The 141396-nt window shown below is 48.1% G+C and overlaps 19 protein-coding genes across 19 annotated transcripts; 11 read left to right on the top strand and 8 right to left on the bottom strand.

Moving 5' to 3' along the window:
- Positions 1-2875: 2875 nt before the first annotated feature.
- PtA15_8A99 (uncharacterized protein) lies at positions 2876-4659 on the top strand (the record flags this gene model as incomplete). Its single annotated transcript, XM_053172272.1, has 6 exons — positions 2876-3317; positions 3414-3811; positions 3886-3891; positions 3959-4228; positions 4377-4529; positions 4582-4659. The coding sequence occupies 6 exons, from the start codon at positions 2876-2878 to the stop codon at positions 4657-4659; spliced, it is 1347 nt and encodes a 448-aa protein (XP_053022753.1).
- Positions 4660-49519: 44860 nt separating this feature from the next.
- On the bottom strand, positions 49520-49724 carry PtA15_8A98 (uncharacterized protein; the record flags this gene model as incomplete). The annotated part of the gene is made up of 2 exons (XM_053172271.1): positions 49520-49646; positions 49699-49724. The coding sequence occupies 2 exons, from the start codon at positions 49722-49724 to the stop codon at positions 49520-49522; spliced, it is 153 nt and encodes a 50-aa protein (XP_053022752.1).
- A 9888-nt stretch (positions 49725-59612) lies between these two features.
- PtA15_8A97 (uncharacterized protein) lies at positions 59613-61164 on the top strand (the record flags this gene model as incomplete). The annotated part of the gene is made up of 3 exons (XM_053172270.1): positions 59613-60205; positions 60274-60838; positions 60943-61164. The coding sequence occupies 3 exons, from the start codon at positions 59613-59615 to the stop codon at positions 61162-61164; spliced, it is 1380 nt and encodes a 459-aa protein (XP_053022751.1).
- Positions 61165-61768: 604 nt separating this feature from the next.
- On the top strand, positions 61769-63723 carry PtA15_8A96 (uncharacterized protein; the record flags this gene model as incomplete). Its single annotated transcript, XM_053172269.1, has 7 exons — positions 61769-61837; positions 61946-62147; positions 62323-62390; positions 62467-62565; positions 62632-62953; positions 63020-63527; positions 63705-63723. 7 exons carry the CDS (start codon positions 61769-61771, stop codon positions 63721-63723), a joined length of 1287 nt encoding a protein of 428 aa, XP_053022750.1.
- Positions 63724-64214: 491 nt separating this feature from the next.
- Positions 64215-65442, bottom strand: PtA15_8A95 (uncharacterized protein; the record flags this gene model as incomplete). The annotated part of the gene is made up of 4 exons (XM_053172268.1): positions 64215-64480; positions 64601-64682; positions 64775-64898; positions 65078-65442. 4 exons carry the CDS (start codon positions 65440-65442, stop codon positions 64215-64217), a joined length of 837 nt encoding a protein of 278 aa, XP_053022749.1.
- Positions 65443-74073: 8631 nt separating this feature from the next.
- On the top strand, positions 74074-80209 carry PtA15_8A94 (uncharacterized protein; the record flags this gene model as incomplete). The annotated part of the gene is made up of 4 exons (XM_053172267.1): positions 74074-74496; positions 79360-79731; positions 79810-79973; positions 80041-80209. 4 exons carry the CDS (start codon positions 74074-74076, stop codon positions 80207-80209), a joined length of 1128 nt encoding a protein of 375 aa, XP_053022748.1.
- A 1300-nt stretch (positions 80210-81509) lies between these two features.
- Positions 81510-81995, top strand: PtA15_8A93 (uncharacterized protein; the record flags this gene model as incomplete). The annotated part of the gene is made up of 1 exon (XM_053172266.1): positions 81510-81995. The coding sequence occupies one exon, from the start codon at positions 81510-81512 to the stop codon at positions 81993-81995; it is 486 nt and encodes a 161-aa protein (XP_053022747.1).
- A 7373-nt stretch (positions 81996-89368) lies between these two features.
- On the top strand, positions 89369-89698 carry PtA15_8A92 (uncharacterized protein; the record flags this gene model as incomplete). Its single annotated transcript, XM_053172265.1, has 2 exons — positions 89369-89552; positions 89646-89698. The coding sequence occupies 2 exons, from the start codon at positions 89369-89371 to the stop codon at positions 89696-89698; spliced, it is 237 nt and encodes a 78-aa protein (XP_053022746.1).
- Positions 89699-90258: 560 nt separating this feature from the next.
- Positions 90259-93421, bottom strand: PtA15_8A91 (uncharacterized protein; the record flags this gene model as incomplete). The annotated part of the gene is made up of 8 exons (XM_053172264.1): positions 90259-90667; positions 90755-92092; positions 92176-92272; positions 92346-92452; positions 92526-92640; positions 92791-92817; positions 92904-93108; positions 93200-93421. 8 exons carry the CDS (start codon positions 93419-93421, stop codon positions 90259-90261), a joined length of 2520 nt encoding a protein of 839 aa, XP_053022745.1.
- A 173-nt stretch (positions 93422-93594) lies between these two features.
- PtA15_8A90 (uncharacterized protein) lies at positions 93595-95436 on the top strand (the record flags this gene model as incomplete). The annotated part of the gene is made up of 3 exons (XM_053172263.1): positions 93595-94251; positions 94348-95147; positions 95265-95436. 3 exons carry the CDS (start codon positions 93595-93597, stop codon positions 95434-95436), a joined length of 1629 nt encoding a protein of 542 aa, XP_053022744.1.
- A 9271-nt stretch (positions 95437-104707) lies between these two features.
- Positions 104708-105113, bottom strand: PtA15_8A89 (uncharacterized protein; the record flags this gene model as incomplete). The annotated part of the gene is made up of 2 exons (XM_053172261.1): positions 104708-104847; positions 104933-105113. 2 exons carry the CDS (start codon positions 105111-105113, stop codon positions 104708-104710), a joined length of 321 nt encoding a protein of 106 aa, XP_053022743.1.
- A 30-nt stretch (positions 105114-105143) lies between these two features.
- Positions 105144-105958, bottom strand: PtA15_8A88 (uncharacterized protein; the record flags this gene model as incomplete). The annotated part of the gene is made up of 5 exons (XM_053172260.1): positions 105144-105212; positions 105285-105329; positions 105423-105573; positions 105682-105704; positions 105821-105958. The coding sequence occupies 5 exons, from the start codon at positions 105956-105958 to the stop codon at positions 105144-105146; spliced, it is 426 nt and encodes a 141-aa protein (XP_053022742.1).
- A 121-nt stretch (positions 105959-106079) lies between these two features.
- PtA15_8A87 (uncharacterized protein) lies at positions 106080-106613 on the bottom strand (the record flags this gene model as incomplete). Its single annotated transcript, XM_053172259.1, has 2 exons — positions 106080-106294; positions 106373-106613. 2 exons carry the CDS (start codon positions 106611-106613, stop codon positions 106080-106082), a joined length of 456 nt encoding a protein of 151 aa, XP_053022741.1.
- Positions 106614-107573: 960 nt separating this feature from the next.
- On the bottom strand, positions 107574-110536 carry PtA15_8A86 (uncharacterized protein; the record flags this gene model as incomplete). The annotated part of the gene is made up of 3 exons (XM_053172258.1): positions 107574-109761; positions 109908-110241; positions 110362-110536. The coding sequence occupies 3 exons, from the start codon at positions 110534-110536 to the stop codon at positions 107574-107576; spliced, it is 2697 nt and encodes an 898-aa protein (XP_053022740.1).
- A 2094-nt stretch (positions 110537-112630) lies between these two features.
- PtA15_8A85 (uncharacterized protein) lies at positions 112631-114097 on the top strand (the record flags this gene model as incomplete). Its single annotated transcript, XM_053172257.1, has 6 exons — positions 112631-112876; positions 112934-113117; positions 113188-113249; positions 113330-113470; positions 113544-113877; positions 114009-114097. The coding sequence occupies 6 exons, from the start codon at positions 112631-112633 to the stop codon at positions 114095-114097; spliced, it is 1056 nt and encodes a 351-aa protein (XP_053022739.1).
- Positions 114098-115238: 1141 nt separating this feature from the next.
- Positions 115239-115635, top strand: PtA15_8A84 (uncharacterized protein; the record flags this gene model as incomplete). Its single annotated transcript, XM_053172256.1, has 2 exons — positions 115239-115470; positions 115550-115635. The coding sequence occupies 2 exons, from the start codon at positions 115239-115241 to the stop codon at positions 115633-115635; spliced, it is 318 nt and encodes a 105-aa protein (XP_053022738.1).
- Positions 115636-116584: 949 nt separating this feature from the next.
- PtA15_8A83 (uncharacterized protein) lies at positions 116585-117169 on the top strand (the record flags this gene model as incomplete). Its single annotated transcript, XM_053172255.1, has 2 exons — positions 116585-116678; positions 116928-117169. 2 exons carry the CDS (start codon positions 116585-116587, stop codon positions 117167-117169), a joined length of 336 nt encoding a protein of 111 aa, XP_053022737.1.
- Positions 117170-117272: 103 nt separating this feature from the next.
- On the top strand, positions 117273-118855 carry PtA15_8A82 (uncharacterized protein; the record flags this gene model as incomplete). The annotated part of the gene is made up of 7 exons (XM_053172254.1): positions 117273-117389; positions 117480-117524; positions 117588-117803; positions 117874-117986; positions 118051-118109; positions 118172-118324; positions 118386-118855. The coding sequence occupies 7 exons, from the start codon at positions 117273-117275 to the stop codon at positions 118853-118855; spliced, it is 1173 nt and encodes a 390-aa protein (XP_053022736.1).
- A 1238-nt stretch (positions 118856-120093) lies between these two features.
- Positions 120094-121777, bottom strand: PtA15_8A81 (uncharacterized protein; the record flags this gene model as incomplete). The annotated part of the gene is made up of 3 exons (XM_053172253.1): positions 120094-120201; positions 120606-121328; positions 121511-121777. The coding sequence occupies 3 exons, from the start codon at positions 121775-121777 to the stop codon at positions 120094-120096; spliced, it is 1098 nt and encodes a 365-aa protein (XP_053022735.1).
- Positions 121778-141396: the final 19619 nt, after the last annotated feature.

Below are 141396 nucleotides of genomic sequence, written 5' to 3'. Positions count from 1 at the left end.
CTAGCAGCTTAGCCCTCTTTGAGGGCTCCCTTTTTTTGTTCTCTGCCTCGAGCTTTCCCCCTCATGCTTGTTTTTCACTCCTCCCTCCGGCTCCGAGTCCAAAATTCATCAAGTTTCTCAAGTTCTAGCTCGCCAAGAGTTATGTATTCCTTGCCAGCAAGGAATATATACCTCTCCACCTCGCCAAGAACTCTCCAGGCGAGGAAATTGTACCTCTCCAGATTGCTGAGAGCTCTCGGCGAGCTGGATTTATACCAGCGCGCCAGAATTGGTGTCCAAGTCCTGGGCACACCAAAAATATTGGTGTGCCCAGCGGCTATACGCCAAGGTTTCATGGTAAATTGGCGTACACCTGCAGGATTGGCGTATGGGACTGGGAAAGCTGGTTTCCTTGGCTTATATATCCCTGTACGCCAAAAAGAATAGCGTCCACGCCTGTGCATGCCATTTTTGGTGTGCCTGTAGTAAAAATTTGGTGTGCATGTAGCACAACCCAAACTCATCAAAACATAAAAAAAGGGTCTTCTGATTCTGAAAAATACATTTATATTTTTGAAATTTAGATACATTCTCACTCATACATGCCGGGGGTACTTCTTACTGCAAGGCAGTGTGGACCCAATGTGTCAGCCTACGTGATGCCAAGGATATTATCCTTCTAGCTACACGTGGTGCAAAGCAAAAGATTAGAGTTATAAAACTCTAAGACAAAGTTATAAGGGTTAATTCCAACGTAATTGTTGGGAATTATGGCGTAAGAATAAGGCAATTTGGGCCAATTTGGGCCAATTTGACGTAGTAAAATGAATATAATTAATTTTAAGAGGGGCCTGATAAATCAGGGGTGTTTAATCCCTCTAGAATGAAGAACTGGGGCCTGTAAACAGGGGTGTTTCAAATCCCAGAAAGAAATAGCGGGGAATCTCAAGAGAAGGGGCTTAAACTTACTAGTATAAGACCCTAGGGGCACTTGAGGTTCTTCAGGCGTGAAGTTGGGCAGTTGGAGGCGCTCAGAAGAGGTAATCTTGAGGGCAGGGTGGTTACTGGACAGCTTCAGGGCGGAAATTGGGGCTAAAAATCACGAAAGTCGGTATTTTACCTGGCAAATCACAGGCTAATGAGGCTGTTGAAGGCGGGTAAAATTCTAGTAGGTAATGTAAAGCTGGGGAATCTCCTTTTGGGAGGAGAAAGGGCCCTTTTTATAGCCTAGGCAGGGGTCCAGGGGCGCCCAGGGGACAAGAGGACACTTGTGGGCGCATTCTGGGGCATTTTGCTTGCGCTAGAAGGCGCTGTGGGTCGTGGAACCTTGGGGCTTGAATACAAGGGTTGCCAAGAGCCTTTTACAGAGGTTCTGCGTGTTTTTACACAAGCCTTACACGTCATGGGGGCTGGTTTGGGGGTTCTGTGACGCTCATTTCCGTGGAAATGTGCCACAGAAGGTACTAGAACTGTCTTCTGTGCACTTGTACACGTGCAAGCAGTGCTTCATACGTGTTCTGGAGGCGCTTATTGAGTGCTCCAGTTCATTTGACCCCTTCTACATATTTATTACAGTTGTAATTTACACGTAGTGAGGCTTGGGAGAAGCTGGGGCACTTTCTAGTGTCTCCTGTGCACGCTACAAGAGCTCTTTTTCAATCTAGAATGTTTTATATTGAATGACGTGGCAATTACATCTTGTTTGGTGATTAATTACATGTGTACAAGCCCTATAACACATGTAATATTGTTATTGGGGCGTATTCTGGCCCATTCTTACTTATTGGTAGCCTGAGCGCTTTGCTTGCGGGCTAGTTTATGCATTATGCATATATGTACACTATGGGCGCGGGCTTGAGCTCTAGGCAACAGAACACGCGGGCTTGGGTGCGCCACGCAACAAATAAAGCTATCTTTTGAACTGTACACAACACCTCAGTTACGTCACTGAAAATGGTTGTTAATATATCCAAGTTTATTAAAGACGCAGTTTTATCTGAGTTGTAAAAAACAAGATCAGGGGTTCCCCCTATAAAATAACAAAAGAGAGAAAAAAAAATCAAGGGTTTCCCCTTATGTAAAACTTCCAAAAAATGACCGCACTAATCTCCATACAATAATGATTCAAAAAATAAAATCTCAACCTAGCCCCCCAACAGCAGCAGAGCTGTGTACCCAGGCTCACCCCTCAGCCCGCGTCTAGCGCGCGGGTCAAAAGAAATGAACATGAAGGCCCCCGGCCAGCAGCTAAGGCTACGGACCCGTGGGGGGCCCACTCTTTGCCTCTCAGACTGCGCATGTGCAACAGCGGAGGGGTTGAGGGCAATGGATAGCTGGAAGTGCAGTGTCTCCAATCGCCCTGGGGAATTGATAATCTGGAACGCTCCCTCTCTTTTAAGCAGTTTGTCCTGTGCTGTGTTGCTAGACTCGCCCCCACCGTTCTCTCAACTTGCCCTGAATCAAACTCACCGTTACCCTTGCCACGACATTGTACATATCCACCGTTGCTATCTGCAACCCACCGCCACACCACCCTATCATTGCTGTGCACTAACAAACCACCGTGGCGCAACCTGACTCAGACTTGTACGTCACATCTGCTGTTCCTTTTCCCTGTCAATGCTTCTCCATTTTTCCGCTTCACTAACCTTCTCCAACCTTTGCAGAAAATCTCGGATGCACTCACGCCGTCCCAACCTGCAGCGCCACAGCCATGCTTTCAGCTACAAACCCGAGCGAGCACTCATCCGGCCACCATCAGTATCAGATCAACCAGTTGCCCCAGCTCTCCTTGCTTGCATTCACCATCTCCATCCCTGAATCCGCAGGTCGCTCAAAGACATTGTCAGGTAAGCGCTTTCTCAGCTGATTAGCTTGATACTTTTGAGGCTGACCAATGAATCTTGCTTCTGCAAACAGAATTTTGGTGGCTGTTACTGATGCCGGCCAGGGCATCCCCGAAGCTCAACTTGAGAACATCTTCCGTGCGTTTGAACAAGTCGGCTCTGGCGAATCACATGATGAAGTGATGTGTGAGTCGATCGGTCTCGGGCTTGCCATTGTTGGACGAGTTGTGCACAACATGGGTGGCCACGGCTCTGGCTCGATGGGTACATCAAGCAGCGGGATCGATGAGATCGTGGACGCGATAACTGGCGAAAGTAGCGGTCGAAATTCCTTTGAAGCTCCATATTTGCCCCGCTTGACCAGCTCCTTCCAAAACCGAAACCGAAGCGGGCCGCGCAAGTCGCTCCCTCGCCCACTCCGCTTCTGCTTAATCGCGTCCACGCCTCAACCTTCCCCCCCATTCTTGTGTGTACCAGGGACGGGCAATTTATGTTACACTAGACTCTCAAGGCGGCTGCGCCGCCGCTCGTCGCTGCCCCAAACCACCTCCCCCACCCCACCACAACCCCGCCGCCTCCCCGCACAAGACCGCATCCCCCAAATCCCGTCGGCGCATCCCCCCGCAATCCCCTCGACCCTACCTGACATCTCACTCCACCAGCAACCCAGAACCCCAAACCCCCAGGAATCCTCCATTGCTCGCCGTAACCACGCCCACACCAAGCGACATACCCCCCACCGCAGCGCCTGCTTCCCAACGGACCCGTGGCTTGGCGGGGCAAGGGTCCGTCCCTCAATTCCAGCAAATGGACACCCGGAACAAATCCAAAAAGGGACCACGCCTCAGCCTTCCAACACAACGCACTCCTGGATCACCCAGCCCGTACAGCAACTATCATATAACAAGCCGATGGAGACAAAGGACCAACGACTCGACTGCACGCAATCACTCGCCCTTACCCAAACACCCGAATTTTCCCAATGGGTACCATTTTCCCTGTCGATTGGCTCAACAATCCCGCCGAACCAATGACCCTCCTTTTCAACGGCAAATTCAAGGCCAAAGTAACGGTAAACACTTTCCCCATCACCCCTGAGGCGACGCCCGATAGCGCTGGCACTCAAAATTCAGGCTCTCAAATCCGCTGGGTCCGACTACGAAATCCAGGTCACCCGCTCCTCGGCCGATCTCTCCGGCGCTGCAAGCCAGACCGTGCCCAAGTTTTCGATTGCCCTTTGTCCAAGCCGACTCGCCTGCCCCAGACTCAGCAAGGGGGAGTATTATGAGCTCAAAGGACAAGTCGCTGTTGCCAGAAGTGGGACGCAAAACTTTTTATACGCTCCCAAAGGTCATTGTTGGAAGCGCTACACGCGCGCATCAGCTAGTCCCACACCAGTCAAGGTAATTGGCACCAGCACAATCCACTTGATTTGAAGCTCGCAAGCGGATGAATCGGGCAATCACCTCATCGAACTCATTGTTAGCCATCAACCAACTGTGAGTGTTTCTAATGACTCTGCTACGCACAACTCCTGACATATTCTCCTAGGCCCATCAATCCGGGCAATTCCTCGCGAAATATAGGATCGACGCGAACCTTGTTTCGCTTGGGGCTGATGTTGAGTTCCGCGCTGGGATCAAGATACAAATGCAAGGGGTCCTCTACTCCTTTTCTGCAGCAAAGGCGATGGCCACTATTGATGTACGTCTTCTGACCTACAAGTGCATTTATACCAACCTGACATCTCACACAGGTCCACTCCGGATTTATTGGCCGTTCACCGGCCTTTATGAACGGACACAAGAAAAGGATTATCAACCTCGACAATTAGCTCATGCCGTCCCATTCTTGTAACTCACCCATTACCCAAACATCAAGCCGACACTCAAAGGACTTGGAAAACCCATTCATATTCCGAAACTCAGCGATGAAAGTCCCACATCAGAGCCAAATTCACCCAACTGGAAAACTCTTTACTTCACCTCATGTCATTTCCCTTCTTTTCATCTTCCAAAATTGTACCTTGCAGACACAGTTATTCTTCCTCCTTCTTTTCCTCTTCACCAAAATTAATAATAATCCCGCAAACAACCGGCCCTTTGCCTTGAACTCCAAGCTGAACCACTAACTGTCATTACCCAGCATGCATACATTAGTTAAGGATAATACACCATTCGACTCCCATGTGCGGCTCGCCCCAGTCTTCAGCGTCCCGAACGCGAGATGCTGAGCCAATTTTGCTATAACCAATTGTTTGATTTAGGCATAAAATACCTCGACCTTTCTATGCATCAATCCCGCTGAAAGCCACCTGATTTTGAATACATGTCAGTTTAAATGAAACAAACTTTGACGCAAAGCTCACTTACTGAAGATAGATTTGTGCACAACATTCACCAGACCCTCCTTTTGGTCTAACTTGCAAACTAACAAATTTTCCCTTTGTGTCACTCTTGACAAGGCAACGTAGAGTTGTCCGTGAGCAAAACACAAGTTTTTCAGCATTACACCCACCCTCTTTAAAGTCTGACCTTGAGACTTATTGATTGACATTGCATAAGCTGGGGTCACCGGAAATTGATGCCGGTAGAAGCTCAGCCCCGATTTTTTGCTCCCCTCGTGGTGCAACTTTATCTTTGGCAGCATTACTCTTCTTCCTTTGAATGGCCCTGACATCAGAATGCCTTCAATAGAACCAGTCCCGATCCTCGTGAGTATCAGACGACTCCCATTGCAAATACCCGCCGATATGTCTAAATTTCTCATCACACGGACAGGCATGCCAACCTTCAGGTCCAGGTTATGTTCCGGGAAACTTGGGACGCTGATCTTGTTTAGGACTTCCTCTGGCAAGCTATCGAGGCCGTCGGGATCAGGCGAGTCAATTGATGTTGCCCAAACAAATTCGCCAGGCAATCGGGTTGATACTTCACGATTGAGCTTACGAACATTGATGTTGAGGGGCGCAAGTATGCATTGCTCCGCAAGGTATGATACAGCACTCGCATTATCTTTGCAGCATTCCGACGCAATATCCTGATAAACGAAATCAATCAGGATCCTGTTGCCTTCAGATTCTTTGGTTATTGATTCAATTGCGACCTCTGGAACTCGAGCAATGTGATAGTCTTCCTCTTGATCTTGTCCTTCTCCTAGTCATAGAAGGGCCGATGCAAAGTTGATATTGACTGATGGTTCTTCGGTGCCGTTTTCACCCAATGAAAGCCTCATGTTTTTTGTGAGCCTGAAGACTGTGATTAACTCCCAAAGGGGAGACGACTTAATTGTTGCGTCATAAGATGGCGGAAACTCGTCAAACTTCACAACTGGTAACGGAAGGGCGGTCATCCGGCCGGAATGTCGGACTCTTCCTGAATTGCGTCCTCCGGTCGCCGGAATTTTTTGAGTTTTGAGATGTGAAAGACGGGGTGTCGTTTGTCGTTTTCCGGCAAAGAAAGGGCTACATTGACCCCATTGTTGAAGACCTTGATAATGTTGTACGGACCCTCGAAACGCTCCTTGAGCTTGTCCACGCCAGCCTGATGTTTCCCCCGCCAATCTGCCGAATTAAGGAAAACTGGGTCGCCTACCGCAAGAGTTGGTGCCGCTGATCGATGTTTGTTGTGTTGGGTCGCTTGTCGGACGCGGCTCGCGATGAGAGTGTCCCGCGCTTCGGCCCAGGCCCCCTCTCTGGACTTGATCCACTTGTCCAGTGCCGGTATTGCTTCTTCTTCAGGATTGATCCGGGGATGGGCTGTGAAAAGTGATGGTTTGCGGCCAAAGAGGAGTTCAAATGGGCTAATCCCGGTTGCCACATTGATCGCCGAATTGATAGCAAATTCAACTGCTGGTAGAGATTCTAGCCATCGGCTTTGACGCTTTGAGGTGAAAGTGCGAAGGATTTGTCCAACTGTTTTGTTGGAGCGCTCTGATTGTCCATCCGCCTGGGGATGGAAAGCCGTGGTCATGTGGAAATCAATGTTCAGTCGATTCATCAGCGCTTTCCAGAATTGAGAGGTCCAAGTTTTGTCTCTGTCGCTGATGATAGAGGCAGGTGGGCCAAACTTGGCAATCCACCCGTTGAAGAACCGCGTCGCTGTTTTTTCCGCCGAGTCCGATTGTAGTACTGGGATAATTTGGATAAAACCTGACAGGCGGCACGTGATTGTCAAAATCATGTTGTAGTGTGTCGCCTGTCGAAGTGGTCCGACGAAATCTATGGCCAAGTCGGTCAGTGGTTTACGTGGGAAGGACGGGGTAAGCATCTTCCCTGCTGGTGAAGTTGTGGGGGCTTTTGTACGTTGGCAAGTTTCACAATGTTCAAGAAGCTTCTTGATGTTAGCGGACATGCAAGGCCAGAAAAAATCACGTCTCAATTCTTTTTTTGTCTTGAGGTAACCAAGGTGACCTAGCCGTTGATGAGCTTCATCGACCAACTTTCTGCGCAATGCAAAGTTCGCCGGGATCACCAGGCGGTCGTCAATAAAAAGGAGGCCATCTTCTTCTCGGCAGTCGTCCCGTAGCGGAAGTGCGTTCTTTAGGGCCACACAAAATTGGTCGTGGGGGTAGCCATCCAGGATTACCCGTTTGAGCGAGGAAGAAAGCACGGAGCTGAACTCAGTCAACGCCGCTATACATGCGATCTGAAGGTTATGGGTCGGTTCATCATCTCCAAGGTCCTTGCGCGATAGAGCGTCCGCGACGGTGTTATCTTCCCCGCGAATATAGTTAAAACTAAGGTCGAAGTCGGCGAGCAATTCCGTCCATCGAGCTTGACACTTGCTTAAAGTGCGTTGAGTGGGTAGATGGACGAGAGAGTGATGGTCCGTCATCACATTCACTTTCATGCCGAGGAGCAGCATCCGCCACTTCTGTAGCGCGTGTACCACAGCCAGCAGTTCTTGTTCATGTACTGGGTAATTGCGCTCGGCGGGGGTCATGAGGTGGGATTCGTAAGCTATTGGAGACGCTGTTTTCCACTCCGCGCCCTGAAATAGAGCCGCTCCGAGCCCTGCACCACTGGCGTCGGTGAAGAGCCATATGGGATCATCCGAATCGTAATCAATATTCTTGAGGCAGGGCAAGGATGTCATTATTCGCTTGATGTTTTGAAAGGCGTTTTCTTCTTTCTCGCCCCATTTGAATTTCTTTGGATCAAGTTTCGTGCTCGTCAGTGGGGTAATTGTGCCGACATAGCGTTGTAAGCCCCAAATGAACTTTTTCATCCACTGTACAGTTCCGAGGAATTTCTTAACCGCCTTTGGGGATTGGGGGGAGGGCCAAGACAGAATGTCGGCAATCTTCTCGTCATCAGGTTCAATGCCCTTGGCCGAAATCCAATGGCCCAGGAATTTGATGCGCGGTCGAAACAGCTTCGTCTTCTTTGGGCTGCAGTACAGGGCTGCGCCGCGGAGTCTACTCAAAACTGTACGGACGTGCTTCTCATGTTTGGCGAAGGAATCCGAGAAGATGACGATGTCGTCCAGGTATACTACGCAGAACCTGTTTAGGACATCGCCTAAGGCTTCCTCAAGTCAAGCCTGGTGAGTCGCTGGAGCATTCGTGAGTCCCATGGGCATGACCACCCATTCCATTAAGCCCCAAGGAGTTTTTACTGCCGTTAACGGTATGTCAGCTTCCCGCATGCGCGTTTGGAAGAAGGCATTTGTCTGATCCAAGACAGAGAACACCTTACCCGAAGCTACTATCCGTACTAGCTCATCGACATTGGGCAAGGGGGATCGGTCTTGAACCGTCAGACTGTTCAGTTTGCGGTAATCGCACACCCAACGAGGCAAGGCTGTTGGATCTTTCTTCGGAATGATCATGCTTGGCGAAGCGTATTGACTTGTTGACCGGCGAATGCGGCCGGCATCGAGATGTTGTTGCAAAAGCGTTTGCCAAGCACTCAGGTGTTTCTGGGGATAAGGGAATTGACGTTCATTGATGACCGCGTCCGTTGAGGTTAGGACGATCTTATGTCGAGTCCCAGATGCCGCGGATTGCATCTTGGCCGGGAAGGAGCAGGAAGCTGGTGACTTAGGAGTTTCCATGTCGTCTGTGACCGCTGGTATGTCCTCTGGAAAAAGATTGGCAAATTCCTGTAGAATTTGTTTTTCAGATGTCTCGCAGGGATAGTTGTCGACCGAACGGTCTGTCTGGATAGCCGCGGACACGTCGTCGTCCAAGTGAAGCAGTCGATATGCTGGAATGGATAATTTTGATCGCTTACAGTCGAGTGATTGGTCTTCAATGGAAACTGATAGTCCAAAACGAGCTAGGAAGGGGGTCCCGAGGATGATGTCGTAGTCGCCTAGGATAGGCCCGATTCTCAGAGCTACGTCCTCAAAGGCTTTCAAAGGTCTGAGTGTCCACAACGACGTCACTACGTATTGTCGGATGGGTACAGGCACATTGGTACCGTCTCCGAGCGCCAGTTTTACCCTTGTAGGTCGTGCGAGATCGCGGCGTTCAAGGGCAGCATTATCGACAGCTTTATCAGAGATGATGTTGATTTCTGAGCCCGTATCAATGAGAGCTTTCACAAAGATGTTGGCGATTTTGAACTGGATGACGATGCGGGCCCGTTTGATGGGCGTTAGTGAAGGATCAAATGAATCGGAAGGACTACTTGGTGATGGACGAGGTTGAGCCAAAGTGCTCTTCGAAGACGAGATAGACGATGTAGCCGCGACAGAAACAAGCGTCGGGGCTAAGCGAGGCGAATAGTTCGAGTGGTCCATAACAAAGGGACCAAGCTTGAAGTGGTTTCGAGAAAAAAAAAGTGTAAGAGTCCTCCAAAAGGACTCTTCACTGGGCAGACACGGAAGTTGGCACGAGGCCAAGGTGGCTCAGAATTCTAGGAACCACTTATGTTTTGTATTTCTAACCCAGGAGAGAAGATCAGCTTCTCTCTCCTAACTACATACAGTCTGATAATGAGGAATAGAAGGAGGTGCTCACCTAACCCAGGAGAGAAGATCAGCTTCTCTCTGCTGAGTTAGGTGGGACGCGGGGAGGGTCGAGTTAAGTACTCCCAGGTTGCTGATGTAATCTGTCCGTGATCTTCATGTGAAGCCTCTGGGTCTTCACAGTCTCCTGAGAAGATGACGATCTTCCCGCCGAAGGGGAGATTAGATTTACATGTCCTTTGCAGTGAGCGGTCAACAGCCTCAACCGCATACTTGTGGATTGTGACAATTTCGTCCCACACAATAAGATCGACTTCTGCTAACTGTTTTCCCAACTTCTGGTCAGGTTCAAACAGACATTCGGTTTCTGGTTTCAGGTCGATTGGGATCTTGAACGCGGAATGCGATGTTTGTCCGCCCTTCAAGAGAAGTGCCGCCAGCCCTGACAAGGCAGTGACCACTGACACCTTCGAAGATGATCTGCACAGGTCAATGATTGCATTCAATAGAAAGGTTTTTCCCGTTCCCCCGGGTCCATCGAGGTAAAACATCCCAGGTAGGCCCTTTCGAAGACTCTTACTGATTTTCGGGAAGAATTTACCTTGTTCCTTGTTGAAATTACTTATAGAGTGGTCAAGCCTCACGACAACTGTAGCTAGGGATTCACCTGCGGTAGGTTCTTCTTGAAACTGCCGTATTTTTCGCTTATCAGAAGGTGATACAATGATTCCAGCCCAATCAAGACTTGAATTCATATTCTCAAGAATGACATTCAGTTTAAAAAGGCCGTACACGCGCCGTTGGGTCTGGCTCAATGGGATTCCGTTGCGATCACGCTTGTTCAACTGGAGCAAATCGTCTGTGAGAGGGTCCCAGTGCTTATCATAGAGGCTCGTCGGGTTAGACGGCGGAGAGTTTACCAGCATGAGAGAGAAGAAGTGCCTGAGCTCGTAACCAGTACGAAACGATGATGCTTCTTCTAAGGCTTTGTTGTACAGGTAGTCATTGACGAGGAGCCCGAGAGCATTGCAAGCGTCCTGGTAGGAAGGTGAGATAATTCCATCCACAGTCTTCAGATCTTCATGAGACGTAGGACCTTTCCGATGACAAAGAAGTGTCCTCAGGTAAAACTTCTCGCCAGCTAGATAAGACACGCTGAAAATCCTCCCAACAGACACAGTCTTATTTTTTCTAGCTGTCCAAACTTTGTTTGTTTTATTCCAGGTGAAGTACTCAGGTATTTCCTTGTATAGAAGATCCCGAGCTCGCCGATTGTCAGCTCCAACTGCATTCTCCTCGTTGAGTTTGAAGAACCCTGGAAGGTTAGTCATATCCGGTTGTTGAACCTTCAACTTGTCTACAACTGATTCTTCATCCTTAAAGTATATTACTTGCTCGTCTTTATCGTGTATGGTCAGTCTTGTAACGGGGGGCCATCGCCTTGAGAGTGGAAACTTCAACAGTCTCCAAGCGGCTAATAATAGTCACAACTTCAGTATCAAGTTAAATCAAGGGAGACAAATGGAAGTACCTTCCGGCGCGCTGATGAACCGTGAGTCAAGGAACGCTTTTGTTTCATCGCCGTCTTTGATTTCGACAGAGGACCAATCGTGGCCTTTCGTAATATATTTATATAAGTATTTCACAGCCGTACTGTCGACCGGTATCTCGACATTGATGTGGCAATCAAATTTTAAACTCAGATACTTCTTGTATGGGACAACGTATGAACTATCAAAAGTCTTCTTGTTCTTTGTTACGGTGTGTCCGTTGTTTTGTCGCCTGTAAACTGGATAGGCGCCGCTGACGGAAATGGTCCAAGGAGTGAATGGTTTAGGATAACCTGACTTGCAACCATCCTTTGACCAGCAAGCTCTCCCAGTGCAGGGGCCGTGTATCATGAGTTTCGAAACTATATTGTATAGTTTTGGCTCATGCAATTGATCTGGGACCTCTGCGCAGACCAGAAGGTTGATTTTTTCCGGTGTATCTGGCCTGTGGTCTTCTTCGAGTGTTACCATCAGGTGCATGTGTGGCAGACCCCGTTTCTGGAACTCAATTACCAACACATGAGAGATGACATTCCCCAATCTACCCAAGTCAACGATTTCTTCCAGTAGGGCGTCAACCTTCAACTTGAAGACACGATCAACAAATACTGGGTGGTCGGCGGCCGAGCCGAATTCACCTATTTCGTCGGTGATATCCTTCCACTTTGGATTCGCGGTCATGGTGATAAACAAAGAAGGCGGGCCATGTTTGCGGACAATAGCCATAGAGTCTTGGCATAATTGTCCCATCGCCCTAGGACTCCCGATGAACGTAGACGGTAATATGACTCTCCTCCCCTCGGGTACGACCGAATTTTCAATTGAAGACATGAGGGACTTATACTGACTTGCCTTCAAGGCAAGCTGGTTTTCCCGAATAAAGTTGAGCCGCGAACCTTCGACGCACACGTACATATCAACGACGAATTCCTGAAATAAGGAGCGCCCGTGCAATATGATACAGATACGGCCAACGCGCTTGAAGAGGACGAATGCGAACCACTCTAGGGATTTTACTTTACGATTTGTAACTACAAGTCGTTATTTGTTAGTATCAGCTTGTTAAGTAGCTATAACAATTTCATATTACCTTGACTCGTAGAACACATCCACACACGCACTCACACTCTTCCTCGTTGTCGTCGTTTCCCGCGCACCCTCTCTCTCCCTTCCCCGCCCCCTATACACTGCCATCGTCTCCGCATCCTGTCGTCGAGGCCGCCCCGTCCGCGCCGTATGTGTGGCTGCTTGTACACCATCTTCTCCCCCCTCCCCTCCACCAAACAGAACTCCCCCGCTCGTTTGTATTCGTCTTTCCGTGCACCCTTCGCTTCCTGCGTGGTTGGGCCCCGGGTGCGGCCTCGCATCCGCTGCCCTCCGCTTTCCTTTGTCCACTTCGTCCTTCCTCTCCATCCCCTTTACATCCACTAGTTTGTTTATAATTATGTATAAAACAATATAGATCTTGAGTTGATCATTTAGATGAAGGGATCTTGTCCTAATCATAAGTTATCAATAGCTCGACTTTTTGGTGCAATCAACACAACAGCACAAGAATAAATGTGCTGACCAATATGGGTTGACTGCAAGCAAAACTTGTGCAACTGATGCCAGTCAACATGCAAGATACCCCGGTGTAACCACTGTTGTAGTGTTGACCAAAGACTTGACCATTTCTTTTTGCACAGTCACTGCGCAGCATGCACATTGACTGTGTATTGAAGCTTGATGAACAGAAGCCTTGAACAAAGGCTTGCATAGCACCAGTACAAGGTTCTTGAGAGCTCTCGCATATTGACTGGCATCAGTTGACCAAGTTTTTCTTGTAGTGGTTTGAGGCTTCAACTAAATTGCAGCTGTGACTCAAATCTACAAGTCAAGAAAGCAAGCCTTGTTGGGGAAGGATTTGAATTTAAAGTTTCCCAAAATTTTCGACATGAATAAAGCAACAGCAGAAAAATGAACATGCAGCAAGCAGAGAAGGCAGCTTAGGGATTGGAAGATTTGGCAGAAGTAAATTGACTGTGGATGGGGAGGACTCAAGGAGGGTTAATATCTGATATTAAGACCAGTGTGACAAACTCCACCTGTTAGCTCTACTGGGCAGAATGAAGTCAAGGTTGAAAAGAAAATATGGGATAATTGATGAACCAATCATAATGCATTTATTGTGCCATAACAAGTTTGAGTCTAACAGCACATTTGATCTATGTTGAGCAAGAGATAGGATGATCCACCTGTGGTAAAATACATGAAAGCTATGAGGATAAAGAGGCCTGATTGAAATGAGATCTTCAGCCAAATATTTTATGGTTTGTTTGCTTTAATTTGCAAACATGATCATCAATAATGTAAAATTATAGATAACAAGGCATGCCAAAAGTTTGGTGATGCTAAAATGAGTTTTTTTTTTTTTTTTAATTATATGTATGGTTTTAAACTTGATGGCCCATAATGAAACACTTTTATAAGTTTAACAGAGAATACCTGGTGAGTTCCATACTGATCAGTCAGGAAGATGGGGAAGAAATCATCTTAGATATATTCTTGCTGGACCCCTGATATTGCAGCAGTGAAGCCGCCTTGGCCTCTAGTGTACTTATATATATATGTGCATACAAGTGCATCCACGCAGGGCGTGATGCACTTGCGTAAACTTTGTAGTTAGTTTACACAAGGAAGGGGTAATAATTAAGGGTACTTGTAAGTGAGGTACCCTAGGTTAATTTACCCGTAGAATAAGAATCTTCTATAATATCTCACATATTAATTACATAAAGCTGAGTAATTAATTATTTATATATGTACTTAATGTTTTTTGCGTAGTTTTACATATGTAAGAGTAATAATGTCTCTTTCATATGTAACACTACTTTTTATGTTTTTTGTTTGTATTATTTCTATGTCACGGTGGCTCTGCCATAGTAGCCAGCTGACACGATGGGTGACACCAGATTGGTGAAAACAATGTGGAATTCACTGTGCCCCCGGCAATTGTGGGCTCTGCGTTGGAAATGGACAGGGTCCTTGGATCCTTGTTGCTCCAACAAGAAAACTTCAGTGGACTCCCAGCGAGTCAATTTATTTGCCGTGGAGTCCACAAGAGTAGCTTTTGTGTGCCGGGGAAGCCACACTTGTCAATTTATGTGATGCTGATTCCACAGCTGCTCCACTTATGCTTTTACATATGCTTGTAGCGTGGCCATGGTGCATTGTTGCTCTCATAACTGTCAAACGGCTCCACCCGGTTAGGTTTCCTTTGCTTTACCCAAAAAAAACAACAAAGTCCCCTTGCAGCTAAGCCTTGATTACTCCCGACTCAACCAACACTACCAGCACACCCAGATCACACACCCAGCCAGCAGCAGCAGCAGCCCCCAGCCAGCCACTGCCCATTGTTACCCACTCCCACAGCCCTTGTCTGGCTCTCCCAGGGAGTCCTGCCAATGAAGACCACCCCCAGCCGGCCAATCAAACTCCTCTGGACATGGTCAAACAGGTCATCCATCCCCACCCACTTCCAGGCCATACACCTCTTCCGCCAGCACAAAGAGCTTCGCTTGGCTGACAAAGACTTTATGTGGGTGTCCAGAGGTTTGACCTTGGGTTGGGAAGCGAGGGAGGCTCAACCAACTGGGCCTCTTCCCGCAACTGAGTTCTGCGGGCCTTATTGGAGCTCAGATGGAGATGGTCAGCAACTTCCTTAGCCTTCCCCTGAGCAACAGTTCCCGTGATAGACATAATATTTTTCTGACTGAAGGTACAGAGACTGAATGCAGGCGCTGAGGCGGTGGAGTTAGCTGTTCCAGTTCCAGTGGGAGGGGATAGGGAGAAGCTGGAGGCAGAGAAGGGCAGGGAGCCGTTGAGCGGGTCGGAGCAGGCAATGTTTGGGTGGGAGAAGCCCAAGAGGCAGGCCATTAATTGCCACTCCAACAGCTTCTTCTCCAGCCAAGACCGGCTTTGTGGAGAAATTGTTGTAGCCCGCCGCCAGGGCGACCTCCCAATCCACATCCAACAACATCATCCAAAAATAAATTCTTCTATATCTGCCCAGATTGTGTGTGCTGCTGTGATGGCGGGGAAGCCGAGCTTGCGGCTGGCTGTGCGTCTTGCTCTTCTTCTCTTTCCTGGGGGGCTGACAACCTTTTCCCTCTGTCATATCTTTCATTCTTGTTTTTTTTACACTCTGTTTCTCTCTCTCTCTCTGCATGCTTTCCTATTTTTGTGATTGTTATTTTTTCTCATATTGCACGGCCAAGTGATTGCAATGCATCAGCTTGGGACCCTGGCAGTACAACTTTATGACATGATATCCAACGGATTTAGTATGGTGCCCCCTCCTCCGCGAGTGGATACCACGTACAAGCTCAGGGTGTTTTGAAACCCACCAAGGATCCACTCGGAGCCAACCATTTGACTCATGGTGGGGCTGCCATGGCCCGGGTCTCTTGTTTGTATCACAAGAAGTCCTTGCTGTGCCCACAGAAAGCCCAAGGCTTCCGTGGATTTGTCGAGGTGATCACGTGGATACCCCCCGGATCAAATTGGTGGTGAGCACATGGGCGTATGGGGGAAGCTGGTCCGCCCGCTGCACGGGTTCATCGTGGAATCCTTGTGGATTCCGAGTGATATCCCTGGGTGTACTGGTCTTCTCCGTGGGGCTTGTAATGATTTCAAATTCTTAAAATTCTTGATTTCCTTGTGGTTCATGTTTTGAAATAAACTGCTGCCAAACATTGAAAGTAATTTTTTTGCATAACACATCCCGTTATTCTGAGAAAAAATAATACCTTGAAGTTTAGTGAGTCTTGAGCTAATTGCAATACAACCCAGCTCTCTAGAATGGAAAGCAAAAAATCTATATTGGACACGCAGCCTGAACTCACAGCAGACAGTCAGAGTTCAACCGGTGATGGCCGGAAAACAACGTTCCAGAACCTGAAGACTCAGGCCCTGTTTGGCACTGATATGAATATAAGTGATATAATCACTGGTTAATTCACTAAAAAATACAAAATTCAACATAAAGCCTCAAAAAAAAATTTTCAGGCAAACTACAGTGCTGGTCTCTTCAAATTTGAACCCAAAATTAACTTATCCAGCCATCTTCAGCACCATGATACCATTATATTGCTTCATATTGGTCAAAATTGATATAATGGTATTATATTGGTGCTGAAGATGGCTGAATCAGTTGAATCTGATTTCAAAGTTGAAGAGACCAGCACTGTAGGTTGCCTACAGAAAAATTTGGAGGTTTTATGTGTAGGTTAATGCCTACAAAAGAAATTTGGGGGCTTTATGTTGAATTTTCTTTTTTTTATTGAATTAATCAGTGATTATATCACCTACTAGAGGCCAAAGTGGCTACGCCGCTGCAGGGCCCAAGCCCGTTGGGCGCGTGGCCCAAACTTTGCCACCCCCGCAACATCTCCCTGCGTTTTGCGACGCGACCCTTGCACGCACACCCACACATGGCCCCTTGTGTGCCCAACTGATCTTTATAATTATGGAGATCTCCTTCATCATCATCATATTGGCTGATATCAAGCTGAAAGGATTGAGATGCCGGGTCAATTTAAAATAATACATCTAGGAAAAGATATAAAATGAAAGTTGAATTGCCATAACATTTATAGGATATGGTGTGTGAGACCGGGTTGGGGAGACAAAAGGGATTGAACTCCAGTATAGAATCAGGATGATGGGAGTACTGATGCTTGTTGTGCCGAAATTATTTACAATTTGTTTGCCCAGAATCATCCTGGCCTTGCTATCAGGGATCATGAACCTTTGGGTGGCCTTGTGCAGGGAGCTTCATACCGTTGGCTTGTTGGGCTCTCAGCTCAACAAGGCCGAGACCGGTGGAAAGGCTTTCAGCGACAGGTGGTTTTGGATCTTGTGGAAGCCTGCGGCAAGGATCGCAGTGAGATACAGCCAAGACAGCGGACTATCAGGAGCCTGATTTGGACAAAATCCAGTCAAATGTCGACGCTCCAGCAGGCCTGAATAGCCGCACCAAGCCATTAAGCTTGAACAATCACTTGGAACATTGAGGGACTAATATTCAAGAATCAAGTCAGATTGAGTGCTATCCTGAGGCCATGTTCATACAAATATTTTCAAAGTGCCTGACTCATCAGGTTGCCAGACATTGTACGCTGACTCTGCCCCATGTTCTTCCGGTGAAGCATGATCAACTATTGATGCTTCTGACTCCCGTCTGATTCGGGATACTATTCATAAATAGAAAATTGAATCGCCTTCCCTCATAGCTCGGACGTTGAAAAGGGAGCTTACTTTGTTTTACATTTTATCTAAATCGAGATTCAGCAAGTTTTCATTGTAATTAAATGAGAGATCATTCAGCTGGTGATGAGATTGGTCCTGGAAGTTAGGACTTGAAGGAGACACAACACTGAATAGACATGAGGTGAGATGAAACATTACAGTATGGTTACAGGTGTCAAATTTTTCTAGAGATCAGAGAATCCCATATGCCCGCTAATTTCGCCCATACACCCAGGTGAGTTGATCACTTGGAGTCTCGGACAATCGGGAAGGAAGCACCATCATTGGTAGAATTGAGCCTCAACAACAAATCCCGGAAATATTTTCAAGGGTAAGTGATCAATATCGTTTCTACCTGCTCAGAACTGGTCAAAGGAGATGGAAAGGTTGACGGCGGGTTGAGAGGCGGGTTCGGAGCGTGATTGCTGAGAAAGGATGTCGCAGGAGGCGGACTCATCAGAGGAGTGTTCTTTGTCAATGGGCGCCTGCGCAGACGTGGAGGACTCCAAGAGTGGCTCAACCTTTTCCTGCTCTTACTCCTTCGGATCGATAGGGACAGCTTTCTGCTTGCCCTTGGACGCCGAGAGACAGGCGTTTGTGGTGTCGGTGTTGAAGAAGGGTGAAGGAAGGGACCAATGGTGGTGTTGCTTGTCTGGCCTGCAAGGATACGATGAGGGTCAGCGGGTACGACTTACGGGTAGCAGCAGCAGCAGAAGGAGCAGGAACGATGGGCCTACATTTGACCGAACACCTAGCGTAATCAAGGTCTCAATAGATGCATTCACCGTCCTTAGCGGCCCCGTTCTCTGCCTGAATAAGTTGACCTACAATTCCAGCCTTTGAGATCTGGGTAAGATCGGAGGTAGCGAGACGGAGGGCTGAGCAGAGGGTCTTGACGGAGAGCTTTCCGAGGCCGGCGCCGATACCAAGAGTCTCAACCCGCTTGGCCCAGAAGAATTGATCCCCAAAGTCGGGCTTCTGCAGGCTATGGATTGGATAAAGAGCTCGGGAAGATGGCAATCAATCAGGCGGCTTCGAGCGCACCTCGTCGCCTCCATGTGATTGATGAGAGCTCCGAGGAATCAGCCGGTCAAGCTATGTTCCTTTTTGCGAATTTCTTAAAAAAATGTCGTTATTTCCAGTTGAGTGCGGTTGGGATGAATTGTACATGCCTGGCACTTGGGTACCTGTTTTAGGGTACCTGGTACCGCCTGGCGGGTGCGGCGGGTGTCTGGCGGGTACCCGCCAAGCGGTACCAGGTGCCTGGTTTTTGTGAAAAAATTAGAGGGTACCCGGGTACCCGCCGGCCTACACCCGTCTACACCCGCTCTATTGGCCCGGGGGGTTAGGGGACTTGGTCGGGTGCAAACCAGATATGAGCCGCCGGTCACCCACCCCCATCCTCAACTGACAACTCCTCCGCAAAACCACCGATGATGCCCCACAACCGCAAGCGAAGGAGACAAAACACATCTGTGATTGAATCATCCCCCTCCTCTTCTCAGAACCCAACTCCAGCACCGCCATCTACCAAGGGAAGCAAATCAAAATCTAGACAAACCAATGATATCCAAGACAAAGAACACGATTGACCAACTAGCCAAGACAACCTCATCACTCCAACCAGTACTCAGCCTCCATCAGGATTAAACCGCCAAGAAAGTGATGCTGAGGAGTTAAGTAAGTGCCTTCCAATTTTTTTTTCTCTTTTTTTTCAACATGCTCCTGACTATTGAATTATTTTGTTTGTTCAGGAAGGGCACAGAGGGTCGCTGCAAATGCGCTCAGTTCCAGCTATAAATCCTACCTGGTACCCGAGCTCTCTGAGCAGCTTGACAAGAATAACAGGCGGATGATTGCATACCCGTGCAAAATGTGAGTTTCTTGAATCGTTCTTCCTCATTTTCCATGATCAATCAGTGAACTGACAATCTGATCACTAATTAATTACAGGTGTGAAATCAAGATTCACTGTCCGACATCAGACTCTTTGTGCAGCAACTTGATTAAGCATGCAGCGAATTGTCTCCAAAAACAAACTGAACCAAAAGTGAACCAAAATCTGGCCGCATGTGGTGTCAAGGGCACCGGTGTGGTGGTCAAAATGGTGGTCAAGTTCATTTTCAATCCTCAAGATCAAGACTCAAGCTTCAAGGCCCAACCCTCAAGATTCCCTCAGTTTCTTCTGGATTCTCTTTCTTACCCCTGTCCCACTCTCTTCATTTTCACTCCCAACTCTTCCCCCCCTCTCACTCGCTTATCTTCACATTTCTTGGTCCTAACACAGATTATCTGTGGGTTTATTTATTCTTTTGATTTGCTTGTTTTTTGTTTCTTCTGGTTTTGTTTTTCCCTTCTTTTCCTCTCTGACAGGTTTCTTATTTCTGGATTATTTTTCTTCTCTCACTCTTCCATTTATCATGTCTCTCATTTTTTTCTGCCCTCTGCTTCATTTTTGTGTTGTGTTTATTTTCTTCTTTTCTGTTGTCTTTGGTGTGTGTGCGCGCATGGCGCGCAAGGAGATGATGACATGTCTGTGACAGGCCTCCAGGAATCCAAGTTCCCAGCGAACTTGGAGGATGGGAGGCCATAGCACCTGTTCTGATCCAAGTCAGGAGTTATCAAATCAAGAATCTTTTCCGAGTCCCAAGAGTCAAGAGTCCCATCAAGAATTCCCAGAGTCCCTTCCAGAATCCACCTTCCCAACAAACCCAAACCGCCGCCGAGGATCCAAGCCCCGGCGAAATCTCAAAACCACTCCACCAAAGCTATCACCCCGAATCCCCTACGACTCTTTTCCGGACCATCCGTGAGGGCAGCTCCCAGAGCACCTTTTCCCCTCCCAGCGCTGCCGCCGGCCTAGCACCGGACGGAGCTCCATATTTGGTCCCCCGAGCCGGGATCGAACCAGCGACCTCAAGATTTACAGTCTCGAACTGTGGTTTTGAGGCGTTTGGCGGTTAAACTTTTCTTTTTTTTCTTCTTTTCTTTCAATTCCTATTCATCCAAATTACCGAGAATCGTCGCTGAAACCAGTTGGGTTCCCTTTGTTCTGGACCCGCATCAATCCGATCATCTTTGTCCCTCGCCTCGCTCAAGTCGGTCCCGTTCACGTTTCAGGATCAAAACGTTTGAGGACCCGGTCGTTTCTTTATTTCTTTTTTTTAGGTGTTCAGTAGCGGGGCATAGGAGCAGCAGAAGTAAGTCCCCTCCACTTAGTAGCACCTCCGAAGTCTACTACGTTGGTCAAAGCATCATCGCCACCGCTGTGAGCCGCCCCTCGATTCCCTGTTTGGTTTTCCCCTCAGATTTCCCCTTGCGATGGCCGACAACTCTTTGGACCCTCCGCGAGCGAGGATGGTCAAGATCAAGCCTCAAAACAAGGCACTGAAGTTCTCGGGCTCGGAAGTCGAGCTGTTTCTGGATGACTACGAGCTAGCTGCGGAATTGGACGGCGCGTCGGATTACGACAAGGCTCGTCAGATCGGCTCGTTTGTTGAGGATGGGGAAACCCGGACTATCCTGGCGACGCTCGATGGCTATAAGCCGCCCGATTGGTCGAAGCTCAAAGCTGCTATGCTGAGCTACTGGGTTGATGTCGACAAGGCTCTGTTCACCGAGAGGGACATCACCAGTTTGGTCAATACGTGGGTAAAAAAAGGGGGTGTTGCGTCGGTATCGGACTATCACTCGTTTCGCAAGGCTTGGGACCCAATTCAAGCCTACCTGGTCTCGAAGAGTCATGTCGAATCGGCCGAAGAGCTTAAGAAGCCTTTCTATCAGGCGTTTTCGGAAGGTTTCCAGGGTCGTATTCGGGATCAGCTCATAAAAGAAAATACTCTGATTGTGACACCCGATAATCGGGCTCGGTTGCCTTCTTTTAAGATTTTGCGAAGCGCAGTCGACACTGTCATGAAAGGACAGATATCTCTCACTTTCGAAGACACAAGAACGTCAGCCCCGGTGGCTTCTCCTTTCCAAACCGCGAACGATGTGATGAAGAAGATGGGCGAGGATCAGCGCCCGAAGACAACTGATTCTGCTCCTAAAACCGAGCCGTCTATGGAGGAACTCACCAAGCTTTTCAAAGCATTCGAGCAGTACATGAAAGGAGAAGGTGGGAAGGTCTCGACGTCGACGGAGCGCCCACCGCTAGTGTGTTATTATTGTCATCGGGAGCGTCACGGAACGGCTCGATGCCCGGAGCTCCAAAAGGACAAGGAGGCGGGTCTCGTCGAGCAACGAGGTACAAATTTCTTCCTTCCGAATGGGGCTCTGATTCCCTTCGACCGCAGCCGCCCGATTCGGCATGTAGTCGCTTCTTATCAGCCCTCTTCCTCTTCTGGGCCACCCAGGCCATCGACGCCCACTCGCCAATCATCCGCTGCCGCTACGACCGAGTACAAGGCAAGCTGTGGGTCATTGCAGCCATGGTACCCCCCAGCGGTATCGTCTCAGTCATTCGCTGGGGCTTATGAGTCCGATCCGGCTGGAAAGAAGCGGCACGAGGAGCCTCGGCCTTACAAGGCTCCCCTCGTTCCATCTAATCATCCTAAAAGGCCGATGCGGAAGGCGGCGGGCTCTCCTGCGGACCCCGAAAAGGACAACGCGGAGGAGGAGGCGGAACTCTTCGATCGGATCATGAACGACCCGCAGCCACCTGTTTCTTCCCTCAAGGAAGCTCCAGTACGACCGGCTACGCCACCAAAAGCTGCCGCACCTCCTAAAGTTAGGTTTGAGCGGGAGGTCTCCCGAGATCATCCTGATGCAGTGGACGGCGTCCTCAGAAAAATTTCAGATCTACCAGTTTCGATGACGGTCGCCGAGATCTGTTCAATCTCGCCAGCTGTAGCGGATGGGATGAAGAGATGGGTGGCCCGGCGTTGCGTGGAGGTCGGCCCAGACGATCTGAAGGTTCACTCCGGGACTCTGGCCGAAGGGACCGAATTCGCAGAATCAACTCCCGAACCAAACCTCTATTCCTGCCCCCTAGGCTATCTCGCATGCTTGGTCGGAGCTGGGGAGCACTCGTCGTCCCCTCTGATTGACTCGGGCTCCCAGCTTAACATCATTTCAGATGCAATGGCGAAGCGCTTCAACCTCACGCCGCGGGTCAACTTCTCATCCGCTGTTTACGGCATCAATAATCAAGCCTGTGAGTTGATTGGAGTGGCGGAGGATGTCCCTATTCGGGTGGGCAAGAGCATCATAGGCACTTGCCACTTCTGGATCACGCGCCAGGATAGCCCATTCATTTTGGGTCGACCATTCCTTATCGACTTCGAGGCTACTTTGTTGTTCTCACCCACTGGCGGGGAAAGGATCATTCTCCCGGATTCGGAGGGCCGCAATATCGAGTTTTCTCTATGTCCGGTCGAGAAGGGGCGATGGGAGCGCGAATTCCCGGCTTATGGGAAGAAGGCGGTCATGACTCACTGCGGGAGGATCGTGGAGCTACCTGAAGGATCGCCTGACCCGTCTTTTTTATGATGGGAGTTGATTCGGCAATTGGCAGTTCTAATCAGGAGCCTCAAGTTCTGACCAAAGGATCGACTCCCTCCGCGGAGGCTCCAATTTCCAAATATTCATCGTCATCTCAGTTCCTTTCATCAAGTTCAGTTTTGGCTCAGAAAATTATCAAAATCCAAAAACATCAAGAAAACCGAAAAAATATCAAAACTAGTCGACCTTATGGTTTTCAGTCTCCGTCTCATCGTCTCTCTGAAGCTTTCTCTCTCGACCCCTCAAAGCGAGTTCGGCAGGCCCGCAATTCTAGCGCGAGGGAGGTCGATCAGCAGGGTTTTCCCGTGGGGGCACATTGCCCAAAAGTAAGTCCCCTTCCCTGTATGCACCTCCGGGTAGATACTACCGCATCTTCGAAAACATCACCTCGTGCCACACTCGTGAGCGACTCTTTGGAACTCCGCTCTTTCCCCGCGTTAGGCATTCCGTCCGCGTATCACCCTCGTCTCCGAAACGAGACTAAACTATCTTCCGGTTCTCGTCTCCGCGATGAGAATAAACTAGTTTCGTCCTTTGTGGCCCTCTGCGACGACGTTAAACTAGGCCTGTCTGCAATGACCCTCCGCAATGAGGCTAAACTTCCGAGCCTCCGCGACGAGGATAAACTAAAGATCCTCCGCAATGAGGTGAAACTACTCGCTTCAAGTATGGAAATTCGGATGAGTGTGGAGGAACAAGGTGTACCGTGGAGGAATCGGAGACTAGAAGTAAGTTCTCTCCGATTATGCACCTCCGGGCGTGATGCTCCAAACGTTGTCGAAGCTCTACCTCGTGCCACTTTCGTGAGCCGTTCTCCGCCGTCCGGGTTTTCTTACGCAGACAAGGTTCCTTTCGAGGGTTTCTCAGAGCTTCGGACGTGGGCGTTGCTCCAGCATGGTCTCGGCAGTCAGTCTCAAAAGGTGTTGTTGGATGCTTGGAAAGCGGGCGAGCACGTGGTCTTTGCCGCCAAGTACAAGCCAGTCTCGAGGAAGATCAAACCCGTCAATCAGCCGATGCCACAGGGACTGAATCTCCCCCTCCGCCAACCCCCCCTTTCCCGCGATCCCTATCGGCCCTTGCCCCGCTCTTTGGCGGGCTCATTTCACCCCAAAGGCCGCGTCACTGAGGAACGGCTTCAGGTGGTAAATTTCGGTCCGGACGGCTGGCTTTGGCCGGACGAATTGAATCTCATCAAGAATGTGCTAGCCGAGCGTAACCAGTCCATCGCCTTTGACGAGTCTGAGCGCGGACTGCTGAAGGATTCGTATGGCCTCCCTTACATAATCCCGGTCATCGAACACGAACCCTGGCAGAAAAAGCGTATCCCTATACCTGCCGCTAAGCTAGACGAGTACACCAGGATCCTTCGAGAGCGAGTCTGCACCGGGTTGTACGAGCAATCCACCTCGTCGTATTCGAGCCCGGTGTTCTGCGTCCTCAAATCAAACGGGAAGCTCAGGATCGTCCATGATCTTCAACCTCTGAACAAAGTTACCGTGAAGGACGCCGGAGTTCCCCCGGCTACCGAAGATTTTGTCGAGTCCTTCTCAGGTCGGGTCTGCTACGGGCTCGGGGATATCTTGGGTGGCTACGATGAGCGTGCCCTTGATCCAATCTCACGCCCTTTGACGACTTTTGATACGCCTCTGGGCCGGTTCCAACTGACGCGCCTCCCGCAGGGCGCCACCAACTCTGTCGCCGTCTATCAAGCGCAGATGATGTGGGTCCTGCAGGAGGAGATTCCGGACCACGCCGGGGTATTCATCGATGATGGGGGCATCAAGGGCCCAGTTTCAGATTACGACGATGAAGTGCTGCCGTGGCATCCTGGAGTACGGCGGTTTGTGTGGGAATACGCCACTACCCTGGAACGGGTGCTCTTTCGGATCGAGGAGGCGGGGTTGACGGTGTCCGCTACGAAACTAGCGGCTTGCGTGCCGGCTCTGGAGATCGTTGGCCACGTCGTGTGCAAGGAAGGTCGGCGGATGGCGAAAAACAAAATCAATAAGATCTTGAGCTGGCCAACACCTCTGGACGCCACCGAAGTCCGCGGGTTCCTTGGAGTGGTCGTGTACGTGCGGATATTCATTCCGTCTCTGTCGCAGATCTGCGTTCCCCTTCGGCGGCTGACGCGCAAGGACGCGGAATTTCTCTGGACCGAGGATTGCGAGAAAGCTTTCGAACAGCTGAAGTCCCTTGTGGGGCGCGACATCGTTCTAACCAAGGTGGATTACGGCCCAGATGCCGGACTTCTCAAGCTTGCGGTCGATTCGAGTTTTCACGCCGCTGGCGCCGTTCTCACTCAAGCCGATGCCAATGGGCTCGACAGGCCCGCGCTCTATGAATCCCTGTTGTTTTCCGAAGTCGAGTCCCGGTACTCACAGCCGAAGCTTGAGCTATGCGGCGTCGCAAGAATTCTCAAAAAGCTGCAGACGGTCTTATGGGGACAGCACTTCGAGCTTCTCGTCGACGCACAATCTCTAGTTCAGATGATTAATGCTCCAAGCCTCCCTAATGCGCCAATGACGCGTTGGGTGGCTTTCATACAGTTATTTTCGTTTGATATCACTCATCGGTCGGGCAAATCCTTTACGATGCCGGACGGGCTTTCGCGGCGGCCTCAAGGAGACGAAGAATCCGATCCGCCAGTATCTGAATTTGACGAGGAGGCTCCTGCCATTAGGCCGTTGTCAGTTTTTTCGACGCACACAGATCTGGAGTACACTGGCTATCAGGAAGGTTTCTGGAGGGATTTGGAACGTTATCTCATGACGCTCGCGCGGCCCTTTGGGATGGACTCAGCGGCGTTTCAGGCTCTGCGAAGGAAGGCTACGGATTTCTTTGTTCAAGCAGGCCGACTTATGAGGCGGGGTAGCCCTCTCCCGAGGATTGTCGTCACCATCCCCAGGAAGCAGCATGAGATTCTTCAGCGCCTACACGAAGACCTAGGTCACCGTGGTACGGCGGAGACTTATCGACGGGTGGCCGAACGTTTTTGGTGGCCGTCACTAAAGAAAGCGGTACAGTCTTGGTGCCGAAGCTGCGAAGCCTGCCAGAAGAGAGATTTGCGGCGGCCGATGGAAATGCGCTACCCCACGGGCGAGGATACATTGTTTGGTCGGGTCTCCTTGGACGTTGTACACATCAAAGCGAGCGGTGCGAAGTATCTTATCGTCGCACGTGACGATTTTTCGGGCTGGGTGGAAGCTAAGTTCCTCAACAACATCACCTCCGAAGCTGTCGCCGCGTTCCTGCAAGACCACTGGACCATGCGATATGGTCTGGCGCGCTCATACTCAACAGATGGGGGGTCAGAATTCGGTGGGGCGCTGGCGGATATGCTCCGGTCTTTGCCGGGCCAGCACCGAGTCTCAACGCCGTATTATCCCGAAGCGCAGGGCATGGTCGAGCGAGGGCACGCGCCTCTCAAGGCAGCCCTAGTCAAGTTGGCGGGAGAGTCTGGCAAGAACTGTCGAAAGTTCTTACCGTTGGTGCTGTTCGCGGATCGCATCTCTACCAAGCGCACAACGGGTTACTCCCCGTATGAGCTGGTGTTTGGACAGCGCGCCGCCCTTCCCATTGATCTGGACGTCGAGTCTTTCCTTGGAGTGGACTGGGAGGAGGTGCGCGATACCTCCGACCTGCTAGTGGCGCGGTCGAAGCAACTCGAGCGCAGTGAAGATTCCCGGAGAGTTGCTTATGACCGAATGATGAAGTCTCGGGCCGAAGCTATCAGGTACTGGCAAGATCGGAACTCGGATCGGCTGTGTGGTTCTCTCCTTCCCGGAACGCTAGTCCTCGCTTACAATCGGTCGTTGGAGGTCCAGTGGGGCCAGCTCTTTGCCCATAAATGGAACGGGCCCTATCGGATCGTCAAGCAGATCGAGGGCGGCTCTTATGTCCTTTCGGAGCTTGATGGAACGGAACTCAAGCGCCGGTTCGCGGCGGATCAGGTCAAGCGGTACTTTCCGCGCGGGGGCATTACTGACCAGAAGTAAGTCCCCCTCCTTAGTATGCACCTTGGGTTCTACTACCATTAGTCGTAAGCATTACTTTAGCCACTCCTGTGAGCCATGCGTGGGACCCGTTTGCTTTTCTTCTTTCAGTCTACGGCGAGGAACGGAGCAGTCTAGGGACAGACTGTAAATGGTGGGGTGATGTGGTGGTCAAAATGGTGGTCAAGTTCATTTTCAATCCTCAAGATCAAGACTCAAGCTTCAAGGCCCAACCCTCAAGATTCCCTCAGTTTCTTCTGGATTCTCTTTCTTACCCCTGTCCCACTCTCTTCATTTTCACTCCCAACTCTTCCCCCCCTCTCACTCGCTTATCTTCACATTTCTTGGTCCTAACACAGATTATCTGTGGGTTTATTTATTCTTTTGATTTGCTTGTTTTTTGTTTCTTCTGGTTTTGTTTTTCCCTTCTTTTCCTCTCTGACAGGTTTCTTATTTCTGGATTATTTTTCTTCTCTCACTCTTCCATTTATCATGTCTCTCATTTTTTTCTGCCCTCTGCTTCATTTTTGTGTTGTGTTTATTTTCTTCTTTTCTGTTGTCTTTGGTGTGTGTGCGCGCATGGCGCGCAAGGAGATGATGACATGTCTGTGACAGGCCTCCAGGAATCCAAGTTCCCAGCGAACTTGGAGGATGGGAGGCCATAGCACCTGTTCTGATCCAAGTCAGGAGTTATCAAATCAAGAATCTTTTCCGAGTCCCAAGAGTCAAGAGTCCCATCAAGAATTCCCAGAGTCCCTTCCAGAATCCACCTTCCCAACAAACCCAAACCGCCGCCGAGGATCCAAGCCCCGGCGAAATCTCAAAACCACTCCACCAAAGCTATCACCCCGAATCCCCTACGACTCTTTTCCGGACCATCCGTGAGGGCAGCTCCCAGAGCACCTTTTCCCCTCCCAGCGCTGCCGCCGGCCTAGCACCGGACGGAGCTCTATACCGGCGACATTGATTCAAAAGAGGTGAGTAATAGTCAACAAGCTAGCATCAGGTTAATCATGCTGAACAATTGCAATCGGTCTAGGTTCCACAACTTTGTGCTGTATGGTGCGCCAAGGCCGCCAGACCCTTTTCAGCTTTAGTGGATGCAAGCCATCGGGCCATCCTTCATCCAACGGTTGTAAATAACCTACCAGCAAGACGAACATTTTCAAAGGATATCCACCAGCTCTACTCGGCTATACAGCAGAACTACAAGTCTGTTTTGGAAGTAAGTGCCAATCGTTTTCTTTCCTCCCATGACCACAGAAGATTGAAAGCTTTATTAGGCACACAATGGCGCATTATGCCTAGGAGTCGACGCCTGGCAGTCACCCAACGGTTTTGACATCCTTGGGATCGTGATCTACCGCTTAATTGATGATGAATCAGAGGATCCGAAGCTAGAGGCCATGCCTCTAGACTTCATTCGCCTCTCTCAAAGCCATACTGGTGAGTATCTTGCCAAGACTGTCTGCCTTGTTGTAGAGAAATTTGGTATTCGGGACAAGGTTAGTCTCTATTTTTCTTGTTTTCTGGATCAATTAATTCGGATCTTGCTGAACAACTAATATTTTTTTTCAGATATGTGGTATTGTCAGCGACAATGCAACCAACAACAAGGTAATGGTAAAAGAGTTGAAGAAGCAGAAGTGGGCCCGCTTCAAAGGAGAGCCACATTGGGTACGCTGCTTTGCCCACGTGCTCAACTTGATCATTCAAGGAATTCTACGGCCTTTTGGAACTGTGAAGCAAAGCACGACTGAAGATAAATTGGCTGCAACTGGGGACAACTCTGATGATTCTGATTCAGGCGATGAAGACAACAGCGGATCCGAGAGAAACATAAATTTGTAAGTCCAACTCTTGCCTCACCAACCAATCTATCTCCTCAAGACTCTCATTGATCTCCCATACACTAGCTTCCTCCCAGAGAACAACACCTCCTCTGGTAGTGAAGATGATGATGGAAGCGAGGTTGATCCTCTTGAACAAAACGATCCGGAGGAGCAGCTCAGTCTGGACAATATTGAAAATGCTAGTGAAGAAGATGAAAGTGACCGCTATACGACTGATCAATGTAAAGAAACTTTGGCAAAAGTAAGCAGCTAGACTTGTTATTTTTCCAAACTTCAGCTGTAACTGACACATTTCATACCTCTAGTTTTGTGCAATTTCTAAGAAATTGAAATACTCACCAAACTCAAGAGCCAAATTCATTGACATCTGTGGTGAACAAGGTTGTCAAACCCCTCAAAACATTGAGCAAGACGTACGAACACAATGGAATTCAACCCTCGTCCAGATCAACAGTATTATCAGGTGTGAGGCAGCGATGTAAGTCAATCATAATATTCTTCACAGCCTAGCTTGACTGACTGTCTTGGTTTTTTAACGCCAGTGTTGTGTGGCAGCATCACAAACGACATGGGATCAAACAAAAATTCTATCTCAACCAGTCAGACTTTGAACTGGCGCGGGATCTTGCGGAAGTCCTCAACTTGTTCTACAATATAACTCAGCAAATCTCAATAGCAGGTTCCGCTTGCTTGGCCAACACAGTTGTCTTTATCGATCAAATTACTGAGCATTTATCAACTGCAATCAGCGGTTCGAAGTATCCACCTGCATTGAAGAATGCTTGTTGAATTGGTTTGCAAATAACCAACAAATACTACAGCCTGACGGATGCCTCTCCTCTCTACCGGATTGCTACTGGTAAGAACATTTTTTCATTTGCTTTACCTGTTGAATTTTTAACTGAGGCATCCTCCTTGTTCAAGTGCTTCACCCATCATTTCGGGACGAGTATTTTAAGCTAGTCAACTGGGAACCGGAGTGGATGTCTGAAGCTGTACGGCTTACGCGGGAGATGTGGGTAAATTATTATAAGCCTGCACCAATAGCTGCAGCCCCCTTGTCATTGTTGACTAATAGCTCCAAGGTGAATATTCCATGTTCATCAATCAAACAACGGCTAACTGATTCAATTATGTATTATTCTTCTGCAGCCAAAGACTAGCATACTCGCAGGACTCGGTGACGCTGCTGCAGCTCGCGGCGGCCAATGCTCAACCGATCCGTTGGATCTCTGGCTTGCAGGGGGGCTCATCCTGGAGAACGGTGATCCGGTCAATCCACTAAAGTGGTGGATTGCACAGAAGAAGTCAGGAAACACTCACGGGGGCCTTGCCAATATGGCGCTTGACGTCTTGAGCTGTCCAGGTCAGTTTCAGTTTCCTTGCCAGCATTCATTGTTCCGTGCGCTGAACAATCTACCATGTTTTCACAGCAACATCAGTTGATGTTGAGCGTGCTTTTAGCTTTGGCCGCGATTATGTTTCACCCAGGAGACACAGGCTCTCGGCTTGGTCATTGAGCAGGGGCATGGCGGTGGCATTCTATTCAAAGAATGGACTAATCAAACACAGGGTCTTGGCGAAGTGGAAGCAGGGAATCCAGGCAGATAAGAAGGAGAAGGCCAATGCAAAGGTTATTGAGGTATGAGGACTGAGATGGGCCACTAACTTTTCAAAGTAAACATAAGTAAACCATTTGTGAAAGCAAGTACTGGCGGTACACCTCCACAGGTACCGCCCATACCCGCCCATACCCGCCCAGGCGGTACCAGGTGCGGTACCAGGTGTCAACTTTTGGTCAAAAACTGACCCGGTACCCGTACCCGCCGCGGGTACCCGGGTCCCAAATGCCCTCCCTAGGTAGAAAGAAAGCCCCCGTGAGGGCTTTTGGAGGGAGTGGTGATGGTTGTGTCGAGCATTAGCCCGTGTTGTGATATTGGTGGGTGGGAGGACCAGCTGGGCAGCATGGTCTGGATGAAGCTTGGGGGCGGGGATTGACTTGTCAAACCACTTGAGACGTCATGACTGGCATGCAGGGATGTTGTTAAGCCAAGATTGTATTGTTTTGTAGAGCCAAGCCAACAAGTGGACCAGCAGTGGGATGGGCAAGGCGAATTGGTTGGTATGAAGGTTGCACACAGTGAGTTGGTATGGAGATAAGGAGGAGGCGTCTGGTGACGGGCATGGCGGTTGGTACTGAAATGTGGCGGGTGGTGGCAGCTGGTGGTGGGGAGGCAGGGGGATGTTTATAAAAGAGCATGATTTGGTGATGTTGTCCCCCCAGGGGATCCGGTTTTGTCCTACCCCCTCCCTGGGAGCCCACTAATCACTTGACTAGGGCCTTCCTGGACTACTCTAACAACCGGCCCACTTTTTCTTGTTGCTGCGGCACAGCTGGAGGGTCATCCATAGGGCCTTCGGGCCTTTGGGGATTTCAACGTGCACTGTGAGATTTGTAGGCTGTTTGTGCCATTTTGTGAGAAAAAAAAACACCCCAAAACTTAGATCCAAAGGTCTAGGATTGTGTGGATTTAAGAAAGTGGGATAATTATATTGGTGCCAAACGGGGCCTCAACCAAGCAGTCAAACACAATCTGCCATGCTTCTCCCGCAGGATAAATTTTGCCCCCACCCACCTGTTGATATTCATGTGACATCCCTCTAGATCTCTAGTGGCCCCGGTCTCAACTGACATCATTTGGCTCTTGGCCCTCCTAAACTCCCCCTGCAAGAACTCTGCTTAAGCCTCTCTAAATTTGATCTTTCATATATTACAGCTGATGTGTAAAAGCTTGCTGTTTTCTGTGCTTTTTTTTATTTTTTTTCCAACCCAGATTTTTTTTTCACCCCCAAAATTTTTTCCCCTGCCGCAAAAGCCCTGGTCACCCCCAACCCAGCCGGGCCTTCTCAGCTCACCAACAATCCTGGCCGCAAACCATCAATCCTGCCAAACAACAATTTTGGGTTGCCTACCACCATGAAAAATGGTAGGTATTTTCATCCTTTTCTCTTCTTATCTTTTATCTGTTCCATTTACTCATCATTGGTTTTTTTTTATCTTCAGACTATTCCAGTGTCATCAAGCGAAGCGGATGGCTAGACAAAATTCACAAGTGGTTGTTTGGCTCCAAAATTTGAAAAAATCCGTCCCCAGAGACTGCAAGCAAATGAGAGATTGATTGGAGATAAGCTAGTGTAAGAGTACTGAACCAAATTCAATTGTATCAATGGTTGGTAGTCTGTGTCATGGTTGGGGCAACATCCTACAGGGCGAGATTGATTGGCGGATGAGATTGAGGCTGAGCAAGAGAAATAGAGAAAGAGGGCGGGGAGCGAATGAATACATTGGAAGCTGATGACGATAGGAGTGAATGCTAGTTTATGTTGAGACTCCCCCCCCCCCTCTGTTTGGATGATTTGGTTAGCTGTGAAGAGGAAGTGCTAACCAATGTGACTGGCTGTTTGTCTAGCTGGGACATCCTTTCAAGGGAGATCAACACACCAGCTATTTGAGGATGTAGTTGGTGGTGAGTGGACTCAGACAAGTTTGTTAGGAGTGGAGGATGTACATCTATCCAAGTTTACTAAAATCACAAAAACATGGCAAAAAAGATCTAAGTTTTGGTGTGCAGCCTAATTTGGCCACTGTTGAATAGATTACCCCCAAACACTAGGTTCCACGGATAGAATCTCCAGCTTGTGACAGTGCAACAAGAAAAAAAGAGTTGGCATTTTGTTGTCTCAAGCAGGGGCCTAATCAAGCAAAGTAGGGGGCCTGCAGGGAGGGGCCAGGACAAAAACGGAACCCCTGGGGCCGGAACTTGTCTACAGTCCCCCTGCCCTCTATTTATACTAACAAGACTGGGCTATGTACTTGACCCACCAAGCTCAGTCGTCACCTCACCCCTCACCTTGCTCTTCACAACGGGCTTTGTAGAGCCACCACAATCCCTGGCAATGCAAGCCACTGTCTCCAAAGCAACGGCAACCACCAAGATCAACCACAACCATGCTCAAGCCTGGACCATCATTGCCAGCAACCCGGGCGCCATTGATGTACCCCTCTGCTTGTCCTGTTGAAGCACAGGTTGTCTCTGTACTTACGTGTTGTGTTGGGTCGCAGTATTACGCCTGAGCAGTCTGATAGCAATAGTACCTTGGCCTCTTTATACAGATGGCACGTTACAGCGTGTGGACAGTCCTTAGATCTATCTATGATTTCCCTCCAGAGGCCCTCTGCCTCTGCCTTGGTGCATTGGGTGTAATAACCACACGCAAGAACGAGATACTGAGCAGTATTGCTGTGGACCTCATTCTTCAGTCGCTGGTTGCAAACACCCTCTGCCAGACCTACGTATTGGTCCTGAGTCCACACTCTGGCAAGTTGTACTGTAGTGTTTGTGCATAGCCTCCCTACCCTATAACCCGCATCGGTAGAATGGGACGTGTGCGCTGCGCAGATAAACCCTAGGGTTGAGATGCCGTATGTTCTGGCCTCCAAGTCCGGTTCTTTTTCTGGTTCCCAGGGCGCCATGTCTATGGCTCTGTTGTTGTGTATATTTTCCAACAGTTGGGCCCAGGAGAAGAAAAATGTCCGCTGGAAGGACGACAATAATGTCTGGCAGTGCTTGTTCTGCCAGACCGTCTTTTGCCTTCAGATCCGCAAACACCATTGCCAGCTGTGCGCCCCTGTTGTCTGCCTCTTGCCTCCTCCCCATCAACCAACAGCCCCCACCAACTGTGAAGATTTGAGTGCCGCACGTGCGCACAAAAGGCAAAGAGGGCCCTGTGATAAACCTAACCCAATCATGAAGTTTGGTCAGTGACCACTTCTCCCAGACTATGCATATGCATATTTTTCCAGGCAGATGAATAGGCCTTGGCTGATATCTTTGCTCCCCCTTAGCCACGTGAGCAATTGACGTAGAGCCCCACCAGATCAAGCAGAGCAAGCGACCACACAGGTAAGCATTGCGAACTGATCCCAGCGTTGCAAAGGATTGCGTACTGATTGATACTCTTGTGTCAACAGTACCAACAATCACCAAGCACGCCTAGGTCAACTTGGCTCCAGCCTCAGAGGAAGAATTACTCCAGCATGAGCCTCTGCAGAGCCAATCTTAAGATGGACAGAACACTGATGTGTACTGCTGCTTAACCACAGACACCAGCGTTACAAGCCGTCTATCCGAGCCCATCCACAAGCATTGGAGTATCTGACTCAATAGCCCAGGATGTAAGTACTCTGTTTGAACTGTTGAGTGCAGACTTCAGATACTGATATAAACATCAGTAACCCAGCCTTTCTTGTTTATCAAGTTGTGATTTATCATTCTTATCATCTCTATTCTACAGACTCTTATCCGCTCTTAGGCACAACTTGATCCATCTCATTTTATTAATTGTAACTACAGCTAAATTTAACTAATTAGTAATTATAACTCTTAGTTGTCCAAAATGTTTTACCAACATCATCAACAACAAGAACAAGGCTGCCCTCTGATGATCCGGGTCAAAGGGGAGTAACAGCAACAGCAGTCGGAAAGCCTTGGCTGGCCAGAGAAATGGATCCATCCAAGGCTCATTATGCTCTTTGATCTTGAGATGGGCCTTCCCAACCTCATTCCCCTCCTCCACCAACCCTGCTTGACAAAGCCCTGCAAGGGCGTCCGTGTCTGTTGCTGCTGTCTTGCCTTTGTCCTCCGTCATCAGGCGATCACCTGTTGGCCCCCATCCCGCACTTTAGTTCCACACCAGTCTTAGAAGGCTCCAGGAGGAGATCCAGCGGGCTATCCCGGAGTTCCAGGAGGCTTTAGCCGGCACCAGGCCAGACTCAGTTGATCTCTCTCCTCCTTGGTTTTTTCCTTGAGGTCTCTGCAACACTGACCGATTCCCCCGGTTTGTGTGGGCCAGGCAGCCCAGCTCTCCGGTCAATCCTCCGGTCAATACAGCCTCCTTGGTGCCTGGTTTTCCTCTTCAACTACTCACCATCTGACGCAAGCTACCCATCAACCTAGCCCTCTTTGACGCCCAGACAAAGAAGCTTGTCGCACTGACAGGAGGGGCTAAAGACAACAATGGGACTTTGGTATAGTATTGTTATTGTATTATTTTTGTCCAATAACAGTACTGTTATTTCCATATTCCGTAATGGATTTTTAATACTATATCCAACTAGAGGCCTTGCCGCTGCAGATTGAAGGTTCAGTGTATTCACCCTCTGTGCTTGATATCCCTGCCAACATACATAGATCTGCATATCCCTCATAAACCAGCCAGAAATAGCAATCAATTCATAGTGCACTCAGTGTTGACTTGTCTCATGCCACACATTTGGATGACAAATGTCTCCACTCTTGAGGAACAGCTTCATCAGCCAAGGACTTCACCTATAGATTGTGCTGAAGGTGCCTCGAGGTGTAGACACTACCAAGATGGATGAATTTGCGATGTTGCATATTGATCAATATAGCGTATATTGATCAATTTATATTGATCTTTTTTTTTTATTCCTCTTGATACCTTTGTCTGTGTTCCATGTATCCTTAATACTTATCTATAATCTCTCTCCTTCTCCCTGTGTTAGCTTCAAGCCACAGGAATCTTTTTTTTTTGCCTGATAACATTCATAAATTTCTACATACACCATTCAATTATTCATGAAAAAAAGACATTGCAAGTTTTAGGATTAATCCAGGGTGGCTGAGGGGTCTCAAAGTTTTTTTCTTTTTTTTTACTTCAAAAATTGATATTATCAGATAGGGATGGCCACTCGCACCCGGGTACCTGCTGCGGGTGCGGGTACTACCCTGGAATTTTGCTCATGTCAGATACCCGCACCTGCACCTGCACCCGCCAAGGCGGGTACCTGGGTGCCAAGTGCCAGGTACCCGGGTGCAGGTGGCGGGTACCCACTTTTAAGGATGATCATTGGCACCCGGGTACCGCTAGCGGTACCAGGGTACCCTGTGTTTTTTGAGCCAAAATGGGCACCCGGCACCGCCCAGCTGGTGCCGGCGGTACTTACCGCCGGTATCAGCGGTACCAGAAGGATCTGAGGTGGTGAGTGCAATCGATGTATTGGACCTGTGACAAGTCTGAAACAGTGTCACAGGACCTCTGTCTGTTTGCACGCAAACAGACAGGACAAAACATTGGCTCCATCCTGTCCATTTGCACGCAAAAGGACAGGACAAAACATTGGCTCTGTCCTGTCCGTTTGCACGCAAATAGACAGGAAGCAACTGTATCAGATGGCCGCGAGGAGGATTGAGCGAACTGGTTGGCAGCGCCGGAACTATTGAAGAATCTCAGACCCGGGGTGGGTACCCTGCTTTGCAGCACCGCAGTTGTACTGTTGGATTACGGGTAATCCGACAGTACAACTGCGGCGCATTTAATGCCCTGGAAATCTAAATGTGCTGGGCGGGTACCCAGGTGGGTACCCGCCCTCTTTTTCTCTACAAAACCAGACACCCGCACCCGCACCCGGCACCCGCCAGCGGGTACTACGCACGTAAATGGGTACCCGCCAACAGTTGCCGGGTACCTGCCAACAGGTACCCATGGCCATCCCTATTATCAGAAGTCTCCAAATCTACTTTTTTTCAAAAAAGGAAAAACATTGACCCCTGACCTCTCTCATGATACCATCCTGAAAACATTTTTAATTTGATTGGTTGAACTTCCTGAAGATATTTCACATCATACTTGAAGTGCTACATGCATAGAAGGCCTTTTTGAAATTAGTTTGCCATGGTTTAGCATATTTTTGTCAGGTTTTCTTTTTTATCTACTTCTGTTATCAACCATAGATCAATGAGGAATATTTCCACATAAAATTTCACCGGACAATTGTTCTGCATATAAAACCCAGAAATATTGTGTTTGGGATCACATCCATTATGCAGCAGCTACAATCTGATCAGTTCCCAAATATCACTACTTTGGTAGTTTCTTGGTGTTTCTGCCACTATATCTCATCCCAGCATGGGAATCCTTCTGCCATATGGTTACCAAAAGGTTGAAAGGCCCCCAAAGATTCATTATGTACCTTTAATGACCACAAAACCCCCATATGTAGAAGCTACAGTCTGATCAGTTCCCAAAATATCACTACTTTGGTAGTTTCTTGGTGTTTCTGCCACTATATCTCATTGGGGGCCTGTAAACATTTTTGTAACACCACGGACCTTTGCTCAGCACCTGTTTACGAGTGCCTTTGCACAATTCATGCCGAGGTTTGGTCCGATCCTTTTTAGTTACTGGTTCAAAGTTGGTTTGAAGTTGGTCTGATCTTGGTTCGAAGACCAGGTCATGTAATGCACAATCTATACTGATGTTACCTGGAATCATGCCAGATGTTTTGTGTAATGTAATTGTATATTGTATACCATACCGTTATAGGTCCTCAGGGCTACTTGATCCAATGGGATATGTACTTTATCCCGTGTTTTCTACCCAGGATCATCATGGTTTGGCCAATGAACTTTAGGTGTTTTTACCCCTCTGTAAAAGCTCATCTCTGTTGAAACCTATGAGTTTCTGCTTTGTAATAGTTGGAGAAGATAAATTTAAGAGAAAGGAGTCGAAGCTGAAAGCCAACCCTCATCAATGACTTTGGCAGCCCAAGCCAATGTAAAAACCACTTGCAAAGGTAGTATATGGATCAGTTGTGCTAACCTTGATTGATAAGATATGTAAAACATATCCTCAAGGGGAAGATGATTGGCAGCCAACTGCTGATCTCAGTATGTTTTTTACCAATCAACAAAATCCACTCTGTAATAAGCTTTTGGGTTTCTCTGTTTGAGCGGCCCAAAGATAGGGGTCACAGTCTATCTTTGTTTCAGTAAAGTTTGGGTATTGCATTATGTACTGTATCATCTGGTGCCCTAAAACCAAACTGAACTCAAAAGGATAACCGCCAAAGCCTGTCAATAGACATATGGTGTTGCACAGGGCATTTAAGAATTTTGGAACAAGTGCTGAATACAAGAATCTGATTCCTGTTTCAATTCCAACTTCACAACACAAAACACTCCACCTCCTTCCAACCAACCCTAGCTCTTCATGTCGGAAATACTATGCCTTGGTCAATTTATCATACCTATGTGTCTGCCTATTCCCACTTCATTTCCTGATCACCCACAACAAGCCTTTCTACACCGAGGAACAAGCTGAGTCCATGTGTGGTGTACCCCCAAGCTTTTTTTTTTGGAGATCTTAGTCAACTCAAAAGCAACTTTATTGGTCCATTGCTTGGTCCTGTGGGCAGCTGCTCAACACCAATAAATGAAAACGGAATGAGCACATCTGACCCATCTCTCATAAAAATTTGAGCTTTTGTTGTAACTAAAATCTGTAAGGATCCCCAACTCAGGGGCTGCATCTTCAGTCCTGCTCAAAACAAATCAACTGTTCTAGCTGCATTCATGAAAGCACAAATCAGTCTCTCCCCCATCTGGGACTACAATCCAAATCTCTTTTTCAATATACGGCAAACAGCTCTGGTGAAAAACCAGAATGGTGAACTACCAGACCAGGAATTGTTTCAGGTAGTGCTCAGAAACTGTGTAACCAATCTGAAATAACACCAAATCACAGCTCTTCAGTTTCTAAAGATGAACGAATTGGCCAAAGATAGTAACATCAACGACTTGTGGAATCACTCTGTCAACAATTGGATACAGAATAGTTGTGACCCTACCAACTTACAATTTCTCAAGACCAATGAATATTCTCGCCGAGGATCAATACTTGCTGATGATATGGGCTTGGGAAAAACTCTGACCACCCTGGAACTTGTTCTAGCGACTAAAGATTTGGCCAAAACTTTCCAGACAAGCCTTTCAAATGATCAGCACATTCACTCTGCAGCGACTCTCATCAATTTCCCCTTGGCAACCTTGTCTAACTGGGAAAACAAGATTAGGATCCACTTTAAGGAGAGAGCCATACCTTACATGATCTTCCATGGAAGGGACCGTGGAAACATTACCCGGGAAGATCTATTATCTTCACTGGTGGTGTTGACAACATATGAGATGGTGGGAACCTCTGGAAAACGGCTACACATGAATCAAATCACTATTGAATCTCTGGATTTATTTTGGTTCAGAATTGTCTTGGATGAGGCTCAGTAGGTTTCCATAAGTGTATAAATTTGATGAGTAAATGAAAAAACATTGGCTGAATATATAAACTATTCAGTATGATTCGGAATCCCACAGCCAACAGGACAATCAACATTCTCAAACTAAAATCAAAACTGGTCTTGTGCCTCACGGGAACACCATTCCAGAATTGACTTACTGATGTCCAAAGCTTGATCACTCTCTTGAAAATTTCACCTTGGGATGAGGAATGGATCTGGAGACAGCACCTTATCCCAGGGATGAATGTTGGTGTGCAGGATGCAATCAAGATGTTGAACCGGCTGATGGAAACTGTATGCTTGAGGAGGACAAAGGATGTGCTATTGAATATTCCTCCAAAGATAGAAAAAGTCATAGTAGTCAGCTTAGGCGCACTGTGGGAGGGTATCTCGAGGGACTTTCATCAATTGCTCATTCAGCTCTTTGGAAGACTTCGATCCACTGGCGAGCCGTGGGATTCATCAGAATTCTTCCGACAGCTGACTATGATACAACAATTCTGCAACCACCCAGTCTTTGCACGTGATAATATTGCCTTTTGGTGGAATTGGTGCTGGCAAGACTTGGCAAAATTGGTACACCTGGTAGAGAACCTTTGAGAATTTTTAGTGGGTGGAAACGGGATTCAGAGACCAAAGGCAGTAGTTTTTTTAAGCTTTGTTTCTTATCTTGAGATGTAAGTAATCTCCTTCATCTCATGGCATTTGGAGATAAACAAACTGACGTAGCACGTGACTCAATTCAACAAGAATTGAAAAAGCACTCAATGAAAGTTTCAACATGGCTTGTAGGCAGCTTGAGTATAGCAAAAAGGGATGAAAACCTATCTTGATTTCGATCAGATCAAAACTGTAACATCCTACTGGCTTCGATACAAGCAGCGGGGGTTGGAATAGATTTGAGATGTGCACAAAATGTATATGTGATGGTAAGCAGCTAGCTAAATGTGTTTTACCAAGAATAACAACATCTGAACCTGGTTGTGGTGTCTCAGGAACCAAGTTGGAATCCAGCAATGGAAGCTCAAGCTATAGATTGTCTTTACCGCCTTGGACAAACAAATAGGTTTTGTGTTTATAGATACTATGTAGAAGGGACTCTGGAGATGAATATACACCAGGTTCAAAATAGGAAAGGAGAATTGGCATTGTACGTATTTCTTGGGCTGTCCACATCTTGTAAAGGGTGTTATTAATTACGGATCTTCTGGGCAAAAACTTCATTTTTGGTCTCAGGCTGAGTGTACCATTGCACGGAAATGAGGAATATGAGTGTGCACAATTGCTGATGATAAACTTGTCAAATTAGTTTGGTGATAAGAAGATTTATGACTCACAGGGAACTTTGGTCAATAATAATAGTTTTGAAAAATCTATTTTGGGCTTTGGAGCAAGGAGCTTGATTTGAATTTTGGACAAGTTGGCCAAATATTCTGGAGAATAACAGTTGATTGGTAAATTCCTGGGAACATTGCTAAGGGGTGCTTCAGAAGTTGCAGACGTTGATGGAGCTTGGCGATTTTCAAGATTGAATGATGTGAAAAAGTGTTTTCCTCTCGTATTGATCATTTTGTGGATGTGAAGATCGTCAAGCTGAGAGGCAAGCATAGAATATTCCACTGAACGCCAGGGCAGGGGAATTCTATTGAATGTCTTTTTTGATTCAGCCTTGGTCTCAGAACTGCATTTGATGTTATTGAAAAGCTTAGATCCTTGAGGAATACCTGCCTGTAAATTGGAGGAATCTTCTCGGAAACCGGGTTGGAAGTGGTTGCTTTGATGGGATTGATGGGGTGTAGTAGAATTGAGTCGGGTAATGAGGAAGCAGAATTGAGGTTATCAGGGGAGGGACTCTGCTTCCAGGCGTCTGATGGGACCTTGAGATTGAGCTCCAACAGTGTCTGAGTTAACAAATATATACTAAGACACAGAGGTGAAGTGGACTTTGGAAGGATGCTTGAATATAAACTGTTAAGTTTCCGTCCGCCTATTGGAGGCTTGCCATTGTTTTGAAAACATAATTTTCTAGTGGACTGGAGATCCATATTTTGATGGTGGTACAGGAGGCAGATTTAGGTTGAGTTGGGGGGGAGGGATTATATATGTTTTGTTTTTGAGAAGGTTAGAGGGCTACCTAAAAACTACAATTTTGGGGACAAGGGGATACCAGCACGCAGTGAATCATGAAAGGATACCTTGAATACAAAGCTGACGGATGTGATGTTGATGCTTGGAATATCTTGGTTGTGTTGGTGCACAAAGATAAAAAAGGGGAGGAAGTTGTGCCACACAAACGTACAACCATACGTTTGTGTGACACAGATGTATCCAGGTGGCGTCATTTTGGAATTAGTGCATACTTGCATGAATCAGCTATACAACCTGTCTGATATGTATGTACATAAATGCAAATATCAAATTCCTTAACCTTCCCGATTCAACCACATGATAAAGACACATGCATGCAAACTTCATTCCAATACAAAAGCTGCATGCAATATAGCCTACTTGGCTGCAAGGTGGGTGTACTCAGCTCAACCGGTCTTGCAGCCAAGACTCAAATTTTTTCAATGCTCTCAGCCAAAGCGAAACAAAGGGTTCAATTTCTGAACGCTTCACAGAGAAGTCCAAGGAAACAGTTTCAGAAGAAATAAATCACTCTACACTTTGGGATTGTTGGTAACTGGAAACCATCTTGAGAAATAATTTGGGTGTCACTTGATTTTACTTGGATAAACAAAACCTATGATCATAACAGATATCATTGTTTTATGTGGTGGGTTGTATGTAGTTTTAGCTAAATAAAGATCTAAGACTTCAAGCTTCAAGTGGATTCTGATGTAGCACTACTGAGGAATATTGAGGGCTGTGTACTAAGTACCAAATGGACCTGATCAGGACCTTCCCTGCCTGCAAAAAAGAGAGGAAAACTTACGTAGCAGGAGTTACTTTTGGGGTGCAGCCATTGAGCGTCCTGTAGATACTGCATCACCCATCTCAATAGGGTATTGCACAACAGGTCCTGGAAATCACCGCAAAAAACAAGGTAAGCAGAAACCATGGCAATATAAGGATGCAGTAATGTGCTTGCCTATTCCCAGCCTATTTCTTCTGGCATTCCAGCAATCCATCACGGCCGGAAGAGCACATTGAGGAATTTTAGGGTCAACCTTCAGGCACTCCAAAAATTTACTATGTGCACTCCACGTTTTTGGCTTTGGGGGGACCTTACTCCAAAAAAATTGGAGTACTGGGACTTCGTACTCCCAAAACATGGATTCTCTGGATGGGCACTCCATGTTTGTTGGCGTACAGACCCTGTTACTCCAAAATTTTCCAAAATAGGGGAGTGCAGCTAGATGCACTCCAAAAAACAAGGAGTGCATGCCCAAGCACTCCACCTTTTCAGCAAAGGAAGCTGGCTTTGCACTCCAGTAGCTGCAATATTCATTGGAGTGGATTGGAGTGCACTCCAAAACTCATCTTTTCTGGAGTGCCCGGAGTATGCACATACCCAAATAGAGCAGAGCACACAGGCCACTCAATGATCAACCATCAAGAGGCTCCATGCCGGGGTGCCACTGGTACTCCGCTCGATGGCCGGCACAGACCGGTCATTGAGAGATGTCACTCCACTCGATGACCTGCATGTACCAGTCATTGAGAGGAGTGACATCTCCACTTGATGTCCGGTCACCGTCTGTGCCAGTTATCGAGTGGGGATGTCACTCCACTCAATCACCGGCATATTGAGTGGTGTTGAGATGTATTGTGGTGTTTCATTTTCTCTTGTCTTTCTTGTGCTTCAAACCTTTCATTTCCCTTTCACACATGTGACATCTTGTATGTAGTTACCTGAGGCAGCAGAGACGTGGAAGGCCTTTTCCTCATCCTTCCACAAACTCACCAACTTCATGTTCTGCTGTCTCAGGTTAGTCTTTTCTTTTCTCTTTTCTTTTCTTCTCTTCATGTTTTTCTTCTTTTATGATGCAATGAACATCCTTCCACAAACTCACCAACTTCGTGTTCTGCTGTCTCAGGGTGTTCATCGCAACAAGTGGAGCCGTCACTCCCCTCGATGAGCAACGATGGACCGGTCACTGAGTCTGAGTGGAGTGACATCTCCCCTCAATGACCGTTCCATGCCGGTCATCAAGTGGAGATCTCACTCCCCTTGATGTATACCGGTCATTGAGTGGAGATCTGACTCCCCTCGGACCGGTCCATGCCGGTCAGCAAGGGGAGATCTCACTCCACTCAATGACCAAGCAGACCGTTCATTGAGTGGAGTGACATCTTGCTCCACTCGATGACCGGTATATGTAGAGCGGTCATCAAGTGGGGTGTGTACCCCGACCCGGCTGGATGACCAGTCATCAATTGTGGTGTGTACCCAGCTTGATGACCAGTCATGAGTGCGGTGTGTATACTCGAGGGGTTATCAAGTGTGGTATAGACCCGGCTCAATGGCCAGTCATCGAGTGGCCGGGTGTTGCACCGCTTGATGGCTGGCGGCAGTGATGCCAGTCGCATATCTGGAATTCCAAGTAATGCACTCCCCTTGCAGGCTCTTTCAGGGAGATGAACCATGAGAAATGGAGTGCTGGCACCATGCACTCCAAGCTAGTGGAGTGAACCATCTAGGCACTCCTTAAATATGGCTCACTCCAATTGCTCTGGCTTACTGGGGTCCCCACTCCAACTGACCTTGGAGTGCGCTTGACTGTACTCCAACAGTATTTGGAGTGCACGCTTCATGAACTCACTTCTGGAGTGCACTTAGTAAGAAAGTGGAGTGCCTTAAGGCTGACCCAAATTTTAAGGTCTAGTGCACCACTATCAATCTTTCCTTGTAAAACTATGTGAACTTCCCAATCATTTGTATCCCTGGTGTGAGGTTTGACCGCAGGATCCAGTTTTATCTCCTCTAAGGTTCTATCTACCCAAAGCTGCATATACTGGAGCCATTTCAACTGGAGTGGACTAAATTTTAAAGTGGAATAAGTAGTGTGCACCATTTTTGTGGATCTTAGACGATTGTTGACGCAGAAAGCAGTCTAGACTGCTTTCTGCGTCAACAATTGTCTAAGATCCACAAAAATGGTGCACACTACTTAGGGGAACACTACACCAGAAGGGGAACTCTATTTATGATATCCCCATGATCTATTGAATGATATAATATTAGGTTGGTAAAACTAGGGACCAGCCCCCTGTGTCTAGTTTGATAAGCAAGAAGAATGATATTAAACTACATTCAGCATGAGTCGTTAAGGTGGACATCCCAGATACAATCATTTATGCAAATATTGCAGCACATGTGCACACTTGCACAGCACAACTTAAAACTATTTTGCATGTGATATTCTACTTGTGACAATGAGACACTGAAATTGCACCAGATGGCTACAGAAAAAGTTGGAATACACAATAATGCAAGCATGTGATTCTGTTAAATACATCTGAAAAATCTGCAGAAATGCTGATCCTTGCTGTGTATATGGGGCCGCAGTAAAAAATTTCTGAACATCATCATATGAAAGCCAAGTACCACCATCCCTGCTTGACCCAGTTCAATCAAACTTGTTCCTCCCCACCACTCTCACTCTTGATACAATAACTAAATACCTACTATCCTAAATCATTAATATGCCACTCTATGTCTGTAACTGTGAGCAGGCCTCTTGTTGCACTGCACAACACACGGTAGAAGGAGTTGGAGTTCTTGCAGGAAGGGTGTTGTCCCGGCAGGTGTATCAAGATCACCAAAGGAAGGAAGCTCAGAGGTGTGCAAGGGAGAGGGCACAGCTTGAGCAACCTCAAGGAAACTCGGATGCAATCCAAGTAAGTTATTAAGTATGCATGTCATATTCCCGTATTCTGTTGCTGTGCCTGACCCAGAGTTTGATCAGTTGCCTGCCACAGACTCAACCTCAGATAAACAGGCCATGGACCATCCAACTTTCTTAAAGGGGGACTTTTGTATGCAAGTGATGATTCAAATGACCAAATTGGTCTTCAGCGGTCACCTAAGTAAAGAATCTGCAAACTCATTCCTTTTGGCCGCAAGGCAGAATGTTGTCCTTCTTGCGAATACATGGGTTTCCCTACATGGTAAATCTATAGATCCAACTCCTATTGTCCAACAGATTCCTTCTACTCGGGAATCAGTTACTAACCGTCTTGGACTCATTCCAAAACTAACCTCTCAAATATGTTGCAAGAAATGCTTTGCCTTGTATCCAAATGAAACAAAGGTTACTAAATGCACCGAACTCTTCTTTTCAAAGTATTGAATGTTTGAAAAGTGGAACGAGTCACAACAAGTTGTCCCCCAATGCGATCAAGCTCTATTGCGCGCTAACTCTGTAAGCTCTCTGATTTGAGAGCTTCACTGATGAGCTTCAAGGGTCTCAGGGCAAAGGGGCACGGGTACGAGCGGCTTCTAGAACCTCTGTTTTTATTGCAGACGGGGAGGAAAGCTAGCTCGGGGGAAGTCTCAGTACTTCCCTTGAGTATATACAGAAGAGAGAAAAGGATAAGAGAGAGAACAAGGGGGGAAAGGGAAATGTGGGTGCTCACCTAGCTCGGGGGAAGTCTCAGTACTTCCCTGCCGAGCTAGGAGGGGCGGAGCTCAAGTGGATATGGAGCCAGGGGAAATGGGTCCCGTGACAGTCCTGTGACTGTCTCTGTGAGTCCGCGAGATGCGCGGCTCACATACTCCCCTCCTACAAAAATCTTCTTGGTTGATGGATGGATGCGGGGGGGGAAGGGAACCGTAATGGCAGTGGGAACAAAAAGGTGAGAGGTGTTGGAAAATGGAACACCCCGGCGACGTAGGGCGGTGGCGTGATATGGCAGAGCTGAGTCGGAGGTTCGCAGTACATTTGCTTTCAAGTTTTCTGTCTTTAGACATAAGAAGGTTGTGCGGGTTGGGCTTGTATTTTCTGGGGGGCATTCAGACGATTGGACAAAGAAGGAAACAAGGGAAGGGGAAATGTAGGGGGATTTATATAAGTTCCTGGTTGTAGTTGATTGGCCTCGGATATCGCAAGGAGATCGCCCCTTTACTCGTTTTCTTCTGTAACAGAGCTGTGGTTGAGGGGGGACGTGAGTCATTCATCCTAAGCAGATGAGGGGTACGAAGGGGAGCAGATGAGACCGGGACATACCCCTCCTCGGTCCCCGCGATGGCTTCTGAAATTCTTGACGATAATGAGTCCTCAAAACCGCGTAGGGCTTCGAAATGTTTGACCGCCACCAATTTGGTCTCCTCGGTGATCACATCCTCATCATCTTCAAAGCCATGTGCCATGATTTCGTCAACCTCGTTCATGGCCGCTGTTGAGGTCTGGTCCATCTTGGGGAACAAGTATTCTTGTTCATTGTCTACTGCCGCTACTCCTGCCTGGCGGGACGTCACACGTCCCGCATTAGAGTTTTGATTGCGGCTGCCGGGTCCTTTAGCTGAGGTCCAGGCTTGAGGCGGGGAGTATTCTGCCAGTTTTGGGGGGGTGCGGAACAAGCTGGGGACTATGACTCGATTGCAATCGCGGGGATTAGGGCAGGATCCTTTATTGGATCCACAGTGGTCCCTGCACCAGTGGCAGCGACCCACTGAATCCAGATAAGAATGTATGCGCCACCGGAGCTCTTCTGACATTGCGCCCGTGGGCTTGGTGTCCGTCGCGGAGGAAGCGTTTGGGGAAGTGTTCCTGGCATGGTTTCTCTGGCAGTTGTTTGCTGAGCGTTTTGGTTGAGCATTGACAAAAATTCTCACCTGTTTTGCAAAACGGTTGTAATCAAAAGGATCCGCCTCTAGGATCTCGAACTTGAATACCTCTCCTTGAAGGTCATCTGGCAGGCCCCCTGTGAGCCATTCTGCTAGGCTGAGGTCCGAGATCACCGGGGGGTCCGAGTCGAAGTTGATCATCCGCTGGAGGGTTTGCGCACGAGTCTCGCATTGAGCAAAGGACTCGGAGGACTCCATTTTGAGACCTTGTATCTTTTTTCTGAGTCCGTGTCTCCATCTCACTGGGAGGGCCGCATTGAATAACACAGATTTGAAGTCCTCCCACAATCCCGTGAGGTGCTTCTTTGCCTCATTCAAATAGAATGAGAGCAGATTTGTTTCCTTGATAAACGTGCCTGCTATGCGGACCTTGTCCTTGGTGGTGTTGACTTTCTTCGTGTCAAAGAAGATTTCCAAGCTGTGTATCCACGCTAGGAATGGTTTGGTTTCCTGATAAGGGCCAACGTGGGATGGGCCCATCTGATGTATGGAACTTTCTGAGGTCGATCTTGTTGTCTGTGGTGTCTGCCGGTGTTGCAGGCGACGGGTCGCGTTTCAACGTAGCTCATATGAGGGCTTCCTCCAGGCGAGCAAATTGTTTGGCGTCCGCTTTGGCTTGATCTTCTGCGACCTCCTGTGCTGCCCGAACTCTGGCGTCTGCTGCACGTTGGGATTCCAAATTGACCCGCTGCAAGTCCATCGTGGCTCGGTGGAGTTCGGCAATCAGCTTCAGGCCGTCAATCGGCATGTTTGATGTCCCCGGAACGGTGCGCGACGCACTTGCCGGTTGATTCCCAGAGGGGACTGGCGGTTTGTTTGGCATTGTCAAGTGGCGGGGGTCTGGGTTGTGTTGAGGTCGAGGAACTATTGGTGGTAGAGCTGGAGGTGCTGACAGGGCTGGATTGATCGGTCCCGTAGGGGCTGGAGGTGGTTGGATCTCCTCAGGAGGGATTGGAGACCACGCACGTATTTCCGGAGGGGGGTTGCTATCCGCTGAGAAGAAGGATGTAGCCGGTCTTGAGGGGAAGCCTATGGCTTTTGGGAGAGTCAGGGATGTCGATAACGAGGGGGGGCAGGATTGGACTCCTGGTTCCGATGTTGGGATTGGGACAGCTGCGGGAGTGGGCGGGGATGTGACCGATGGTCCGGGCACGGTGGGGTTCAAGGAGTTATTTCCTTTTGCCGCGATGGCTGCTAGTCGCCTGGCTTTGTTGGCGGCCCTAATAACCGCTTTGGTGTTGGTAGGAGGAAGAAGTCGTACGTCGAGTGGACATGCAATGTTGAGTAGGGGTTGGCGTTCGAAGGTGGCAGGAGCAAAGGGAGAGGCGAAGGGACGAAGGCAAAGGTGTTGGCAGAGGTTATAGAAAAAAAAAGTGTAAGCTCTCTGATTTGTGAGCTTCGAGGGTCTCAGGGCGAAGGGGCACGGGCACAAGCGGCTTCTAGAACCTGTGTTTGTATTGCAGACGGGGAGGAAAGCTAGCTCGGGGGAAGTCTCAGTACTTCCCTTGAGTATATACAGAAGAGAGAAAAGGATAAGAGAGAGAACAAGGGGGGAAAGGGAAATGTGGGTGCTCACCTAACTCGGGGGAAGTCTCAGTACTTCCCTGCCAAGCTAGGAGGGGCGGAGCTCGAGTGGATATGGAGCCAGGGGAAATGGTTCCCGTGACAGTCCTGTGACTGTCTCTGTGAGTCCGCGAGATGTGTGGCTCACAAACTCCCGGGGTGCTCCAAAACCCTTTTGAACATTTAATTACTTGACTTTAAAATCTTGGCTGAAAGATTGACTCTTCAATCAACAATTAAAAACCTTACTCGATTCCAGTTTGGCTGCGCTAGAGAGAACCACTGATCAGGAATTGTAGGACGTTTGGCATGGAAGCGTGTGGCAAGAATTTCCCAACAACGATGAGGGAGAAGGAATATTAACAAGCAGCTCCGGAAATCTTGTATTTAGTCTTTATCTTGACTGGTTTAATGCTGGCGGAACATCTAATCTTGGGAAAAAGAACTCCTTGGGGGTGATTACGCTGGTCTGTCTGAATCTCCCGCCCACTCAACAATAAAAAGTCGAGAACATCTATCTTTTTGGTATAATTCCTGGACCCACAGAGCCCAGTCTTGAACAAGTCAACCATCTCTTGCAGCCTCTAGTCCAGGAGCTTAAAATGTTTTGGGCTCCTGGTCACTTCTTTGACTCAACTGCTACTCACCCAACCAGACGTAATATCAGAGTTGCAATATTTCCACTTATTGTAGACCTCCCAGCTATTCGAAAAGGCCGCTGGATTTGGAAGCCATCAAGCCAGTCTCTTTTGTTCATTTTGCCTTTTGGACAAGAAAGACATTGAAGAGACAGACAAATCAAAGTTCGCTCTCCGCAACCATGTTGAGCACCTTGCCCGGGCATCCAACTGGCTGAAAAGTAACAGCCTCCCCAATCGTAAAGAACTTGTCAAGAAGTATGGAGCACAATGGAGCGTACTAAACGAGCTCCCCTAAAGTTATTGCAAGGGTTTCCAATTTAAGAAGGAAAAAAGGAGGGGAAAATAAGAATAAATTGAATTAAACTATTGATGCTTTAACTTTGGCCGTGGGGGAGACATCTTCTTGGATCACAAAGGAAATTTTAGGCTGTAGGGAGCTATTGACAGGGGCAGGCTTGGGTGTGTGACGGCCAATATGCAGGAGGCAGTTGGGCAGAATTTTTGGCAAGGGAGAGATTTATGTGCGCAGTGGCAACATAAAGAAGTTCAAGGGCAAGCTTGGCTCTGTGGAAGCAAGTGTTATCCGGAAAGAGACCTTGAGGCTCTCCTCTCTCACCTTGTTGGACTCTTCCTCAAGTGCATGGGTATGTCATTGATTGATGAGAAAGAGAGATAAATAGGGGTGGGGTGCTCAGAGGAGCGCCTTCTTGACAGCGGTGATTCCCTCCCTCCTAATCAGATAAATACAAAGCCATGATATAAGTGTCCCCACCCACGACAGAAGGGGGGAAGGGGGTGAGGAGGGGAAATAGAGGTCGACAAGGGAGGCGGAGAGGCTGGCGATGTCTTTGAGCTGCGCTTGGCACGGCGGCGGCAAGGAGGACCTGATCTGGAGCTCCTGCTCGAGCAAAACGTCAAGCTTGACCGACGCGGAGAGTCGCCGGTGGGCTGATTAGCATCGACGGAGGAGGCGGCGCCCGGGGGTCTTGATGTGCAAGGGTTGGCGAGTAGGGGGCAGGACCGGCATTGAGGAGGAGGAGAGTTGAGGGGAGGACTGCGTGTCGAGCAGTCCTGAGGAACAAATCAGACCTATGTGGTCGCGCAGGAACAGGCCGGCGCGGGCGGCGATGGCAGCCACCAGACGTGCCGCTTTACCCCTCCCGTCAGTGCGACCAGCTTCTTTGTCTGGGTGTCAAAGAGGGCTAGGACGGTGGGTAGCTTGCATCAGATGGTGAGTAGTTGAAGAGGAAGGCCGGGCACTGAGGAGGTTGGATTGACCGGCGAGCTGGGCTGCCTGGCCCACAAAAAGCGGGAAAATCAGTCAGTCCTGGAGCCTTCTAAGAGTGGTGTGGAACTAAAGTGGGGGATGGGGTCGGACAGGTGATGGCTTGATGACAGAGGACAACAGCAAGACATCGGCGACAGACGCGGGCGCCCTTGCACGGCTTTGTCGAGCAGGTTCGGTGGATGGGGGGAAATGAGGTTGGGGAGGCCCATCTCAAGATCAAAGAGCATAATGAGCCTCGGATGGATCCATTTCACTGGCCAGCCGAGGCCTTCCAACTGCTGTTGCTGTTGCTACCCTTTGACGCGGATCATGGGAGGGCAGCGTTGTTCTTGTTGTTGATGATGCTGGTGGGGGCTGTTGGTTGATGGGGAGGGGGCGAGAGGCAGACAAAGGGGGCGCACAGCCGGCAATGGTGTTTACGGATCTGCAGGCAAAAGACGGTCTGGCAGAACGAGCACTGCCAGACATTGTCGTCGTCCTTCCAGCGGACATTTTTCTTCTCCTGGGCCCGCAGCGGGCTGTGGCTGTGGCTGACAATGGCGCCCGGGTTGCTGGCAATTATGGTCCCAATGAGTTTTGCCTTGCTGGCTTGAGCATGGTTATAGCAACTTGTTGTTAGGTTGATCTTGGTGGTTGCTGTTGCTTTGGAGACAATGGCTTGCGTCGCCAGGGATTGTGGTGGCTCTACAAAGACCGTTGTGAAGAGCAAGGGGCCCCTCACCTTGCTCAGGGGTGAGGTTACGACTGAGATTGGTCAAGCACATAGCCCAGTCTTTTTAGAATAAATGGAGGGAAGGGGGACTGCAGACAAGTTCCCCAGGGGTTCCGGTTTTGTCCTGGCCCCTCCCTGCAGGCCCCCTACTTTGCTTGATTAGGCCCCTGCTTGAGACAACAAAATGCCGACTCTTTTTTGCTTGTTGCACTGTCACAAGCTGGAGAGTATCCGTGGCACCTAGTGTTCGGGGGTAATCTATTAAACAGTGGCCAAATTAGGCTGCACACCAAAACTTAGATCTTTTTTGCCATGTTTTTGTGAATTTAATAAACTTGGATTACTTAAGTAGCCTCTCTGCCAACTCCTGTTTTCCTGGAATCCTGTCAAGGTTACAAATCCTAAATGGGACATGTCCCAAGGTGGTAAAAATTGGATTTGTATTATAAAGTCACAGTATTTATTCTTTGATTTGGGTACATTTGGGAAAAAGATGAGTTAGAATATAATCAACTTTTCCTACTACCTGATGTTTTCCTGCCAAGAACACAACTCCCAAGTTCCACATGTGCAAACAATCACAATTCTAAAGCTTAAGTATGTGAGCTCACGCCCCGCGACCTCACCAAAGGAGTCATGAGGATGTCACCAAATCACCTCGGACCGAGTTCTTAGGCCTCGTCGACCCGCGCCCTCCTAGTCCAGCAGGGAAGTACTGACACTTCCCCTGGAATAGGTGAGCATTTCCTCTTCTCATCTCTAATTGTATATACAAGCAGGGAAGTACTGACACTTCCCCTGGACTAGTGCAATGCATCCCTAGTTAGGTTCCAGAAGTGTTCCCTCCAAGGTTTGACCTTGTATCGCGCCCCGTTGAGACCGCCCAAGACACCCCCTTTCAGTGAAGCTCGGTCACAAGCTTACACTTTTTTTTTCTTGAACCTGACTTCGACGGCATCGCAAGATGGCCGCACCCTCGCCCCTCGCCCACGCACCCTTGTCCCTCGCCCCTTGTCCTTGCACCATCACACACCGGTATCCCGTCTCAATCCGATCAATCTCGACCCCCGGCCCGCGTCATCCTGACGATGAAGTTAAAAGACTCCCTCATCCGAATCCTAATCGACACGGGATCAGAAATTAATTTAATTTCTTGGGATGCCGCTAACGCCTTGAATCTATCCGTGTTACCGCTCGCAACGCCAACGCGGGTCCATCTAGCAATGAAAACGCCGCTTTCCACACCTCTAATTTTGAAGGAATACGTCGTGGGTGATCTAACGACCCAAGACGCCCTGATTGAATTCCACTCAGTTTCATTTCGGATCGGCCCGGTGTTAGGATCTTACGACGCTATCCTAGGAACTCCGTTCCTATTTCACTTCGACCTTATAGTATCTATTCGCGGATCATCCCTGATACACGAACCATCGGGTATCAAGATTCATGGAAACACGCCCGGAAATTCAGAGGACAGCTACATGACCGCGGCAATGGAGGAACCCGACCGCGAGTCTTCCGAACGCCGGGTTCTCCTTGAATTCAAAGACCTTTTCCCCCTCGACATCCCGGCCGTCTCGGATGAAACGGAAGAGGTGGGACAATTCCCGGAAAACAGCTTCCCAACAAAGATCCAGTCTGAAGCATCAAGAACCCGACATAAAATCATTTTGACCAATCCAAATGCAGTTGTAAACAAAAAACAGTACCCTTATCCAAAAAAACACCTCGCGGCGTGGCAGACATTGCTCAAACAACACCTCGAAGCCGGACAAATACGACGCTCAACCAGCCAGTACGCCTCGCCAAGCATGATCATCCCAAAAAAGGACCCTACAGCTCTGCCTAGGTGGGTGTGCGATTATAGACGGCTTAACAGTTTCACGGTTCGTGATTGCTCACCGTTGCCCAATGTAGACGAGCTGGTCCGCATGGTCGCCGGGGGAAAAATCTTCTCCATCCTTGATCAAACTAAAGCCTTCTTTCAAACGCGAATGCGAGAGGAGGACATCCCTCTGACGGCCGTGAAGACACCATGGGGGTTGATGGAATGGGTCGTAATGCCGATGGGATTGACGAACGCACCAGCGACACACCAAGCCCGGCTAGAAGAGGCACTGGGCGACCTTATAAATGATGTCTGCGTTGTCTACCTGGACGACATCGTAGTTTTCTCGAACTCACATCAAGAGCACGAACAACATGTATGATTGGTCCTAGAACGCCTCAGACAGGCCCACCTGTATTGTAGCCCCAAGAAGACCCAGCTCTTCCGCGAAAAGATCAAATTCTTGGGGCACTGGATCTCAAAAGAAGGTATCCGTCCGGACGACGACAAGGTTGAAGCTATCCAGAAATGGCCGTCTCCACATTCCGCAAAAGGTGTGAAACGGTTCTTAGGTACAGTCCAATGGATGAAAAAGTTCATCTGGGGCTTAAAAAAGTACGTCGGCACGCTCACCCCTCTGACAAGCTCAAAAATCGACAAAGAGGCCTTCAACTGGGGGGAGGCTGAAGAGAAAGCTTTCCAAAACATCAAACGCATCATGACGAACTTACCAGCCCTGAAGAACGTTGATTTTGACTCAGAACATCCACTCTGGTTATTCACGGACGCAAGTGGTTCCGGCCTTGGAGCAGTGTTATTCCAAGGCGCCAAATGGAAACTGGCCTCACCTATAGCTTATGAATCCCGACAGATGACCTCGGCCGAGCAAAACTACCCAGTTCATGAGCAAGAACTGCTTGCGGTGGTACACGCCCTGCAAAAGTGGAAGATGCTACTTTTAGGAATGAAAATCAACGTCATGACCGATCATCACTCGCTAACACATCTTCCCCGACAACGTAACCTCAGCCGCCGACAAGCTTGATGGACCGAACTTCTGGCGGACTTCAACCTAACTTTCAACTACATAAAGGGAGAAGACAATACTGTAGCGGACGCCCTGTCAAGGAAAGATCAGACCGACATCAGTGAACCACCTTTGTCAGCAGACGTGGCGCGCGTAGCGGCGTTGACGGAGGGGGGAACCACACTCTCGGCAGACCTGCGCGCCAAGATCATCGAAGGCTATGACACCGACAAGTTCTGCGTGGAAACACGCAATGCCCTACCACTTCAAGACGACTGCGTGGACGTGGAAGGATTGCTCTTCCTAGAGGGCTGTTTGATAATTCCCTCGATTGGAAACGTACGTCAGATATTAATCAAAGAAGCCCACAACCGCCTTGGCCACTTAGGTTACCATAAAACCCTGGATGAGTTACGCTCGGATTTTTTCTGGCCCCGGCTATCAAAAGATGTACTAGAATTCACGTCCTCTTGCGAAATATGCCAACGCACGAAGGCACCGACTACAGCACCGACAGGAAAAATGCTGACCCCACGAATACCCAGAAAACCACTATCCAACCTTGCCATCAACTTCGTGGGCCCGTTAAAACAATCCAACCATTACAACATGATCCTGACAGCCACCTGTCGCCTGTCGGGATTCACAAAAATCATCCCCTGCTTACAAAAGGACTCAGCGGAGAAAGTAGCCTCCCGGTTCTTCAGCGGTTGGACTGCCACCTTTGGTGCCCCACGATCGATCATTAGTGACCGCGATAAGTCTTGGACATCCAAATTCTGGAAGGCTTTGATGGCAAGGATGAACATCAACTTCCACATGACCTCTTCTTTCCACCCGCAGGCGGACAGTCGGAGCGAACGCACAAACAAAACGGTTGGACAAATTCTGCGCTCGACTACAATCAGAAAACATAGCAAGTGGCTGGAAGCCATACCTGCCGTTGAATTCGCAATAAACAGCGCAACAAATGGGGAAACGGGGTTCAGCCCATTCACACTTGTCTTTGGACGACAACCACGACTTTTTCCGTCGCTACCGCCAGACAACAACCCGATCCCCGCTCTAGACACCTGGCTAAAACTCCGCGAGAGCAGCTGGGCAGACGCCCGAGACGCCCTGTGGGTAAGCCGCATCAGACAGGCAACACACCACAATAAAAGACGCAAGGACCGCGAGCCACTTGTACAAGGATGTAAGGCGTGGCTCAATTCGGCCGACTGGCGCGACAGACACCAACCGGGAACCGACAAACTGAAGCCGCGGTTTGAGGGACCTTACCAAATAATCGGTGTATCCAACCACGGCCAAAACATTGAATTACAGCTGCCGCCGGGCGATCGACGACACCCGGTCTTTCATATCTCAAAAGTGAAAGAATTTAACAAACACCGACCATCATCTCCGACACCACTCGAAGCCTCTCCGGAAAACTCTACAGCCACCTCGACCAGCCCCGACGTGAGATCGCCTCTCCCGCCTACCACACCACCGCCCACCATATCGACCCCCTCCACTAGTCTTATAGGAGGGGAGGATGTGAGCTCACGCCCCGCAACCTCACCAAAGGAGTCACGAGGATGTCACCAAATCACCTCGGACCGAGTTCTTAGGCCTTGTCGACCCGCGCCCTCCTAGTCCAGCAGGGAAGTACTGACACTTCCCCTGGACTAGGTGAGCATTTCCTCTTCTCATCTCTAATTGTATATACAAGCAGGGAAGTACTGACACTTCCCCTGGACTAGTGCAATGCATCCCTAGTTAGGTTCCAGAAGTGTTCCCTCCAAGGTTTGACCTTGTATCGCGCCCCGTTGAGACCGCCCAAGACACCCCCTTTCAGTGAAGCTTGGTCACGAGCTTACAAAGTACCTAAGGCTACATACATATCAAGTGATGATTTCCCACTTGTGTAGCAAAACTTCAGGTAAGAGACAAGTTACAATGGAATCACCTTCTCTCACTATCTCAAATCTCCGACTATTGCCAAGACAACAACTCCTAATTTATGCACACCACAGGGATAAAAAATCTACAGCTTTCTGCAAGCATGGCTTGCTTTATGTGTTTCATTTTTTTCTGAAGCCTCCAAGTAGTAAAGTGATGGTCAAATCTGCATTTGCAACCAGGTCACCTAGCTCTCAGATCTTACTGACCAACCGCTGCTACAGCATGAGAGAAGCCAATGGCTGCATACCTCCCCCCATGAAAAATCAGTGCAACCTATACACTACAGACATGGTGGGAATTCAAATCTCCAAAGCCAGAGAACAGCAGCAGCAGCAAGACCCACATGATAAGAGTCAATTGAACCTCTCCGCAGAAGGATAGCATTAAGAATGCGCAAGATGAATAAGAAACTGATGATGGCTTGTTGAGAGAGAAGTAATCTCTTGACTTGTGCTAAGCTCATCAAGGCCTCACCCACAACTCCCTGGACCCTACTGATATACCTTCCCTGTAGAACAAGCCCCAAGCATCTGAAGTACATTTATTTTGAGGAAGTGGGGGTCAAACTTTAGCAACCACCAAATACTCAAACACTGCCAGCATAATTGGCTGGGATGAATTCATCCCAGTTTAACTGGGATGCACTCAACCAATTTAAAATGGGTTGATCTCATCCAATGAAATAAAAACCCAAGGGGGGTACCTTGGATTTATATTTCATCAGTTAAGATCAACCAAGTTTAAATTGGTTGAGTTCATCTCAGTTTAACTGGGATAACCTCAACCCAGCCAATTATGCTGGCAGTGAAATATTGCACACAAATAGAACAGGGCCCAAGGGTAAGGAGTTTAATACGTGAGAATAGTCTGATCCTTGATGGAATTACACCGCCGCTAGCCACTTGTTTTGATTGCCCTCCGCTAGCGCAGGTCAAGATACCTCAAGCGCGGCCGCATCAATAATGGTTTTTTTGACGGAAGGAAAAAAATGCCTGCCAGGAAGTAACAGAAGGCTGAGCAGCAGTGGCGCCGGACAGCAGCAACAAAGGTGGTGGTGGTGGTGGTTTGGTTTGTTTGGCAAGGGTGAGACTGGGTGTGTTGTTGTCAACGGCAAGTGTGTTTGTTCGGGGAGCGCTGGCGGAAGTCGGTCTCCTTGTCTCGCAAAACCATCAGCCGACTTAGATTGGCTCCATCGGCTTTAACATCACTCCTCCCGTCCCCGGCCATCAACAGAATTGTGAAGACCCAGATGCACATCGACTTCTTGATTGGATTCCCGGCGAGAGGTCAGGTGGTCGGTGGGTGATGTGGGCAGGCCAGTCAGTTGGGTTAGAGCTGATAGTATTGTGATAAATCAGTTGAACCCAGGAGTTGGACTGGCTAGGACGACTGCAGCTATGTGGTTTGGAGTGTGGGGGCGAGGTTTGGAGTGTAGTAGTCAAAGCCGGGCGGGATTGCAGCAGGTTTCACATGAGAGGGATTTTAAAAATATCGCAGGGATTCTCAGTCTACGACTGGGCTCGCGTGCACGCGCGAGCCCAGTCTAACACTGGAAGATCGGGAACTTGTGGAAGTCCCTCTTCTGCGGGGGGGCGGGCAGCCCTGGTCGCAGAGCAACCCCTCCAAAGGAGGGACTTGAGTCTAAAACCGACTTACAACCGCGTCACGGTTGGCCAGTTTTGGTGTAGCCGACTTTTGGACGGCTGCACCTCCTGTACATCCATCTCCCCGGAGGTAAAAAGTTGGGTTGGAGATAGAGGAGGATGGTGCGGACCTCCTCATCCGCTTTTCAAAAGAAAATATTGAAAATTGGAGCAGCAGGAATTTTTTCAAGATTTTGAAAATCTGAAAATCTGACTCTTCAGGATTGAACTGAAGTTGATTCTTGGCTTCTCAACCAGGATCCCTCCTTCACAAAATTCCTCTAAAAAATTCTGTTTAATATCCTGGGATGGCCATCTTGTCCTCTATTGATTACATAAGGAATGGTTTGGTTTGAAGAAAAAAAAACAAGTCACGTTGAACTAAAATTGGCTTGTAAAAATCCTACACATACAATTTTTGAAAAAATCAAAATCCTTCTTGATGGGGATGAAGACCTCCATCTTGGGTACACTCTACCCAACATTATTATCCACTGGGTGGTTGTGTGTATTTTACAGGAGTTTTACAAAAAAAAAGGACCTCAGAAGCCCAACCGTGACACGCGAGCATGCGCGTTTTAGACACAAGCCTCTCCCGCACTTCGTGCGTTTGACGGAGAGGCTGTACACGCTCAGGAAGATTTGAGGTTAGGGCCTGTACCATAGCAGTTCAGAAAACTGTTTTTTGCCTGGAAAACAAGTTTATCTCCGAAAAACAGTTTTTGCCAAAAAACATGTACCACAGCGCATGTTTTTGGGGATAACTGGATATTAGGGGGTATCAAATATGAGAAATCCACAATTAGAAACCAGTCAATTGGCCAAAAATGAAATTTCTCACCAGCAGTTCCCAAAATGGAGTAGAAGAAGAGCCAGCATGTCTTAAAAATGGTGGGTTTTTTCAAACCTGTCAATTACATAATGGTGGATTTAGTCATATTTGATACCCCCTATTGTTTTTCTATCCAAACGATCGATTTCCAGAAACAGGTCTGACCCTGTTTCTTCATACTGATTACGTACTCGTCACTCACCGTTGCCCAGCAGTTGACTCATCGCAATGGACCATAACATCGATCCAGCGGTCCTCATGGACATTCCACCACCTGCTCCACCATCCGCCCTACCAGTCGAAAGCTCTGCCACTATTGCGCCTTCTCCAGCACCCAGCTTGAGCTCCACAAAGCCCCCACCAAAGAAGAAATCCGCACCCAAGAAAGCTAGAAAAAAAGCGAAGAGCGATGAGGACGATGACAATAACAATATTGAATCTAAATCACCACCCCACATCTGGACAAACGACCAGCGGTCTGCCCAAGTTGTGCGTTCCATCCGAGTGATTTCGCAGAAGAGCTTGGGCCTGACTTCATCCAGCAGGAATCTAGTGTATCGTGCTTGCCCTCCATCTCCATAATATGCCTCGTATGTATTCCATAGACTACCGAGGTACTTGCAAGCTACTCCAGCGGCGGCGAGCGTAATTAAGACGCGATCCATCTCGATAATTGCTGCTCCGGCAGCAGCCAGGGTGGCTACAAACTTGTTATCAACCATTCTTGATGAGGCTGGATGGGTGGGGTGATGTGTGTCGTGTCTTGATGGTTGAGGTGGTGCGTTGACGTGTTGATGTTGGTGTCTTCAAGGGTGGATAGGTTTGTCTTGATCATTGAATGGTGGAGATGGTAGGATACCGGTGATCACAGGACCAAGGAACAGGAAGGCTATGGTACACGTTTCTCAACAGGCTGTTTTCCGGTCCCAAACAACACAATATCGAAAAAAAACACGGCTCTGTTTGGAGCCGATATAATTGCGCGATATAATCTGGAATTTTGTGACATCTGATCCAGTTTTGGCGGACCTGATTAGATGTCACATAGGATGTCAGGCAAAAAAACTCATATATCGGCTCCAAACGGGGCCTTGTTTTCCGCGCGAGCGAAAAACAAATTTCGTAAGCGGGCTTGGCCGCAGCAGGGGCGTAGATACGACGCGCCCGGGGTTTCCGCTTGAGGGCGAGACGGGCACACAGTTGACAGAACGGGGTCCGACGATACGAAGAACCAGACGAGCTCGAAGCTGAGAATGCCGCCAAAGAAAACGAAGGAGCTCCAACGAGCCAAGACGGCGCGAGTTTCGCAGAAGAAGAAGGAGCATTCGGTCACACGAGCTGGCCGGAAGAAAGCAACGCAGCCGAGCAAGGCGCCGAGGGAGGACGTGCAAGCATCGACGACCGCACCAGTGCCGCCGGCTATCGATCCATGGGACCAGGCGCGAAAGATACTCCACGTGAGCTCGACGCCCTCGTGGCTCCCATGCAGGGAGGAGGAGTTTGCGGAACTGGAGGGGGCCTTGACGGAGTCGATCTCGGAATCGAGCGGATGCTGCTTATACATCTCTGGCGTACCCGGAACCGGGAAAACGGCAACGGTCCACAGCGTCATCAGCTCTTTGCAAGAGAAAGTACGCGATGGCCAGCTCAATCCGTTCAAGTTCTTCGAAATCAACGGGATGAAAGTCACCGAACCGAGCCAGACTTTCATCTTATTCTGGGAATTCATCTCGCAACATCTCCTTGCAGACGATTCCAACTCGCCTCCAAAGCGTACCTCGGCGCGTGAAGCACTCAAAAACCTGGAGCAGTATTTCAATTCTCCTTCTCCAGACAGAGAAACTTGGTGGGTCCAAATGATCCCGATGATATACTAATTAATCTGGATTAACATATCTTTTCTTGCTCATGCAGCGTATTACTAGTTGATGAACTGGATCAGCTAGTCACCCGGAAGCAGGAGGTGATCTACAACTTTTTCAATTGGCCGAACCAAGCCCACTCAAGATTGATAGTGATTGCGGTAGCCAACAAGATGGACTTACCAGAGACCGAGTTAAATGGCAAGATCCGATCGCGACTAGGCTCGAACCGGATCCAATTCAAGCCGTACAACCACCACCAACTGATGGAAATCCTAGAGACCCGATTATCCGAACTCCAAGACTTGGTGTTTGTGAAGGATGCGGTCCAATGGGTCTCTAAGAAAATCTCCTCCCTCACCGGCGACGTGCGGAAAGCACTCGATCTCTGTCGAAGTACCTTGGAGAGGGTCGAGAAGGAGAACGAGATCCGCAAGGAAAACGGCGAAGAGGCTCGGTTGATTCAAGTCAAAGATGTCATCGATACTTATGAAGAGATGATATCCTCGGGAGTGTCCAGATTCATTAGACAGTTGAGCCCTCATCAGAGTATCATGCTCTTATCGATCTCAAAGGCAATCAAGGTCGCCGGGATACCCGAGGTGGAACTGGGCGACGTCAGTCTATTACATTTCATCGTCCGTCTCCGAGGGGGGGACATATATATCCGATATACACACACTTTTATTGCATTTGAACTGATTCTTTGGTTTTGTCTTAGGTGATCTCCCGACACATCCGGCTTGCCAATACCTTAGGCTTTCAACCTGAGCCGACTCACGAGGAACTGATGATGGTTATCTCGAGCTTGCAAAACATGAAGCTCATCCTCAACGAGTCAAGCTCGTTCGATTACTTTTCTAGAATCAAATTGGAAATCAAAGATAGCGATCTGACGTTGATCACCAAAAATGATAAACGTTTTTCTAGCATCACCATCTAAGCTCGCTCCCCCAGCTTCCCTTTAATCCTGCTCGACCACATACACTGGCCTATATCTGACTCCGCTATCCAGCATAGCTCTTTGTTTATCTATTGTTTCTGGGCGGTAGAGTGCAAACATACACGGACCTCCCATTTGTACACTAGGTTATATCATCGTTTTATTTCATTTCATGTAACCCTGGAAACTTCGCAGACAATTTCAGCCAGATTTATTTATGCCAAACCCCTTAATTACAAGCAAAAAAAAAGAAAAGAAAAAGAAAAACCTTGGACTCTGCGGAATCTTCTGCCAAGTCATTTGCTTACATCCTTCTGAGTCTACCGCAAACTACTTGAACTATAAGAATAGCCCTTGATGGATAGATACGAGGGGTGCACAGTCTGGACTCCATCAAGTCAAACACATAACTCTCATACATGCTGTATTGCTTGCGAGTCTGATGCAGTTTCCCTGATTTTGTGAGTTGGTTGTGGTGGTGCCGGGGGCAGTGTGGCCGTCCAGAGGTGGTAAAGCGTTGCCGCGTCCCCGAGTTCGCGCCAGGCACTTCCTCGAAACGATTGCTTCAAGCTCCACACCCTCCACGGATATTTCGAGGTGCGCGATGGAGACAGTCGATGTCCAGCTAGTCCAGAAATGGATCCGACAGCAGATCATGTTCGACCAAGCAACCGTAAGAAACCCTCTCCTCATCCTTTCATGAAAATTCATTCTACTCTAGGCTGATTCTGATGCTTTCTTTTTTTCGGAACTCGAACAATTATCTCTGGTCTCCCTTGAGGTTACGTATCGAGACTTGGCTACGGAAGCGGCTTGTGGCATCGACCGAGCGCGTCAACTGCTGGAAGAGTTCTGTGGTTCCGAGGACGCTAAGCGGTTGAAGGTGGAACCGACTTATTTGATTTTTGGAGCCGACAAGAAGCCCGTTGCAGAGTCCATCAAAACATCCAAGGTCGAAAGGGCCCGGGCTTCTGAACTTGAAGGTTTGTGTTTCTGATTGTCTTCTGCTCGGTTTGACTCGGAATTTGACGGTCGTGCTCACAAAGTCAAGCTGATTTCGATACGACCCTCATAACCTTCTTCTCTTCTCTCGTTAGCTTGATCGTTTTCGTTGATTCCTTCTATCTTCCTTCGTTTTCTTTTTCTCAAAAAAATAAGAGTTCAAATCAAAGTTTGACTCAGTGTCGTATGTACAAATCTATAGCATCAGTGCCACTCAAGCTCCCGTAATTACTTCGATGGTTCAAAAATCTATGCCCCCTGGCCCCGGAACTAATGACTCCCTTCCTTTGCTTTTCCAAGGATCCAAACTTACTGAAGTCATATACAGAGGCACGGATCAGCTTACAACCTAAATCTAACAAAAAACTAACGACAGAATCATCAGCAAAGGAGAGCAAGGTCAGAACTCTCTCCGCCTTTGCATAAGAAAAAAAAAACTGATTCTGTTGCTCTCTTGAATGATAGGCTACAGATTCGGAATCATCGAGGAAGCAGGCAGAACCAAAGAGCCTAGGTTCCAAGAGGAATGAAGCAGATGACGCGAAGAAGCCAGCCTCTTCTAAGCCCAACAAGAGGAAAGAGAGTGTGGACAGCGTCCAGGAAAAGCCAGCCACCACTGCCAAAACCACTCAAACTAAACTGAACGCTAAGAAACCAACGAAAGCGTCCACTGATAACAACGGGAACGCCGACAGTGAGTGCGAGGTCCTCCCCACCGTTCCCGCTAAGCGTCCGGCTACCGAGGCCGACCATCGGAAAAGCTCGGCCGACAAGAAATCAAAGACCGGTTTGTCATCGCTTGAAGCTATCTTTAACCCGTCCTGGTTTAATTAATGAGCTATAATGAATGTAGATTCTCCAAGAACGACGACTGCGAAAGAGCCGAGCAAGAAGGCCAAAGGAGACGAAGAACAACAAGATGAAGAAGTGTCCACGTCAAAAGAGCCTTCGGAGCGGAAACGGGTGACGAAGACGCGGCTGGTGAAGAAGAAAAAGATCGTCCGAGTGAAGGATAAGAAGGGCTACCGGGTGAACCGGGAAGAGGTCGAGGAAGTCGAGGAGACGTACACGGATTGGGAAAGCGCGTCTCCTCCCGCTTCTCCTCCCCCCACATCCTCCAAAAAGAATATCAAGAAGGTTAAGATGGACACTACTCCGGAGACGAGTAGTAAGGGCGACAGAAATGACGCCGCGAAAACGGATAAGGGCAAGACGACGACGCCTGCCGATCCTGCGCCGGCCTCGAAACCGCCCTCTCAGTCTCTTCCTGCAGCCAAGAACCCTCCTCCGAATCCACCGACCAAGAAAAAACCTGGGTCGACCGCGAAACAACAGCCCAAAGAGCAATCTAATATCACCAGGTCCGTCGTTTCTCTCCTTCTCCAGCCATCTCTTGCAGCGAGATTCATCTATGTACACGCCTCCCTTTTTCGTGTCCTTCCTGACTTGCTTTCTCATTCGACACCCCCCACCTTCCTTTCCTCCTTCGTCGTTCGTATGGGGCCAAAAAAAACAATCATTGGAATGCTTTCCCAAAGTTTTTTCAAGAAAGCTTAATGTTCATTACCCAAAATGTAAACATATTCCGCTGGTCTCTGAATTCTAAATAAATATATATTGTAATGTCGATAAAGCCTGTCATACCGAATGACAAACATATGTGAGAAAAATGGTTGGAGGAGGAATTGTTTGGTGATAGCCTGGAGTGCATGGGGGCGCAGTGGGTCTCTGACGGCAGATGACTTGTGTGGTTGGCCGCTTGTCCGGCTGAAAGGGCCGAGGATCAGGCTGGACATGTCGGCCTTCGATATCCTTTTTCCGGGCTCCTCCGTCACGCTTGCTGGAGAAAAGACCACGCGCCGGTTTCTGAGACATGGGTGCAGTATGAAGTGACCTTTCGCCTGCGCGATAATATCCATAAGCCTTCACTTGCCTACGTATACTATCCTCTCGAAAATTGCCACCCTTACCAAGTTTTTCTTTCTTGCTCCTTGATTTCTCCGAGGCGGTCTCCCGTAATATAGGATTATAACTTCAACTTTCTTCGCTCACCGTCGGCCTTCTGCTCGTGTAAGCGTTATCCGGTCTCGGTCACTGTAGAGGGATATCGGCGAGCCATATCGGCCGTCGAGCGCCGTCGGTCGGGCTCGACTGGCCGGGCAGGATATGGGTGCGTAGGTCGTGGAGCTGGGCAGTATCTCCTTCTGTTCTCCACGGTCCGGTATACTAGCGACTGACCTGTGCAGATCCGAACCACGATCAATGGTCGCCGTGCTCTCGGCATCGGCGAAACGTAGCAACAATGAATATCCGCCTTAGAAACCGGTTGACTTCAGCTGTCGGTGCAACGTTCTTGGCGGCCATAATCTAGAGCGTTGCACCGGCAGCTGAAGTCAACCGGTTCCTGAGGCGGGTACATAGTTGCTACGTTAACGTTTCGCCGATGCCGAGAGCACGGCGACCACCACGAGCTGTCGATCGTGGTAGCGATCTGCACGGGCCAGTCGCTGGTATACCTGATCGCTGAGAACAGAAGGACATACACCTCAGCACGCAGCTCCTCGACCTACGCACCCAGACCCTGCCCGGCCGGCCGAGGCCGACCGACAGCAGTCGACGGCCGATGTTGCTCGCCGATATCCCCGACGACCCCAACACCCGTCTCGGACGGGCCAAACGGCTGGAGTCCTCTTTGCGCGCTATCGAACGCCCCCTGTAGCTTGGAGTGGGTCCTACACTTCATCAACCAGCTCAGACACGGCGAGTTCCGCGGCATCGACGCTCGCTCGCGGCTGCTGAAAAGACACACCTTTCTTACCCCTTACCTTCTTGTGTGTATCTTGGGCTGCTATATCCTACGCTGTGAGACGAGTCTCGTCAGTGCCTGTTTCTGGGGGTTTGAAGTGCGCACTTGACACAATAGTTCTCCGCAAAATGGTTGACTCGCCAGACGCTTTCTTCAGGGAGTCCTGGGCGGCGTGCGCCTTGGAGCTGATATGCGGCTGAGGAGACCGCGATGGAACAGGCGCGAGCTGGCTGGGTGGACAGGGAGAGGGCTAGTCTGTGTCGAGGTGGGAAAAGTGGAAGAGCAATTAAAGGGCAAAAGTGGATGGCATGTCCTTTGAGGGATTGCCGCGAGCTGCCGAGAAGCTCCAGTGCGATAGAAGGAGGGGGTGAGGAGATGGGGAGGAAGGATGGACCCGGGCAAGAGAGGGCCTTATATATTGGTCGGCAGCAGCGGGGCTCAGCACTGCAGCTGCTTCGATGGTTGGCCATGAATGTGCTCAGCACCCAAGCTGCTCTCAGGTGGACGCACCCCAAGCTCTGGCTCAGCCTTGTTCGTTCCCCAAGTCTCAAGACAAAGCTGCCGCCTAATATTAATAGTCACACGGCAGCCCTGCCGTGCTCAGCGGGAGCTTTTGCCCTCCATCCGGGAGCGGCCTTCATAATATCGCGTAATTATCCTGACCGCTGGCCCCCATCATCATCGATACATCTGTTCAAAAATCTGCTAATCAAGCCTTGGGAAGCTCGTTCCAACGATCAAGGATCTCGTGGATGAGTTAAATTACTGAGGAATTCGGCTTCTACACCACTGCCAAATTCGAGCCTGGTAACACCAGACAAATTGATACTGAGAGCCTCGTGCTTCTGCAAGAGACGGGATTCTACACCCCAGCATTTCCGTCACGTCATCGTGCTGTCTCAATAGCTCAGTTGGGAGAGCGTCAGACTGAAGTTGCTGCGTAATCATTCCAGGAGCACTTGATCATCTGAAGGTCCAGTGTTCAAGCCACTGTTGGGACGTTACCTTTTGCGCAATTGCTGTTATTCTGTCTGGAAAGTTGTTTCATTTATGGTATTCAAAATTGCATATGTCACTGGAGGACTTCCAAATTTTGCGGGGAAATCTGGGCTCAATCTTCCCAAATCCTAGATCTGCCTAGATTTCCCTACAAAATCTGGGAAAATCTGGGTTTCCAGATTGGCGGGAAGTCCTCCACTGACTGGAGGACTTCCCGTCGAGACTGGGAGCCTCCCAGATCTCAATTTGAAAACCCAAATTCTTAATTTTTGACCAAAAGGAAAATGTTTTCCTAACCCTAGAGTTCATTAACTTCATGTGCACTGGTTGAGTTTTTGATAGCTGTCTTAATTTAGGATTTAGAGGGGCATCTAGAGCTCTCTAAACAACGACAGGAAGTCATCCACTTCCCGTCAACTTTGAATAAATCTGGAATTCCAGATTTCGCAGGGGAATCTGGAATCTGGAACTCTGGACCCCTTTGGGGAGCTTCGGGGACCAAGATTTCACTGCGAAATCTGAAATCTGTCGGCTCAGATCTGGATTTCCAGATCAACAGGAAGTCCTCCACTGGAGGACTTCCCATCACTTTTGAAGATCTGGAATTCCAGATTTCGCAGGGAAATCTGGAATCTGGAACTCTGGATCACTTCGGGGATCTTTGGGGACCCAGATTTCCCTGCAAAATTTGATATCTGGTGGCTCAGATCTGACTTTCCAGATCAACAGGAAGTCCTCATCATAAAACCAATTTTGGCTGGGAGATGTCAGTGTGCATAAAACTTTAAGTGGCATCTCCCAGCCAAAATTGCAGTTTATGAATGTATGTAAAAAAATCTTATGTAATTTTGAATACCACAGTTGCCTAACCATCTCATTACTTATGATATTCAAAATTGCATAAGAAATTTTTACATAAAATCATAAACTCCAATTTTGGCTGGGAGATGTCAGTTTAAGTTTTATGCACCCTGACATCTCCCAGCTAAGATTGGCTTTATGATTTTATGTAAACAGTGACATATGCAATTTTGAATACCTCCAACTGTTGGGCCGCTTCATGTGACACCAGCAAATGACATTGGTTTGAACTTAGAGCATCTCCACCATGGGTGCTAAAACAGATATAGCACCCCAAACCCGCTTTAGCAACACCACCGCGGGTGCCAAACACACATCAAATCTGTGAACTTGCTGTTGCAGAGCAACCCTCCAAAGGGGGGACTTTGCCCTACCTTGCAAAACAGTAGGCAGAAGAAATCCCATTTGGCTGGGGAAAACTTTCAAAACTTTCAGCTCTTTATATCTTGACCCAGCTACAGGCTATCAAAATTATGACTAGGCAGTCTTGTCCGCCTACATCAGCACTTGCACCTGCCACCTTCCTGAGGTTGGATCCCTCCAAAAAATCTCTTGAATCCCAAATGAAACAAAAAAGAGTTTATGGGTTTTGGGAGGGCATTGTTGAAAAAACAGGCCTCAGTAAAAGCCATACTTTTGACACCTGTCAAAACTTAGCAGCTCTTACAATTTTTTTAAAAAATCAAGTTGAAGTGTTACAGCTAAAAGAAAAATACCAGCAGAGAGCCATGCTTCTTGGCTATCTCTTGGAGCAGCTGACTTGGCCCTGGTTGTCCTTGTGTAGATTCTACGGAGGGACAAGCAAAAAAGGCTGAAAAAAGACATCTGCTGCCTACTGTTTTGCAAGGTAGGGTGTAAGTCCCTCCTTTGGGTGGTTGCTTTGCAACAGGACTCCCGTGCCTTTGATTGAGGGACTAAGCTAAGTTTGGCATTTGTTGCAGTTCAGCAGGATCTAAAAAGTAGGTAAATTGGTACTGGTGTATGAAATGTGAAATTTTCATTGTTTGGATATTAACAAACACTGTGAAAAAAACTCAAGAAACTGCTTGCTGTCAGTTGACATGCAATATTACAAAGGCGCCTTTGTAATATTGCATGTCAACTGACAGCAGTTTCTTGAGTTTTTTTTTACAGTGAAATTTCCAAATAATATTACAAAGATTTTATTCATAATTACATGCAGGATTTTGCAAATGTCAGTTCTGATTGGAAAAAGGCAGAGGTTTTCTAGTATTGTTGCTCTCATTTTTCATTGTAATAGAGGTGTTGTGCTTGCACATAGGGCTGATTGGGATTTAATTAAAACTCTTAGCCTAAGATGCAGCTTTTTGCTGAACTCTCCCTCTTCAGTTGCATTCACAAACAAACTCAACAGATGTTACTGATCTAGCCTGATTTAAAAGAGACCATTTTTCAAATCCCCACGGGCGCCCATGGAAGAAGTCCACATGGATCATGCCTGGTTCCAAATTGAAGAAGAGAAGCGGGCCATTCTATAGCTTCAGGGGTGGTACTCATGTATTTTGGGAAGTGGGGGGTTAGGGGGCCCAAAGTTGGCCACCTGCAAAAACCAATAACTGGCCCTGAGGATCACACACCAGGAATCAGGGATTGCATGCAAGTCCCTCCCTGACAGGAGGTCACAATTTGTGTGAGGTGCTTTGTGCTGTTCCCCTTGGCAGGCAAGAGACTTGTGATATGTTTGACAATTGCCATCCTTAAATAAGATGAGTAAGTACTAAGGAATAGAAATAAGGAAAAACTAGAACACCAAGTTTTTTCAAACAATCATTAAAAACAAGTAAACTGAGCTTATAAGAGTAGCATCTGAGCATCAAAAACTGTTGTGCTGTGGTGTAAAACTTAGCAAATATATCTGCATAGACCAAATATTGATTATACTGAGATAAAAACAAGTAGGCCAATGCAATCCAGGAGCTTGCAACTAATATTAAGGTATGACCTTGATTCCTCTAGCTGACAGTTCCCATGTGATCAAGAACATATTGTCTACACTTTAAATGGTGCCAGCCCCTTTCTAAGATACTTTTTGGGGGACAAACAATTGAACCCAAAAAAATGTCAGGTTGTCTTGATAAAATTGCATTGAATGCCTTTTGATAGTTGCGAAGGGCATTGGCGATTTCATCTAGTCTTGCTTGATAAACATTTTTATCCCAATTCATCTTGGGAAACTTGTGATGTGACCTGCTGTCATAATATGATATAGCTTTGTGTTTAGCAATTTTATATATTGTATGTTACTTCATCAACTCAAACAGTTCTTCTGGATCTCCAAGATTTTGTGAAGGGCTAAGGCCTATTGATATGTGCAACAGCTTGACAAATTCAGGGGTTCTCAACCTAACCAGGACAAGCAATCATATTTTTATTCTTCCTTTGATCAGTGATTTGCATCAGAAAGATAATGATCTTGAAGTACTTACAGCTCAGAGATGGCGCCTCTTTGTAGCTCCTCCTCAATGAATACAAACAGATTGATAACATCAAAAACCAAATTTGATCCCCAGGTCATGGTAGCAGGATTTAGCCTATTTGATGGCTGCTCAAGAATTAGTTTTTTGATCATATGCTTTATTTCATCTTTATTCAAGTGATGAGCCATGGAAGCTGGAGAACCAAGTTCATTTTTTCTACCTTGAGGCAAATTTGAATCCTTTGACTGTTCAAAAGAGCTGAATTTGTTGATATATTTTTGGTATGAAAAGGCCTCATTTTGTATATCTGATGCAGGTGGTTTTGCTACTGACTTTAATCTTTCTGCAAGGGACACAAAGTTGAAAATGTTTTCTTCTTTTCTTGTAAACACTGTTCATTAATGATCACAAATATCAAAAGGTGAGAAAGATGGACAGGTTTTGGAAAAACAAGACAGAATACTCAAAATACCTTTGTTGAATGCATTGAAATGTGGCCAGTAAGAATGCTCAGTAAGCCTCCCCATGGTCCTTTTGACTTTCTCAAAAGTGTGTCTTTGAACAAGATTCTTGATGTAGTGAACATACTGAAGCACTATTTCCTCATCTAGAAAGATTGATCTAGCCATATCATGGCTGATGAACTCATTTTCAAGCAAAAAATCAACTAACTTGAAAACATAATCCCAGGCTGCAAGAGTATCAAATCTGCCTTTCTCTTTGAGCTTTTGGTCTTCAAATAGAAATTTGTACTTGGTGATTAGTTTTTGAACTCCTTCAAAAATTGACAGGTGTGATTTATCTATCTGAACTGCTATTGATCTCTGGATATCTTGAGGAAGTTGTGGAAGGTTTTTCTTGTAAAAATCCTCAAATTGATTGTTGATTGAATCAATGAGGGCACTGCTTCCATTAGAATTCTCAGCCAGTACCATGAGTCTCCATCTTTTGATATCTTGGATGTCTTGTTTTGATTTCTTGAATATTTTCATTGCCTCAGGTAGTTCTTCACGGTATTCCTTCTTCCTATTCTTGAAAAGCCATTTTAATTGTTTTTCAAGTTCTTCTTGACATGGAATAAAATCCTTTTTATACTGGAGAAGCAACATCAATGGTTCTGTGCTTCAGAGCCATGTTTGGTTAACTTCAAATCATCATATTGTACAGTGCACATCATTGGAAGAAGTCAAAAGAGAGCAACTTGCCTTGATTTTGGTCCCAATTATCTCTTGCCCCTATTCTCTCAAAGAATCAGAAACCATCAGACTGAATAATTGATTGGGAATCTCTGAAGGGCTCAGGGAATGACTCACTTATTTCTGCAGGTGAAGGTACCTCAGATAAAAGACTTTTCCCAGATTTTCTTGATTTTGGAAAATTAAGACAACTTCCTGTTTTAGTTTTCTCTTCTGTTTCTGGGACAAAGTTCAGTGCTTTGAGTGGTTAATGAAGATTCAATTAATCAGTACTTTCAGGAAATTGTCAGCAACAAAAACTACTTCTTTTCTTCAGAGAAAATGTACTCACCCCGCAGTCGGCCAGAATTTTGCTTGACTCCTTTGCTCATTGAAACAGAGTTTGAAAATTTGCTGAGTGAGCCCAATGCAGGTGGCATTGAGGTGTACCAGATGATGATAAGAAGAAAGTGAAATGTGATCATGATTTTACTGGGAAGTTTTTTTCTACTGATTTTAGAAACAGTGACAATACTTTTGATCCCTGACCTGAAGTGGGAAAAATTATAACTTGAGACCAAGACAGCTTCCTACTTAACTGTTGAAATTTGAAGCCTTTATCACTGTGAAAATAAAAAAAATGTTTTAGTGAAACTTGATACATTAAAGGAACAAGATTGCATCTCCAGACATACATATCTGAAACTCTCAATTTGAAAATTGCACTTCCCAGCCCAATAAGGGTTTCATCAATTTTGCTGTGTTTGATTGGAGTCAGTGCTTTGCATGTATCTTACAATATTTCATAAGGAGAAGTCTTGATGTGTATGAGCAATGGTGAAACTGATACAATACAGATACAATACACTTGTATTTGCCCCAACACACAATGAAATAGTGAAAAACACTGAATTGGGCAGTCCAATACAATTTTCAAAAATGATGTGTATTGTATTGGATAATAGACCCACAAAAAATATGTGCATTTCAATACAATACCACACAATACACACATGTAAAGTATCAGTTTCACCCTTGGTACAATGAGTGGTGCAGCTCCTGCCTGGTTTTGGCTAGGTCATTTGATCACAGGTGTGAAGCTCCTTTTCTGATCCTGATGAACTGTCACATGTTCCAGTGGGTCAACGTTACAATACAAAAATGCACCCAAGAGCGGCATGTATTGGAAATCCCCAGTGTTGCTAGCAGAATAATATACCATGAGAGCATCCACATCTGTGGCTAAGTTAGCCCAGATTAGGGCACTTAGTCCACCCCCGCATCTGCATTGGCTCGGATCAACTTGACCCGGAGCTTTGTTTGGAGCTAGTGGGGTCCAGATGTAGACCCCACTAGTCCTCGGACTAAACAGAACATGCATATTCATCATGCTCAAAAGCATGAACTCTACACCACAGGTTGCGGTCAATTGGGTGCTGACGTAATGAATTGCGTTGGCCCGACCCCACCCAAAAATTTGGGTGGCCAACCTAATGTTTCAGGGTTTTTTGTCGGCATATCTTCCGACAGCGGGTCGACAAAGTGGCAGCTGTCGGCATATCTTCCGACAGCGGGTCGACAAAGTGGCAGCTGTCGGCGTATCTTCCAACAGCAGCCGCACAAAACAGTGGGTTTTGGCTGGTCATCAAGCTTGCCCATCAAAAAGTTCACTCATTGGGACCCAAACGTCAGCCACGACCCTTGGCCAGGCCATAACACCACCACTAACCGCTACGGCACAACCAATTGTGCCAAACTTCCCTGTTTGTCGTATATAGACAGCAAAGCATGTATTCCTGTGAAGTTTGGAGGCTTTTCTTCTTGACATGTTTGTTTGTTTTACTTTTTTTTTTGTAAAATTTTGAACTGTGTAGCCTCTTTCTTACAGCAAAAGAGGCGCATCCAGGTGACGTGATAAAAGAAAAAAAAATAAGAAGCCTGACCAATTGTTTAGCTAACCCGGACGGCAAGTCAATCATGACTGAGGCTCAACACAGGTCCAACCAGCTGGTGGTGTTGGCTTGCTCAATGAGACAAGCCTTTGTCCGCTGCGGAGTGATCCTGTTGGACTTGGATTTGACAGGCAATCAAGCTGACGGAGCCGATCAGGCATGTCCAACCTGATGACACCGTTGGCCTGCTCACCAGGGCTGGATGGGGTTGGCTGGGCAATCCATGACCCCTGATTGACCCACGTGACATGCCGACACAATGTGTTGGTGGTGTTGGCTTGACATGTGGGTTGGATGGGTCAGACCCATTGCCGGTGTTGAAGCGTCCCCGTTGTGAAAAGCAGGGAGGAGAGGACATGCCAGACCTGTTCCTGACCCCGCAGCCGAGCCCACGCGCTGATTCAAAATTTATTGAGTGGTGGTGTATGTGTTTAGGTGCCCAACACATAACACACAGGCACCTAAACACATAATCTCCGACCGCCTCGGATTTGCAAATCTGCACCAATGCGGTCGGCCACTTGGATTAGCTTATTCCAAGCATAATCCAAGCTAGCAAGTCCATACAAACTGAGCCACCAATGCTGATTCTCTGAATATTGTGTCTTGGAAAGCCCAAGAACGTCATATATTTCAACTACCCAGTGTTGCTAGCAGAAGAATGGTGTATGTGACTCTTGAGCACCCAAGACGACCCAGTGATGCAAGCAGAATAATGCCATACAATCTCTCTCCCCTCCACCCCCACGGAGACCCGCCGCCGCCCAACAGAAGCGGCCCTGCCCAGAGGACAGCCCCCGCGACCCGGCGGCAAAGCCCAGATGCATCTGTTCCGCTGGAGTGCACGTGTGCACTGTAGAGACTGTAAAATGAAGATCTGTCTGGTGAGAGTCAAACTCACAACCCCAGCTGTTCTGAGACACATACTAGAGTGGTGCCTTTACCAACTAGGCTACAGACGCTTGTGGCTGCCAGCGGGTGGTTGGTTGGTAGTCCTCATGGGTCAATCCAACTCCCTCCATACTGTGGTGATGCATCATGGTAGCAGACTAACAGACAACTCAACATGCACCAACTAGCGCTGGCTTTGGCGCAATCAAAGCCTGAGGGGGGACGTGCGGCAGGGCCGTTTTTTGGGAAAGAGGAGTTGGCTTTTGGATGGAAGGGCGCGGGAGGCTGTGCGCGTCCAGCCATTGTCGTAGTGCATACTCCGCGCTGACCCCACGAGTGGGACAAGTGTGACGCGACATGAGAAGAGGCTGCTGGCATCAACGGTGTAACCAATACAATACATGTATCTGTATTGGTCATGTATTGTATCTGATAAGGGCCAAAAGTATCGTATCTGTATTGTATCTGTTTTACAGATACAATACAAATTGTATTTTAGTTTTGTATCATCATTTCAGATACAATACATGATATCACATTTCATGTATCTGACTGATCAATACAATACAGATGAATTACAGATACATGCACACATGTATTCAAATTCCAGCAGACAGGCCCAGCTGTCACAGCCTACTCACTTCGACTCAGGGCAGAGACCGGTTGGACTTGTTTGTAGTCATAGACGGTGACCACATATATACAATATCACATCCTCCATGGCCAGTATCGTTCAGTCTCTGTTTCTGTTGCAACCATCACCATCGCCGTTTCAGTCCGTCTGAATGCCTCGATCATCCGCATCTCCAGCTCGCGTACGGCCTCCCTCCCGCCAATCAACCCGGGCGATCACTCCTGCTCTTACCAATCCAAACTTTATCCAACCAAACCGAGATGGCCGTAAATCGCTTGCTTCAACTCCAATTTCAGCTGCAAAACACGCCCAAGCAAGATCGATCTTGACAGCGGAAAGCCCCCAAACCTCAAGAAATGCGAAGAGGAAGCAAAGTTCACGAGTGGTTGAATCTGATCTAGAGAGTGGCTCCCTCGCTGAGCATCCCCAAAATGCAATCGATATCCAACAAGATTCAGAAGACGAAAACTCCAAAGTTAAAACCGCCCGAAAAAAGCGAAAGAAGAGGGATGATGATCTTAACTTGGATGATGTCGAGGATTTCTTCCATAAGCCCACATTAGCTGATGGTCAGGTAGGCCTCTTTATGATCTGGCCTTCAAGGCATCCGTTTGCTCAATTTGTTTTGTTTGAAAAGAAATCAGGCCCTCCTGTGCTGTACAAATGTCGATGGTGCGGGAATAGCTACAAACAGACATTGGGAACTCGCGCAAACCTATACAAACATCGAGACGGGGACAAAAACCGAGCACCATGCCCATCACGAGCGGATGTGATCAAAAACGGGGCCAAGCTACCGTTAACTCCTAAAGAGATCGAGAAAAAATCGACCCAGAAAGAGAAGGATCCTATTGAGATCATGCTGGAATCTGGAAGCTATGACACCAAGGTATTCAACCACTTGATGCTTTTTTGGTTAGTTCGACATTTGCTTCTGTGGAGTCGTTTTGAAGACTTTGGACTCGGGGTTGCTTTAAGCTACCATTGGAAGGGCGGCGGTCTATTCTCTCGCGCATGGGTTGCAAAGGAAGCCCACAAGCTTTACTTGAATTTGCAGACCAAAGCCATCGAACAGATCAAGGTAACATTATTTTCTTTTGTTGATTGAAATCTATCGATCCCTTTTATCTTGCACCTCAACATGCAGAAACTGATCTGCTGATTTAATTACATTAGGAATTGAGCTCGAAGATAACTATTATACACGACGTTTGGACGACTAAGGGGAACCGACAAGCTTTCATGGGAATCTCAGCAGCTTATGTTTCGGACAACTGGAATTTCCGCATTGTCCATTTAGCGTTGAAGTATATTGCATGGACACATGCAGGGAAGTATTTAGCTATTCCTTTTGCGCATATTTTGAAAAAGTCGGGCATTCATACTAAGATAAGTTGTTCTAACCTCTATTCTTCTCTCTGATCTTTCATGAAGTTAATTTGAACGCCACAAACTGATGCCTACTTCGCTTTTTTTTGGAATATATACATATTAGCTCACACGACTGATTCTGGGTCAAACAACCGAACCCTTGCTGCGGAGGTTGATCGTATCATCCTCAGGGATACTTCGGAGAGTCTCAACTTATCCAAAAACCACATACAATGCTTTTGTCACAAGATCGCTCTCATTGTTAACGCTGGTCTCCGGGCCCTTTCGCTTTCTTCTGCTGGACTGACCAAGGCCAAAAAATCGACTCTCGGATTTGTACCGGCACTTTTCGATATTGAAGAAAAGAACGAGAATGAAAATCAAGACTCTGATGGCTTAGAGGTTCAAGTTGGTCGGTTCCGAGAGAAAATACCAGACAATGGACCTTCAAACAGCGATGATGAAGTGGACAATGAAGATTTCAATATTGAAGGCAAACCAGTTGCGACAACATTGGAGAAGGTTAGCAATAATCAATCCAATGAACTGATCGTTTTTTTTGTGAAGCAGCTAACATACCCATTTTGCTGTTGTAGGTTGACTTCATTATTTCGAAAATCACTTCGTCGGCGGCACGACGATCCGAGTTTGACACGTGGTGCAAGAAACTCGACTACTCGGGGCCTGGCTTGATTGCGGGCCATGGGATTTGATGGAATATTAAATTCCAAAGCCGCGAACGGGCTTATAATGCTCGCCACGTGATCAACAAGCTTATCGACAACGAGAAGGACCGGCAAGAGAAAGACGATGACTCGAATTACTTTGACAATGTAGAGCTCGCTCGCTCCGATTGGGAAGTGGTGAGGAAGCTAAATGATACACTTTCTGTTGGTATTTTCATTTTGAATACATGATAGAGCGATCAAAACTGATTTCTGATTTGCTTGGCAGGAGTTTTATTTTATTACCAAAAGGATGGAAGGAGATATCTCCTCTGGTAGTATGATGCTAGGCGAATACTGGGGCATAACCTCGTTCCTCAAGAAAAAACTTGCCTCCAAAAATGAAGAGGAATTCCATCCTATGTTCGTCAAGATGCTTGAAAAAACAAGAACTTATGTCGATGAGGCTATCAAGTGCGACACAATTGTTCTTGCAACAATTTTAAATCCAAGTTACCGGCTTTTGATCTTCCGAGCGTGGTACCCATCCGATCACTCACATGCCGAGTCCCTAATTACCGAACACTTCAACATGAGAAAGATCGAATACGAAGCCAATCTGGTGATCAGTGAGCCACCTGCCTCGCTTGAACATTCCGAGTCAGACAAACAAAATCTTAGAAAGCGGGAACTTGAAGAGGTTGACTTGTTTCCGGAGACTGTTGAAACGACCCCCACCGACGAGCTATTGCTATACCTTTCGGGGAAATTCAAGCAGCCTACGTCTCAAGCACATGAGGCACTACAATGGTGGAAGGTTTGTAAAGCATATTCATACATTGTTCCACCGTCATAGTCAATTTCGTACTGACCTCAATCTTAATCTTAATAGGCCCACAGCCGTGATTTTCCTATCCTGGCACTCCTTGCGCGTGATTTTTTAGCTACCTGCTCAACCTCAGCAAGCGTTGAGAGGTGTTTCTCGGCAGCATCAGACACTTGTGGACGTGATTGTGGAAGTCTTTCTGTCCGAACCATTGAGAGGTGTGTGAGCTCCCACCAATGGTTGCTTCAAGGATTCAATCCAGATGGTGAATTTGAGCTTCCCAACAGTATATTTGTGCATGCCGAGCAAGAGCATGATCACATGAAAAAAATATGTCTCCCAGAAGAGTTGTAGTTTTCTTTGACATATATTACCTTTTTATTTATCCTATTTCTTCCACGCAGACCAAGAGTTTCCCAAAGAAACATAGTTTTTTTTATTTGTTTCTTTTTCTGTTTTCAGCAGGTATGACAGATACAGTACCAATAATGTATTGGTATTGTATTGCCTAAGAAATACATTACACAGTATTGCTTATCCATGTATTGGCTTTCCAATACAATGTATCTGTATTGTATTGGTTAGCCAATACATGACCAATGTATTGTATTGCCATGTATTGGCTAACAAATACAATACAGATACATTGACCATTATTGTATTGTATTGTATTGGTTTCACCGTTGCTGGCATGTGCGCATCTGCTTGACCACATCTGATGGGTATTTTTGTTTGGTTGGTGCACAGGAGCAGCTGCCGCCGGGCTTCCTGGGCCTGCATGTACCCGCGCGAGATCTGCGGCTGCCAAGCGCGCTCGGCAGCGGGCGCTGGATCCGGCGGGACGTGCAGCACGGCTGGGAGGGACGGCTGTTCGGGGACGGACGGGAGGCCTGGCGCCTTCCAGATACACGCTTGCCCTCAATCCTCACGGATGACAGGCCTCACTCTCTCTATCAAAAAAAAAAAAAAAAAAAATGTATATTGCCTGGGAGGACGAAACCGCGCTTTTCGTGTGTGGTTGATCATGGAGATTTGGGCGGGGCAGGGGGCGCAGGGGCGAAGGGCCAGAAGTTGAACAGTCTGGCGAGCAGGGAGGGCGGACTGTCGGGGGCAGTGCTGGAGGAGGCCAGCTTCTTGCGGTCGGCTCGCCATTGCTTGACGTTCAGCGCATGTTCCTGCTTCTGTAGCTGTTCGGCAGCCGCCTCGTTTTCTTGGATCGCGGTGACTTTCAACTGTCCGCAAAAAAAGGAGATAAGCATTCAGAGGAAAGAAAAGAGGATGAGGAGGGGGGCGAAAGACGGACGAGCCGGGCCCTCCATTGGACCATCTTGCGTTCCTCGTCCCTCCACCTCTGTTTGAGGAGCGCGGCTTTACGGAGCCGTTGAGGGGTGCGATGGGGGAGCTGATCGGGGACGAGTTTGCGGATTTTGGTGTCTCTTCTCGCGCCCCAGATGTCGAGCTGGGCGACGCGGATCTCTGCGCTGGCGTGGCCGTGCCTGTTACCGAGGACGGCCTGGCCGCTGAGCTGGGCGGCGCGGAGGAGGAGCTGGCGGAGGGAGGTGTGGGCGAGCCCGGAGGAGAGCAGGCCGACGATGTACCGGCGCACCCGCCCCTCCGCCCCCGCCGCCCCCGCCAGCGTCCGCCCCAGGCTCCCGAGCAGGTAGTGCAGGAGGGCCGTCAGCTCCTCGTCGGCCGCCGTCGACGCCGGGACGAGTCGGCGGGGCGCATGCTGCGACGCTTTGATCGCCACCCGGCGCCCGGCCGTCCGCAGCTTCATCGTCTCCGCGAGGGGCGCCAGCGTCGACGGATGCAGCACGAGCTTGAGGAATATCTGCGGATACACACATGGGCATCAGCTTTTTCTCCTTCGCTTGATGTGTGTGTGTGTGGGCTGCGCACCTGGATCGTCTCTTCGCGGATCGTGCCCATGACGTTGAGCTCGTTGCGGACCCAGTGCTCGACGACCCTGTGGAGCAGGTGTTGGCCCTCGATGGCGATCTGTCTAGCTGTAGAGAGAGAGAGAGAGAGCGCGCGGGGTGAGTTCGGGGCCGAGGGGCGAGACAAAAGGGCAGTGGTTTACCATCGCAGGGGTCGTCGGCCGGCGGCGGGCCGAGTCTGGCAGCGAGAGCGGGGGCGAGTGCGGTTCTGGGGACGAGGATGGGGAAGGAAGGGGCCTGATGGGGCGGGACGGGCGGGCGCCACTGGGTGCCGACGAGGGCGGTGCTGGGCAGGAAGGGGCTGTCCGGGGCGAATGCCGGGCGGCGGAGGAGGGCGGGCGTCGGGCTGGGCCTGAGCTTCTGGCGTGCCTGGGGTGCCCGGCGGGTGGAGGAGAAGGCTCGGCGGGCGAGCATGGTTGGCGGAGTGGGCGGAGTGGGGCGGAGTGGGCGGAGTGGGGGAGTGGTCAGGAAGAAAACCACAGCAAAACATGCTGCGAACCACATCGATCCCCAGAAGACCACTCCGCACAACACTCCCCCGCCGACACTACTCAGCACAACACCACCACCAACAACACCACCAGACACCCCCATCCAGCATCGCCCACTACCGCCAGCGCCAGCAGGACGAATTCCAGGCCCGGAACCGCTCCCTGCTGCTCTATGCGCTCTCCATCGGCGTCGCCACCCTGGGCCTCTCCTATGCAGCCGTGCCCCTGTACCGGGTGTTCTGCTCGGTGACCGGATACAACGGCACCCCGCTCACCTCCGCCGCCAACGACGGCACCGGCAAGTTCGCCCCCGCCCGCATCGCCCGCCCCGTCGGCTCCAAGACGATCACCGTCCGCTTCAACGCCGACAAGAGCGACTCGCTCGACTGGAAGTTCTGGCCCTGCCAGAAGGCCCTCGCCGTCCGGCCCGGCGAAACCGTGCTCGCCTTCTACAAGGTCAAGAACCTCACCGACCACGACGTCCTCGGCGTCGCCACCTACAACGTCACCCCCGCCCAGGTACCGCTCTCTCTCTCTCTCTCTCTCTCTCTTCCCACAGACACTACACACATCACTCATCCCCTCGTTTTTTTCCAGGTCGCGCCCTACTTCGCTAAGGTCGAGTGCTTCTGCTTCGACGAGCAGCGCTTGCTGGCCGGCGAAGAGGTGGACCTGCCGATATTCTTCTTCATCGACAAGGACTTCGTCGACGACCCGCTCATGCGAGACATCGACGACATCGTCCTCAGCTACACCTTCTTGTCTAAGTCCCTCCCGCTCAATCCGCCCCCCCACATGGCCACTGATTTTCTTATTTCAAAAAAACAGCAAGGCAAAGCGGAATTCGTACGGCTATATGGAGCCCGACGTCCCGGCCAACCACAAGACTCCCGACACCAGCCCCGCGTCCCTTCATGGCCATCCCAAGCCCGCTAACCCCCCCGTCGCTGCCACCCCGCCCCAACCAACAAACGCCAGCGCCACCACAGAACGCTAGCCCACACCCTCCTCCTCTCGGAAAACTCCACATGTGATGTACTATTACCATCCCCCCCCCCCCCCCCAAAAAAAAAAAACTGAAACGAAAACATCATGAAGTGCTGCCCCGCTTTCATTCGCATTGGCGGAGATGTCCCTGTGCACAAAGGGGCACACAGAGAGCCAAACAAAGACAAAAATGGGAATTATCGGGACATTTCCGGATATGTACATAGCTTCCTGTCTGTGAAATGTGAAACCCAAAAAATGAGGTTTCACGCGGATTTCACGGGACTTTCTGCGGGAAAATGGGTTGCACGCACGCAGGTGGAGGGCGGCGAGCCGACGTCGGGCCTCCATTCTAGACACGCTGTAGACTGTGGCGCGGGGGTTACCCCAAAGTTCGCAGAGAGATTTCGGCCGTTTTTGTTTGCATGGGACTCTGAGACACGCTACTGGCCACGCCCCTTGAGGTGTCGGGCCCAGCTGCGAAGGAAAGGACGATGTTGTTCTTCTAGAAACACGCCGGTGGGGAGATGGCGAGTAGATACATGGATGGGTGACAGGATTGTTCTAAGCATCGTATGTACGGCGGGCATGTGGATGTTTTCCCTTCTCGCCAGGCTGCCAGACGTGCCTCCACACCGGCGAACGTTGCAGGGCGACCCGGGGGCTGTGTGGACTTGGACAAGAGCACCCTTTGTGTCTCCCATTGATGTGTGCGAAGGGGCCGCGAGGGGCCCATTGATCGAGCTCAGCGGCCAAGGGCTGCGTTGAAGGGGCAGACGGGGGGAGAAAGAAGGCCTTGGCGCTGAGTGGCGGCGCAGGCCGTTGGACTGGCCGCTGGCTGCATGGGCGAATGGGCTCGCGCCCGCCGAGGACCGCGGGACACAAAGGGCCGACGATCAGGCGGGGCACAACGGCGCTGGACGCCCTTTCTCCGGCCTCCACGCTTCCTGGAGAAAGGTCCACGCACCGGGTCCTGCGGCATCGGTGCAGTATAAAGTGGGCCTCCCCACCATCGATGCTTGGCTTCCCATCCTCATCCACAAGCCTTCACTTGCCTACGAATATCGTCCTTTCTGGGTATCGGAAAACACCAGCCTTACCACGTTTCTCTTTCTTGCTTCTCATCGATTTCTCCGGGCCGGTCTCCCGTAATATAATATTATAACTTCAACTTTCTCCACTCGCCATCGGCCTTCTGCTCGAATAACCGTTATCTGGTCCTGGTCACTGCAGTCAGCTTCCCTCCGGAGCGCGCCAAACACTTCCTTCCAAGGACTTCAAAAACTAGGACGACTTTGTTGTGCGAGAGAATGGCTTTCAAGAACGGTGCGCCGACGGCAGAAGTCAACCGGTTTCTGCGGCGGATATTCATAGTGGCCACCTTTCGGCGATGCCGCGAGCACGGGGACCACCACGAGCTGTCGATCGTGGTTCCGGTCTGCACGGGGCAGTCGCTGGTGTACCGGATCGCGGAGAGCCGGCGGCGGTACTACCTGAGCACGCAGCTGCTCGACCTGCGCACCCAGATCCTGCCCGGCCAACCCAGCCCGACCGACGGCAGCCGACGCCCGATGTGGCTCGCCGACATCCCCGCCGACGCTAACACCCGGCTCGGACTGGCCAAGCGGCTCGAGTCTTCGCTGCGCGCCGTCGAGCGCCCCGACCAGGCCTGCAGCTTGGAGTGGGTCCTCCATTTCATTGACCAGCTTAGACACGCCGAGTTCCGGGGAATCGACGCTCGCTTGCGGCTGCTAAAAAAGACTCTCCGTTCTCAAACCATCCACCACCCCAACTAATCTCCTCGTCGACGCCATCCATTAGCTGTTTTTCTCATACATCTCTTTTACCTTTTTTTGAACCAAGAACGCTTTATAATTGTTAGAATCATCATGTTAGCCATCAAGTTACTTACCTGTTACTTTCATGTGCGTATCTTCTTGGACTACCATATCCTAATTCAATCGTTGTGATAAAAGAATGTCGTCAGTGCCTCTTTCCGGAGGTTTGGGAGTTTCGAGTGCGCGCTTTACACGACAGGTCTGTCTGAGAGTATGGCAGCCTGGAAAAAATGACTCTCAAGTAGAGCAGTACCTGGTCCGGTTGAGTTTTCTTCCGAGCCGCAACATTGTTGACTCGCCAGACGCTTTCTTCAGAGAATGCTGGGCAGTGTATGAACTTCAAGCTGAAATGCGGGTGAGATGAGCTCGGTAGAGGCTGGGTGGACCGAGGAAGAGATCAGCAGAGGATCTGTTTCGAGGTGGAATTCGAAGGCGCAAGTGCGTGGCATGTCCTTCCAGCAATAGCCGCGGATGAGCTGGCGAGAAGCTCTAGTGGAATATAGAAGTATGGAGTGAGGTGATGGGGAAAGAGGATGTACCCGGGCATGAGAGGGCCTTATATATTGGTCGGCAGCAGCGGAGCTCAGCAGCTGCATCGATGGCCATGTGCTCAGCACCCAAGCTGGTCTCAGCTGGACGCAGCCCAAATCTCCCTGCAAGATACAGCTCTGTAGCTCAGCCTTGCTTCTTCCCCAAGTCTCAAGAAAACGCTGCTGCCTACAATACATGCTGCATCGATAGTCACACGGCAGCCCTGTCCACCAGAAGCATCCAGACTCCGGATGGTAATTACCACGTCATAATCATGACCGCTGGCTCTTTGACGCGCAACGGCCCCCATCATCATCCACGTCTGTCCAACACCCTCTCTTTCTTCCAACCAGGGTGGTTTATTTCAACCTTCTGGAGTCAAAGTTGAATTTAAATGGAAAAATATCTGCCAGAAGGCCTACAGTAGAACAGAGGGAGGATAGACAGGATGTATTCTTATTCACTGTCAATTGTGAACGAATTACCTTCTAGCTTCAGTATTCAGCTTGACTAGCAAATAAGGTAATATAAATTGAGTTTATGGGAAAGGAGTTGACATTTTTAACCTGAAAGAAGTGAGAGAAATTGTAAAGTCCAACCAGCTTTGCAACTTATTACCTCTAAACCAACTCATTTCACAAATATTCAAGCCTTTTTTTGGATTCGCTGCAAAATGGTTTGATAATTTGAATAATAGATCATCTTGCTGACAATCTCGGACATCAGAGGCTGATAGTTAGGTGGTATTTCTTTAATTCCTTGTTTCTTCTGGAAATAATAAACAATATCTGATGCATATTTGACGTTTTGTGCTGGATCAGTATAAATATGAAAACAATTGGTGTTGAAGCTTAGTATTCCATTTATTTTTTCTGCAAATTCATTGTTATTTATTAGTTTGACATCACTACCAAGTTCAACAGCTTTCCAAAGATCCTTGAGAAAATCTAAGAGGTTTTGTATGTATTCTGAAGTAGTTTTTCCCTTCTCATGTTCATTGAATATTGAGAGATGTATCAAGTTTATAATAGTTGAAACTTTTGTTACATTCTTTACAAATTTAACACGGGCATTAATCATTTCTTGTGATTTTGTATGGGGCTTTTTGTAAACAGTTCTGAATTTTTCATTCAATTTTGAGGTCATGTAATTTACAATTTCCTCAGAAAAAATTGGATAGCTTTCAAGATTCAGAATTCTTTCTGAAATGTTCAAGATCGTCTTGAAAATATGGTGCATTCTTTCATATCTGTCATACCTTTTTAAGCTTTTTGGAAAGCTCTTTTGACCTCTTTTACGTTTATATCTGTCAAGAAATTTTACTACATACTCTCTTGGGATCCAGAAATTTTCTTCCACATTCTGCTGAATTTCCATTTCGTCTTTCATTTTGACCTCCTTTTTCAATTGAATTAAAAATTGGAACAAGTTATGAAAGCTATACACATGATCCTGCTTCATCTGGCCTTCAGTGATAACTTCCATGCTAATTGGGTTTTCTTGAATAAAGCTCCAGTCTTTGAAATCAGTACTTTCAAATTTCCAATGTCCTACTTGAGTTTTGGGTTCATTTTTGGAGTTTTGAATAGGTGTGTTGTCTATTTCACTTGATTTGGTGTCATTATTACTTTCACCTACAGTTTTACTTTCAATCTTGGGTTGCAATTTTGTTTGGTATCTTAAAGAAGCCTTCTTTCTTTTTACTCCAGATTCAATAATTCTGATCTTTGGTTTTGTTTCTACATCCGTATGAACACATTCACGCTTGTGGTTACTGGGTAAACAACCATTTAGTGAAAAGTGATCTGGGTTGGAGCTGGCCAGATTCATTTCCACTTTAGGTCTCTGCAAAATTAAATCTTTTGTTGGATCTTCAAAAGATGGACCCACTGGTAATGAAGAGAGTTGCAGCACATTGGAGGGTATATTGGTTGGTAAACTGTTCAAATCTATTGGAATATTATAACACTCCTCTTCTTGAACCAAATTTGGCATGGTCAGGATATACCTGTGATTGACCAAGAATAATGTGAAATGTAGGTTTTTGAGGATGAACAATCTCATGCTTCTGAAGATAGACCAAAAATTAAATCTGGAAGCAAAGTAAATCTACACAATCAAATTTTAAATCTTTACAAGTGATGTGTCTTGGAGGTAGAGGGCTCTTGGGCCCAAAGAAATCTGCTTAATTGGTGTTTTAGTTTATACACAGCCTTGGGAAAATAAAACAAAACATGAATCAACACAAGAAAATAGCATATCAAAATGTTGAAACAGCAGTGAAATATGTAGAGATTTTTCTTCTTACAGCAATTGTAATGAGTCTCTGTGACTGAAATCTGAAGCAGGTTTCAGAGTGCACAGCACTTGAAATGTACTAAGAGTAAGTGCTTGCCACTTATTACATTAAATATCTTCACTGTGCAAATCAAATGCTCTACTTGCATTTAATTAATCTGTCTTTGCGGGAATCCATACACTTGTATTCACTTTAGTGTGAAAATTCAAATCAATAACACTTAGAAAGAAGCAGTTCTTGGTCCAGGTTTGTGCAAAATGTTCTGCAATGCAAACCCAGTATTAACTCAGCAGAAAAGAAACTGTTTAAATTGAGTCACTCATTCCAAGTGGTTGGGACTCCAGGTTGCGGGTTCAATCCCGGTAAGTTTATTTTCTTCTCAGCCAACCTGGGGTTAGAACAACTGCAAATGCCGTCGCCGGGGTCAACAGAGTGGTCAGATTGAAATTAAATTGCACGCATGCATCAATCCAATTTCTTGAGTTGAGGCCAGGGTCAGTCTCACACTTGAGAAAACCTCTCAGGAAGACAACCGTAGGGAAAAGGGTTTTGAGAGGTGCAAAGGTCGGGACACTTGGCTGCTTGGCTCTGAGGGCGGGAGTCTATGTATGGGCTCATCCCGGCTCACTGGCTAGGTACATACTTCCAAAAGTGTTTTTTTCCATACCACTTTCAGCTGTATGGATTTATATATATATTTTTCCTACTAGCAACCTAATTGAGTTGGCGTTGCTTAGGCTAAATATTCCCAAAAGCCAGTAGATTATTTGTTCGACCCCATCCGAAATCTGTCAATGCACCTGTGGTGTAGTCGGGAAAAATCGTTCCCCGAGGGGCCCCGGGGTATGAATTTGGCCAAAATCTTGACTTTTTAAACACCCGCCTCTTGCAGCTGCTTGGGGGCTGTTGGGATTGTGACTTTATGAGACACGCTGTGTCAAATTAGTTTAGTAGGGTTTCAGCAACGCACATCCGGAACCATGGCGCTTGTGGGTGCCAGTCTAGTTAGAAAACTACCAAGCCAGCCGTTCTAACCACCCCATGACAATGCCAATATGGAAGGTCGAAGACCTTGTCAACCAATTGTAAGACAGGGTGCAGAAAAGTCAAGTCGGGTGTCAGCAACCGGTCCAATTAAAAAAGCGATAAAGCCAGCTGTTCTAACTACCCTGCTTGACTCGAAAGCACTTATCCAGCACTAAATCATCAATTATGGTCACCCTCGATCACCCCGCCTGCCACCAAAATAATTTGAAATCTTCCCCGCCAACCTCTTGTCTATACGCATCACCAATGCATCTTCAATTTCTTAAGTTCTTCATTATTGGTACAGCTTTTGGTCTGGTCACCGCGGATGCTGAGCAAAACGACGCCAGCAAGCCTTTTTCATGCAGCACCGTTCACCCTATCGGATACTGCGGCCGCGTCAGAGACACAGACCCCAAAACCACCGCAAGTAAGCCTGCATTCAAATCATGCCTTGTTTTAGGAGTAATTGCAAGCAGTTGGGCTGGCTATTGATTTCACGCAACTTCAACAGTGGCCCTAGCAAAAGGTCCAAGAGAGCATTACCTGTGTGACAAAAACCTGCACATGAAGACTGCCTGGTGTTGCTTTTCCAAAAAACTAAAATTCACACCTGTAAGTTGCTACACATTTCTGTCCACAAACTAGAATCATGAGCCAACCTGCTTTCCAACTCCAAAACTCTTTTTAGTCTGATGACCCAAAAGTCCACATAGCCCAGACAGCCGATGTTGGCAATGACTGTCAAACTGGACGAGTACTGCACAAGAAACATAACTGAAGACATACCCAATGTGACACTTCCTGACTGCCAAAAATGCTATCCACCAATCCAAAGTGTATTCAAAAAACTGTGCATGGCAATACCCATAGTCCTACTTCCCTCAGCTCACCAGTTTTCCTTGCTGGATGTTCAAGGCCACCTTCCTCTACCTTGATTCATCTTCTTACTTCTTTCTCTCCATCATTGTAGACATAAAGCTCTACATTTTACCCGCCAGTCTGGGAGATTGTAGTATACCTGTATGATTAATTTTCTTCTTTCTCTATGTTTCCCTTCACTTCAGTCTAAGTCTCAATATTAACAAAGCCTCTCTGAAGGAGGGCATTTGCAGGCTGTCTGTTCCCTCCTTGGGATGTGGGCAAGATTAAATAATTCCCTCAAGACTTCAGTCCCTATGAGTTAGGCTGAAGTTTGAAATTGCAAAGCAAGCCTCCACCTAGAGGGACTTACACCTTCCCTCCCCAAAATAGCCCAGCAAGAATGCCACTTTGATTATTTTTTTCATCAAGTTTTGTTCACAGTTGGTGAACAAGTGTGGTCTTATGTCCTCTGAGAGAAAGCCGCACAAAATCCCAACCAAAAATGGACCACACAATATGTAAGATGCAGCAGTCAAGTCAACCACTGCTTGTAAATCCAGAAGTCTGGGTATTTTTATGGAATTTCTGTGGGTGGCAGGATTTTCATGAACTCCATCAAATTTTGTCGGTTGGATGGAAAAATCAGGCCTAAAAACTAAGCTATTCTATTAAAACAAACATGAGGTGGAAATGAATGTAGAGCTTCAAAAATCCCTCCCACCAAAAATCAGATTCTTGGATCTTCAAAAAGGGAAAATAGCATGCAATTCCCTCCTGCCAAGGGCTGTTGGAGATTTTCTTTGCAAGACACAAGCCCACAGCAGAGGAGCTTGAGAACTGCACAAAGGGCACCTGCTTAACAACTCAAATGAAGTTTGATGTCACTCTGCATTGGAAACACTCAAGTTCTAAACTGCCTAATTATATCACTGCCAATAGGCAGGAAGTATGTACATGTCACCAAATGCAGATACACAGATGGATCTTCCAAACTCAATGAATGGTTTGGACTTTTTTTATGCCTTGCAATAGATTCCTGAGCATGTTACCCCTTGAGAGTGCAGTTTTTTGATTCAGAGGATGTAGAAGCCAAGCCTGCAGGACTGTCTATTCAGCTTTCTGTTTTATACAAATTTTAAGCTGAGAGAGCTGGTTTTGTGATTTTCACACTGGATATCCTTCCCACTCCCACCAAAGTTGAACAATGACAAATAAGGGCCCCGGATTTGACTGGAATTTCACCCAATAAAACCCATTTCAGCACTTATCCAAGCTCAACTAAGCCTCTCTGATGAGGCGCAAAGCGTCTCAAAAGGAGGGGAGTACGTGTAATTTTGGAGGTGTGGCCCGAGAGGATTGGGGTTTTGCGATATTTTGCTGTTGTTTCACTTCAACATCATGTAGCGCCTACACCTCAGAATCTGAAAGAAAACCCACATTGGCAGAAGTGGGGTCTACCTTCTTGCTTATCATTTCTTAAAAACCCATACCAATAGTGGCTTTATTATGGCTTCTACATGTGTTTTAAGATAACTGTTTTTCAGCAGTCGAGGGTCACTGAGGGGTGTGATAGTTGGTCTGCCTCCACATCCAACAATCTGCAATTCCTGTGACAGATGATTGGGTGGCCAAATTTACAATTGGTTTTAGAGAGATTGGTGGCTGTTTTTTCTTGTTTGGAAATTTCAACAGTGCTGAACACGTAGGAGATCCTGAGGATCCCAACGGCGCCATTGGCTTCCCAGAGTTTGTGATGTTGATGTCCGTCTGGGAGGTTTTGTGGTCACTGCAGGCATATGGCTGGTCCTGCTCACGCAAGAACCTCGACGATGACATGCAAGTCCCGGGAGGGACTTGTGTTTCCGCAATTATCAGGCTCGAAGGAGCACGAAGGTTCTTTTGGTTCAGGTGGGCGAGTTGATGACACAGTCAGACGGGCCCATCCTCCTGCCCAAGCAAGAGAAAATCCGCATGTAAAAAGCCAGAAAAGAGGGATGGATTGCTGATAAGCAAAGAGTTCCGACCTGTCTGTCTGTTGGTGGGCAGCTGTGTATGTTGATCAGACGAGGATTGTAAACCAGAAGTTTTGGAGCATGGATTGGGAACTTCTGCTCTCTTTTCTTTTTTGGAAAGAGGATATTATAAGGGTCTACACCAATCTTTACACTTGACAAGCAAACGACTTCCTTGGACCATATGGTGTGGCGGATCCGATTCCGATGATGGGACCCGCTTCCAGCCGAGTGGCGCATCCAACATAAATGCTCTTTGTGAGAAATCGGCCGGCAGAGGAAGGATAAGGATAAGGATAAGGATAAGATGGGCAGACCACAGACCCGCCTGACTTCAATCGGGCCGAGATATATTTCGTCATCATTTTCATGTGAGACCAGCGAGTCGAAGGTGTCTTCCAATCCCACAGCATCCCTAAAACAGACCACAAGAATTTAAAGTCTCAATCCACCGTCGAAAGTGTCTGCAGCAACCAGATTTTCCCGGCGTTGGCTGCGCATATAAACGAGCGCTTCTTGGGCGTCCTTCCCAGGTCGTTGAGACCCGACGTACAGATCGCGCTCGATAGCCAGAAGAAGAAGACAGCAATCAGAGGGCCATGATTTGTGCCTCCGCGTTCGTCCTCCGCCTCGTCATCTTCCTGCTATCGCCTCCCCCGACCGACCTGTTTGTGCGTGCGGAGCAGCGGCGAGACCGGACCGCCAAGATCCCAGCGCCCCTGCCCCAAGCCAGCCATTGCCATTCGGACCCGCCGCTCTCCTCCAACGATTGCAGCATGATGGGTGGGTGTGTTGTGGTCTGATTACAAGGTGCCTCGTCTTTCGTCTGGAGTCCGCTTTGCACACTGCCACTCATTAAGCTTCCTCCCCCTGCAGCCAATGTGGTCGACCGGCCTGGATGGACCCTACATCCTCACTTCTCAGACTGATAATAATATATCGACGCTGGTTTTCAAGATTCTGGTGCTAATTTCGACTCGTCTAGCGACATGCTTCCCACCAACTAATTGCCCTTCATCACGAGGTTCTCTTCAAGATTGCCCTGTCCCCCCACCCCACTCTACAAAATAAAAGATCATCAATCCCGCCCGTTTGCCTCTTCTTTAGTTACACACACTTCAGATGAATGACAATCTTACTATGCACTAGTTCACATACTCGTAATTACAACCAGGACAATATTGAGGCATTATTTATCCGTTGAATGTTTGGTGTTATTATTCTCAATCATTATCTTTCTCTGATTAATACTCAGCTGAAATTGATTTCGCGGTGTTTCATACATTGTGTGAGCTGACCAGGCCCACTTTGGTGACCTGAGGTTTCTGCAGCAGCAAATCATTATCTCTACCTATTGAGCAACCCGATGGAAAATAGAGAACAGCGGCAACGTTATTCTATTCTTGCAGAAGTCTTCTGATCACTAGATTTATTTGCCAGCATGAATCAAAGCAGATAGCGAAGAGCATTAGATTGTATGTGTCGCTAGTTAGCCCTTGACAGGCCCCTCGTAAGTGAGCGCGACTCTTTTCTTTTTTTTCTGCGGAAGACCGTCGGTAGAAGTGTCTGGTTGAGAGGTAGTCGATGGAGCGACGGGGAGATCCGCGCCAGCCGTATCCCCAACGTCGCGTTTGGCGGACTGTCTTGGAGTACTGGCGATCGCGCTACTACTGCTCTGGTCACGATTGCGAGGACTGATCAGGACCGGGGTGACTGGGTGGTTAGCCGACATCAACCGTTCCTCCTCTTTTCTGATCATGTTCTGCAAGAACTTGGCAGGCAAATGCGTCTGGATTTCTTCGTCTGTTAACCGTTCGCCCAGCTCGTCCTTGTCGAAAATCACTAGTGAACAATATCCATCACTCGAACTTAACACTAACGTCTCTCCATCGTTAGTCCTTTTTTTGTGTTCATTCATAAAAAACAAAGTCATCAGAGTGGGGCCCAAAACGTTGATTTGAATGAATTTTCGACTTCAAACTGACCACGACAAGTCTGTAAAACTCGAGAAATGGAGGTTGCTGAATAAGCAGATTGGCGACGATTGTTGTGTGTCATAAATGTAGACAGTATCGTGAGTAGCGACGGCATAGATCATGCGGTAAGGCAAGTTGAATATCCCGACCGGCTCATCGCCTGGGTTGGGAGCCTGGGTACGATGATGGTGAGATGTAGGTTTGTTCAAATCGATTTCTTGCATCGGAGATCCCTGCGCCAATTCGACCTGAACGGGAGGGGCCAGTTGACCTGACTTCTTGGACCCGGCGGCTGATTTGAGAGCTTTCAAGCGGTAAATGACTGGCGAAAACCGGATGGCTACACTACTGCTCTTATGCCCCGGTAATCGCGCCAGTGGTTGGCATGACTGGGCATTCCCACTAGTTGCACTGATCGCTCCTCTGCCGTAAACAAACACAGTTGGACTGTCCTTCTCATGCTCTTGTCCACCAGCCTGATCGGCTTCATCGTCCGATTCAATGATCAAGTCATTCGTAGCTGTCCGCCGTCTTCGACGTTTCTTGGTGTCCGCGCCCGCTCCCCGCTCAATCTCCTTCGCTTTGCCCTTATTACTAGATTTTTTCTCCGTTTCAGATTTTGTAAATCGATTCTCCCATCGTCCTGCCGGTGTGATCAACGTTGAACCATCATTACTCCAGGTCAGCCTTCTGAAGAACGCACTGGCCCCCTCATCACCATACAGTAATACCGAACTACTCCGCTTTTCCTCATTTACGTGAATTGCGGGTAATGGGGGGACTGGTGAAGGTGATCGGATGGGTCGGCTGGAGGGAGACATGGCTTGACTGGAAACCACAGAGGACTGTCGGGAATTTGATAGATTGCGAACGTGAGGGGTGGATATTGAGCTCAAACTGGTATGATGCGGGATCTCGGTGGGTGGCTGCATGCTGGTGTCTTCGTTCAGCATGGTGCTTGTCGCTGTAGTTGGAGTGGGCGGAACTGAGGGCACTTGACTACCCGGATTGACTTGGGGAGATGGATGATGAGAGGGTGATTGAGCAACACTGGATGTATTCGATACTGTTTGATGAGGTAATTTAGGCTTAGGGGTTTGGACAGAGGTAACAGAGGTAGGCGCTGATGTATCGCTGCGGTTGTCGACACTGGTACTTGTAGCGAGTGATCGAGCGCTGGAGGTGTTAAGATCATCCTTCTCATGGTGGAAGTTGTGGAAGCTACTCCAGGTGGTAGCTTGCTGATTTAAGAGATCGATTTTATAATTTTTTGCAACGTGATGAACCTCTGCTGTGGCTCCACCACTTTCGTCCTTATGAAGTTGGACCGAGTATACGTTCATCGAGCTATGAAAAAAAAAGCCAAGGTAGCAAATGGTTAAAGGCTCGAACAGAATCAAGTGCCAAAACTTTGCCAAATGAAGACTGACCGGTCACTACTCTGAGTGGCAATGTATTCACCCAATGGATCCCATGCGACTCCTTGAACGAAATTAGAGTGCTCGGCTATTTGCTTAATGCAAGAGCCTAAAGTTGTAACCCGACGCGTTATTCGACGCGATTTAGTCAGAAGCAGCGCCATCAAGCACCAAGGACGAACCATCTGTGACATTCCAAATTCTTGCCGTCTTAGCGGTATCCCCAGTCAAGAGGAAATCCCCACATGGCGACCACGCCAGATCATAAATTTCACACTGAGCTGGTCCGCTGGAAAAGAAGAGGAGCCGTGCATATTTGAGACCCTGACCTAAAAATCGAAAAGAAGTGAGGGGGTTCCTACCGCAGCATCAATCTAGTCCTCCAGCTTTCGCGCTCATAAGCCTTGTCAGCAGCCGACTCGCCAAAAGCAGCAGGTATCGAGTTGGTGGAGAGCACCCAAAGTAATACGTTCCCGTCTGTAAAATAGTTGGTTAGTCAAGCTGAGACCAATGCTGCCATGTTTGAGGAGGTTTTTTTTGCACGTCATCAACTGGAAAGTCGAGTTGAAATATGGCGGCTTGAGATAAGAAGGTTGAGAAATGTTCAAAATCAAGAAGCTTGCTCACCGTCACCAGCCGAGGCCAACATTTCAGCTTAGCGAGCAGGGATGCAAAAGAAGAGATACCGATGTATTAATTTTTGAGATGAAGGGTAGGATAGATAGCTTGATCAGAGTTACCTCTGGGGCAGAACCTCACGACATTGACAACACCTTGATGCTTGGTAAGAGTGGCGAGGTATTCTACGATTGGAGGGTGGCTATACTTGTGATCGAGGAATGATTTTGGATCGAGTGGTGGGGGGGTGGGTTGGCCGGTTGACTGGTAAGCGTTCCGGTGTTGGTTAACTTGGGCCATCGTTGGTTTGGGATAAACGAGCCACATCTAGATAAATCCATAAGATCCCAGCATGAGTCTTCCCGATGGCCATCCAAAAGCGCGTGTTTCCATAGACAATGACGATCGGGGTGCATACCATGACGAGGTTATCCCCTCCAGCCGTTGCCAATCGCCAAACTTGACCGCATCCGATCTCAGATTCCAGTTGTTGGACCTGCTTGTGGGCTTCAGACTGCAGGTAAGGATGGGATCTGCTGGGTATGAGTGAGTTGAGGTTCGAGGGGGGGATGGTCTGGAAGTCGGTGGAGTAGATTGGCTTTGTGTTGTGCCATCTTATCTCGATTGCTTTTGCTTTCATGACGGACTCTTGCTGAATGTGCTGAAATGGTCAACAAGCGCCCACTGGAGTCTGGGATGCGCGATGTCTTTCACAGGGAGTGTCACGCATTCACCCCGTCCCCGCCGGGGCAACTCCAAGTCAGCCGGCTGCTCGAACCAGCGTCATACATATCCCCTGGGAGACGGAGAAACATGTATGTCCAATCCAGCCTCGCAGCCTCTTTCGTTTCCCACAATCAAGCTGACCATCTGACCAGTCAACACCAAACCTCAATCGGAAAGCCGCCAGCGTTGACGGTCGATGGGGAGGGGAAGATCGATTGCACGAAGATAGCCAAGCGAGGCCATCGGGACGACCGGCACGTCCAAGCACAGTTCCAGGACCTAGTCCCACTGGCCCATCGAGTCGATCTGGATGACTCGGCCCGAGCGATGGCGCGGCCCTCGGCCGAGCAGGTCCAGGCGACCGCCGACCGCACTCGAATGGCCCTCGAAAAACAAGCCAACATTCGCATCAAGGCTGCCCAGCCAAAACATGCACCCGAGGCCGGCGGGAACGTCGGCTTTGTTCGATACACCCCCAACGCCGAGGGGGGAACGCAACGGATCATCAAGGTGGTCGAGGGCGTCGAAGACCCTCTCGAACCTCCGCGCTTCAAGCACAAGAAAATCCCACCTGGGCCCCCTAGTCCGCCTGCGCCCATCCTCAGAAATCCGCCTCGGAAAATAACCAGTGATGACCAGAAGGCGTGGATAATCCCCCCTTGTATCTCCAACTGGAAAAACAATAAAGGATACACGATTCCCCTCGATAAGCGTTTGGCCGCTGACGGCAGAGGTCTCCAAGACGTGAGTGTTCTCCACCATCTCACAGATGCATTCCCCCCTGTAGACTCTCAAGCAGCTGCTGACCATTTGCTAAACATTTGTCCTGTAATGCTCCAGACGCACATCAACGACATGTTTGGCCAACTATCGGAATCGTTACACGTTACGGGCACACAGGCGAGAGAAGCGGTCCGAGAACGCCTTTTATTAGAACAGCGTTTGGCGCAGAAGAAGATGGAGCACAAGGAGGAGAATCTCCGACAGCTTGCGCAACGGGTACGAGAAGAACGATCAGGGACTCCGCGCGTGGTAGCCGGAGCATCGAAGGCGAACAACATGTCGGCAGCGTTAGCGGGGTACGCCAGTGATACGGACTCTGAGGACGATGGTGGGTCCGAGCGCGGTGGGCGTCGCTCGGAGAAGGCGGGCGGAGACGATATCGACGATCACGGAGGCAGCCAGGATCTGGACGAAGACGCGGCGCGTGCACGAGACGGACTCAGGAAGGAGCGCCGCAAGGAGCGCGAGCGCGAGATGCGGATGTCCAACATGGGCCGCGAGAAGCGAGCGCAGTATTTCGCGCGGACCCAGAGCGGGGACGTCGCCGAGAAGATCCCATTGGGGCGGGCCAAGCCGACGATCTCCACGGAGTCCATGATCGACTCGCGGCTCTTCAACCAAGAGAAGCTGGCCGGCTCGTTCGGCGACGAGGACTCCTACAACATCTACGACCGCCCCCTCTTTCCGGCCTCTGCCGCTCCGGCAATCTATAAGCGGGGCGGGGCCGCGGCTACCGACGAACGATACTGCGGAGCAACCGGAGAAAGCATTGGCCATGTTATCCGCAACCACCGTTTCGGGCTCGGGGTGGCTGGCAAAGGCTTCGAAGGCGCCGAACTGCAAGAGTCTCGTGTTGGGTACGCTTTCAGATCCCCGTTTTTTTTTCCTCTTTCTTTGGGCCGATGGATTCCCCCTCTTCATCACGACTAAGCGTATACTAATACATCTTTATCTTTTTTTCGTTTTGTGTATAGGCCTGTCCAATTCGAACGGGATACGCCCCTGATGGCCTCCGATCCCTTCGCGATCGACGCGTTCTTGGACGAGGCGAAAAGGGGCGGCAAGCGCGGCTCGGAGCCTCCCCCGCCCGGCTCGTCCGAAACCCGGGACGACGATCCTCATGATTCTAAGAAACACCGCGGCTGATCTCGCCGGGTTCTTCCATCAAACTCTAGTCATATCTATCGCTTGTTGCGCTACTGGGCTGCATTGCACAGAAAGTGGAAAAAAAAGAAATGTGTTGGCTTGTTTCAGCCCTGCTACGTGTTGTATAGTGATTCATCTTGAGCTGATTTCTGCGCTCTGTACTGCTTTTACACCATCACTAACGGCACCAAAAAGAAAAGAAGAAGCGTGGCTGCTGGTGTGCCATGAAGATTGAATCCATGTATTATTATTGGCTTATCTGATGTGTTTGGGAGCACTAAGTGAAGAAACTTTCTAAGGGGAACAACAGATCTATCATGATGTCAAGTGAATTCATGACTCATATTTTCAAATTTGTATGACTTTGGCTTACAATCGTATACCTCTTCATGTTCAATTTTAGCTATCGGAGTATCCTCCTGAAACTCTCAAACTTCTTGGTTTCTTTCCTTGCCTAAAGTAATGCTATGTAATAATAAATAGCCCAGTCACATGGACCTTTCTTGTTCATATTCAGAGCTACTCTGGAGCCAACAAGAATGTGGTGTGTTTTGGGAGCTGCATTTTCCTTTTTTTGTCAGTGCAGGCCTGTGCAAATTGGCCTGATTTTGTGAGAGGCTTCCCTAGAGAAGCTGTATCTGGCCCGGGAGCCTCACAAGGCTCTGTTGTTCTCTTTTTTTTTTTGAATTGGATGTTGGAGGGAGTCAGTGGCCCATCAGACAACAGGATTTGTCAGTGTGCCTCTTGGACTTGTCCTAGTTTTTTGGCCTAGTAGCTTCAGATTTACCATTGCATCCAATCCGACTGTTTGGAGTTTTGAAGGAGAGGAGAAGGAACTTCCCATGAAATAATTTATGTAAATAGGTGACAGGCGTCAGGTGACATTCATTAGCATGTGTTGGAATTCTAGTGGTGATTCTAAAATTACTCCCCTTGAATAACAATGTCCCCTTTGTCATCATCAGGGGGTTCAACTTCATTAAGTACATGGTTGGATGCAACTTGGAGTAAAGGCTGGAGTTAGCTTCACTTCACCTGCCCCCTAGTCTCCTCAGTTGTTTCATGGTGACTTTTGTAGGAAGAGAGATCATTCAAGGAGTTCATATGATTTCTTTCCCTTCATTGGTAAAATAGAAGAGTTGTGAAACAGAGACTTTGGGGATGAAATCAGCTGGGAGAGACTTTTTTCAGGTCCCCTCCAGCTTTTGAAATGAGGTAAAACGGTGGGGGGACTACTCCGTGGGATAGAGATAGCTGTGGAGGGGATGAGCGCGTGAAAAGGCTGCCCTCCGGGTGAAATGCTAAAGAGTAGAAGACACCAATAGAGTAATCACCAGGAAAAATAAATTGTCACTGGACTACAGGTGACATCAGCCTAAGCCCACTGAGCTACCCACCAGTTGCACAGTTGGCCGCATGTACAGCCCCCTGTAGGAAACAAAGGGGCCATTGTAGCCTAGTTGTGGTAGTGCCAGATCTGGAAGAAAGTGACAGCCATTGTTGCTTGATGTCACCTGATGTCTGGTGACAATTCATTTTTCCTGGTGAATGAAACTCAAGAAAAGGTGTGGCGCAGAAGATCAAGATGATATCAGAGTAAAGTGATAAAATGGTGATGTAAGTAATTCTCTCACACAGAATGGTTACTGGATGTTGAGCAGGTAAGATGATATATTTATCAAGGCAGAATGGCTACTGCAATTGACTGTAAGGTAACTATGAGACTATATAACTATTGACAAACTATAGTGCATCAAGCCTGTCTGGGCACATGCACAAGTTTGGGGGTGAAAAGCCCAAGCCTGCTTGGCCAAGCCCAAAGCGTGTGTGACACACCCAAAACCCCCGCTTGGCACATGGCCAAGTTGGCGGGGTTTGGCACAAAGCCCCGCTGGGCTGAGGCCAAGCAAGGGTGCCACGCCTGCCAAAGATGCCGGCCATTGAGGAGAGAGGTTCCACTCCTTGATGGTTGGTCTACAGACCGGTCATATATCAAGACTTTCCCTTCTTGATGACCAATACAGGTATTGAACACCGAGAAGGGAGTTGTCTCTCCCTCTTGATGACTGGTTTGCAGACCAACCATCAAGGAGGGGTAGTTCTCTCCTCAATGGGGGCTCTCCTCCCCAAGACTAGCAGTGTATTGGCCCTTGATATTGACACATTGGATGGCTGGTACACACATCAGTCTAGATATGTTACCGCGATGATCCCATTGGCCCAGAGCTTGGGGTCAGCCAAGCGGGACTTGGGCATGTGCCAAGTCCCCAATCAAGCCCTCTGGGCACCCCCCAAACCCCCGGTGGCGCTCGGCCGCGCAGGACTGGGCATGTGCCCAGACACGCTTGATGTACTATACTGTCTGATGAGCTGATGGGGGACAAAAGTGTGGACAAAGGGGCAGTTTATATAGACAATCTGGGGGGCTGTTGAGAGAAATATGAAACAGTGAAAAACTTTCATCAAGGAGAAGTGTAAGAGAAATGAACAAAAGGGAAAAGTTGCATAAAGATGAGACAGGTAGAAGTGTAAGAGAAATGAACAAAAGGGATGAGTTGCATAAAGATGAGACAGGTACTAATCCCAAAGTAGGTGCATTAGTGTGAAACCAAGAGATAAGAAAAGGACTGCTGGGTTGTTTACCAATGCAGATTGATGTTTGATGCATGTCTGTATTTGGTGATGTTGAGGCACCTGGATCCTGTGTCTTTGGTAATACCCTGGCTCTCTTGAAGGTGGACTTGGTCCCATGTTTCACTGCATCCTGAGCTCGGTATTGTTGTTCTAAGGGTTTGGTTGCCTTGAGAGTTGATTCCTAGAGCCCGTGAAAGAGAAAACATGTTTTTGATGAGGCTCACCACAACGGTTTCAACTTGTATCTGAGGCCAAATTGAATATGGAGAATTGGAAAGTTTTATCAGGGGCTGGATAGGGATTGTTGACCTAGACCCTGGTACCAACTGGTACCTGGGTAGCCCCTTGTTTTTCGGCCCAAATTGGGTACCTAGTACCGCACCCGGTACCGCCTGGCAGGTGTGTGTGTGTGGGGGGGGGGGGGGGGGGGGTGCAAGCGGTACCCCCCAAGCAGTACTTGGTACCTGCCACGGGTGGTATTTGTGGGTGGTAAATGGGTACCACATTGCTTTTGGGCCAAACCCAAGTACCTAGTACCACACCCGGCACCCCTGCATGGGTGTGAGGCAGGTGCAAGTGGTACTAGGTACCCGCCATGGGTACCAATCAACAATCCCTAGGGCTGGACACTTGTTTTTGAAAGTTGGGTGAAAAGGGAATTAGATAAGCTAGCTAAGATTCAGGGTTACAAGGTTGATAATTTCCAGCCTAATTACAAACAACTCCTAACACTGCTGCTGGCATCAGCTTGACCAACCCAACAGAGTTATCAGTTTGAACTTAAATTGGAGGCTGGCATCAATCCAACTGCTCAATTTGATTCTTGGATCATTTTTACCCCCAAATTTGACACCAGTATCAATCTGTCATGTCCAGCAGCAACAGTGAGTAGGTATGCTACCAGTAATGGTATTAGGTAACATACCAAAGTTGTAACATTGTTTGGTTTGTTATTTCTAATGTTAACAGTAACAGATGTGTTTTACAATATTGCACCTCACAGAATTATTGTTTGAAACATCTTACAATATCTGCCAGGGCAGAGGGGCAGATAGTAGACAATAGGGGGATTCAAAGTTGGCCATGCACAACTTGCATGCACTTTTGCAAGTTGGTGTTCAAGGCTTTTATTGAACACCAAATTTTAAAAAAACATTCAAGCAGGCTTATGGGGTGTAGTACAGTGTGGCTTGCATGCAATTTTGCAACTTGGTGTTCAAGAATGAACTTGAACACCGACTTGCAAAAGTGCATGCAAGTTGTATCTGGCCGACTTTGAAACCCCCTAATATATTGGCCATATGGGTCATTTGCCCCTCTTAATCTTGTTATCAAGAGGTTAACATGTCATGTTGCTAGTAACTATGCACCACGGATGTTTGCTCAGCACCTGTTTACGAGTGCCTTCTCTCAATTCATGCCAAGGTTTGGTCCAAACCTTGTAAGGTACTGGTTTGAAGTTGGTTTGAAGTTGGTCTGATCTTTGTTCAAAGAATGGTTGATGTCAGGCGCAATCTAACCGGATCCTAACTGGAATTGTATGAGATGTATTGTGAAAGGTACATGTAGAACATACACCATACCTATGCTGAAACTAAGCCCAACTGTGATCAGGTGGACTTGATCCACAATATTGACCAAATATATGAACTTTTTGACCTGATTTTTTACCTCTGTGTATACCCATACCCTGTAGATTGCTCTGATGCATGTTTTGGTATTTTTTTGGGTCAGCCTAAGTACACTCCAAAAAAATCCCAAAAGCACTTCACAAGTGAGTGTATGGAGTGCGCGCTCCAATGATTGTTGGAGTACAGAGTAGAATACTCCAAGTTGGCTGGAGTGCAGAACCAGGGACTCAAGAGTCTTTGGAGTGCACCACAAAGAACTGCAGTGGCCAGCAAATGTATTGAGTGCTGGTGAGTCCCACTCCATAAAATTAGAGTGCATATCCCCAGCACTCCATTCATGATATTTCTCCTCCCTGAAAGGAGAGTGCAGAGCTCTCCAGCCAGAGCTGGGCCTCCAGCCAGAGCTGGGCCTCCAGCCAGAGCTGGAGTGCATATGGGGTTCAAGTTGAACCCCAGTCAAGCAGGGTATACTATGTACACACCCTGTCTGGCCCACCCGGATGCCCGCTGACACCTCTTGATCACCGGTACACCACAGGGGCAAAAGAAAAAAAAGTTAATTGGAGTGGAATCTCCTCTTGATGACTGGTCCATGCCGTTCATCGAGGGGACTCACACCTCTCGATGACCGGTGTGTACAGGTATTGAGAGGAGTGATTCCCCCCGATGACCAGTACAGACCTGGATCGAGGAGGTTCACACCTCCTCTCGATGACTGGCCCGTGCTGGTCATTGAAGGGAGTCACACCTCGATGACAGGTTTGTACAGGTCATCGAGAGGTGTGATTCCCCCCAATGACCGGTACAGACCGGCATCGAGGAGATTCGACACACCTCCTCTCGATGAATGGTCCGTGCTGGTCATTGAGGGGACTCAAACCTCTCGATGACCGGATTGTGCCGGTCATTGAGGGGACTCACACCTCTTGATGACCGGTACAGACCGGTCATCAAGAGGACGTGTTACTCCTCTCTCCCCTCGATGTCCGTCCAGGTCATCGAGAGGAGTAACACCTCCCCTTGATGACTAGTCTGTGCCGGTCATCGAGGGCACTTCCACCTCTCAATGACCGGTCTATACGGGTCATCAAGAGGAGTAACACCTCCCCTCGATGATCATCAGTCTGTGCCGGTCATCGAGGGGACTTACACCTCTTGATGACCGGTCAATACAGGTCATCGAGGGGAATAATTCCTCTTGATGACCGGTCCGTACCAGCCATCGAGGGGAGTAACATCTCCTCTCAATGACCGGTCTGTGCCAGCCATCGAGGGGAGTCACATCATACATGTCCTCTCGATGACCTGTACAGACAGGTCATCGAGGGGGGAGCACTCGGGCATTGAGTGGGGTATGTACTCCACTCAATGGCTATTGAGCGGCATTAAACCCCAGAACGCCGCTCGATGGCCGGTCATCGAGTGGTGTGCACAGGACTCAATGGCCGGTCATCATTAGTGGAGTACACACCCCAGTTGATGCCCGGTCATCGGATGGGATGTATACTCCGCTCGATTGCCGTTCATCCAGCGGAGTGTGTACTCCACCCGGTGGTCGGCCATCGATTGGAGTGTGGGTTGAAGAGATCCACCCGGCCAGTTGAGGAGCTTATTACATAAGCCTCTCCGAGGAGGCGCGCAGTGTAGGACTCCCCGTCCATATTTTTTTTCTGAAAGATCCATGTGCAGTGGAAGTTGGAATTCAGGGTGATTCAACATGCCTCAATTCACTTGTGCATGGCTTGCCCTTAAATCCCCACCAAAAAAAGAAAATTTGGAAAATTTGCTTCAGGGAGCCAGTTACGGCACACAAAAAGAATTTGCAACTATATTCCAAGGTGGCTACACCACCCACTTCCAAGGGTGTAAATATTATATGTTGCCATTTCAAGAATCAACCAGCAAATGGTAGAGCCACTCCACCTCATACCCAAAGCCCATTTCTGCCAATAAATTAGAAGAGAGATCTCACATCCCTGATCATTTTAAATGGACTGAATTGGGGATTGCCAATGCATGCATTCATCATTCTCAAATGGAACTTAACTATGAAATTTTCAAACGGTCTGCTTCAATTTAAACACAGGCTCAGCCACTACCAGCCAGATAAAAAATGATACTCTCTTTAAACATCAGCACCATTCAAAGACCCCATTCCGCCCAACAAACTTGAAGTAAAAATTCAAATTTGAAATCAACTTGCACGTTGACTCCCTCTTCTACCCAACATATAAATCAATCACAACCAGATTTTTGAGTCTTGTACAAATTCTTTCCTTAAATCCAAGTGAACATAATGACTTGAGGCGTAAATATGATTCTTCTTCTTATAGTTTTCCAGAGACACATCTTGCTATATGTTGATTCAACAGTTGAAAATCTCAGAAATGGTGAACTAAATCACTTCTGGGATGTTGCTTTTGACTATTAATCACAGGTTGTTTGTTTCCATGCATTTTTGTGTCACATTTTCAGTAACCATATTTTCATCCTTGATAAGTGTTGCCTAATTGTATCTAAGCCTTGTGATTTTTTGCTACAATCTGTTCATGTAACAGCTAACCTTGAAGAATCCAACAACCAACTTGCAACCAAAAAAAAAACATAGGGATACCCTGTTAACCAAGCTGATCTTTTATTCTTCTTGAATTACTTTGAGGAATAAAGAATGTCTGCTAGTTGAAACCTGATGGTAAGATTTCCGCTTGTATCTTTTACAATTGTTCTTGCTACCAAGCTCCTGAGAAACCTTGTAATGTTTGCTCTTGTTTTGGGTAGGCTCCTTCACATGTTGAATTTCTCAAGGTTTGGGTTTTGGCCAAAGAAAACACCAGCTGAGGCTCTTGGAATTCTAGCAGAGCTGATTGCTTGCGGGCCATTGACACAACATGTCAAGCAGAACCAATATAGCATCTGCAGGTGGGACAACAAGCATGTAAAATGATGCACATTCAATTAATATCAAATATTTCAAAACACTACTCCCCACATCATTCCTGAAACAATCAAAGGGAGCCAATCTAGAATATGATGATTCAATATAAAATTAGCCCAGAGAGCCACAGAAATTTGAGTAAGAATAACATGTTCAGATTGAAATTGATACCCAAGATTGTCCACTCATCATGTCAAGCAGACCCAACCTGGGAAATGCATGCGTACTGGAAAACTGGAACAGAGAGTAATGAAGATTCAATCTAAAAGAACTGTTAGAGAGGAATTCAATTCTAGAGAAAACACACCAAAAATTCATTGTTAAATATTTAATACATCAAAACGTTTTCAAATTTACTACCAAATCTTGGTGTTCAGATTGAAATTCATTTTAAACAATAGATGAATCAGGAATTTTGTCGAAGCGTTTCTCTTTTCCAAGCTCACATATCAAGTTTATCTACAGCTTTATTTCTTATGAAATGACTCTCTGTAAGCTTCAAGGATTTATCTTGAGCATCTTCTAAAGCTCAGAAGGGTGAATTCCACTCTTTCACAAGAAGTTGAGGAATATCTCCTGGACATTTGGGAATTCAAGTTGACAAGATCTTCTCATGGAAAAGTTTTTTTTATCCTCACGAGAGCCTTAGAATTCAGTCTCAAGCCAGATTGAACCCATCTCAAACTTGCCTTGAGCTAAATTCAGCATTGATTCAACATTAATTCAGCATGGATTGACCACAAGTTAATTGAGTGGAAATTGAGTGTAACTTGCTGACAGAGTTCCAGAAGTAAGTTTAAAAGGTTAAAAAAATTATTGAATGATTGGAATTGCATGCAAGTGCTGAGCAAGCTCCCCTGGTATAACCCCATGATTAATCAAAATATATTATATAGTTTCAATAGAAGAAACCATTGTTTCTGCCAAGCAGTTGACAATTCATTGCAGTGTGGTTGCACATATGTTTTCAAAGAGTTAAAGTAATATATACGGTCAAGTTGCAGTTGGTATAAATATGATATCAGACCCTTTCCAAAATGACTTCATAAACATTCAGCATAACTTAAGTCCTTAAAGAGATCTTAAAGTGTTCCTAAAGAGAGGGGTGAAGGCACTTGCACGCAAGTGCTGAGCAAACATCTGTGGTGATGGTATACAAAATTGCATATGTCACTATTTACATAAAATCATAAAACCAATTTTGGCTGGGAGATGTCAGCGTGCATAAAACTTAAAGTGACATCTCCCAGCCAAAATTGCAGTTTATGATTTTATGTAAAAAAATCTTATGCAATTTTGAATACCATAAACATGAGTAACAGATGTGCAGGGCCACTTTGAATTCCCCTATAAGTGGCCCATAGTTGGAACAGCAGTGAGGTGTATGGGCAACAAAAGAAAGGTTGCCTAGTCTGCACATACACAACGGCATGTAATGGCACAAAAGGAAATGTCCCAACAGTGGCTTGAACACTGGACCTTCAGATGAGCAGTCCCACCCGCGCACGCGCGCGCCGAGTAGTGACTTCAGTCTGACGCTCTCCCAACTGAGCTATTGAGACCGATCGATGACGTCACAACGCTTGGTTGAGTATATATACTTGGCCATGTTCCCTATTGGGAAGGAGGAAATTACCGGAGAATAGCTCGTTTTTCCGCAACACGTTCAAGCAAAATGACCTTCCTGTAGATGGATTGTGGGGAAGTCATTCTGTCTGATTGGAACCATATAGATCATGTGCTGGATTTATCCAGCTTGGTGTTGTAGCATCAAGTCCCATCAAGCGTCTAGTACACATCATGTATGATATTCGGGTTTCTCGTGTAAATCGAAATATGGTAACAAGAGTCCATTGTAGGGTATATGCGGTCGTGTTAATGCAATTTTTATTTTCTTTTCGTACAAAGCCAGCTTGCGGTCGAAGTTTGATATATTCATACAAAGAGAAGTAGGAAAAGATAGGAGAAGATAAGGGTTGCTTTCGTACATAAAGTCTGTTCTTCGTTCAGTCATGAATGCCCAATCTCATCATTTGATAACTGCCTCTGTCAGGCTAAACACTGAAATCTTTCAACAGTTTTCAGGTGCCAACGTGGGCTTTTGTCGTTCTGAATAGACCAAGTTGACGTTTTTTGTGAGGATCTTTTTTCCACTCATGCAGGTGATCCTGAGATCAGCCGACCGTCCCAACGGTTTACACTTCGTTCCAACTGACAAAAATTGTGGTTTGTACAATTTTTTTATCTCAGGATCAACTTGTCTGGTGTTACTATGATCAGGCTCGAATTTGCTCACAGTGGTTAGAAGCCGAATTTCTTTTTAATTTAACCCATCCACGCGATCCCTGATCGTTGGAGCGAGCTTCCAAAGACTTGATTGGAAGATTCGCATTAGCAACTTGGATGGCAGTCCAGAACGGGTGCGTACCCTTCTGATTGGTAAACTGAATCGGAGTCGTGAAATTGCATCGAACCATTTTCCTGAATTACAGCCAAGATCAGTTCCATCATTTGTCTTCTTCCTCCCAGGCTCGCTCAGTTCTAGTTCTTTCGCTAGAAATTGCTAAGACGAAGCCCTGGAAAATCGGAAAGGAGAAGAATTCTCACCAGCTGATTGGAATTCCTGAAGACGGTTGGTGATTGCTGACCTCGTCCCATGCGTCCTTTCCTAAATCTAGGCTGTCTCCTTCGACCTGTTTGATTTTTTTGATCGATTGTACATATCCCTAGTCTCAGCCTCCATCACTCTTGATACGTCGAAGACAAAGAATCAAATTCTGCTTTACAGCTGATTGATCGGTGACAACTGCTAGATGGGTCCCAAACTCGTTGGTAATTGCAATACAGGCACCGCACATACGAGCAGAATCCCACATCCGACTGTTAATGGCGATTGGGTTTAATCCTTTGGGTTGTGGCCAACCGAGGAAAAGACAGCTATCCATTTTTTTAACAGATTCATTTGTTCCACCAAAGTAAGACGAGAAATATCACTTTTGCCGATCCTCTGAAGGCGCATGACCAGTTTTGTGAATGAGCACTTACTTTCCTCTTTCCCATGGGGCACCCTGGATTCGCAGAAGAAGATGATCAGGGGCAGTTAGCATCTTTTCCTTTGAGTGTGACCAGCACACATAATCAAAAGCAAAAGCAGAAAAGGCAGGAGAAATAGGGGATAACTTGCGTCAGTAGTAGCTTGTCCTTTGAAGACTTGGCCACTGTATGGATTACCACCAAGCACTTGAGCTATTATCGTGAAGATCATGAAAAGAACAACAACTTGTTGGGTATACGTTTGATACATTTGTCTAGTTGGTTCCATGGAAGTGAATGTTGCTTAGGTGTGAATATGTCTGCAGACGTGGTTGAGCGGAGGAATGCTGATCAACGAGAGCCTGAGAGGAGATTGACGTACCAGCACCTTGGTTTTAACTTCTATGATGCTAGCCCCAGTCACCGCTTAATTCTACCACGAGCACAAGAACATGGGTGAAACTAGTTGCAAATTCGAGCGTGAATTCGATGAGACCGGTGAGTATCATGGCAACATCTCCCGACCGGCACGTCCCAGTAGACGGGCGGGTTGACCTCCCAACCGAGGTTTCCAAACGACTCGGACAAGCCGAAGATAACGGGAGGAAGAGCATCATGATCCTGTCTAATCGGCGAAGAAACAAATCTCCGTGTATCAGGCCTGGGTAGTCGAGGAGGTGCGAGAGAAAGATGGGATGCTTACAATGACTGTTTGGATTATCTGCAATAGGCTGTACAGATCGATCAACCTGAGCCATCGAACCTTTGATAAAGAAAACGGTGAATTCAAAGGTTTTGATAGGTCGATTGCCTTGACCAATACGGTACTCAGTCCAACTTCGTCTTCTTCGTCGGATGGAAATACTTGACCGGAGATGCTGTGCTTTTGGACGACCAACTACTGAAGACGTTCTGCTAGCTAAGGATACCATTTCGGTTGACATGATTTACTTGATCGAGTGAGTCTTCTCTTTTCAAGACAATCTAAGCTGGCTTTTTTCATTCCTCGCATACATCCAACTGTTTTATTTCATCCACCGGGCTCGTTCACTCCTTGGAGGGAAGAACTCACCAGTGGGACAAGTCATTCATTAACCCAACTGCAGTGCATACACCCACCTTTCCTGATAATAAAAAACATCACCTGTTCTCAACACCTGAACATCCGTCTAACTTGGTTCAAGCACGGACAGTGGCAGCATTTCTTTTCCGAGTTTGAGCGCTTCTTGCGAGTTTTTTTAATCTTCCCTCTACAGAGCTATCATATCTCTGGCAATCCATCCCCGCCGATTCTGACGTACTGATCTTTCTCCGAACTTTATTCCGCCGCCAACAGTCGAGAGTTCAAGCGCGGCTTCCAACCCCGGACGGGATGAAGAGTCCACTTCATTCGATCTGGACTTTTGGTCAGTCCGACGCGGATGACAACTAGGTGTCAGTCATTCTGCAGGGGAATGCTGGCAGGGATTAACGAGTCATCGATCCGGGTACTTTGTAAAGCTTGCCCCTCCTCTTCACCGTCCAATTTTTGATAGGCAAGCCAGATTTTCAAGAAATTATCCTTGGCGGGAGACAGATTAAAGAGCAAGCCAAGATATAAATTTTGTGGTACAAACAAATGTTAAAGTAGAGCTACAGATCCTGGCAACTCTCTATCTTTGGATGAATGAGAGGGACAGGAGGCTTTTTAAGGAGGAAAAAAAAATAGATGCCAGCTCTTCAGTCAGTTAGCTCAGACCCGTGAGGGGTTGACATGATTTTGAAAGTATATGTTTGTTTGAATCCGAGGTAGGCTTTTTGATCGGGTGACTACACATAAAAGTCAACAAAAATAGTTATTCCTCGGGTCTCAATTTGGTTGGATTCAACGGAAGACTTACGCTGCAGGTTCAAGAATCAAGTTTCTACCAGCCACCCCATTGGTCATCCCCAGCCGGTTTCTCTGGAATAGCGGGTGCTGAGACTTGTGGAGTTACGTGCTGGCTTGTCGATTCCGGTTGAGCTGGCTTTTCGACAACTCCGGGAGCTTCTCCAGCGACCTGCGGTGTCGGCGCGGCCCGAGATGTCGGTTCGGCTTGAGTTGTCGATTCGGCGGATGGGTCGATGGTAATCTTCCCATCATAATCCAACACTGGAGTTTTCTCGTTATGCTTCGAGGCTTCATCCCAATCGGTGAACGTCTTGCCCGTCTCGGGGTGGTCAGTTGGCATGGGATCCCAACCACTGTCGTTCTCGTTGCTTGGAGGCTGATCCTCTTTGGATTTGGGATCCTCTTTGGATTTGGCGACGACGGCTGTCGCCTTTGCTGGCGCGGAGTCGGCCACGGAGTTCGAAACCTCGGGATCGCCCCAGGAATCCCACGCATCCGTCTTATCTGCGCCACCGGCTTGTCGGTTTGGCGAGGCTGACTTCGGAGACCCCCATCCGCTGGCGGCCACGTCCGATCCTCCGTTTTTGGATCCTTGGGCGCCGATGCCTGCGGCGGGAGGAGGCCCCCAACTGTTGAGCTGTTCCGGGACCTCGGGGGCGATTGCATTGTAGTTGACGGCTTGTCGGTTGGGGGGTGCCGGCTTGGGAGTCTGCCATCCGCCGCTAGCGACCTCCGAGCCTCCGCTTTTGAACGCTTGGGCACCGAAGCCTCCCGACTGCCATCCGCCACCGGCATCGCTCCTACCCCCAAAGCCTCCATCTCCCCCACCCCCACGTCCCCGTCCACGGAAGCCGCCCTCACCACGAAAGCCGCGACCCCCTCCACCAAATCCTCTCTCCTCGCCAAACCCGCGTCCCCTTCCTCCAAACCCTCGTCCAGCACCTCCTCCGCCGAAACCGCCCCCTCCAGCACCCCCTCCGCTGAAGCCGCCCCCTCCCGCACCCCCTCCGCTGAAGCCGCCCCCTCCGCCAAACCCGCCCCCTCCAGCACCTCCTCCCCCAGCACCACCGCCTCCCCACCCACTTCCTGCAGAACCGCCGCCTCCAAAGCCTCCTCCTCTAAACCCACCACCTCCATTACCGCCATCGCCGCGTGCCCCACCCCGACCGAATCCGCCGCGACCGCCTCGGCCTCTCCCACCCCTGTTTTGATCCTGCGACTGAGAATCCGAGCCCGTGCTTCTTGCCCCCCAACCGCCATCTTGCCCGCCAAAGCCCGTGGCGGCGCCGTTGTTAGATGTCGAAGCAGGATTTCCCCATCCACCCTGGTCGGCATTGGACTTCGAGCTTGCGCCCCAAGCATCTCCTGCGCTGGGTTTGCTGCTATCGTTCGCATCGCCCCAACCGAAAGGATCGTCGGAATTCCCTTTAGACTCTGCTTGGGGTTTGTCGGCAGTTTTTGATTCTGCAGGTTCATCTGAACCCCAAGGGCACTCTGACGGATTGGCTGGTGGCGGCGGTTCGGGATTACTAGCTTGATTCGCAGTGTCGTCTCCCCATGAATCCCATGCATCTGCTTCCTTGGTGGGCTTGGTGGTCTCTACTGATGTCGCATTGATGTCGTTAGAAGCGCCAACTCCGTAGTCTTCTCGCGCGCTGGACGTCGGATTAACGTCATGATTCGAAGGGGGAGCCATGGCCTCGACGTATTGAACTTGCTTGGGTTTCCAATGGTCGCTGAACAGACCTTTGGGATCGAGAGTCAGTGAATGTAAAATTTCACGATGCTTGGTCACTGAATCTTCGATCGACGACTTTAATTCATCTCCGATCGTCTCCGTAACTTTATCAAACTCCGACTGGATTAGACGCACTTTGCCGACAGCTTCACTCAATTTTTCTTCATACAGCTTCGCGTGGTTCGGATTTAATCCGATCGTCAAATTTTTAAACCGATCCAAGGTGCCGACGGTTTCTTGGTGGATTTTCCTGGAATCGAGCAATTTGATCTTGATGATCACAGTACGAATAATGATTTCTAGCAAGTTTCGATCGAGCTTCAAAGGCTTGAGCAATTCCTCAAATTGGGGTTCAGTTTTGGCTTCCAGTTCGGCGCCTAGGCTGTCTTCATCATCAGATTCGACGCGCAGAAAATTCCTCTTCTTCCCTCTTGAAGGTGCCGTCGCAGCTTGTGCCTCTTTGGGAGAGCCCCAGTCGGCGAAACTGGTTTTTTTTTTTCGAATTCCGTTGAATTGATTCAGCAAAATCGAGCGTAAGGAAGCAATCAGAATTATCCTTTTTTCGTGTTTCTTTTTTGTATCAAATAACATTTATATGGGAAGAAGAGAAAGTCAAGTGAAGTGACGCACGGATCTTCAGGATCATTCTCCTTTTCAACCTCCATTGGAATTGGCTGACTAGGCGGCTGAAACAAAGGCTTTATAGCCTCTGCCTCGGGGCAAGTGTTCAGAGCTCGACCAGAGTTTTGTAGCATAGGCTTCCTTTGCGGCTTCAGGAATAGCACGTCAGTATTCAACTTTGGTTCCGGTTTGGAATTTCGTTGATTTTGGGTGGGATTCGTAGCTTGGGTGACATTTTGGGTAGGTTCGGTTTGGCCCAAGTTTGGTTGTTGCGTTTCCGCGACGGCGGGATTGTTCGAAGCCAAGCTTGTGGGCAAGAGTCGCGGATCTTTGGTTATACTAGCTGGAATTGGTGCTTGTGCAGGCGCTTGAGACTGATTTTGGACTTCAGGTTAGGATTCAGTTAGTACGATCATCTGAGTCTGGCGAGCACTGCGATATGAGCTTAAACGTTGGCCCTTACCTTGTGCGGTCTGTTGTTGTTGAGGAGTGGGTATGAAGTACGGGTAATCTTTGGGGTTGACGGACTGCCATCCTTTCAAAAAGGGCGAAGGCGGGCACAAGTAGTTGTTCCAACCAGGTTTTTTTTCCACTTCCACTTGCTCTCGACCTTCTCCACTTCGATCGGTGGCTGCCATGGTATTTCGTAAACCTGAGAGTATGAGCCAGGAGTAATCCATTAGCTTTCGTAAAGCACCATCCGAAAGTAACAGGCGACATGTGAGGGACGTGGTTCCTTTCCTTTGTGCTACTAAGATGATTCGTAACAAGGGACGATCGAGGACTTCAACGAGAGCGATGACTGTGAAACCTGGAGCGATGTGTGCAATACCACCGTGTAACTACTTAGTATATCGAAGCTTTCTTAAATTTTGGGAGAAGACGGAATAAGATGTGAAATTATATGTGCCGAACATACAACAATACTCTAGAACGGCGTGAGGGACGGTAGCCTTGAAGTTGAACGAGTTGATTTTTTTTCCTAGGGCAAAGTATCCAAGTGCCCACATCAGCAAGCATGAAAGATCTCTCCTTGGGGCTGCTTATGTATGTATATAAAAGTCGGTATCTGACCTGGTATGTTTGGTTTGCTTCCGCTGATGTTGCAACTCTTCCTAACTCTTTACATATTTGGCGTTCAACATCGACTGACAAAGGTTCTATCGGGCCTGGTCAGACCCTCGATATATGTAAGGTGTTTGTACCAGCACCCCTCACACAGTTACAAGCTGCGGGATGTTTGGCCTAGAATACATAGATTTCAATATTTGAGGGCTTTTGAGGGACTTCCCGTTGGATCTGTAGCCCCTTCAGATTTTGATTTACGCACCCTAAATTTTAGCTGTTGGATTCCTTATGTGCGCTTATTGTAGTGTTGTGCACTGGGAGTGCACAACTGTGAGCCCCATTGGCAAGCTATTACTGAAGTCAACGTGCGCCGTGGATAGAAAAGGGGGCGCGAACGCGACTGATGCCTGAGCAAGGTAATTAAGATGTTCAACCTCCGGGAAAAGTCAAAGTCCCTTGTCTGAGTGGTCAGCACGAAGCCCCGGGCTCCACGGCAGACTTGAATGCAACCTCCGCTCAGGCTTTCACTCAACAAATAGAGAACCCGCTGAGAAGCCATCGTTGGTCGGTAAAACACATGAACCACCCTCCCGACATCTTGCCAACGGCAGAAATCTGATCCTTCACGTTGATTGGAAGAATGTATGGACAGCCGAGTCAGCTCCAGCTTCCAGTGATGAAAAAGGGTATTGATCTGGCGCCTCAGGAGACATATGTAAATATGTAGTTGGATCAACGAATGAGGAGTTGTGGTTTCGTTTCTATGAATCCCGAAAGTGGATCCGATTCCAACACACAATAATGATCACAGGAAAAGTTAGATCCAAACAGCGAGCTCCGGTACCAGATGGGCCACAATCGGCCAATTAGCACACAGTGACACAATCGTCTGCTAACCTTCATTTCTGAGGAGCAAGTTCCGATGTCTTGTTGAACGCGGAGGATCGCGAGCAAGTGTTCTTAGGTTGGCAAAGTGCACACGTTACGCAATTCGCGGATACATAAATCCACGAATATTGTAATTTTCTGCTACATGCAAAGTCACGTTGACATTTATTCTCTGATCCAAAAGATGGCAAGGCCCAGGCGCTCCGCAACCACTGATTTTCCGAGGTCAACGTATCCTCAGTGCGGACTGGTCTGGGGGGACCGCAAGGAGGCGGGTAACTCTGCATATGTTCGTCCCCTTCTTGATAGATTTCCAGGCCTATGTAACCGCCAAGCCTCCTGCGATCGTTACTCTGGTGGATACTGATCCAGACCGGAACGAAAATCATTGTTCACACCCCGCCCTCATAGCCGAGCGAGTAGGTGAATTCTATAGAGGAGCATGGTGGACATGTTCACCGTGATACTCCGACTCGCTTATCCCCCCAAAAACGTATTTTTATTCTCATAAACTTCTCTCAACGCTCTACGACTTGAGGTCGATCCACGGGTGGTTTTTTTTTCTAAAGCTCTTGACGAGACAACTGGACGTGATATAATCTACTCTCGTTCTTCCTTGCTAGCCTTAGGCACGGCACTAAGCTTCCGCCTTTTCTCTCCGACCCACCTCAGAATCCGATAAATACATATATAATTCTGTGCCTCAGTGCTACATTCAATCCGCCTGAATTATACCCAGAAACTCAAAATATCCCCAAAGGATACATACCACCGCCATGTTGCCATTTGATTTCGCTTCAGTTTTCTTAGCGTTTCTAATTTTCCATGAATCAAAAAGTGCGGCTTTGGACGGCAATCTAGAAGGCGATTCGGAATACCTTGATTTTCGGGACTCAATTTGCTATCCGTCGCCGACACATTCATTAAATTTCCCAGAAACCGTTTCCTCGCTGGCGCAGGCATCTCAAGATTGGTGGTGTCCTCCTCAAAAGGAATTCTCATGGCTGGGATTTAGTTATGATGTAAGCTAACTGATCGTCATTCCTTAACCCTTCACTAAGCGGATTTCTGGTCTTCAGGTTAGCGACTGCCCATCCCGTGACGAAATGACCAACGCATTCGGGTGGATGCGACGCGCAAAGAAAGCCCGCTACGTCAGGATATATGGTGGTTGTGACAGCCAAGGTTTTGATAACGATGTGATAGAAGCAGCAGCGCAAGCAGGAGTAGGAATTTATGCTCTGATCTGGTTCGGATTTGACAGTGGGTTTAACTTTTATTCTGTCTGTATCTCATTTCTGGATTTCTTTTCTGAATTGAGGCGTCTCTTCAGATGATACTAAATGGAAAGGCCGAAAAGAGCGCCTTCTTCAGGCAATCAAAGATAATCCCAAGGTGTGTGACCTATTATTTCTCCACAGACAAATTGACTGTTCAAAAATTCAGTGTACTAATTTCGATGAATGTGCATCCAGGCTCCCTATGTCGTTCGTGCGGTCACCTGTGGTTCCGAGCCATTATTCGATTCTGTGCTACCCGTAGAAGACCTAGTGGCACAGATCCAGGATCTCAAACGAGAACTTGGTCCCTTCGGCATACAAGTGACTCTATCAGAGGTCAGCATCTTATTTTCTAATTGTTTTCCCTTGGAGGCTTCCAACAGTCTAAGTTATTTTTTGACCAAATTAGATGCCGGCCGGATACCAAGCCCACAACGATACGCCCGAAATCTTCAACGCGGTCGATTTTGTCAGCCTTCATAGTTTTGGCTTTTTTGAGCAAAATGCCACCACGGCTGATCGCGCGAGCGTTTCCATCCGACGAGACGTGGAATACGGTCTCCGGCATGGCGGGGGCAAGAAAGTGGTCATCACTCAGACTGGCTGGCCCAGTAATACAGATGTTTGGAAAGCCAACTCTCCGAAAGCAATTGCCAGCATTGAGCAAGAAGCTCTTTATTACAAAATGCTCGACAGGCAATGCCGCTACTTCAAAGCCAGTAGGATTGGCTGGTTTTCACACGGTGAGCTCCTCTTCTTTGTAGTTATGATCTATAGGCGTAGATTCATTACCATGCTCCAGTTCAATCTCCGCTATCAGCGTTTCAATGAGAATTGCAGCTTCTGACGATTGGATCTTTTCTATCATTTATAGTCTACAATGATGCGACCTTACCAGGGTGGGGAATAATGTATGGAAACGGCACCGAAAAATTTAGCTTCAATCCTAGGATTCACTGCTGAGAGTACCAAGTCCATGCGGAGATTTCAGTCATGTGACTAATTTAAAAAGAAAAATTACATTTTAGAATCCTAATTATCATCTTTTGCTTTGAAACGTATTATCTGTGCAAATATATTTATGTCTATCATCATTTCGACGGACTCGCCACTCTCTTTGAAGTGAGTATACTATGCCATCGCAGGGGAGACACCGAGCTTCAGTGGGTGATGGTCCCCGCTAGGCCATCCAGGCCCTATTTGAGCACTAGAACATATCTGAAAGAAGACAGAAAAGGAGATATGCTACTGGCCAGGCGTCACTTGTGCAACATACATAGCATTGAATTCCCTTGTTTTCGAAACCATGGAAAGAAGATGCCACTGGCTGGCTGAAGGAAACTGATGAAAAGCAAAAGACTGATTTTTTGGGGGCACATGCCCCACACGGGATAGTTGGATGACTGTCTCGCTTGGATCTTTCTTGCTGTCATGTAGCGCTGGTTCTGATCACAGCAAAGTTGCCCCTACATATCTACATCAGAAGAAGACATTCAAAGGCTTCTTTCCGTCGATCTTTTTTGAGAAACCCCACACAGTGGACATTTTGTCTTCCAATCGCTAAAGCATGGGAAGCAAAGTACACCACGGGCGCACAAATTTCAAAGTTCGTCGTCAAACCGCCCAAGGCGAAAATTTGACATCGAACCGCCGCAGGTACGGCAACTGTCAGTCCCCATCAGGCAAGACGGCCGAAAGCCATCCACCGACGGGGCTAGGCCAGCCTGCCCCAAACAGACCTTCTAGCCCCGTCGGGCATAAATTGCCGTCGAGGAGCCGGCAATCTGACCACATCACGACGGTGTCGCAATAGAGTGCCCGCCCGCCGTCCAAAACAACATTGCCCGTACTTGTCCCGGCAAGAATACCGCCCCACCACGGGCATGGCTTCACGACACAGCCCCTCCACAGGCACGCATCATACCACGGCCCCATCACCGGCATGGCTCCAGGCCACGCAGTGGTCAATGGTGGGAATGGCTCCCCCGAGGCCGCTGCCTCCCCTGCGGGCTCCCCCGGGCGCCTACCCCCAAGGACCGCCCCAAGCACCACCCACCCCTCAAGCCAGCCTCTTCTCATCTCCATCCGCTCATCCGCAACCACCATGGCCACCACAACCTCCTCCTCAGCACACTCCTCCTTCGCCCACCACCGGCCATCAAACCTCTCCATCGACATGCCCATCGCAACATCCTCAGTCGTCAACAAGACCGCCTCCAGATCCGCATCCCTCTGCCAGAACTGTCTCGAAACCAGGGCCCTGCTCAGAAGAGTCCCGGGCTTCGAGCAAGGCCCATGGATCACCGAAACGAGAAACCCAAACAGTCTGCTCAATGGTACACCCACCCCCTTCCTCACACAGAAAAAACAAACAAACAAACAACTCACTGACTCACTCACTCATCCTTGCAACAGACTCGCCTACCGACCCCAACACCCCGCACTCCAAACACTCCTCCAATCCACTCGATCCAGTCACCCAGACCCTCGAAAAATTATAGGAGATACTTTCTTCTCTCAGCTGGATGCGGACACCATTCGGCCCCCCACTGAGCTTGAAGTCATGGCAAAGATGGCCATTCTTGCGGAAGAAAGTGCAGTTGCTGCTCTTGCTTCCGGTCCTGCAACCCGCTAAGCGTCCGCTCTCATGTTTCTGGACTGTTTGACCCCCCCACCTGTACATAAAAACTCCTATGTACATATTTCTCTTTTATTTCTGTGTTGCTGTTTGACTCGTGTCCATGTTTCATCCCCCCTGTACACAAAACTCCTATTTCTCTTTTCTTTCTGTTTCATTTGTGTCTATAGTAGCTTTTTTGTATTGTGTTTGTTGGGGCAGATTGCTTTTCTATCCCTGATATGTGCACAATTAACAACTCACTCTTTTGTACTTGTTGGTGGCACTGTGTCATCTGAACACTTTGTGTGCCGCTGCCGCGAGCAAGCGGGCAATTCAACTGAGATTTTTGCAACCTTTATCTTGCCTAAGACGGTCACACGCCGTAGCTGAAGTACAATGCCGTGCATATGGCGTGCATTGGTTTCGGCCATTGGACGTCTGGTATGGCCAGCCTGTTTGGTTGACGTGATCCAAGCAGCTGGGTAACGTCAGCTGCTTGCGTCTTGTGACGTTGGATTCAGACAGCGGAAGATGCGAGGGGGTGGAAGACGGCTCCACGGAGCCGTTGTGGGGCCTGGCACGGGGCCCGTAGCTTGGCCGTATGTCGTTGCAGGGGAGGTCCTGTCCTGAGACGGGAGGATCAGCCCGTCCCCAGACGTGCTCGTGCGCCCGGTGTGTAGAAAGCAATGGTTGCGGTGGAGACAACCGACGCCATGGTGGCAGAACAGGTCATGAAAGACGCTGGAACATGTTACTCAATCAGATATCATCACTCATAAACACTTCGACAGATCAATCGAACTGGAGAGTTTAGCTTTCTCAAACCCGGAATGGCAGCTCTTGCCATCTCCCATTTCTCTCTGATGCATGTGCACTGCTTTGCACCATCACACAAGCCGGTTGTCCTCGTCTTGAATGCTCCAGGTGCGCTCGGTGATGACTAAGTATAAGATGAAAAAGGACTTCATTAAGCGAATACAAGCTTAGCTCAGGTGCTCGCGCCTTTGGCATGGGCAAGCGGACCCTGCGGATCAAAGTGCGATTCGTGATCGGTCCACACATTTCCCAAAAGAAAAAACAGTTAAATTCTTGACCATGTCTCTCAGCTGACAGTACCCCGATAGAGCATAATCCCGCGAAACCCCTGCCTAAGCTCCACTACCCCATCTCAAGCAATCACTTGTGAAGCTGACGAGGGCGCGCAGGAGCCTCCTACTAAGAACAAACGCGATAGACCCCCCGGTTCCTTCACGCGTGGTCGTGGCTGTGGGAGCACGCTTACCGCAGACTCAGAGCTTTATGACCGGGGTGAGACTGAAACACTTTTATTATTGGCCACCGCTTCTCCTCGATCCAGGTGCACTACTAAATTTAAAAGCCTCTGCATCGCGCACGTAGCCCCCACTCCAGACTGAACCTTGCAGTTTGACATTCATTTCCTCCTGCTTCGTATTCTACATTCTCAAGTGGATACCTCATCATAACTGAAGAATCTCTCGTTTCTCCACCCGTTTAGCGATGCCTTCTCTTGCTGCTTCGTTTTCAGCCCTGGCTCTCGTAGCTCAAGCTTCAGCTCATCTCAGTCTGATTAATATATACGGCTCCAACGGGGCTGTAGGACATGGATTCGGAGTGGTTAGTGATCTTCATGCCCATCTTTACACAACATATCAGAATTCACACCACATGCTGACATGTTTTTACCCTGTTCAAACTCTTTCGCAGAATCTATACGGTAAATATCCTCGCGTTAGAGGTGTTCCCGGTGATGTATGTCTGTCGTCGTTTTTCAACCACCAATAGAAACTGATCAATCGAGTTTCTGCGTTGAAGGCTGGGGGCGACTCGGGTGTATTCCAAACTGGAACTGACAACCCCTTACCGGCGTGTGGAAGGACGCCCGAACTGGGCCCAATCGACATTCCCGCATGGCTCGATCAGGCTGAAGGTTACGGACTTCCCGCGGCCTACGGCAATTTATCGGTCGTCGTTGATGCTTTCCAAGTCAACCGTGATGGCGGAGGTCCCATGAGTTGTGAATACAACGAGGTATGCCTATCCCGCTAAAGAGGCTGTCGCGTATCACTTAACCCAATTTTTTTTTATTCATGACCAACAGGATGCAACTGCCACTTCGTGGAAGCCAATGTTCATGACTCTTAATCAAGCTGGAAATTCAGGGATCCAGAACCAAGTCCGCTCCAACCAAACTGTTGTCATGAACTTTCCTGAGTACGTCTAACACCCGACTCCATGGAGTACTTGATTGCTGATATAACCATGATCTACTAATTAGGGGTGCTCAGTGCACAGGGGGATGGAGTCAAACCGCATGTATCGTGCGATGCCGCACCGGTAAGCTTTCGTGAGGGTTGCCTCACTGCTTGGTGCCAATCTCATGTTTTCTTACGTTTCAGGTGTCAATAAGAGATTTGGTGGATGCTTTGCCGTCAAATTGGCTGGTGCCGTTCCTACCGCCCTCACCACCATGGCCGCTGATTTGAACTCCACCGCGAATGTCGCAATCAAGGCCATAGCTAGCTTTGGCACTGAACCGCTCACCAGTGCAGGTAAGAAACTATCTGCGATTAAGTTGCACACCATGCTAAATTAAGCTGCTGATATTCTCAGGTGGCGATAACTCACCCCTCAAGCTCGACAGCCCTACATGGCAGTTATCTGAGGAGCAAATCAGCACCATCGTTGAGCAGGTCATCATTGAAATGAAGAAGGAAGGACTCCTCATATCAGCATCAGCTTCGCGGCCCGACTACAACTCTTCAGTAGCCAACTTGAACATAACCGGTCTTTCTCAAATATCTCAAGCAATCCAGTTAGACTCCAACAGCACATCTGCTACCGAATCAATTGCCGATGCGACCACATCTTCCCCTTCAAATAACACACTTGTGGATGCTTCCGATGCTGAAGACAATCATTTGTACAACATCACCACCAAGTCAAATGTATCGGCAGTCGTTGCCTCCGACATTGTAGACAACCAAGTTTACAACCTTACCACACCGGTCGAGGCCCCTAAACCCAAATCTCACAAGCCAAAGAACTCTCGAAGATGTCAAGCTCACAAAAGAAAATCCTAGATAGTGGGCTTCGTCGTGAATTTAAATGGAACACAGCTGTTATTCACGGAAACAATTGCCCTCAACTGTTTCATTCTTTTTGGGTATCATTTAAATTATCGTTTCTTCATTTCACTTTCTGAGTGTTGGAAACACTCTACCTCACCATGCCTTGTACCATGTACGCTCGCCAGACTCTTTTTTCATTATCAACACACGGACGTCAGACGTGGCGCACATGTAATCAGACCCAAGAGTCTTGTTTGTTTTGTTAGGGCGTTTTGTTTTCTTTAATTGAGCCAACTTCACGTTTCAGAAACACTTCTATCCTTTGTCATTCTACCCATGTTGAAATAAGACGCCCCCTCCAAGCCGAACACGGCCTCTTGTTCTCAATAGCTCTATGGTTACAATCTATTGATTAATCAGTTTCTATTCCTACACTCTTGTGCAGCTTTGTCGCAAGTCTTGCATTGCTCTCGACCAACTCCTACGAGTCTCTCTGTTAGCGCTGCCGCTATCACCCGATGTAGTCCTGACTGCAAGGCTAGGCAAACGCCCAGGTGAATGTTATTACTAAAGTATTTACCAAATGCCCACACATGTCACGTACCCTAGTTAACAAGTGGATGCTAAGATCTCATGTAACGTCGACATGATGTGGCCAAAGTGTGAAGCAAGCGCTGTACGCGATTAAATTTATGAGAAGTGCAGAGTTGGAAAAGAAGCAGATAGATAAGACTGGCCTTTGTTTTTAGATACCTAGGAGATATCCAGATGAATTAACATTAAGGAGCTGTGCAACAAAGGCAACTGTTGCCTGAGAAATAACGTGCAGGGGCTTCCCATAATATTACCTGTGTGGGATTAGCAGCGCTCTCATCAAGTTCACAGTTTGGTGCAAAAATATCAGAGAATTATTTGAAAAGATTAAGATCTTCATGCAGTCATATGAGCGCATGAGCAGTAATCTAGCCAACCGTCAAATGGGAAAGGAATATTGAATCAGAAGCAATCCAGTAAGAGAAGCACAGCCATAATAAGCTACCATCAAGTCTTCCCGCATCACAACAGTACTGAACAGCTTTCTATCCGAGGGGTAATAATACGAAGGAACAGGAATTGACTTAAATTTGCTTGGAGTGGATGTAGAATTCAAAACTTAAAAGATCAACGTAGTTGGGCAAATAAAGATATTGTTCAAATAAAAACTGATTGTAGGAAATTAATAATCACAATTGAAAAAAAAAGGTTGAGAGTCACTGTTCTTCCAGATATTTAGCAAATTCTTCTAGTCTTTTCTTTTCCTCCACATCATCGTCGAGTTTATTATCCGCAGTCGAAACGTTTGTCCCTGGACCCGATTTCTTGTATCGATATTTTCCATCATAAAGAAACGCTTCAACTTGTCTTCCGGCAAAAAACCGCTTATTCATTTTCTATTTATTTATTTTAGCCGGGATGGTTCAGAAAAAGGTGCGCCACATTCATGGCGGGGGGAGATACTGGATCAGTTGAAGTACTTGGTGTGGTTTATGAACCGAACAACATTAAAGCCACGAACAAGTATACATGCTTGCGCGGCAATGGGTTCTTTGAATTTCACCGTCATAATCCCATCTGATTCTAACTGTACAAACCGGGTAGACGGCCGGCCAACCAAAGTCAATTTTCGATTTGGGCCGATCAAGACAGATGGCCCTTGTGAAAAGAGCGAAAACAGGTGGCAAGAAGGAAGGAAAGACATAACGGGTGGAAGGAAAGTTCTTACGTCATACAATGTTATATTTGTTACTTCTCCCAGCAGCTCACATTCCTCGCGTACATCCTCCTTGAGATCTATTAGCAATGTGGGGTCCTCTTGAAGCTCGGTCAATGTAAACATGTGTTTGAGTACGACAATCTTGGCGAATCTAGGTGGTGGAGCGCGAGGGTTGGCTTGATCATCATCAGAGTCCCACTCTTCCAGTTTTGATTTCAACTTTTCGACTTTCTTGGCTCGCTTTTTCCGTTGCTGGTCTGTTGATTGAGGATTACTATTCGAACCAGTTTGTTGAGGGTCCGTCACTTTCTTGTGAGAAAATTCTGCTCGAGAAACCTGCATTCTATCCTCTTCCGGTCCTGAGCCTAACCTAAGAGAAGTATCATCAAACAAACGAATCGCTAGCTCGACCGATTCAGGTTTGAGGAATACAATCAATGCGGAACCGTTAAAAATGCCCGTTTTATCGTCTTTGTATAGCTTGATCTTCGGTCGGTTTTCTTCATCTACTAGGATTAGTCCAGCCCTTGAAAAACAATCTTTTAATTCTTCAGGTGTGGTGTCTAGTGGTAATCGCGAGACGTAGACCGCAGTATTACGCTGTGGAGGGTTGGAGTTGGATTCATTATCTGGATCGCGCGTTCGCTTGTTGTTGGATACATTTTTCTTCTGCAATTGCTTTTCGAGCTTGATTTGTTTCTTGTCTTTCTTGGAGTTTGACGGGACTGGACTCTAACAAATTCGATCAGTTAAACATCATCGAGTTCCAGATGACATGTTGCAAAGTATATGGGAGATGAAAATGGTGCAAGCAGATTGATCAGTCTCAGTTCTTCCCCGTCCTCAGGGCGAAATTCAGTAAAATGTTTGTATGAATAGAGAAATTGATTTGACCGAAGTAATTTTGATTGTACATTTTCATCTACACCATCCACTCTGTAAGCAGTCTGTTGAGCGGCCCACAAAGACTCGTCGATGATTGGAGCCCACGTCTGTTTAGCTTCAATCCATTCGTATTCTCTTCCGTCGTCGTCTTCGAACTGCCATTTCGAGGTGGTCTTATCGAAGTGCACCCGGGGGTCGATGAAAGTGGGCGGCTGCTCAGGATCGTCTTCGTCGGTTGAGCGGCTCTGGTTTTCGGGCCTTGCTGAGGGGGTGGGATGGCTTGGTTTGCTTTCCATTTCGGCTTGATATATTCTTGAACTTGAAGTCGCTGTTCTCTGTTGAAATTTACGATTGGGTCTGGCTTCACATCACACAGAGGAATGTCACAGGTATCCCTCACTCAAGTGCGCGCACCTGGTCCCCGGAAATCTTGGGTCGGCGCGCACCTGAAACTACCGCCGTGTTGCGGTATAAAACAACAGTAACTTTGACAAGTGGTTCAAGTGCTCCCTTATCTTGAAAAATACTGGAAGCTGACTAGAGGCAAAGCGTTGACTCTTATTTGAGCTGTAAGGGAAATGTGAGTTGTATTTAACAACAACTAATTGCATCTTTTAGGCCCCGTTTGGCTGCCGCGTTATACGTCATAAATGGTTGAATTTATGACGCCGCGACCCAAAGTTCGCCCCCCGTTGCCACCAAAACGCTGAAACCCCCCGGGGTCGCGCGTCATAAATTCGACCATTTATGACGTATAACGCGGCAGCCAAACGGGGCCTAAAAGATGCAATTAGTTGTTGTTAAATACAACTCACATTTCCCTTACAGCTCAAAGACAATTAATGAGCCTTTGGATTATTGGTTGATGCTTGCTCATACACCCAGGAATATTTTTTGGAAGAAGCTCACAATGTCAAACTTAATATTGCTCCCTTTGCTGCTGGATTTGATTAATTTTTCTCAATCATGAAGCAATATAATGGTAGTATGGCGCTGAAGATGGCTGGATAAGTTTATTCTGCACAGTTGAAGAAACCAGTACTACTATGTTTCCTACAAAAAAATGGAAGCTGTATGTTGAATATTGTATTTTTTTATTTTTTTATTGAATTAATTGGTGATTATTTCACTTATATTTATATTGGTGCCAAACAAGAGCACAATTAGTTTGCAAGAACCACAAGCCAAAAAGACAAGCAAAGAGTAGAAGTAGAGCTAAGAATGTGCAAAGGTGTTATGAGCTGCGCCCGCGCGCCAGGCTCCTAGACATGTCTTGTAGCTACACATACATGTCACGCTCCTCACCATAAGGAGGAGCCGGGGGAAGATCCATCCTATTTCCCCATCTAGCAATTTACATTCTAGCTAGACTCACCGGACCAGCGCCTTCTCCCCGACAACAGGACCTTACATATTGCTAGATCTCAATACAGGGGACAAGGCCGAAACCAAACAAGAAAAACCAGAAAAGAACCAAAACCAAACAAGAAGAACCAGAACCAAACAACCCAAACCAAATACTCACACCCATCCATAAGCAAACAATCAAATGGCCGACAACGCAGCAGCACTTTGTGCCTGAGTGGAGGAGTTGGCGGCATCCATACAGGAGGAGCATGGACTTTGTCAGCGGGCTGAGGCCAAACTGGCGGCAGCTCGAGCGGGCATGGTTGCACCGGCTGTTGTCCCCATCGTTCCGGGGCAGCCTCCAAACGCACCTCAGATCCCGGACGATACCCTGGCCAAGGGACCCAAGATAGGCCTCCCCGACAAGTACAACGGCACAAAAGGGCCAAAGGCCAAGGTGTACATCACGCAAATCGGCCTATACATCCTCTCCAACCCCCGAATGTTCCCAGATGACCATAGCAAGGTCATATTCTCAATCTCGTACCTGACCAGCCAGGCCAGCAAATGGGCCCAACCATTCACGACGAAGCTGTTTGCTGGACAACCAGTATTGTACCTTGACTTCGCCACGGCCTTCCAGATGATGTACTACAACACCAAGCGGAAGTCCCGGGACAAAAAGGCGCTCCAACAACTGAAGCAAACCAAGTCGGTGGCGCACTATACATTCCAGTTCAATAAGCATGCATCCAATACAGGATGGGAAGTGGCGACTCTCATGAGCCAATACCAGCAAGGGCTCAAGAAAGACATCCGACTGGCTCTGGTCCTAGCAAGGACCCAATTTACCGCACTGATTGACCTTAGTAATCTTGCCCTAAAGATTGATAACAAAATCAATGGCACAGATCCGTGCGCGGTGGACCCCACCCCTTCTACAGCCGGCCCTAACACCATGGACATCTCAGCGATGCAAGGACTGCTTTCAGGTTTGGACAAAGCTAGCATGATGCAAGCCGGGCTATGCTTTTTCTGCGGCAAGAAGGGCCACATCGCACGGGGCTGCCCAAAGAAAGGGAAGGGCAAGAACAACGTGGATGTGAGGATTGCCGAACTGGAGGACCAAGTACGACATCTCACCACTGGGGAGGGTACAAGCGGCGGGGAAAGCAGGGCGGACGAGTCAAAAAATGGTGAGGCTTGGGTGTGAGGGTTGTGCCTCACCCAAGTGGAGGGATTGTAGTAGCAAAGATAGGGGCTTGTAATATCATACAACTCAATGAAATCAATAATAGGCTGTTTGTCAGCACCCCCATTTCTTCTTCCTACTATCCCAGAGCCACAACCACTACCCCACTTGCCACCTTCCTCATAGACTCGGGGGCAACCCATGACGTCATTAGTGAGACGTACGCGACCAGAGCAAGACTGAAGCTAATACTGTTGCCAGCCGAGAGGACAATCTCAGGCTTCAATGGTTCAAAAAACACATCATCAGCCAAGGCAAAGCTGTTCCTTGACGCCAACACAAAACCGACAACATTCATAGTCACACGCCTCAAGGACACCTATGATGGGATCTTAGGGATGCCGTGGGTCAGGGTTCACGGGCACCTCATTGACTGGAGGGAGCGCCGATTCAAGCCAACCATTCAGGAAGTCGCCACTGCCAAATCAGTGTCGTCAGTTCTGAAAAAAACCTCAATGGACGGGGAGGAGCCCGGGTTGAGGCAAGCAAGGAAAACTGACAAGGGGGTGCGCGCTTTGGGCCGACTAACACCCCCGCAATGTGAGTCTAGTTCTACCTTATATTATCCTCATCAAGCAGAGAGTATGAGAATATCTGGCAAGCAGATACCCTCTTTAGGATTTACACCACAGGCTCAGTGGACAATTACGAAGACCAAGGAGCACAGCCATACGGAATTTGCCACCGTGTCTACGGTTTCGTCAGGTCCAAAAAAAACCTCAACAGACAGGGAGGAGCCCGGGTTGAGGCAAGCAAGGACAACTGACGAGGGGGTGCGCGCTTTGGGCCAAATAACACCCACGCGATGTGAGTACAATTCCACCTCCCCATTGCCCAATTCCTCAGATGGTGTAGGGACAACTGGCAAGCGGGTACATTCCTTAGAAAGCCCACCACAGGAACCTGAGACGCAGACAGGCCAATGTTGTGCGGCGAAGACAGTCTGGTCCACTTCGAGATTTTCAGAGGAGCTAATCCCAAAGGTGTACCACCAGTACCTACGGATGTTCCATAAATCAGAAGCCCAGAAACTACCGCCTCAAAGGAAGTACGACTTCTGTGTCAACCTACTGCCCGGAACCCTCCCACAGGCCAGCCGCATCATCCCATTGTTGCTGGCAGAGAATGACGCCCTGGACAAGCTGATTTGGGAAGGCCTGGATCACAGCACCATCAGAAGAACGACATCACCTCGGGCAGCGCCGGTACTATTTACGGGAAAGAAGGACGGCAACTTACGGCCGTGCTTTGACTACCCCAAACGGAACGCTGTCATGGTCAAGAACAAGTATCCCCTCCCGTTGACAATGGATTTGGTGGATAGCTTGCTGGACGCCAACCAGTTCACCAACCTGGATCTGCGGAACGCGTACGGCAATCTAAGAGTAGCCAAGGGAGACAAAGACAAACTGGCGTTTGTCTGCTGAGCGGGGAAATTCACACTGTTGACAATGCCTTTTGGGCCCACGGGGGCCCCAGGATTCTTCCAATTTTTTATACAGGACATCCTATTGGGGAGAATTGGAAAGGATGTTGCGGCGTACCTTGACAATATCATGATCTACACTCAGCGGGGATCCAACCACAAGGAAGCCGGGCTGAGCGTACTAGTAACTCTGAGCAAGCAGCAGCTCTGGTTTAAGCCTGAAAAGTGCAAATTTTCCAAAGCAGAGGTCGAATACCTAGGACTCCTGATCTCCTGAAACAGGGTGCGAATGGACCCGGCTAAGGTTAAAGCCGTGACGGACTGGCCAGCACCAAATTCAGTCACAGAGCTGCAGCGGTTAGTCGGATTTGCAAACTTTTACCAAAGGTTCATAGGGAGCTTCTCCAAGACCACCCAACCGCTGCACAACCTTACTCGCGCAAACACCCAGCTTGAATGGGACAACTGCCAAGCGGCTTTTGATGAACTGAAGACGGCATTCACCACAGCGCCTATCCTGAAGATCGCTGACCCCTACAAACCGTTCTTATTGGAGTGTGACTGCTCTGATTTTGCACTGGGAGCCGTGCTATTGCAGATATGCAGCAAGGACGGGGAACTACATCCGGTGGCTTTCCTCTCAAGGTCCCTCATCCAAGCTGAAAGGAATTACGAGATATTAAATAAGGAGTTATTGGCAATCGTAGCGGCGTTTAAGGAGTGGCACCATTATCTTGAAGGGAACCCAAACCAACTGAAGGCAATAGTGTACACGGACCACAGGAACCTCGAGACCTTCATGACAACAAAGAGCCTCACGCGTTGACAGGTGAGGTGGGCCAAGATGCTGGGCAACTTTGACTTTGAAATTGTGTTTCACCCAGGTTGCCAAGCCGGACGCCCTCTCCAGACGCCCAGACCTAGCCCCAAAAGGCAAAGAGAAGCTGACGTTCGGACAAATCCTTTGGCCATAGAACATCACTTCTGAGACTTTTGCAGCAATAGCGGAAATTGACGATTTCTTTGTTGATGAGTTAAACAATTTACTCAATGCGGACCACTGGTTCAAGGTGGACGTGATGGGGGCGGAGGAGAGTAGACAGCTGCCAGAGGGGGAGGCGGATTTGATCCCCTCGGACCCTGAGTTGATGAGTTCAATCAGGAAAGCTTCATGTCATGATGAGAGGCTGACCAGTTTGATGATTGATTGCGGGAAGGGGGACACAACGAACAAGGTATGGAGCCTGAAGGATGGCGTACTCTACCGCGACGGACAGGTGGAAGTGCCGGCTGACAACAAAATCAAAACGGCCGTCTTGAGGAGCCGCCACGACTGCCGCAGGGCGGGACACCTGGGCAGGGCCAAGACCCTGGCACTAGTCCGGCGTTGCTTCAACTGGCCATTGCTGAAGAAGTTCGTCAACAGATACGTCGACAGGTGCAACTCCTGTCAGAGGGTTAAGGCGACGACTCAGAAGCCATTTGGCGCCCTGGAGCCCCTGCCAGTACCTGCGGGCCCGTGGATGGATATTTCTTACAATCTGATCACAGACCTGCCGGAGTTGCACAGGAAGGACAGAATACTCACGGTGGTGGACCGTTTCTCAAAAATGGTGCATTTTATTGGGTGTTGCAAGGAATTGTCTTCCAAAGAGCTGGACAACCTGATGCTCAGACATGTGTGGAGACTACATGGGACACCTAAAACAATCGTGTCAGACCGCAGGAGCATCTTTATCTCACAAATCACAAAGGAGTTGAGTAGCCGGTTGGGTATTTGGCTATGCCCTTTGACGGCGTACCACCCTTGGACGGACGGTCAATCAGAAATCACAAATAAAGCTGTCAAACAGTACCTCTGGCATTTCACCAACTACCAACAAGATGACTGGGAGCCCCTGCTGGCCATGGCGGAATTTTCGCACAACAATAACACCCACACGTCGACTGGAATGTTGCTATTTAAAGCAAACTACGGATTTGACTTGACGCTGGGGGGAATACCTTCACCAACGCAATGCCTGCCTGCGGTAGAAGACAGACTCAAGACACTAACATCGGTACAGGAAGAGTTGAAGGCGGCGCTGGAAAAGGCACAAGACCGGATGGAGACAAAGTTTGACAGGCGCGTCAGACCGACGCCGGTTTGGGAAATTGGCGACAAGGTGTGGCTCAACAACCAGGCCAAGCCCCAAGCTAGGTCACAAATGGCTGGGGCCCTTTCCTATTTGTGATAAAATATCTCAATCAGTGTATAAACTGACACTTACCCTCTCAATGAGAGGGGTGCACCCTGTATTTCATGTATCAATTTTGAGAAAACACGTCATAGATACGATCAGCGGGCAGAAGGCGGAGAGACCGGCACCAACAACGGTCAACGGGGAGGAGGAATGGGAAGTGGCAGAAATATTGGAAAGTAGGCAAAGGAGAAAAAAGAAGGAATACCTGGTCTTGTGGAAAGGATTTGGGCCCGAGGAGGATTTGTGGGAACCGGCCAAAAATTTGGCCAACTGTCAAGAACTGGTAAACAAATTTGACTCAAAATTTCCCAACGCGGCAAGAAATCACACCAGGAAGAGGAGATTCAAATGAGAGTGAAGCTTTTTCCCTAAGGGGCTTTTTATTGCTTCCCGGGGACAAGGACGCAGAGCCGGGGGCTTGGGCGTTAAAGGCGGGATGATGTTATGAGCTGCGCCGGCGCGCCAGGCTCATCCCTAGACATGTCTTGTAGCTACACATACATGTCACGCTCCTCACCATAAGGGGAAGATCCATCCTATTTCCCCATCTAGCAATTTACATTCTAGCTAGACTCACCAGACCAGCGCCTTCTCCCCAACGACAGGACCTTACAAAAGGCATTTTTTAAAAAAAAGCAAATCCTCCCAAATTTGCTCTGAGGCATCAGAGGCTTTCAATTTACATCCAGATCATGTTTGGATTTGTTTGAAGTGGTCCACTGATCACATATGGCACTCTCTGGAGAGTGGGAATAGATCTCCACTGGTGTAATAAGATGTAATTTAGCTAGTGAGAGGTTTAGCTGGCCTGGCAAGTCACATGATCTTTCCTGGTTCAAGTCAGCCCCAAATTTGAGCTCCACAGGCCACAATGTTGTTGCCATAAGTCATCCGCTTTTCTCTTCTCTTTCCAATGGCAAAGTCTTTGATCCCTGGGCCCCCAATTACAAGCACAAGCCTTTGTGCTCTGCCACAATGGACCCCTGAGACAGACTCCCAGAAACTCTGACCCCCAGTGACAGATTAAATCACCACACTGTGCAAGGTTTGAAAGAAAAAAGACCATTAAAAAGCCACAAAAGCCCAGATCTCAGGCCAAAAGTACAAAATGAATCATAAGCCTCTCCTTTGAGATTCCCTTTTGGACACGCAGGTCCCCACCTATGTTTAATATTCTTAGTTAGGCTAGTCTCTTATTGGGTGTGCTAAAAATTGGTGGCATACAGGTTTTGTTTAGGCAGGTGCATGTGTGTGCACTCAGGGTGTAAATGGGCTGGGTTTGGGCACATTCTTAAAGAAAATGACATGACCCAAATCCAACCCAACCCAACTTGTAAAATTGTTGGGTTGGGTTTGGGCAGCCTATTTCCTAACTGGGTCAGCCTGCAACCCAACTATGACATCCCCAACAGTCAAGTTGGGGGCTTTTGGCGCCTAAGAGGTCGGGTCAACCCAAGACCCAAACCAACCCAAACCGGATCCAACCCAAAATAGTATGACATTGGGTCGGGTTTGGGAAGCAATTTGCCCCAACCCAACCCAACCCGCACTAAATGTTGGGTTGGGTTCAGGCGCTGTTTTTTGACCCAAACCCGACCTATTTACACCCTGAGTGTGCACACAAAACTTAGGGCTGAATTTATCAACACCTCAAAGAAATTTTGTGAGAGATCCTTTGGGAATGGTGGCAGTCCTGCAAGGGGGAAATAGCAGTTATAATATCTTAAGTATCTATGAAGCTTTTACAACTGTTCCAGTCTTAAGTATCTATGAAGCTTTTACAACTATTCCAGGTGGTTTGAAAGACTTCCCCCTACTAATGATAGAGAAAACTATGTGTAGCAGTATCTAATCAAACCTAGATCAAACCTGAATTCAGTGGGAATGCTTAGTGGAGATAGTATGGGAAATGGAGTTGGAATGTGTATGCCAGTCTTGAGTCAGATAGTGGAAATCAGCAAAAACATAAGATATGTTCCATATTGTTTTATATGTTTTATGAGTGAGATACGTAAAATCAGAGATATTAAATTTTGAGGTAAATCTGATGGTAGATGTGAGCTATTCAAAGTGTCTTTACCATCCTCCTTAAACTTCAGTTAAGAGCACAATGCTTTAAGATCACTTTGACTTGTTAAGAGCACAAGTGGTGATGCTTGCTGCTTGACCACTTATATATATATATCAGCTCTGAGGTATGAAAGACGTTCATGTGCAACTTGATTGAGATCATACTGGTGGATTTATGTAACACCAGGGAGGGATTGGTTGCACTCTCTAGAGAGTGCCAGACCGTAATTTCTCCCTGGAAGTCTGCCAGATGTGAAACATTCCCTCATGTGTAACTTTATTGTGGTTCAGCTGTATGTTTATACAGAACTCATACTGAGTTGTTCCATATCCAATCTTGTGTGTTCCAGTGAGTTAAACTCAAATATTGATTTTCTCAAATCAATTGCTCATGCTGGCACCCACAGGGATCCTCCACTGGCCAGTGTGTACTGGAAATCAAGTGGATACACCCTCCAATTGAGTACCAGTATGGACATCCATTGAGTGGCAAAAGCCACCGCTCAATGATGGTTTGGAAGGCCATCAAGTTGAGACATACTCCAATCAATGAGCCTGGGTACTGGCAATGGATTGGAGAGCTTCACTTGATGTCCATTTATATTACTAGCCATTGATTTGAGACATCCTCTGCTCAATGACCAGTTTGTAATGCCATCACATGAAGGTTTTCTCCTCTCAATGACCAGTGTGCACTGGCCATCAAGTGGAGACACCATCCAATTGATTACAGGGTAATAGGCTGTGAAAATCTCAGCTCAATGACCAGCAAATAATGGTTGTTGAGCGGAGACTTTCTCAGCCTGGTGAACCGACATGCACCCCACATCGCGCTGGGAAAATCCCAGCTCAACAGCCAGAAATGCATGTACTGGTCATTCAGCTGGGCTTTCAAGAGCTCGGTGGACAGTATGTACTGCCTACTGAGCTCGTAAAATCCCAGATAGATGACCAGCATGTGCTGGTCATCGCGCGAGGGCTTCCCTGGCTTGATGACCTATGTACTCCGGGTTTGAGCTTGGAGAGCCAGGGGGCTGATGACAAGTGCATGCTGGTCACCAAGCGCGGCCTCTGCCAGTTTGATGACCAGTTCGTGCTTGTTGTTGAACCGGAGAAGCCCTAGCCCGATGACCAGCACATGCTGGTCATTGATCTGGGCCTATCTGAGCTTGGTAGGCAGTTTATACTCCCTACAAGGCTTGGATACGCCCAGCTTGATTGCCAGCATGTACTGGGAGTCAGCTGGGACTTTCCCAGTGCAATGAAAAGTACACACTGTTCATCAACTTGCAGTACATGTGCCAGCAACTTGCCAATGTCCACCCTCACGTTTGCCCAAACCTGAGGGTGGACATTACATAAGAAAATAACACTCCCCGGGGGACACAGGCACCACCCAAAAAAACATGGCAATGAGTGCACATTGCCATGCTGAAATATATATATAACAACAGCTGTAAACAGAGCAAATAATGCTGAAACTTTTGTTGTATATGTTTCTTATATATTCTCAACTTTGAACCTGAAATAATCATATATGCTTCTTCCTACCTTCTACCTTGAAAAAACCCAAAGGTGTGCAGTTTATAATAAGATGTGTAATTATTTGTGGCCTTACATAAAAACTCACTAGAATTAGGATTCTGGCTCCCAGGAGGTTGCTTACACTGCCTTGGCGCATCTAAAATTTTGAATGTGGGTCTTGCAGCTTCTTGTGAGTCAGAACTCCACTCCCCCTCATGGAAGGGAAGTTTGAATAGAGTTCTAAATCTCTCTTTCTCTTTTATTTTTCTTTTGGGTCATGCTAAGTGCACACCAAATTTTTACTACATGCATGCCAAAAAGGCAGACACAGGTGTGTATGCAATTGTTTTTTGGCGTGCAGGGAAAAGTACACCAAGAAACCCCAGCCAATTTCCCCCGGCGAGCTGTTCAAATTCCAGCTCGCCGGGAGAAATACATATCTCTAGGCAAAATGGATTTGTACCAGCTCGCCAGGAATAATACATACCTCCTGGAGAGCTGAATTTGTAAACCAGATTGCCAAGGGTATTATTCTGGGCGAGCTGGTCAAATCCCAGCTCTCCAAGAGCAATGTATTCTTCTTGGCGAGCTGGTACAAATCCATCTTGCCGAGAGTTTTGTATTCCTCGCGGCGAGCTGTTCAAAGTCCATCTCTTTGAGAGGTATGTATTCCTCTTGGCGAGCTGGTCAAAGTAAATCTCGCCGAGAGGTATGTATTCCTCTTGGAGAGCTGGACTTTGGGGAATTGGTGTCCTCAGTCCTGTACGCCAATTATGCAGGCGTACGGGACCAAGGACCAGGTATCTGGGTGTATGTGTCCCTGCCCGCCAAAAAATAATGGTGTACACAACTGTCTACGATTTTTGGCGTGCGCGTAGTCAAAACTTGGATGTGAATGCAATGTCTGATGAAAGATGGTTGTACTTCCAACCTAATTTGATGGGTGTACAACCTCGATTTGATGGGTGTACAACCTCCATTTGATGGAGGTCCAAATGAAGGTCATACCTCCTTTTGAATCAAAACAGAGTTTTTACTTTGTCAGGAAGGCCAAATCAAGGCCAGGTGAATTTGGATGATTGTCCAAAGTCGCTTTTAGGGGTGATGTGCACCTAGGCTGGAACTCGCGGGGTACCCGGCCGTTTTAGGGCTGTCCTGTGACCCAAACCCACCGGGAAGGGACAGGATATACCCGTTAAGCCCTGGTACATGTTGCAGGGTTACAGCGCGGTCGGAATTGTAGCCAAGGCGTCTGGCGACCCATACCCTCCTGGATGAGACAGGCTAATACCCACTAGGATTGGGTAGGGGTTGCAGCGCTGCAACCTCCACCCAAAGGATTTAGAACTTCCACCATCTTTAATGTGACTGATGATTTTCCAAAGTCACCTGGCCTGTTTCAACCATTTTTTACACAAAAGTATTTATTCATGATTTGAAAGAGAAAATGAACTTATCATAGAAAAACAACAACTAAGAAGTGAAACTGATTTGAGAAAACACATGATTAACAATTTTATGTTCAATACAAGGAAAATTGAAGAGTATTACACAGATATATATGAACTGTGTTCTCAAATCTTTTATTGTACCTCCATTTGGCTAAAATACAACAACTAAATGGAGATTTCCAAATGATAACCCCTGCAGGTAAGTTCCTACATATGCGGCAATAATGCACTTTCAAAGGAATTTAAACCAATGACAGGGTACTCCAGGGCATGAGATTTAAACCACACCAAAAAATATTTTCAATAAAATTATTAGTTGAAATTTTTTCTTAAATTTTTTATTACATGGGTTTAACTTCTGTGAAAACTGAATTAAACTCCTGTAAGAGGGTTAAACTTCTGTAAAAAACTTCTGGAACAACAAGGTTGATATTCTGTAATACCTAGGTTGGCCGTGTGATATACCTTGGTATCAACCATGTATTGAACATGGCAATGTGTGCACATTGCCTTCCTTTTGGGGGTGGTGAGGGGAATACAAAAACAATCCAAGTTTCCCCGCGCGCCCATAGTTTACTTGTGCCCACCTTCAAACCACCAGAAAATTTTTTTTTAACTCTTTTCCTCACATGTGCGTGCCACTCCTGCTGTTCCAAGGCCAATAATTTCCAGTGGTCTGGATACAGCAGGTCTGCAGTACCAAAGGCTTATCTAGCAGCCTGTGCTAATTAAGTGGCATGGGATAAGAGCAATCAACACCACATTTTTGCACCATGCACATGGAAACAAAGTTACCTTTGATTAATGAATCCTACGTGCAGGAGAAAATTCATGGAAAATATGTATGGAAAATATGTGAAGACAATCAATCTAAAAGACAAAAGACGTACATAACCCAAACCAAGATGTGTGTGAGCATTTAATAATTCAATGTTTGCCTTGGAGGTCTCAGGCAAACTGTTGAATTATTTCCCTGGCTAAGCACAAAAAATCAATTAATCTAACATACCTGGCCAGGTACCCGCCTGCCTTGCTCATGGGCCATACACACATCCCAAAGTGTGGAGCAGCTGTACTGTACACCACGGGCTGTCGCGGACGTTGATTGGACATGTCCACAGATGTCCAGCTCTGGCACGGCAGGAAACATCCGCTGGATGCCACTTTCATTGCGCAATGGCGGACGTTTCTCTTGTATGCATCCGCTGGATGGTGAGCAAACATCAGCGGGATGTCAGTCACCATGCCCTTTTGGTCAAAATGTTAGGCCAGCCTTACTGGCCTGAGTGCATGGGGGGTGGTTGAATGCGGGTGGGCCGATGGGCCGGCTGTGGATCATAACCTAGCAAGCGGGGCGCGGGGGGGGGGGGGGGGTGGAAGCAGCAGACCTGGAACCCAACACGGGAGGGGGTGGGGGCATATCTGTAACTAGGGCAGTTGTTACCGGCTACAACATGCCAGTATTGCTGAAGGGGCCCACAAACCCACCAGACCACACTGGATACTTGATTCCAAACATCCATTGGACACTCCAGCCAGAGTTTCCAATGGACAACAGTTTTTGTGTCCACCAGAAACTCTCATGATTCTCCTCAAAGACTGGCAAGACCCTCTCAATGACCGGTAGACACCGGTGTAAGACTCAAAAGTGGTTGAGAAACCCTTTTGCTGAATGGTGAAGGGGATGATGGAGGTGCAAAACTCTGCCCTTCTACTATCAGATAACAAGACCCACCAAGCTAAGCTTGGCAAGTTTTAATAAAGTGATAGGTCTGGTCTAGTTCCAGATGAAGTTGTTCGATGACAGTTATGTGAGAGTTGAGGGGGTTTATGATGATGGAAAGGGTGAAAGTTGACTTGATGTTTCTGGTGGGGGTTGAACACAGGTCCTCAAGAGGGTGATATAAGAAGTTGAGAAGAGTTTCTGGACTGAGAAGGGTATATGTCTCAGTCAGGGGTTGAACCAAGAACTGGGTAACTTGTGACAGGTGCTTGATATGCAACCAGGAGATGTTAGAGTATGAGAATATGAGAGTGAGCTTAGTGGTTATTGCAGATGGGAGGGATGATATGGTAATGTTATAAGGTGTAAGGGTGATGATAAAGGCTAAAGGGTGATATCTGTATAACTGGTGGGTACTGAACTGCGGAAAAACAACTGGGGGGGAGAGAGCTCCTTATATAGACAAATGTGAGGGATTTTAGCTACAAGGGGGACCCTGGATGAGGGATTTTAGCTGGTGGGCTGCGTACAAGTGGTGTCAGAAGATACTAAATACAGGCAAAAAGTGGGGTGAGAAATGAAAGATGATGTCATACTAACAAGACCGCACATATTACGCTGCACTTAGCCTAGCAGTTTTGTAATTAGCAGTTTCTTGTGGCTGCTGCGCTAGTATTAAAATGTAGCTTATAATCAGCTACAATTACAGCTACAAAATGTTTGGGAAAAAGTGCATGTTTAGCTACAAATTACAGCTAATTAGCTGTAGCGGCCCGCTAATTAGCTGTAATTTAGCTGTGATTTAGCGTTAGCGGAGCTTAGCGTGTTGATATTACAGCTAAAGCTAACAGCCTGGAAGTTTAGCGGCTCTCAGCTATATTTAATTTCTAGCGGCGCTAATGTAATTAGCGTAATATGTGCGGTCTTGATACTAATGCAAGGAGTGCATAAACAAAGCGGGGAAATGTCAAATACAGGGGTACTTCATGCAAGGGGTGCATGAGTGGTGTCAGACTAATGCAAGGAGTGCAGAAATGGGGTCAGAAGACTGCATGCAGCTGCAAGGGGTGCATAAATGAAGCGGGGACATGTCAAATACAGAAGAAATGCGGTTGGTCCCTTGCATATGCAGTGGAGATAAGAGGGATAGAAAAGAGTATGTCTTTGGCTGGGGCTGAGTATGCGTATACCTGGGGAAGGTGAATTGAGGGTTGTGACAGGTTGATGACTAGGGCTGGCCGTGTCCATGAGGGTCCAAGAGGGTATAGCTTCCAATCCAACGGGGTTCCAGTGGCGCTTCCAGTGGTGACTAAGGGTAAAATTGGCCGTAGAATCCATTTCTGAGGTCCATTTGGTGGTATCTTGAGGCCTAGGGTGAGTAAATATATGTATGAGAAAAAACTTTTGATTTTTCACTTTTCCGTCTACCACACCGGTCATCAAGAGGAGACCTGAGTCCCCTCGATGACCATCACAGACCGGTCATCAAGAGGAGACCTGAGTCCCCTCAATGACCGGCACAGACCAGTCATCAAGAGGAGACCTGAGTCCCCTCAATGACCATCACAGACCGGTCATCAAGAGGAGACCTGAGTCCCCTCAATGACCGGCACAGACCGGTCATCAAGAGGAGACCTGAGTCCTCTCAATGACCAGCAAGACGTGATTCCCTCAATGACCGGCACAGACCGGTCATCAAGAGATGACCTGATTCAGTTTTTTTGGACTGTCAAGATGTCCATTGGACACTCTCAATTTGAGAGTATCCAATGGACGGCGGCAATTTTTGATGTCCACCCAATGGTTTGAAGGACAAAGCATCACTTGGACGCTTCCGGAAGCGTCCGAGTGATGCTCATTGCCCCTTGTGTCCGCTGGATGCTCCACGGACATCCTCTGGACATTTCTCAGTCAGAAACGTCCGTGGGATGCAGCGCATTTCCAGGAATGCGCTGTGAGAAATAAGGGTGGTTAGCTAGTGTAGAATGTCTGCTGACCGCCTTCTTCAAGAATATTGATGTCTGGGCTGTGTGATTGTCGGTAACTCGGCTCTGCACTGCTACTTTCCGCTAGCCTTCAGCGCTCCTCTACCAAGCCTGATCTATAGCGTAATAATCCGCAAGTGAATAAAGCTCCGCACTTTGTAAGCACCAGAATCCGCAGTAACTCTCTAATAAGAATAAGAACACAGATAATCTCCCAATAACGCTTGTACGTCCGTAGTTGTAAGTACAATGATGAGTGAATATCCGTAATAATTTGATAAGATAAAGATAATCCGATCATAGAAAAGAGAGAGAAAAACCCTGAGCCACCCCCGTCCTTCCCTCCACGCATGTCACTGTTCCCACCCGATCCCGCACACCTGACACTTTCCCGCACTAGTCCTCCAGCCCCGCCCGCTATCCCGCTCGTCACTCTCCCAGACTCCGCTCCTCTCCAACGCTTGTCCTCCCACCATCCTCTGTCTAGCCCCCGTCAGTCGTTCTCTTGCCACCGCCTTCACCCCGGTTCCACCCGCTGGTGGAACCTGCTCTGGCTGTCATGGCTCACCCGCTGACGCGCCGCTGCTACCAGTCCACGTGTGTAGTCCCGCCGCAGTCCAGCCCTGTCTTTTCCGCTCCGATCCAAATACCCAATCCGAAATCCGCAATCCGCAATCCGTGATCCGTGCATTCCAATCCGCGCGTGACTTTCCGTAAGCTTTCCTAGCGTGCTTTCCTGACCTCATCCTCAGTGCTTATGTCACCGGAATGCACTCTGCCTGAGCGGCTTTCTGCATTCCCCGCGTGGACATTCTACCGCGCTTGCCTATATAAATCACCACATCCGCCCCAGTTTTGAAGTCCTGCCCCCAGGATATTCCCACCCATTCACCCACTCCCACACTCGTCACACATACCCATACCCCATCATCCTCCTTTCCCACACATCTCCTCCCGTTCAGTATGGTAGCTTGCAATTGCTGCACTCAACTCGGACTACCCTGCGTCTACTCCCGCGCTGGTCATGCGTGTAATAACTGTAGAGATTCAAAACGCCGCTGCTCCGCCTTCACTCCCAAATCCGACAGCTCCTGCAGAAACCGCGAATCGCAAAACCGTTCACCGCTGTCTGGATCCCAAAGCTCTCGCGCGGAACGTTCCCCGTCTGTTATCTCGGTCAGTTCCCGCACCAAGTCGCCCTTTGCACACGGTGAAGACCTTATGACACCGCCACCCAATTGTGCCGACTGCTCAAGCTCCAAAGAATACGTCCAACAAGCCCAGGCGTGGGCCCGTAAACACGGCGTCAACAGACCTTTAGTTGACGAGCGTCTCAAACGTCCTCAAGAACTTGCATCAACCCCTGCCGCTGGACCTCCATTGGCTCCCAGGCCTTCTCCCACTACTGGTTTGAAGCGCCCCTTGGCGGATTCTACGGATTGGTCCTCAAAGCGTCCATGTCCAGCCGGTCCTCCGGCTCTAGATCTTGCAGCCCGTTTTTCCGCTCGTCCGCGTGACCCAACTCCAATTGTCCTTTCTCCAGAGCCCTCGTTTCCCCAGGCTCCCGGTAGGTAATCTTTCCGCTTCTGCTTGTCGCGTCCCCGCTAACCATTTTTTTTCCGCTCCAGCCACCCCAGCAAAGGACACCGAGATGGCACCTGAAGACCCGTCCCATACCCCTTCCGGCTCACCGCCCAGTTCCCCGCAGTCCGTTCTGCACGCCGAGACCCCGCAAGCCAGAACCGCCCGCGCCGCCTCAATCCACATGTTGGAGTCCACGGACCCGCCTTCTCCGCCGGCCGATACCACTCCAAAGGCACCTTGACTCCTTGCCCCGCCTGCCGCTACTGTTCGAGCCGCGTCTCGAGACTCTCCGGCTCCGCGCCCTTGAGCCTCGTTGGTTCCTACCCATCTACCGCCGCCTGCCGAGCCTGCCGCGGAAACCAAAGCTGGGTTGCTAAATCGCCAACTCGCGGAAATCTCCCGCAACCTACGCAAAACCTTCCCCAACAACCCCCTCTGGGAGCAAGCCATGTTCCCCGCCACCGCCGTACTCGACTTTGTAGGCGCCTTCCGCAATATGTACCGCGCCCTGCTTCACATCTCCGCAATAACACCCGCACAACGCCGCCGTAGGTATGCATTCCTCCTTGTTGGCATCAACCAGCTCGTCAAACGACTTGAGCTAGCCGTTGTTGTTCCCGCCGACGAACGTACTCTCCAAGCTCGACAGAACATGGAGGACGCGCTACGGAACAAACTGCACCCCGCACAACCTACCACCGCGGACTATGACGCTTCTATCCCTGCGGAGCACATTTGTACGGAGCGTACCCGCCGCTCCTCTGACTCCTGACTTCCCTAGCTTCCCTTTTTCCGCTTCCTCTTCTCCTTCTCTGTTGTTGTCTCCCCCCTTTGTATATAGTCCTACCCTGCGGAAACAATGCTCAAAATACACGCGCATCCCAAGCTCTGCACCCGGATAATTTCCACCTAGAGGGAGAAAACTGCTGAGAATCCACGGCAAAGTGAGCAAAAAGGTCCGCCACCCCGAAAAAACATTTTTTATAAGTGCCTGGACCGCCCCAGAATGAGAACCACTTTAGTCCCCGCACTACGTTTTCCATTTTTATCCTTCTTTTTTCTTTTTTTTCTTTTTTTTCTTTTTTTTTCTTTTTTTTTCTTTTTTTTTCTTTTTTTTCTTTTTTTTCTTTTTTTTCTTTTTTTTCTTTTTTTTCTTTTTTTTCTTTTTTTTCTTTTTTTTCTTTTTTTTCTTTTTTTTCTTTTTTTTCTTTTTTTTCTTTTTTTTCTTTTTTTTCTTTTTTTTCTTTTTTTTCTTTTTTTTCTTTTTTTTCTTTTTTTTCTTTTTTTTCTTTTTTTTCTTTTTTTTCTTTTTTTATCCACCACCCTTTTACCATAACACAATCCAGAAAGAAACTGCAATCCACAAGAGAAAAATTCCGCAATCCACAAGAGAAAAAAATTCCGCAAGGTACCTGGTCCGCCCCAGAAGGATTTTTCCGCACAAAAATCCCCGTACCCCGCACCTAGAAATACAGATAGACAACAAGCCAGTGAAACCGAACTCTATAAGATAATGAACATTCTGGGGTGGCTATGTAACCTGGCTGTAGACCAGATAGCGCACCCCCTCACCAATGATCACTTGTGGCTTTTTCCTGCCACGGCTTTCCCCGCCCCAGCCTTTTTACCGCTGTCCCCAGCGGTCCGCAAACGCCGACTCCGTCGCAATGGCGGATGTGCCTGATCCGCACCGTCCTCTTCCGACACCGCTCCCAAACCAGAATCCTCATTGCTAGATGCCGCATCCGTGTCCTCCGCACCATCTGAGCTCGCTGAAGACAAGACTTCCTCAGGAACCCGAACCTCCTCCTCGGAGTCGTCAGATTCCGCGGTCTGGTCGAAATCCGTAGAACCCCGTGCATAAAACCGCTTGACATGCGTTGCCGCCGCCCGCCGCTTCAGAAGCGTCCCATCCAGTTCCTCCAGCTCGTAACTTCCCCCAGGAAATTGCAACACAATGCGATAAGGACCATTCCATTGGTTAGCAAACAGCTTACCCCACTGAGACTCGAGGCTATGATTGTAAAGGAGAACCAATTCCCCCTTGCGGAGAGAATCCCGCAAGCAATGAGAACACCAACGGTCCCAATACCGGACCGCCTTGGCACGACTCTCCTTAAGGCGCGTCGCTGCCTTTGCGATAACTGAATCCCTCCGCAACAGCTGCTCCGTTCGCGCCAAAAGCAAGTCGTCCGCCGATTTAACTTTCCACCAGTCTACCGCCAGATACGTGAATATCTCTATATCTACCGGCAAGACCGGCTGACACCCAAACAACATCTCCTACGGCGAATACCCTGTCGTCCGCTTAGTGGAAATCCGATCGGCAAACAAAACGGCGGGCAGATACTGCTGCCACTTCTTACCGTCCTCGCCACACAGTTTCACCAGAGCGCTCTTGATTGGCTGATGGCCACGCTCAATCATTCCCACACCTTCTGGGTGGTACTCCGTCACTTTACCAAACTTAGCGCCACACGACTCCACCAATTTCTGCAAGCCGCCACAAAACTCCGCACCACCGTCCACCGTGATAAGTCGCACACTCCCGAACCGCGCAAACCAGTCCTCTTCCAAAAACTGCTTGACTTTTGCCGCCGTAAGATTAACCAGAGGTCGCGCCTCCACCCAGCCGGAAAGATCATCTCGCGCTACAATCAGGTACTTCTGCCTTAATGTGCACCGCATCCATAGATATCCTACGTCTGAATAGCGTGTCTGTTTCTGTAGGCTTCCCGATTTATTTAGGCAGACGCTGACTACGCCTCTGGCATTGCTCGCAACTCCGCACCCATTGCTGCACACTCCTTGTAACACCCGGCCACCAAAACCGCGACTGCACTCGCCGTCTAGTTTCCGCTTTGCCTCGATGGCCCAGCTCCTCGTGCAAACTTTGCAGGACAGCTTCCTGATCAATACGCCGCGTCACTACCATCAAGTGCACCGGTGCGCTCCGACGCCATAGTTGACCCTCATGCACAAAGAAGTTTGCCGCTTTACGCTTGATCCAGCGCTGAACTGTTGGCCCAATTCCCGCAGGATAGCAAAGAGTCGTCAGGAACACCACTAAGTACTCGTACCTTGGCGTCTGAGTCACTGGCAAGCCTCCGCCCCCCTTCACGGCCACATCCTTCGCCATTTGCACATCAAGAATCCGCCGCTCCACGTCCAGCTGTTCCGCCAACGCAAATTGATCCTTGTTGTTACCCAGGGGAATGCGGGAAAGCGCGTCCGGCAACGTGAACGCCTTGCCCGACATGTGCACCACTTAGAAAGAAAACAGCTGCAAGAATGCCACCCACCGCGTCAT

This window comes from Puccinia triticina, chromosome 8A (genome assembly GCF_026914185.1).
Source record: "Puccinia triticina chromosome 8A, complete sequence".
Classification (NCBI taxonomy): domain Eukaryota; kingdom Fungi; phylum Basidiomycota; class Pucciniomycetes; order Pucciniales; family Pucciniaceae; genus Puccinia; species Puccinia triticina.
This window is presented reverse-complemented; position numbering and strand designations above follow the sequence as displayed.